This window comes from Xenopus laevis, chromosome 5S, assembly GCF_017654675.1.
Source record: "Xenopus laevis strain J_2021 chromosome 5S, Xenopus_laevis_v10.1, whole genome shotgun sequence".
Lineage (NCBI taxonomy): Eukaryota > Metazoa > Chordata > Amphibia > Anura > Pipidae > Xenopus > Xenopus laevis.
Window position 1 is genome coordinate 52,411,235 of NC_054380.1, and position 123,714 is coordinate 52,534,948.

The following is a 123,714-nucleotide window of genomic DNA, read 5'->3' on the forward strand; positions in this document are numbered from 1 at the left end:
ACATTTTAGCTTTATAAACAATGAAATAATAAAATGCTTTAACATTTGATCTTTATTTTGCCAAACAACAGACTTTATTGATTGAGCTCTCTTTTGGAGACTGTAATTTAAACGTGAAACAAAGTCATTTTTGTAATGTGCTCTTAATTTGTAATTTATTACAATTCACCTACTGTATGAGCAATATCCAGTTCCTTTAAAGGTACTCAAAGGGTAAGTCCAAAGAGCAGTTTCTTCTCAGGTGTTGGTAATCTGCTAACAGGGTTGCCATCATAATTAAGCAGAAAGTGTAGCAAAAAATGCACTTTTAGACATCTGAAAGTATGGTGTCTGGAATGGCTATTTTTTCTTAATTTGTAGCAGTGCTGTTTACATCTTACATATAGTTTACCCAAAGTCACGAACACAGCATGCAAAATGCAAAAGCACAAAAAAAAAAGTCATTTTTTTACACTTTTCACAGAGCCCTGCATCACAGCAGTCAGTGCTGAATACAAGGGGGGTCACTCACACTAAAAGCAATTAAAATTACACTAAGGGGCAGATTCACTAAGCTCGAGTGAAGGATTCGAATGAAAAATACTTCGAATTTCGAAGTATTTTTTTGGTACTTCGACCATCGAATTGGTTAAATTCGTTCGAATTCGAACGAAATCGAACGAATCGAACGAAAAATCGTTCGACTATTCGACCATTCGATAGTCGAAGTACTTGCCCTTTAAAAAAAACTTCGACCCCCTACTTCGGCAGGTAAAACCTACCGAAGTCAATGTTAGCCTATGGGGAAGGTCCCCATAGGCTTGCTAACCTTTTTTTGATCGAAGGATTTTCGTTCGATCGTTGGATTCAAATCCTTCGAATCGTTCGATTCGAAGGATTTAATCGTTCGATCGAACGAAAAATCCTTCGATCGATCGATCGAAGGATTAGCGCTAAATCCTTCGACTTCGATATTCGAAGTCGAAGGATTTCAATCCGAGGGTCGAATTTCGAAGTATTTTTAACTTCGAAATTCGACCCTTAGTGAATCGGCCCCTAAGTGTATATGTGTATGAAGATTAACAATAGAATGTCACATGTGCATGCTGAGATAACATTGTGAGTTGATATAGCCTTCAATCTAACGTGTGTTTGTGCTCCTACTTGATGCAGAAGTGGAATTTTCATAATTTTCTTTTTTAATTATAGGCAAACAAAACCTCCTGCTCAGGGGTTTTCACTACGAGAAACCTGATCATTATTAAACTGCATGGTTTTGATTAAATTTGTCTTCTGTATGGTCACTATGGAAAAACATTCTTGAGAAGGTGATTTTGATTCTTTTACAAACAAGAATGAATGACAAGTTTCATACTTGTAGTAATAATCAGATGTAATTAATAAACTTGTAGAACAAACTGTGCCTCATTCTTTAACTGACTCTTAAGTTACCACACTGGAGCCCTAGTTGGTTTCATCATCTATAGAATTAGATACAGGTAGCTTCCAAAATAAGAGATACTTGAGCAAATAAAAAAAGAAGTTTGTAGACATTTGAGTAAGAAAACTGAATGAATTAAAAGAATAGTAACATCAACAAATTCAAGTGTTTTAAACTAAAGAAAGATAATGCACAGTTGTGCTGCACTGGTAAAACTGCTACAGAAAGACTACTATAGTTTAGAATAGATAAACAAGCTGCTGCGTTGCCATGGACGCAGCCATTCAAGCTGTAAATATGAGAAAAGGCACAGAATAGCCAGCAGATAACAGATAAGCATTTTAGTATACAATGGGGTTCCTAGAAATGTTCTGTTATCTACTGTGTATCATGTTTATATAAACTAAAGTTGTGTTTCTGAAGCAAACCCTCATTGTTTAACAGTGCTACATTATATTGTCAAACCTTTCTTTTTTGGTGTTACTGTTCCTTTAAAGTAGGGATGCACCAAATCCAGGATTTGGTTTGGGATACGGCCAGGATTCTGCCTTTTTAAGCAGGATTCGGATTCGAACAAATCCTTCTGCCCGGCCGAACCGAATCCTAATTTGCATATGCAAATTAGGGGTGTGGAGGGAAATCACGTGACTTTTTGTCACAAAATCAGGAAGTAAAAAATGTGTCCCCTTCCCATCCGGATTCGGTTCGGTATTCGGCCGAATCTTTTGTGAAGGATTTCGGGGTTCGGCCAAATCCAAAGTAGTGGATTCGGTGCATCCCTACTTTAAAGGCCTGGGGTGAATAGTGAGTTTTTTCTCCCCTGACTTTACTTTCATGTGAACTTTTGAGTACAATTCAAGTGGGCTTGCTGCACTGCTTACTTCCTACAAAAAAACATAGATTCATTAAGGGCAGTGATTATCAACAAAACTAAGAAGGAGTCCAAGAAGACAAGATTGGATAAACCATGATAAAACTGCCTGGAGTTTTTGACAAGCTCTTTATCCCACAATTTTTGTACAAAATGGTAGGATGCCCTAACCTGTGATAAATCTTGGCTACCATAAGCTCCAAAACGTTTTCTTCCCAGAGCCTCAAATGAAAATCATAGGTGGTGAAACATAAACTTCAGCTATTGAACTCTGTGTATGTATCCCACAGGCGATTTGCATTATAGCAACCAGGGATTTTTATCTCCAGTGGTAGCTAGCATTTGTCTTGGGCAACCAAATGGATTGTGTGTCATTACAAACCAGTACACAGCCCCCTGCCCAGACATGTTGGCCCCACATTTAGCTGTGTTGCTTCTTTTTCCAGCACACATCTTGCTGATCAGTGAGCAGGTGTATAAGCACTGGAAGCTAAACTGGGATCTAGGTGAAATAAATAATGGGAATGGATATGTGATAAAGGGTGTGTTCTGCCAAATTGACCATTTAAAGTGGCAGGGAATCTCTTCTCTGAAGGGCACAATCATCAGTAGGAGGCAAATGTACAGCTTAGAGTCAACTAATGACAGGCTTAGGAAGAGCCACATTCAGAAAAAAATGTTGTTAAAACTGGAAACTATTGTCAGGATCAGCCCAGGACTTGAACTGTGAGAGGTGTGCTCTCTGGGTTCTGCACCTAGTCCATGATCCACTGGAGGCTCTTAGGGCTGGTCCTGTTCCCTATGCTATAGGTTCGGGTTTTCCATGTTTATAGTTTTCTCCTCCCTGTTCTCCACCCACCTCGTTTCCCTCATGTGTTTCTCATTCCACATCACCATCCCTTTATAAACCAAGCCCTGAACCTTGCTCAGGGCTGAGTCATTGTTGTGTTTTATTCCTGTACCCCCTGCATGACCTGCCGACCTTGTTCCAGAGTTTTCGGTTCCTAGCCCCATTTTCTCCTTACTTTTGTGGATTTCCTGGTAAAGACCTTGGCCTGACCCTGATTATTGCTTTTTTCCTGATCCTGCTTTCTCTTTACTGTTTGCCATTAAAACTTCAACCTTATGTGTTTGTCTCCAATCATCTATGGGTACACCCGTCATACCCACTCCCCACTGAGTGGTTAACTTAAGTGACAGCGGCTCCCGTTGTAAGCCTTACAACTATTCTTTTTAAAGGGCACATTCACAAAAGAAGAGATAGAGGTTTGAGAATATGGCGACAAATCTCCACTTTCGTTTTGTCTCAATATCACTATTTTGGTAAATTCTCCCCTTTCTGTTTTCTCCACTGGTGTAGATACACCAATGGAAGAAAAGGCCAATCTGCTCCTGTCCACTTGTTTTGTGTATGGATCAACAGGCACAAGCTTTGCCAAAACTTGTCCTGATCCATTGCGGAGTGTGACAGTGGCCTTAAGTTCAAAGATTTTCCAACAAGTAAGATTGAAATCTAAAGCATATCTCTGACAATGATATGGGTTGTTTTAGGTACATACAGACACTGGAATTTTAATTGAAAGAAATGTTTCTGCATGTCATCTTGCAGAAAACAGCAGTCACCAAACACTCCACCACCTCTGCCTTAGTCAGCTTGTTTCCTATATATCTGTATGGGGAGAACCACTGTTCTACTTAAGCACAGTGGCTGTCAAAATGTCCTGTTGTGCATTGAAGAAGATATTGGCACACAAGGAATTCAAGTTGCAGGGAGCTCATTAAAACAAGCAGGGTGCTCTCTGCAATTTGAATGCCTTGTGTGCCGATATCTTCTTCAATTCGCTGACTGGGAGGTTGACGGATCCTCTAATATTGAGCAACAGGCAATCTAACCAAGGGTTTGCGACTGTTCATTTCTTTGTGTGAAAATGCCCTGTTTGCCATAAGTCAAATAATATCAAAATGGGTATAGATCCTCGTGCAGATTTTGGTAAGAAGACAATAAATGTAAATGTTTATTTACACTGCACAATAAGAAATAAATACAGCAAAATAATTTGACATCAAAGAGGTTTATTTTTAAGACCATCATTGCTTAATACAGTGGTTTCTGTACAAAGTCTAAATTATTGTTTTGTAAAAAATATTTCAGCATCATGGCATTTTAATTATGTATAAGTATTTAAAACAACAATGAAAAAGAGAAAACACTGGATGGATATAAAATGCTACACAAATAAGTTTCTAATATGATTGTCATTTCCTGATAAATATAAAAAAAATTCAGCTTCTGGCCTGCTATACCTTCAAGGAAATCTCAGTTATTTATCCAACTAATTTGAAATTTAATTTAAATTCAGGTTTGATCAAAGCTTTAGTAAAAAAGGCCATTTATATGATCATGGGTAGCATTATAAGTATATTGAAATTTTTCCTTAAATGGTCTGGGCTAAAATGATTATCCAGAAGAGCAAATATGCATTTACCCCCATATATCACCCTGACTTGCCTTCAAATTGGGCAGCCACATATTAAATGTAATTTGTATACAGCTTCCATGTTTGCCTTCCTTTGGATCTGTGTGTTTTTCTTTCTAAAAGAAAAAATCATGGAAATATTTTTCCTATTTCATAACCTGTCTGGAATCTAACTTTTAACCACATCATATACTGTTCTTATATATTATGTAGTATTAAAGCAGGTTTTTATGTATATAAAATAGGTATTAAAAATATGGTAAATAAATGGTGACAATACTATAATTTAGTAGTAATAGTGGTCTTTTTAGAATTATTTATATTAAGACTTTGTTCAGGAGCTTGTTTCATTGTATGGTATGGATTATCCTTCACAACAGAATATATAACAAAAGATATTTGTATGCAGTGGAACATTGAGATTGAAATAAAATTGGGTTTCTTGGGGCCCTTGTTGACCAATATGGATTCTAAAATGCATATTGAATAACTATTACCAATTTGTTACCGGCGATTAAAATTAAGAGAGAAAACTTTGAATTTGTTCATAAAATCACAGCCAATGGAAATTCCATATATATTCACTATACTTGTTTAAGGCTCAGGTTTAAGTGTGTTGAAAATATATTGATGGGTTATTTATTAAAGTCCAAATGCTAAATACTCAAAAAATTTGAGTTTTTTTTAAACAATAAAATCCAAATTTTTAGTGGAAAAAAAACTTGAATATTTATTATACCCCGAGGCTGTTAAAAGTCAGACTCCGAAAATCCGCCATCTCAGACCTGCCAAGGTTGTTAAGTCAATAGGATAGGTACTATTTGGAAGTTTCCGACTATTTTGAGTTTTCAGGCAAAAATCCTAAAATTCTGGCTTTTCTGGAAAAAGCCCAAGGGGGCTCATGCCGTAGCTCTGTTACACAATCCTGCTGCTCCACAATAAGAATAATAATAATGTTTCAGCACAATGCACACCTTTAAGTGATTATTCCTACCAAAAATGTATACTATTAAATGCAATACATTTGTGTGCTTCCCTTACAGTGAATTTTCTTTACTGCAAGTAAAATTGTTGTAGAAATCGATGTAGTACCTGTATTTTGAAACTATCCTGTTTTAGTTGAAATATATTAACTCCGTATTTTTACCATTATGTGTACTTGGCTTGTTCTTGCTTTACGTATATAAAAAACAGTTTCAGTGGCCTGGTATTTTCTGTATCAAACTATGATAAAATGTTAATCACCAGTGGCTGCATGTAGCTGGGCACACATTTCTCTCTCTGTAATGTTAAATGTCTTAATAATTCATCGGTGCAACACTCCTTATACCTATGCCACTGATGTTATTGTATCCCCTAATTTCTATCTAAACAATCTACTCCGATACTGTTTTCTGGGCACAGGCAGGATCGACCTCCTGGAGTTGCCAAGCAAAGGTGTGTGCATCCTCCATTGTTTACAGTACAGTAATTTTGACCTGTAAAACACAAAGGTTTTGATTATTAATACATTTAACACTGAACATTAATATTGCTCAGTGGGTGTCCAATGACTATGACATGGTTCTTATTTTAAAAGTGTCCAAGGAGTATGTTTTTTTCTCAGCAGACTCTCTTCTCCATAAATGATTAGAATTATCGTGAGAGGTGAGAATTAAAAAAATTTGCATAAACATAAAAAAGTTTATTTTTTTAACCATTACATCTCTGTCTCTTCAGCAGTTTAACTTAGTGCGGGGACCCTTTCCGGGTATGTGCTTAACTGGTTGTTTATACTGTCTTTCTTTGGGAGACCTCATACATTTATTTTGCTTTAAATTCCATTTTAGGCAGATAACTGCTAGAATTGACTCATATCTTTAATTGCTCCCTTACTATCACATCCTGGATAAATCAATATAACCTCAAAAAACTTAACTTATCTTCTCAGATCTCAACCTACTCTCCTTTTATGATAGCTGCTAATGGCATGCTCCTTAACCCTGTTGATTCAGCATGCTGCCTTACTTTGACTTTAACATTGATAAAATTTTTTGTTACCTTACAACGTCAGTATAGCATATATCAATCTCACCTAGGAAAGAACCTCCACATGTAAGGATAACTTACAAATGTTTGTTCAAACAAAGAGTTCACTCATTTGCGCCTCACTATATCTGCTTACTTGTGTCTTTATATGTTCCTACTTGTCTCCTCCAGTCCTCTCATAACATCAGCTTTTTATACAACACACTCATCTAATGCCATCTCCTACCTTAAAACTGTTTCGCCTTCTGCTCCATAACTACAGAATTCTTTCCCTGAATTCTTCTATAAAAACACTCTCTCAGTCTCTTCAAAACTAAATGCAAATCCAACCTCTTGGAGCTCTAGCACAATATCTAATTCAGCCTTGCCCATTATCAGGGCCACCTTCAGAAATCATGGGGCCCGTACGGCAACATTTCCTGGGCCCCCTGCTCCCCGCCCACCCTCAAACCCCATATCTCGACCACCCCACAGTAAAAAGGCCACACAGACATCAGAGCTAAAACATTAAACCCCCATAAGCTATAAAAATCCATTGGTGATCAGGGTACCCCCCTACAAGTAAAAAAAAAATATTGAAGGCCTACCCCCCTCCCCCACAAGTTATAAAATACTATTGGTGGCCAGGACCACCCACAAGTTATTAGAATCCACTGGTGACCAGGACCCCCCTTCAAGTTAAAAAACATGTTATAAAAAGCCATTAGTGATCAGGAGGCCCCCTACAAGTAAAAAAATTGATGGCCTATGCCCCCCCCCACCGGGCCCCCCACCCACAAGTTATAAAAAACCATTAATGATCAGGGGCCCACCTGCAAGTAAAAAAAAAATTGATGGCCTTTGCCCCCCCCACCCACAAGTTATGAAAAACCATTAATGATCAGGGGCCCCCCTGCAAGTAAAAAAATTGATGGCCTGCCCCCCCCCACTCACAAATGATAAAAAACCATTAATGATCAAGGGCCCCCCTACAAGTAAAAAAAATTATGGCCTTTGCCTCCCCCTCCCACAAGTTATAAAAAGTCATTAATGATCAGGGACCACCTGCAAGTTAAAAAAAATGATGGCCTGGGCCCCACCTCCCTCCCACAAGTTATAAAAAGCCATTGGTGGCCTCCTTTTACTTAAAAAAAAAACTTGGTGGCCAGGCCCCACAAAATTTAAAAAAAATTGCTTGCCAGGGTTTTTTGTCCAAGGGGGCCCAGACATGCTTCACTTACTTGATTAGCCAGGCCCCCCTGCTTTCAGCTTGCTGCCAGCTTCAGATAATAGGACAGCAGCTCCGTGCACGCAAGTTTTTCTTCTATTCAGATTTTCTGTACCCTCATTGGTCCTATAAGGATAAGTCCCAGTACAGCTGCATTGGGATTGGATAGGCTGGTGGGAAGTTCCTACTTCCCCTATCTAATCCCTGTACCGTGACTTATCCTTAAAGGACCAATGAGGGTACAGAAAATCTGTATAGGAGAAAAACTTGCGTGCACGGAGCTGCTGTCCTATTATCTGAAGCTGGCAGCATGCTGAAAGCAGGGGGCCCGGCTAATCAAGTACCGTATATACCCGAGTATAAGCCGAGTTTTTCAGCATCCAAAATGTGCTGAAAAAGTCTACCTCGGCTTATACTCGGGTCAGCGGTAGCCGACCCGAGTAGCTGAGATTGCAGTCACTTTTAATCATTCCTATACCAACAGTACAGGAGAGACTGCAATATCCCACAATGCCCTCTGTTGGTTATATGAAAGAATACCAGTGCACCCTCTGTTGGTTATATGAAAGAATAACAGTGACTGCAATATCACACAGCGCCATCTGTTGGTTATATGAAAGAATAACATTGACTGCAATATCACACAGCGCCATCTGTTGGTTGTATGAAAGAATAACAGTGACTGCAATATCACAAAGCACTCTCTGTTGGTTATATGAAAGAATAACAGTGACTGCAATATCACACAGCACCCTCTGTTGGTTATATGAAAGAATAACAGGACTGCAATATCACACAGCGCCATCTGTTGGTTGTATGAAAGAATAACAGTGCGCCCTCTGTTGGTTGTATGAAAGAATAACAGTGACTGCAATATCACACAGCGCCATCTGTTGGTTGTATGAAAGAATAACAGTGCGCCATCTGTTGGTTGTATGAAAGAATAACCGTGACTGCAATATCACACAGCACCCTCTGTTGGTTATATGAAAGAATAACAGTGCGCCCTCTGTTGGTTATATGAAAGAATAACAGTGACTGCAATATCACACAGCACCCTCTGTTGGTTATATGAAAGAATAACAGTGACTGCAATATCACACAGCGCCATCTGTTGGTTGTATGAAAGAATAACAGTGCGCCCTCTGTTGGTTATATGAAAGATTAACAGTGACTGCAATATCACACAGCGCCCTCTGTTGGTTATATTAAAGAATAACAGTGACTGCAATATCACACAGCACCCTCTGTTGGTTATATGAAAGAATAACAGTGCGCCCTCTGTTGGTTATATGAAAGAATAACAGTAACTGCAATATCACACAGCGCCCTCTGTTGATTATACGAAAGATTAACAGTGATGGCAATATCAAACAGCACCCTCTGCACATGGTAGTGGGACAGTGGGACAATGCACACAGTAATCCGTTTGGCAATTCTCTGTCACCATCAACTTTGCAAAGAAGTCCGGTTGATTGCTGGGGGGGAATTTGGCAGAATGTGCGCTGCTGGGAGACAGGGCTGTAGTTGTGTCTAGGCTTATACTAGAGTCAATAAGTTTTCCCATTTTTCGTAGGTAAAATTAGGTACCTCGGCTTATACTCGGGTCGGCTTATACTTGAGTTTATACGGTGACTGAAGCATGGCCAGGCACTCCTTAGATGCAAAACCATGTGGGACCGGGACAACTGTCCCCTCTGTGCCCCCCTGATGGCGGCCCTGCCCAATATCACCCAATGCCCAAAACACTACGTACTTACCTTGAGGACACTGTGAATAAGCAGTAGTAATGCCATAGAGACGGGATCGTTTGGAAGGCTGGAAACTGCCATTCTCTTTGGAAATGGTGCGATCAATGGCTACAACAGCATCCCTAATGCACAGAAGCATAATGACATGTGAATGTTAACAGTGACAGAACAAGATTTCATTGCCCCTCTATTTACCATTGTGTTCCCATTCTGATTAGAAGAAAGCCTGAATATCCATTGTAGGTTCGAATTAATTAGACTGTTTGATTGTACCGATGAACACAGAGAGGTGGGGCTTCGGGTAATTGCTACTGTGATTTAAGTTTGTGTGGGTTAATGGGGCTGTATACTTGACAAAGGGCATGTGTGCCCGAAACATGTACAGTAGTATGTTACACTCCTAATAATGGAAGATTTGCAGCAGAGATCTGTTTGCCTCAGCGTCCTCCATTCCATTTGGTTTATTTGAATTTATGGTGCCTGGGCAGAAGCACAGGAGGTACGTGTGAAGAGGCCTACATTATAAGCCATATCTGCTAGACCTGTTTTATTTGATTGGACTATTAATTATTAATTCTCTCCTTTTTTAAATTCTGCCACTTAAAACATGTTGCATTTAAAGGAGAAGGAAAGGCATTTGCACTTGGGGGTGCCAAAAGTTAGGCACCACCAAGTGACTATATCTACTTCCAGAGAACACCACAGAGTGATTCTCTTCCCGCTTCTTCTTTCTTCTCACAGCTGCGAGAAGAAAAAAGCAGACTATTTCGTTCTACTGCGCATGTGTCTGTCTCGGGAAATTTGAAGAAAGATATGCATATGCAAATTAGGGGGGGAAGGGGGAAAACATTTTATATTTCCATGTTTTGTGACAAAAAATCACGCAATTTCCCTCCCACCTCTAATTTGCATATGCAAATTAGGATTCGGATTCCGTTCAGCCGGGCAGAAGGATTCGGCCGAATCCTGCTGAAAAAGGCCGAATCCTAGCCGAATCCCGAACCGAATCCTGGATTCGGTGCATCCCTAAAAGAAAAAGCAGGAAGACTATTGCTCCATGGTGCTTGCTGGAATAACCTGGCCTAGTGCAGTTTTCTCCTGATAAAGCCGAACCCTGTAAATATTTTTAACATGAATAATGTATATATTTATTTGAAATACCAGCTTCCCCTGTTGGAGCTGCCATCTGGTATCTTGATGGGAATAATTAGGCACATGCACATGTGTATATTCCCTGAGTATACTGGATCTGCACCACTGCAATGGAGATAGGCACATAGAGACAAATGTAGGCAATATACCGAGGGTGTCTTTCATGAGTATTGTAACATCTATTCATAGTGCAGACTCTGTGAGTCCTCAGCTCTGATCTGGGAAACCAGCCTTTGCTCAGTAGAGGGTCATACTTTAATTCCTGGCACAAATAGCAATAAGGAAGTCTGCTCATGCAGAAAGAGGACTTACAGTATGTGCTGGATCTGGCTGCACTCTGCATCTCACATTGCATAAGAGCACATCATTGTTGCTGTGTGCTGAGGAAAGGCAGAAGGTGGGAGTAGGAATGTTACATCCTTGTCCCACAGGCCCCTCATGAATACATGGCTGTTGAATGCAAAGCAACTGCATGTCTCTTTGCTCCAACAGTGTACAGAAAACTGCAGCAGTGGAACAAATGGTTCCACTTTTTGTACTTTGCACCCTGCCTTCCAAAACATGTGCATTTCATTTTAAATATCACCTTACCTCTTCCAGTCTGTGTAGAATAAATTCTTTCCGTAACTTGTTATACCAAACGGATACTGAATGCCTTCCACAATCTTTTTTCGTGCAGGCTGACTGGGATTCATGCATTCCATTCTTTTAGTTCCTGTTACCAACATTCACATAGTTTATTCCTTATCAATGGCTCTTTTGCTTAAACAAACATCTAATGAAGTGAAGAGAACAGTGTTCCAATGTACATTGCACTATAAAACAAATTAAATTGTGATACATTCTCACGGACAATAATAGTAGAGTACTACAAGAATGAGGCTATGAAGCAAGATTAAATGCTCAAAATTATTATTTTCCACAACAGGTTTCGAGCATATAAAGCTCTTTATCAATTGTATGAACCAAATACTACTTAAAGTTCTTTACAGGAAGTGATGTACAAAGGTAATGACCACAAAAAGCTATAACTGCAATCCACCATAGTTGCATAATAAACTATGTATGTTTTCTTTATAATAAAAAACCGCTAAAGAGAAATATCATAGAAAAATGTACCTGCATCAATCCAACAAAGCATTGATGAATATGGGTCAATGGTAAGTCCATTTGGGAGACCAAGGTCATCTTTCACAAGAATTCTTCTGTTGGTTCCATCCATATAAGATGTCTCAATCTTTGGTGCAACTCTGTTCCAGTCTGTCCAATAGAGATTTCTTTGGAAAAAAATGCATTAATTAATTCAATAATAATTCAAACAGTTTAAACAGTCCATTACTTTGCGCAGCTGCACTGCTGATAGTGTGTTTCATGTAGTGCAATTACATTTATGTGTAGCTATAGGACTGATCATGATATGATATTTTGCTTAATTGTGAGTAGGGTTGCCATCTTTGGGCTATAATCCAAGACAAAGGGGGTGTGAGCAATGCCATCATCACACAGGTAGTGGCAGGCATAATTCTGAAGATTTCTGCCCCATTTCCAGAATGTTAAAAACTGAACAGAAGGTCTTGACCCCTTGAAAACCAGGCTGTTCAGATTAAATCCAGCAACCCTAGTTGTGAGTATGCTAACTGAGAACAAACAATGTAATAAATGTATTTAGTCTCTAGTGATAATTAATAGAACTTCCCCCATAACCCTCATTTTTCTCTCTATCTTTTCTGTGGTGCACTCTAGGGTTAGGTGCAAATGGTGGAATTGTCCATTCTGATGAAATTGGGATATTGTATATTTACCAAAAAAAAGTTAAGACTGAATTTGTTGTAAGAATCGAAAAAACATCTGGATATGTATTTGTCAGGCTAGAAAGCAATAGTAAGCACTACAGTTAGGTTAAACCAGAAAAGTACAAAAAGTATGAATAGAGTAAACCTATGGCATATGATATGACACTGAAAAAGTGGTTTCAATTCAAAAATACACATTTGGTCAGTGACAGTTAGTTTCCATGCATATATGCACAGGCAGCACAGAAGATATCAAGCCTTTCTCTTCAAGCAGAAATACACATGTGGAGGAAAAATAAGTGTGAAAATAGCCTAACAGAATTATTTTGTTTAAGGAGTGCCTAGCCAGCATTTATTCAGGCTTGAATTTCAAATATTCTCTCAAACATTTCTTAGCACACACACAATGGCTAGACACAATTGTCCATATTTTTAAAACGTCAGTAATGTTCAGATTTCCTGAAAGAGCAATGAGAAGTTAACTTCATTTGAGTCCTTGAAAAAAATAACAGATTAAATCCAGAATAAACACATTGACTAAATCCATTATCAAGAAGCATTTCCATTTTTCCCACAGTCAGGATGTTTTTACAAGTGTGTCATCCCAACTATGTGGCCTGTTTAGTTGATCTTTGGCCTTGAATACTGGCTAACATCACCAATTACAATTATTCATCTTTACTGATGCATCTAGCACTATATAGACATGAGAACAAAATTAGATTCCATTAATGATTTTATACATAGATTCATACTGAAATTTCTATTCTAATTGCTAAAGACTATATTCATTATAAAAAGCACAATAAAATAAAGGAAAAATAGATGATTATGAATATCACAGGTAAAAATACCCTTTAGGAGCATCAGCTACTATTCCTCTTGGGTTCTCCAGATCAGTATCAAATAATACTCGACGGTTACTTCCATCCATCTTGGCTACTTCAATTGTATTCAATGCAGAATCAGTCCAGAAAATGTTACGACCCAGATGGTCAACTGCTATTCCTTCAGGGCTTCCTAACTCTAAAATTGAAATAAACATTAATATTTATTACTCCATGAAAGCTGAAAGAAGTTTATAATGTGCATGCTTATTATGCATCAAAAGATATTATCATGTATCTAACATTTTTTCTTGTCCCTTTCACATTGTAGATAGGAGTTACCTAAAACATGATCTTTATTTTGTATTTTACTTAAAAATTACTGTAGGTTAAAATTATGGCCTGTATCCTGCCAATTATGTGTCCTGAAACTGAGTATTTTAGCCCATATAGTTTTTACTGTAGCACTGTCTTCTGCTTTTAGTACAGTACATATTTGTAACTGTTTAGAACAACAGCCCTATTCTCAGGAAATGATAGCATGAGGGACAGGAACACCTAACCACCAACATACTTAAAGGGGTGGTTCACCTTTATGTTCACTTTTAGTATGTTATATAAAGACCAATTCTAAACAACTTTTCAATTGGCTTTCATTATTAAATTTTTATAGTTTTTTAATTATTTTCCATTTTCTGCTGATTCTTTCCATCCTTCAAATAGGGTCACTGACCCCATCTAAAAAGCAAATGCTCTGTAAAGCAAATTTATTGTTATTGCTATTGCTGACCCAGTCATTCATTCAAAGCAGTGCATGGTTGTTAGGGTAATTTGGACCCTACCAACCACATTGCTGAAATTGCAAACTGCAAAGCTGCTGAATAAAAAGCTAAACTACTCAAATACAACAAGTAATAAAAAAAATGAAAACCAATTGCAAAATATCATTCTCTACATCATAGTTAAAGTGAACTTAAAGGTGAACAACCCCTTCAAAGGCCTCAGTTTGAGTAAGACTAGAGTAAGACTAAAAGAGTATTTGCAGGCCAATATTTAGATTATAATAATATAGAATAAATCACTGTAAACATATTAGTTTGTTCATTAATAAGCAATTAATTAGGAATAAGAAGTACTGAATCCAGGAGAAGGTTTAGTATTTTGCCAAATTCTAGCAGTGTTTGCAGGATTGGGTTCAGCAAATCCAAATCTGAACTCTTGTAACTGTAAGGGCAGAGATACACATGGAGATTTAGGGAGATTTAGTCACCCGGTGACAAATCGCCTCGTCTTCGGACGACTAATCTCTCTGAACTGCCTTCCCGCCAGCTAGATTCCTCACGAGGAAACTTCGGGCGACTTTTGGAAAACTAAGCGATCCGAGTTCCATCCCACCGGCAATTTAGATTCTAGCCTGCGGGAAGGCATTGCAGGGAGATTAGAAAAGAAAAGGCGATTTGTCGAATCTCCACATGTGTCTCTGCCCTAAATCTCTGGACAAGTGAAAATTTTGTTTGTATAAATAGATTGTTATTTTATTTTTTTTATCAAATTTGAATATGCAAATTAGGTTTAGGATTTGGCTGTTGAAGGATTAGGTATTGGTCTGAATAAAAAATGTATGGATTTGGTCAGTGTGTAAGGGTTCACTCAATTTGAGAGATTGGTGTAAATGTGTCGCTGAATGTGGATTGTAAATACTAAGACGTTTAGGTATCTTTTAGTACATTCTGGATTCCTCCAGATGTATAAATTAGTTAAATGAGTTTTTTGCTTGTTGGATTTGTCAGGTTGAGGCTGGGGGAGGAGCTTGTTGTTTTCTTGTAGAGGAGCTTGGGAAGAAGGAGTCTGTTAGTCTGTTGGGAGAAAGAGTCTGTTAGGACCATTGAACCTTTTGAGGTGACTGGAGGAAAAATGAAGAATGCTCTGCTGTGAGAAGGAGAAAGGGTGATCTGTTGCTGCTATCACAAGACAGATTTTGGAGGATCTGCTGTAAAATTCCTAGGGAACAAGCAGCTTACTGGTGAGAGAGGGAAGAATATCAGTGGCTTACAGAACAGCTGGCACAAGTGGTAGAATTAGACTTCCCTGTAGTTCTTCTGTAAAGTAGTTTTGCATAAAAGCTGGTACATCACAACAGGATATACTGAGGATGTCTGTACAGGATAGACTGAGGATGTCTGTATCATCAACTTTGCAAGCATAAACTAATATACATGTGTGTTTGCCCTGCTATGCAATTTAAAGAATCAGGACTGTCCTCAACCCCCATTTTGCCACCATCAACAGGCCTGCTCAGCACAATTAGATAGAGAAAGAGAGAGACAGAGGGCTCTGTATTTCATTGACAGACTTCCAGTTCGGTGCCCGAGGCAGTGGCGTAACTACCGGGGGAACAGGGGGTGCGATTGGGCCAGGGCCCGCACCCCCTCAGGGCCCCCCTGGCAGCTTGCAAATCTAAATAACCCAATCTCCACTGAAAATGTGTCCAATATTATCAACAATTTGAAAGCTTCAAAAGCAGGTGGTCCTGATGGCCTAACTCCATCTTTTTATAAAATTATGAGGGACAAAATCTCACCTTTTCTAACAAATTTATTCAGTGATATTTTATTTTTTGGAAAAAGTTGACCCTCTAGTGAACTCTCGAATCTCAGAGTCTTCCCTAAAAAAGACAAAGACCTATCCCTCCCCTCCTCCCATAGACCAATTTCTTTATTAAATCAAGATATCAAGATATTATCCAAGGTCAAGTAATGAATATATAGGATTCTTTTTCAAACTCTTTACTAAAAATTTCAACTGTAATACCCCAAAAATCAGATAAAATATTTAGGATTAATAATTAAACAATTTATATTCAATAAATGTTACTCCAACTTGTCAGAAGGTTTCCTTCATGTGTGAAAAATGGGTCAATTCACCCCTTAATCTAAAGGGACGAGTGATATTTTTTAAATCTTTAATATTCCACAAGCTGATATATCCATTAATTAGTCTCTCTTTGCTTATAAAACATTCTGATATCAAGAAACTTGGTTCTGCTTTAATCAAATTTATTTGGAGTGGCAAAAAGCAAAGATTGCCCTCCATAAGTTAAAGTGGACCTGTCATCCAGACACAAAAATCTGTATAATAAAAGTCTTTTTCAAATTACACATGAAATCCAATTTCTATTTTTTATTAAAGCATTCATAGCTGTTGTAAGCTCATTTAAAAATCTCAGCTGTCAATCAAATATTGTCTGCCCCGCTCTATGCCAGTGGCATAGAGCTGGGCAGACAATTACTTTCACTTTCCATTCAGCACTTCCTAGATGTCACTGCTCTCCCGACATTCCCCCGTTCTCTTTACCGTTTAATTGTGTAGCCAGGGCAGGAAATGGACATCAGGTCCCCCATTCTGGTGCACAAACAAGGTTCTGAGATCATACAAGACTTGCCTTAATAAAACTGTTCACAAAATGGCTGCTTCCTGCTTGCTATAATTATTAATTCCCAGACTGAAGGAAACAAGATTCAAATAATTTATATAGTGTAATTAAAGTTCATTTTGCTTGACTAATGTGATAAAATAGGATTTGGAATGTTTTTTTTTTGGGCGACGGGTCCCCTTTAAGAGCTCCAGTTAAATTTGGAGGTTTAAATCTCCTATCAGCCCTTACCAGATATCTTATTGAGTGGATCTCTCAAGGTAATAAAGTTACAAATCCTGAAATTGAAGTTTTTCAAGAACCTCACTTTGATATTGTATCTGTTCTACATAGTAAATTGAGTAATATTTCTTGTGATTTTAAAAATAATCCACTCTTTCGCCACTCTATTTTTGTGTGGAAACATTTATTCTCTCGACATAGCTACAGTTATATGCAGACTCCTTTTATGTCAGCTAAGCTCTTACTTAAACCCTCAGATTTTCAAAAGTCTGATTCCTTTTTATTTTCCTTGAAGAGAAAATTACTAGTCCTAGTAAAGGATTTATTAGATCCACTTAAGGAGACCCTGATGCCTTGGTCAAGACTCAAAAAAGAGTATGGGCTTCTTGAATCTGATAGATATTATTACCTAGCTTGTCCATGCGGCCTTTCTTTGTTACATAATAATAGAAACCTTGTTTTATCTGACCACAAGCTAACTGAAAATTTGACAGAGTTTTTGGAAATTCCCACTTTGATTTCTATTAACTCCTTTAGATTAACTATCTAAAAAATTCTGGAATGATTATGGGTCAGACCCACATCCGTTACTAAAAGTTTCCATCAAATGGACTGAGTTTTTACAATGTCAAATGACTCCCTCAGATTTGGTGAAGTCTATTTATAATAACAACAAATTAATTTTAGCAGAGAGTTGGAAAATACAACACTTGAGTTAGTTCACTTAAGCTATGGGAAAATTTTTTCTAAAAATACTTTTTCTAGTCCTGTATCGTATTGTCCTAAGCGTGATGAGATTAATGTGTTACAATGAAAGTTAAACTCCTTATTCATCCACTCTTTTTGAAGATTCCAATGTTTTGGGCTCATCAGCAGTTGTTGGAGAAGCCATCTCCACTTAGTAACATAGAAGAAAATAGGGACTGGAGAGCACCCGAGGAAGGACCTTTGCTGTCCGAAACATGTAGTGCATAAATAAGGAAAATCAACTACATTGAAAGGCTATCCAGTCCCTATTTTCTTCTATGAGATTAATGTGTCCCTTTTCCATTATTCATAGACCTGCCCAAAGATAGTATATTTTGGAGGGAAGTCACTAGTTTTTTGAACATGAACCTGAAAATAAAAAATCTTCTGGTTTTGATTTATTACATCTAGATAAAATTAAGCCTTCTTCAATTTTTAATATAAAATCTATGTCCCAAGAGAGTAAAATATCGACAACCCTATTTTTTGCGGCTTCCAGGAAGGCTTTATTTAATCATTGGCTACAAAAAGAGCCCCCTCATTATCAGACATTATCTCTTACATAAACCAGTTTAGTTGGCAGGAAGCTTTAATTTTTCATTCAAAAAGTCATTTAGACTTATATGGTCTCCTTATTTTGAGATCTGTGACTCCAGTACTAAAAGTCACATATCTCAGTTTCTTCAATTGTAAAATTACTGTACTGTATGTTGGGTAATCTGACATTCCCGAGGACATTGGGCTTTTTTTCCTTTCTTTTCTTTTTGATTATCTGTGCATCCCCTGGTTTAGTTTATGTTTTTCTACATTGAAAGTTATATATTCTTGAATAACATGTCATTGTATTTATTGCAGCTGCATTTTATTTGCTGTCATGTTGATTTTTTATTGTTTACTGTGAAAATCAAATAAAATATTTCAAACTGGATTTCATTTACAGAACAGCTTTTTAAAGGGGTGGTTCCCCTTTGAAATAACTGTTAGTATGATGTAGGGAGGGATATTCTGAGACAATTTGCAATTGGTTTTCATTTTTTATTATTTGTGTTTTTTGAGTTGTTTAGCTTTTTATTCAGCAGATCTCCAATTTCAGCCATCTGGTTGCTAGGGTTCGAATTACCCTAGCAACCATGCACTGATTTGAATAAGAGACTGGAATATGAATAGCAGTGGGCCTAAAATAGAAAGATGAGTAATAAAAAATAGGAATAACAATATATTTGTAGCCTTCCAGAGCATTTGTTTTTTTAGAAGGGGACAGCAACGCCCATTTGAAAGCTGCAAAGAATCAGAAGAAAAAGGCAAATAACTATAAAAAAATAAATAATCAAAACCAATTGAAGAGTTGCTTAGAATCAACAATTATACAACATATTAAAAGTTAACTTAAAGGTGAACCACCCCTTTAAGCCTCTACTCCTTGGATGAGGAAATTGTAACAATTTACAAATGCAACAGTACCATATATTCAGCAGCTGTGACTTAATACATTAAAAGTTTTGCTAACTGCAAAGAGACTTCTTTTTTTTCCAATAGGTTACATTGATACATTACACTGAAATATTTTCCTTGTTACATTTCATGAGAAATTGAACTGGATAACTTTTCCAAAACCAAAGTAATAAAAAGGCAAGTTTTAATAGTTTTAGCTATGTTTACAAGTGGCTAGTATTGAATAACATATCATCTAGTGTAGACTGAAGGAATATTAAATTCAACCTTACATTTCTTTTGTCCAATGCCTTTATATAGTTACAGAACATTTATTTGGCAATTTCCAAATTCAACCGTTTGGGAGTGTAGAGGATAGGGTAATTGTGGTAAGAGATATTAAAAATACTTGTTTAAATATTAAGAGAAAATGTATATAGATCACAGATTTACCTGTTTTTATAATTGCAGTTGGTTCTCCGCCATTTATGCTGGCTCTGCTAATAGAGGGTCCAGTAATGTCAGTCCAGTATACAGTCTTGTCCACACAGTCATACGCTACAGCAATTATTACTTTATCCTATAATAAAACAGCAGGTGTACATTTCATATGTACAGATATACGATCTGCTGAAACCCATTATCCACAAAGCTCAGAATTACGGGAAGGCCATCACATTTTTAAAAATGATTTATTTTTTCTTTGTAATCATAAAACATTACCTTGTACTTGATCCAAAATAATATATAATTAATCCTTATTGGAGGCAAAGCAATCATATTGGCTTTATTTCATTTTTTAAAGTTTTTTTAGTAGACAAAGTATGGAGATCCAAATTACAGAAAACCCCAGGTCCCAATCCATTCTGGTTAACAGGTCCCATACCTGTACAGCCAAAAGATTGTAGAACATCACAGTAGATACAGATATCTGGGATCTGTGTGAACAGTATGACAGAACTGCCACCAGGGGAAGCAAGCAAGAGATCTATTGGACACCTAGTCAAGTTGGGATTCAGGACTGCCACAAAAAAAGGAGTGGGGCTTCCTGTTAAATGCATGCGATAGGGGCGCGATTGGGGGCATGATCAGACTGCTGCATGGGGCCATATGATTCTTGACAGTATCCCTGCATTATGACATAGTACATGATCAATGTAATGTTAAGAATTTAAATTTCAGCTGCAGATGGAGGAGTGCAGGCTGGATATCCCTTTTTATGATATCATTATAAAGATTATGAAAGCTGTGTTACTCAATCCAATACAAAATTGCTATACTAAAAATAAAAGGAATAATTTCAATACATATATTATAAAAGCTTAGTTGTAATCTTTTCATAGTGTTTCTCCATGTTTTCAATGACAAATCTGTAAGGCAATAATGAGCCATGGTCATTCCAAAGTTTAAATATTGCGTATTCTTTAGCCTTGTATCACACAACAGTTGTAACAATAACACTGCAATGCACCCCTGCTCAGAATTCTCTGTACTTGATAGAACCTACTGGGATATGAAGTAAGGTTTTGGCATCCGTTTTCTTCATGTTGTTTCCCTCTAGTGGAACATGTTCAATCTTCCCACTCTGTGCAAACAGCAAATGTGTTCCTGGTGGCAGAGGAACAACATCTGGTCTCACAACTGGTCCAACAGTGGGAGGAAGATGAGTCACTATACCAAGACCTGTGCACATATGAAAAAAAGCATTAAAAAACACAAAATTTGAAATTGGATGATCCCCTTAAATTAGATTTTGTCTAATCAGATCAGAAAACCATTTATTGCAAGTTGCACATCAACATCATATCACTCACACTGAAAAAGTATAATACTGTGGGTGCTGCTGGGGACAATACATAACAATGTAAGTAAGGCAGCATATACAGAATTGCAGACACATTCCTAAAGGTTAAGTAAGTCGAACAGTGGTTTTAAAAGAACTGAACAACTTACTTTACCAAATATAACACCGATAGATTTTGACTTGAGAACCATAGTCCAAGGTATGTGTGAGAACAACATCATACAATCGTCTTTTGCTACCAAAGCTGATAAATGAACGACAGTAGTTGCCACACATGTTAACAAAGAAAATTATTAGCATGGGTAAGAGCAAACTGCCTAAAAGACCATGTAAGTCATGAAGGTTAAATAGTTGATGCTATTCATAGTCTAAATTGTTACTATTGCTTTCTCCAAAGATGTTAAATGTAAAAAGCCAGGTAGGACTTGACTTCCATACTTCCTGAAAGACCACGGGGCACATTTACTATTGGTCAAATATCGAGGGTTAATTAACCCTCGATATTCAACCATCGAAGTAAAATCCTTCGACTTCGAATATCGAAGTACAAGGATTTACTGCATTTAGTTCGATTGATGAAAAATCATTCGAACGAACCATTAAATCCTTCGAATCGAACGATCCGAAGGATTTTAATCCATCGATCGAACGATTTTCCTTCGATCAGAAATAGGTTAGAAAGCTTATGGGGAAGGTCCCCATAGGCTAACATTGATGCTCGGTAGGTTTTAGTTGGCAAAGTAGGTAGTCAAAGTTTTTTTTAAAGAGACAGTACTTCGACTATCGAATAGTCGAATAGTCAAACGATTTTAGTTGAATCGTTCGATTCCAAGTCGAAGTCATAGTCGAGGTCGAAGTAGCCAATTCGATGGTCGAAGTACTTTGAAATTCGAAGTTTTTTTCATTCGAATCCTTCACTCGAGCTTAGTAAATGTGCCCCCACGTATCATGTGCTTGTTGATAACACAGTTCAGAAGAATGCTAAAAGGCTATCATTGTGACTACTTTGAACTACAGTTGTGTAAGGCAGCAGACAAAAGTGACCTCTAGGGTCCCCTTACGGCTGCAGCAATTTCAAATGAATCATCAGTGATTCCTAAGAAACACTTCCATATTGTTGGAGGACTGTATTATTAGTGTCATTACTTGTCATAGGTATGTTTGATACAGTCTTTCACAGATTGTCCAGCTAGAATGTTAGGAGTGATATGCCAACAAAGTTGCAACACGGTAATAGTGAAACACAGCCATTAAATGTTTAACAGGGATAACATCTTATTGGTTGCTTGTGGTTACGCTCCTGGGCAAATTTAGTGCCTTTCCTTTCATATGGGGGATAGTCTTTAGTTGCCTCAGCCTGCTGACCATTTAGGAGATCTCCTACTAGCAGTCAGGTGATCCATGCCACAATAGGCCATGGTGTTTATTGTTATCACACAAATATGGGCCTACATTCATGGATTAGCCTGGAGATCTTCTGAAACCTACATGGAGTATTTTGCTCTATGCCTTACCACTACTAATCAGACCACAAGGTTAATCCAGATACTAGCTTTGTTGCTGAGTCAGGAAGTAGTTTTTTTTTAGTTTTTTTTATTTTCCAACTATTAAGTTACCATATTGGAAAAAAAGGGCCTGCCAGAATACAGGATGCAATCCACACAATTATCTAAAATAATTATAACAGTGTGTAAATAACACATAAGGGAACACGGGGAAATAACATGAAAGAAACACAAATAGTACAGGTATGGGACTTTTTATCCAGAATGCTCGGGACCTGGGGTTTTCTGGATAAAGTAATATGGATCTCTACAAAATAAATCATATAAACATTAATTAAACCCAATAGAATTGTTTTGCCTCCAGTAATGATTAACTCATCTGTAAATGTAGATCGTATAATATATGTTCTGTGTTAAAGTATCTTGTAGAACAAAGGGGTATATTGATCAAAGAGTGAAGTTACTAGTGAAGTTCCGCCACTCTACATTCATTTCTATGGGATTTTTATAGGCATATTTATCAAACGGTGAACTTTCACTTCACCCATTGATAAATACGCCTTTCAAAATCCCATAGAAATGAATTGAGAGCTGCGGAATTTCACTCTAGTGGCGGAACTTCACTTTAAATTTACCCCATAGATTCTACGCTCTACAGCATTTAAGGATCTGGGAATGGAGGAGCGGCTTTTAAAGCCGCTCGCTCTGTTCCTTCTCTGTTCCAGCCCCTAGGCAATGAGCAGGGGTTGGGAACGAGTGGCCCATGAAGCGCATTACCCAGGGGCCCCAAAGGCAGCAGCAGAACACGTGCAATGGATGTGATCTGCTGCTGCCCGTACTTCCTGGAACGCAAGTTCCGCCCCTTTAATGGATCATCAAGACAGTGCCATAATGACTGAAAGCCCTCCAGGATGATCGGTGAGCCTGTCACCCAAGATTAGTGCCCCCCCCACACAAACACACACTTATTTTAGCAATACACACCAACAATCAGACTTACACACACGCACATACAATTTTTGGGGATCAGGGGGTCACACAGCCCTCACACACGCTTGCACACACACACAGCACACAATTGGCCAGTTGTACACACACATACACACTTACATTATTTTGTGTCTTTTTATTTTTTTTATTGCGTCTGTTTATTTGCCTGAAAAAATGGTTTTATTGCCATTGCTAATTGCACTGCGCAATACCTGTTGTATGTTATTTCAGTGATTATATTGCAATTTTGGTGATTTTGGCCATTTTATTGCATGTTTAGCCATTTTATTACATTTTCAGCTTTGTGTAGGTGTTGTTCGCTTATGTCCATACTGTTAGCGGGTCTTATGGTTGCAAATACACATTCAGGGTGATTTTATTGTATCAGTCAGAGTGTCATACGTGAAAATTGTACGACACTGTACCAGCCAGTTTGATTTAAATTTCCTCTTTTTCTTGGCATCTGAAGAGGAAAGGCTACTATCTGCCCCAACCCCAACAGGTGTTGCAATCATGGGTACCCCCACACCCTCAGGGGTGCCCATAACAGGGGTACCGTTTTTTGTGGTAGGAACAACTGTGGCCCTGGGGGATGCATTGACATGTTTCCCCCCCCTTCTCTTTTGCCGCAATTCTAAGACATGCTGCAGCCTTAGATATCTTCAGTGAAGTGAGGTTTGGATGTTGTAGAGGTGGGTTGTGTAACAGCCACCTTAAGGTTCTTTAGTGAAGGAGATATCCCCTTTGAGGACCCTACTGAAATAGTCCCAGCAGGATAAGGTGTTTTATTTGAGGCACTGGGGGGCAGGAACAGGGGCTGTGGTCTTAATTTGCCCTTTGGGCCAACTCTGGCGAGTGTGCCCCAGGTTCTTGCAAAGGAAGCACCTCACTTTCTCTGTGCTGTAAAAATTTTTATACAGCACCCCTTCAAACGGAATCCCAAAAGACCCCTCAATAGTGTCTTGCCCCCGAGGTAAAATTAGTTGCACCTGCCTTTTAAAGGAAAGGACATGCCTCAGTCTGCTCTCCTGACATCCCACGGGAATTCTAGACATATTTGATTTTAACTCCCCAAGGGCTTGCAGGTGGGGGTACAATAAGTTGTCTTCCAGGAAGGGGGGCACATTAGATAAAACCACCCTTGTGCCCAATCCTTCTAGGGGTTCTACAGGGACATAACTCCCTCCCACTGTGATACCCCTCTGCACCAGAGCATGAACTGCAGTTAGCGTACAGGCAAAGATTATGGCTTTCCCATACATTTTACTTGCTGCCACTACTGCAGAGGGGCCCACAACTTCAGCTGCAGCCTTTATATAAGCCTCAACACCATGAGCACTTGACATTAGGCATCTGACCCCATGCTTCCTTGTAAGCTTCTCTACCCCAGCAGTGACTTGGCTTGGGTTGCTGCCAGTATCTACAGCCTGTGCAAATGTTTTAGCAGGGGTCACATTGGCTGTAGCAGCAGAAGTAGAGGCAGTGGGGCTTTTTGACATGGGCTCTGACTGGTGTTTATTAGCAGAGCTACAGTTGGGTTTTTCAGGTCCTTTTGCTTTAGAACCCTGAGGTTTTTTTTTTATAACTTTCCTTTTTATTCCCTCCCATTATTTTAGAAAACACCACACAAAAAGAAAGCTTTATACTATTGATCAATAAAAAAGTGAATTTGAAGTTGGGAAGCTGTGGCAGGGAGAGGGTTAATGTGAGCAGGTGCCTGGGAGTTGCACTGCTGCTGCTGGAAAAGATTTTATAGTTATACTTATATTAAATCCTTCTCCCTTTAGCTTTCTCTCCTCACAAGACTGAGTGCAAAATCAAAATACCCACTCAATCTGTACAAAAAGTAAACAATTTGTGCTGAAACAACAGAAAAATGCAAATGAAACGAACACCCAGGTGTGGGGGAGGGGTAGGGGATCTAAAAGTGAGTTTGTAGCCCAGAGAAAGTGAAGGGAACTGGGCTAGGAATCACTCACCTTCAGGGTCAAAAGAAAAATCTAATTTTAGCAAAGAAAATCAACTAAAAACTTCCCAAATTTTACACACCAAGTGGACAACACATTCACACACCAAGTGAAAACAAAAAATCCTGTATTAAACAGGGATTTATATGCTTAATTCAGCACCAAACAGAGAGCTTTCTCCTGTGTGTTGATTTTTCATTTACTGAAGTTACCCACAGGACTATTTGTATGCGCTACTGTCATTTTAGGGCCTCTAAATGCCAGATACTGGTAAACCTATGCACAATGGGCACCAAACTGTTTGGAGGACCCATGGCAATCACATTTAGGGTTCTTTTTCTTGGTATGTACTGATACATACTAGGGATGGGCAAATGTTTTCACCTTGTTTCCCTGCAGAAATGACGCCCATAGACTTGTATGGTGTTGTGCGTCAAAAAAAAAAAGATGCGCATCAACATTTTTTTGACGCCCATAGACTTTAATGGGCATCGGTGACATTTCGCCGGCGGCGAATTTTTGGCAAAATGAAATGGGTCAAATTTGCCCATCCGTAATACATACAGAATCTCCTTTACCGCAGAATGGACAAGCAGCTGGGGAGTCTGTAAAACAAGCTAAATACTCTCCCATGCTCTAGGCACCATGGAGCACTTTCCAACTCAAGTCTCTGGTGGGTCTAGACACCAAACTGGAATAAAGAGCTCTACACTGAGGTCTTTAATCCTCATTAAGCTCAAATCTCCAGATGGTATCATAGCGGGAGATGAGGGCAAGGAAGTGTATAGTGTGAAGCATTAGAGAGTACAACAGCTTTCATGATATATCATGAAAGCATGCCAATGTAAAATTCTCCAACTGGCTCAAGTTGGGGGAAGGAGGTGCTTGAGGGGATTGATGGATTTTGGGTGCTATTATTATGTCTGGAGGTGAGGAGTCGCAAGGTGGACGTGCCTTTCCACCATGTAAAACCCCATCAATGAAGGTGTGAGAATCAGCCGAGATTGTGTCCTTGACTTTCTTGAGCAGAAGTGAGTAACCCTAGTGGTGAGGAATCCTATATGTTGCATAACTGCCTGAAAGTCCACCTAATCTGATTTCTCAAAATCCAGGAGATCTCCAACTCTGGTTTACCCAGCCTGGCATAGGCAATGGCAGATGCTGATGGATTCCAACATCCTAGTCTTAGAAGATGGATTGTAAAGTAGGGGCTCATTTAAAATGTTTTCCCCTTGAATGTCTCCTTGCCTTAACACGGAGACCATGCTTCAGGTCTTTAGAGTGTCTTGGTAGTAAGTCGCCAGTGTTGAAAGGCTTCTTAGGAAACCCTCAGGTTCAATGACAAACAATTGCTGGTCATACCCCATATTGCGTACCTGCCATTAAAAACTCGATGCTAGGGTACACCACTGTGGAAAAGCATCTCTGTATTTGCTGGAAGGTGTGTACTTGAGAACATTTGCACACACAACTCCCTGCCCTCCCTCTCTCAATGGAAGGCTTGAAACACCTGCAGAAACCCAGTGCTTTCCTATCCAGAGAAAGTCAAGTAATCTTCTTTGGATCTTTGCAATGAATTCTTGGGTTGGGCTAAGACATATCAGCCGGTAGAAAACATAGATAGTACTTAAGCAAAACCCTTCCACTTCCCCAGGCGGGTTAGAACACATTCCTCAAGTTCAATGAAATTCTGTGAGAAAGGATGCTCCTCAGCTGATAGGTAGACCTAAATATTTAATGATGTTACTCTCCCACGAGATGTCATGAAAAGCAGGAGGCAGGAAATCTACCTGTAGAGAACCCTCCAGAAGGCCTGCGCTCTTGGAACAGTTGATCCGGGTAGATGAGGCAGCAGCATAGACCTCTTGACACTCTTGTGCCCACTCAAGACCAAATAGGTCCTGAGCCACAAGAATTATATCATCAGCATAGGCTGAGAGAACCACCCCTATGTCAGGTTCTTTGAGCACCAGTCCCATGAGCCTTTTCCTTAGGAGACACAGGAAGGGCTCAATGGCCAGTGAGTACAGTTGTCCCGACAAGGGGCATTGTTGCCAAACTCCTCTTCCAAAGGCCAGAGGTGCAGTCAGAGACCAGTTGATTTTAACTAAACACTCTGCAGAGGCATACATTGTTTCCAGGTAGCCCACAAACTGGGCCAAAGCTATAGTCCTACAGAGTGCCTAAAAGATATTGGTGATCCACCCTGTCAAATGCCTTCTCTTGATCCAGAGAGAGAGAAAAGCAAGAGATAGACCAGTCCTTCTCACAAAATGTAGTAAGTCTAGGATCAGAAAGACATTATCAAAAATTGTCCAACCGGAGACTGTATAGGACTGGTCAGGATGAATCACCTCAGCCAGCACAGATTTGAGCCTGAATGAGATAGCTTTGGCCACGATCTTATAGTCTGTGCTGAGCAGTGAGACTGGTCTCCAGTTCTTAATAATACAGAGATCCCCCTTCTTATGAAGTAGTGATAACACTGCTCGATGACAGGAAAGTGGCAACTCATCTTTTTTGAGGGCTTCAGTAAGGACCCTATGGAAATCAGGGCCCAGAGTATCCCAGAAGAATGGTAGAACTCTACGGACAGTCCAACAAGCCCAGGAGATGTATCGCGGGGCATTAAATGGAGTGTTTGAGAGAGTTCATCTATAGTGATTGGTGTTTCCCACCTATCTTTTCTCCTCTCACTGACCACTGGAAGCCCTTCCCATGGCTCCTCACAGGCTTCTGGAGAGATAGAATCTGGTGAAAAAAAGGTTTTGATGAAAGGACCGGCTCTGTTCTGTATAGCCTCCGGATTCTCAAGGGGGGGTGCCATCCTCTGCAAGAAGGCATGTGATCTGTTTTTGGTTCCCCTTCTTCTTCTTCTCCATAGCATAGAAGAATTGCGAACCATGATCCATATCACAGAGTAACTGCATCCAGCATCCAGCTTCTCACAAAGGCATCACGAGCCTGTCGCTGTTTCATGTTACGCATCACTTGTTTCCTTTCTAGGTAATCACACTAAAGGGCTTGGTCTTCAGAGCCTAATAGCCTTTGCTCAAGATCAAGCACCTCCCCATTCAGTGCCTCAATCTCTGCATTGTGCTGCCTGGTCACACTTTTTGTATACGCTTTAGGTGAACCTTACCTTCATCCCTCCAGCCTCTCCATGTATCCCGCACTGACTTTGCGAAACCCTCATCTTCTAATAAACTGTTGTTAAAGTGCCAGTAAGCAGCTGTTGGCAGAGATGGTGAGACTGACATTCTCAGGGATACACAATTGTGGTCTGAGTATGGTGCCAATCAAATGGTGCTCGACTGGGCTTGTGACATGAGATGGCTCAATATATATATCCTATCAATCCGGGATTGAGAAAGATGACCATCTCTCATCCTGACATAGGCGAAGGCATCCATATCTGGGTTTTGTTCTCTCCAGACGTCAACCAAGGAAAAATGAGCAATTAGTTCTCACAAAACGGACTCTGATAAGTCCCTTTTCTTGGGTACATTGCAGTCTCAAGCATCAAGGGTGTAATTAAAATCACCCACTATAATAAAGGCTTCATCAGAGTCAATTGTCTCCATATAGGCTGACAAAATTTCAAAGAACCGTGCTCTCTCTGGTCTGGTAGTAGTAGCATACACATTTATTAGATTATATGTTCTACTTCCTGGACCCGAAGATGTAATAGATGGCATGGGATGACAGCGTTGGCACTCTGAGTTGACAGCTCTGGAAAGAACGGACAACCGGAAGCGCTTGCTTACACGGGCGAAGGAATAGAAACCTTCTGGTAAAGCGATGTGGGAGGTAAAAGTAGTTGCACCTGCCTTTTAAAGGAAAGGACATGCCTCAGTCAGCTCTCCTTACATCCCAGGGGAATTTTAGACATGCTGCTCCATGAGTGCTTGACATTAGGCATCTGACCCCATGCTTCCTTGTATACATACCTCCCAACATTTGAGATTAAGAAAGAGGGACAAAATTTTTTTTGTCCATGCCCATTTATAGCCACTGCCCCATAAGTCACACCCATTTCACAAAAACACACCCCTTTTCCTTATTGAATACTAGTGTACTTCATTTTACTGAAAGGCATTAAGTGGCATTTATTATAAAGTCTCATTATAAAGACAGGAATCAGAATGCAGTCAGTAGCAGAGCAACATGATTGCTGCAGAATCAAGTTCACGAGTGGAGTCCAGCTGACACAACTACAAAGCCCAAAGGCTGCTGGGAAGGGATACTGGGATTACACAAATGTCTCAATCGCTCACGAATTGTGTCACCTCCACTACCATCCACATTTGGCTGTTTTGTGCCCCAATGGCAAATTACACAGTAATCTTTCTCACCTTCCCGGCTGTCTTCCACATTGTTCACTAGACTTCTCTCTATAGCCACACCCCCCTTATCTGGGTCTCCAAGTCACACCCACCCACACAGTCAAGCCAGTGAAGCTGCAGGGGGAGGGGGTTGTGCTGTGGGGCAGCACAGCCGCAGTCTCTCTTCGACTCTACTCTCCAGTGAACTGACGTCACGTCACTAATCTTCACGCGACTATGCCTGTATAAAAAACCGGAAGACCCGTGAGCTGCACAGCAAAGGCAGCGCAGCGGGACATTCAACTGCCCAACCGGGACAGCGGGATGGAAGGTCAACAGCGGGACTGTCTTGCGAAAAACGGGACGGTTGGGGGGTATGCTTGTAAGCTTCTCTACCCCAGCAGTGACTTGGCTTGGGTTGCTTCCAGTATCTACAGCCTGCGCAAATGTTTTAGCGGGGGTCTCACTGGCTGCAGAAGTAGAGGCAGTGGGACTTTTTGACATGGGCTTTGGTGTTTCCTTGCAAAGCTACAGCTGGGTTTTTCAGGTCCTTTTGCTTTAGAACCCTGAGGTATTTTTTTTATAACTTTCCTTTTTATTCCCTTCCATTATTTTACAAAACAACCCACAAAAAGAAAGCTTAATACTGTTGATCAACAAAAAAGTGAATTTTAAGTTGAGACGTTCTGGCAGGGAGAGGGTTAATGTGAGCAGGTTCCTGGGAGCTGCACTGCAGCTGCTGGAAAAGATTTTATACTCTTAAATCCTTCTTCCTTTAGCTTTCTCTCCTCACAAAACTGAGTGCAAAATACCCACTCAATCTGTACAAAAAAAAAAAACAATTTATGCTGAAACAGCAGAAAAATGCAAGTGAAACTGACACCCAGGTGCAGGGGAGGGGTAGGGGAAGTGAAGGGAACTGGGCTAGCAATCACTCACCTTCTGGGTCAAAACAAAAATAGATTTTTAGTAAAAAAAATCAACTTAAAACTTCCCAAATTTCACACACCAAGTGGACAACACATTCACACACCAAGTGAAAACAAAAAATCCTGTCTTAAACAGGGATTTCTATACTTAATTTAGCACAAAACAGAGAGCTTTCTCCCGTGTGTTGATTTTTCATTAGCTGAAGTTACCCACAGGAGAATTTGTATGCGCTAACTTTATTTTAGGGCCTCTAAATGCCAAACTGTTTGGAGGACTCCTGGTAATCATATTTAGGGTGCTTTTTCTTGGTACGTAATGATACATGGGTGATATGATGCTGGAAAGTTGGTGCTTTGAGGCAATTTTCAGATATTTCACCAAAACCAAAAATTTTGGGAAAGCCTTGTGACTCAGTAGTTTGGAGCAGACAGGCATGTGTACACATTTTAGATTTGGTAGAATGTGTACTTTCAAAAAATATATGGTTTTGGTGGGTAAACCTATATTTCTGTGTTTTTACTCTACAAAAAATGCAGTTCGTTTGTTGATTTTTTAGTAGCTGAAGTAAAGTCTTGAACAGTTTGGATGCGCTAACTTCATATTGGGGTCTCTAAATGCCAAATACTTTGATAAACCTATGCACAATGGGCATCAAACTGTTCAGTGGACCCCTGGAAATCATATTCAGGGTGCTTTTTCTTGGTACCTAATAAAGTGTGGGATATGTGGAGCAGCAAAATAAAACCTTTGAAGTGATTTTTCAGAATTTTGATACATTTTTATAAAAACCGCTATGTTCAGACAAGCTTTGATGTTTGGTAGTTAGGAGTAGAGAGACATAGTTACCCATTTTGGAATCAGCAGAATATGTACTTCTCAAAAATATATGATTTTCTGGTGTAAACCTACAGATTTTTTGGCCTTGGAATCTGATGTATTCCGTCTTCTGCCTTTGTGCTTTCAAAATTCGGTAATATATTCCAGGGAGTTTTTACTGTACAGTCCTAAAGTCCTAAATCTCCCTAAAACTATAGATATCTGGTACTCGCACATTCGAGAGACATGAGGCTTTCCAAATCAGTTGGATTTTCATGTGTATAATGAAATATTTTTCTGGTATGAATTCATATGCTATGAAAAATACGTTTTTTTTGGTATTTTGCGCTATAAATCTTTTTGCAGAGGTGGAAATACATGAAAACTCAGGCATATTTAGAAAGCTCAGGTTCTTCCTACGTAAACTATAGGTTTCCCCTCAGAAAATGCCCCTAAAGTGAGAGAGCACAAAATGTTTCAAAAACGTCTGGGATTTTGCGTAACCAAAATGTAAAATTCTGCTGGCACTTAAAAGGTTAATTATATCTTAGTTGGGATCAAGTACAAGGTACTGTTTTATTATTACAGAGATAAAGGAAATATATTTTTTTAAATTTGAATTATTTTATTAAAATGTAAACTATAGGAGATAACATTCCTGTAATTCGGAGCTTTCTGGAGTCTCAGGAACTCCACTGCATGCCCTACCACTAACTCTCTCATGCATTGAGCTCCAAAAAACTCTATCCTACTACAGCCTAACCAAACTAATCCTATAAACCACTCCTCTGTAGATGGCCTACATCAGGCTCCCTGGCGTCATGCGATATCCCCCTCTCATTGGCCAAAAAGGAAGTGGAACCTTACCCTTCCCCTTATATAGCTTCTCCTGCTTAACAGTGCCACATGGTGCCCACACTAACAAATAATAATTACATAACATGCTTTCCAGATAATGGATCCCATACCTGTTTAGGAATAAACATTGATATCATTGATTATCCCTCATGTTGAGTTTTTCCATGTAATGATTATAAAATAATATTCAAACTAAAATATGTCCTTTGCGAAAGATTCGGCCTGAATACCAAACTGAATCCTAATTTGCATATGCAAATTAGGGGAAAACATTTTTTACTTCCTTGTTTTGTGAAAAAAAGTCACGCAATTTTCCTCCCCACTCCTAATATGAATATTCGGTTCGGTCGGGCAGAAGGATTCAGCAGAATCCTTCTGAAAAAGGCAGAATCCTGACTGAATCCCAAACCCCATCCTGGATTTGGTGCATCCCTATTTGATATTACTTTTAATTGATATTTTGAAATAAAATACAGCTTTATTATTATAGTTAAACTACAGCATACATAGCTAAAGCTGTGTAAAAATGTTAAAGTCCAACTTACATGGTGGACTCAGTCCAGGACCTGTTCTTGTACCAGGTAGTTCATTGCCATCTGTATCCACACACCAACAATATCCACTGCCTGAATGACATTGCCTTGGGAAGTAGTTACCACTTTCATCACACTGTGGAATATACTGACCAACAGGCCTTGCACCTCTGATAGAGGGTGAGCCAAGAATGCTATCTTGATGAACCTGGCATTGCGTCTTTTCTGGCCCTGTAATGAAAATGTTCAATTTTACTTGTTTAGCGCTTTGCAACATATAGTTGTACTCACCACCTGCTCCAGGCATGAATTAAGTATAGGGTCAGTATTGGACCACAGCTTGCGATGTGCAATAGATTATTTTTATTAAAGAATGAAAACAAAATCTGGTTAATGCACAAAAGGATATCATTATACTACAAACTCCATTCTGTACATTTTAACTAGCAATCTGTCTCGCAAATGTATAACATCCATGTAACAGATGCACTTATGTATAAAGTAATTTACAGAATGAATTATGTAAAAAAAAAACTTGGACAGAATATATAATGGTTTAAATAATTAGTGCATGCCAAGCTACATTTTAATGTCAAAATAGATGTTTGTAACAGAAAGCAGGATTTTATAGCACAGGATTCATTCTTTCAATAAACTGAAAACTTAGTTTCACAAAACAGATAAAATATCCATTCTGTGAAGCAATACTGTTAGTCACATTACTGAATGAATAATAACAGTGTTTTTTGCCATATAACAAACAAGATGAGAAGTTGCCAGTTCTACTCCACATGGCTATGGGATGCCGTACCCCATACATGGCTGCATCGTCCCTAAGGCATAGGATACTATCTGGCCTGCTATAGAGGCACCCTCTAATGTCCCCTGTGCTGCATAGTAATAAACATGAACAAACATTTCCTGAAAGGACTGCTGTTAAACACTACAGATTCTTAATTGAAAGTTATTACAAATGGCTGAGAAATATAATGCTGTACTGATAATGATTCTAGAGAAAGAAAAGTATTTAAAACAAAAATATGATAATTTTAGGTGAAGTTCTGTAGTAGATAAACTACAGGTACCTATGTGATGAAATTGCTTATAATGCCTACACATCATACTATACAGACTGTGCACGAGTCCCCAGTGTCTGGAATGGCTGACTAAAGGTCCCACGGACTGATAAAAGCTGATGAAAGACCAAATGGATCAGATCAGACCAACATCACTCACTCAAAATAGGCATACTGGGAAAGATCTGCTCGTTTGGCACTCCAGACACTAGGGACCCACACATAGTCTGTATAGTACAATGTGTAGGCCTTATTGTCAGGGGGCCTATCGGCTCCCAGCGGGAGTAGTCCAGACCAAGGAGGAAGCCCAGGGATCAAAGTCCAAGTTCGCAGTACAAATAGGGTTAAAGATATGTTGAAATCAATATCCAGGCAGACGTTCAAAAGGCAGGCAGATAAACAGCAAAGTTGATAAACAGGCAGGGTCAAAGTCCACGAATCAGTCCAACGTGAATAATAGAGGAATGTCCAAAACCAAATCTATAATCGGCATTGAACGCGTGACCTGGAAGGGTTTTTATCTTTGAATTTCACACCCATGGGTGAATTTTCCCAAAACGGATAAATCTGGTATATGTGGTTCGGTAAAGCAGCTGAGTGACCCACTGGTGGATGGAGATAAGCAGCACAGTCTTGTTGCAAGGCTTCTAAACTCACTCTAACGAAAATACTGTTTCTCTAATTCTATTATTGTATGATATGCACCTGGATTTCCACTGGGCAAGAAACTACTCAGTTCAGATTTGCCAGTATTAATTATAGAATGTCCCTAATCACAAAGGCTACACATTGTACTACATAGACTTTAGGGGTCATTTATGACCATAATTGCATGTTTGTAACCACAATACAGCACATTCCCCATAATGCAGGTGCAGTTACCAAGGTGAGATGTGTGCCTGACACAATTGCATCCAATGCGCTACACTTTGCACAAATCCATCCCCATTGCTCTTTTCTAATTCTGGGTTTTGTCATTTCTGATATGTGACATGAGTGTGACGTGTGCAGTTGTGCTCTCTTCATTAGTGTTGTTTCCCCCCTCGACCCACTCTGATATGAAAGGGGTAACCACTGGGCAGGTAAGGGGGACACCATCATAAGATCCCTGTTTGTTATAAATTAATGTAAAGCACTGTGCAGCTTGTTGCTGCTATATAAATAATGATTCCCTAAAATTGTACCTGCATAAATTATCCCTTTTGTTTGCGCACAGTACTCAGGAGTGGCTGAATTGTATTGAGACTGCTCATTAAGACCCACACATCATACCATACAGATAGGGCTCCCACCTCATCCCTTTAAAACTGAACACATATGAATCCACAGCCCACATGGCTAATTAGCAATTCATTTAGATGCATGATTCATGGCTGCATATAAATCATTTCAGTCTGCAGCATGCATTTTAGGGCTGAACTACACAGCATGTTGATGTCCAACACGTTGCCATGCGCCACACGCTGCATCTTTATCCGACAGTTGGATACCTGTAGTTTGTACATGCGACTTCACGTATACTGTAGTTTCATCATCTTTTACACATCCGGTATGTTGCATGCGTATCATAGCATGGCAATGAATCGGACATCAGCGCAGCCCTAAATGAATTGCTAATTAGCCATTCGGGCTGTGGATTACATATGTGTTCAGTTTTAAAGGGGTGATGTGGCAACCCTATATACAGAATGTGTGTGCACATTATCAGTCCCATATCTCTGGCTAAACCTATTAGGTATTAGTTGAACTATAGCTAAGCATATTATTAAGAGACTGCTAAAAGCTAACTGGTGCAAGATTACAGCTAGGAGGAGACATTGGAGCCTAACAATCATATACAAAGCTGACTTTGAGAGTTTGTCAGATGTTAGTGAAGGGATATTAGTCCTACTATAATGATGGATTAGACTGCAAGATAATATGTGTGATAAACTGCTTGGCTGGTAGTGGATTAAATGATTCTGTGTTAGTTCAGGCAAACAGCCAGACAAGCACAGTAACTTCTGGTACATTTATTACAACATGGCAGGTAGGTGTGGCCTGCTTCATGCTTCCTCTCAGCTTAGACAGGAAAAGGGAAACAGATATATGAATATGAATCATAAGACAATAGCAAAAGAGAAGGAATGCCTTTAACCAAAATGTCCATACAAGCAGGTTACTGCCATAGCCATATCTAGCCATATCATCTAAAATTATCATATTTATGTTTTGAATACTTTTCTTTCTCTAGATTCATTATTAGTGCAGCATTATATTTCTCAGCCATTTGTAATAACTTTCAACTAAGAACCTGTAGTGTTTAGGAAATGTTTATTACTATGCAGCACAGGGGACATTAGAGGGCGCCCTCTATAGCAGGCCAGATAGTATTCTATGCATTAGGGAAGGAAAGTCCTGGAGCTATAAACACAGGGGAATGACCATATAGCCAGATTACACTGGTTTATAGTTAAAGATTGGGCAGAATCAGATGTATCTCTGAATGGGTGAGAAGGAATGAGTTAAGGTAGGGAAAAGCCTGGCTGGGGATGGAGAAAGACAGGGATGTGATCTCAAGGGAAGAAGCAGTTCTCTCTGTAATATAATGTTTTTAGCTGCAGTATATACACATTAACTCCTCAGTAAACTGCTGGCTTTGGGGGTAGAACTATCCTATGTTGTACACCCTCCCCCAGGGAAAACACATCTGCAAGGGCTGCCAGGGCACTGTTAAGATCTGCACTATCTGTGTTTTACAAGTCCCCTTCTGCCAACATCTCCCACACCAGCAGCCTAAAAGGGACATCCGCTGCCTAAAGGAGGAAAAACTGTCTCTCTAGCACACAGAGCCGGAGAACAAAACGGGGCCTACCTCCTCAACAGAAGCCGGGACCAAGCTGGGGCCTGAACTGCAGGGCAGACTGCTGATTTGCAGGCAGACTGCTGACCTGGTGACGTGGGCACCTCGGGGGAGACTGAGGGCCTAGTGGCGAACAAGATGGTGGCGCGACAGTAGATTGCAGCGGCCTATCCAGATCACAAGGTGCTTTCTTTTTTTGTGGTTTTTGTGTTTTTACTTTGTACTTTGTTTTTTGTGAAGCTATGGACGTCGGAACAACTATGGTCCAGGTCTATAATCGCCAGACACTCCTTCGGTACAGCAATCATGCATATCTTACGATAAAGGATGGCTTATTGCACACACTACGGGATATCGGCCTACTTCGCGAGCTGGATCTTCTGACCACGGTCTCGCCTGGGGCCAATGGCGGGAGGAGAAGCACTCGGAAACGGTGCATGAGGACGCGGAAGCACGGAAAGTGAGCAGGATTCCGTGCTAGGCTAAGAACTAACACCAGCCAACCCGCTCTGCCGTCAATACTACTGGACTACATTCGACTCCAGCAAACTACCCAGCGTGAATTCAGAGACTGCTGCATATTCGTATTCACAGAGACGTGGCTCAGCGAAAAAGTCCCCAATGCCGCCATTCAGCTGGATGGGCTAGTCGCGGTTCGAGCTGACAGAGTCGCTGCTCTGAGTGGTCTATGTGTTTACATGAATGCGAAATGGTGCAGGAAATCTGTTCTTGGGTCTAGCCACTGCTCACCGCTGGTGGAGTTTGTTGTTGTAAAGTGCTGACCCTTTTATTTACCCCGTGAGATTGCATACATTCACATTCATATTATTGGAGTTTACATTCCTCCCAGCACGAACACCAAAGATGCACTCTGGGAGCTGTACAGCGCTATCATGGACATACAAAACACTCACCCAGATGGACTGATTATCATCGCTGGAGGTTTTAACCATGCAAATCTCAGGTCAGTGCACCCTAAATTCCATCAGCATGTGGAATTTGCTACGAGAGGGTTAAACACGCTGGATCAGGTTTACACAAACATTTCCAGTGCGTACCGAGCAGAGCCCTGCCCACACTTCGGATACTCAGACCACATCTCTGTTATGCTAATTCCATACAGACCACTCGTCAGGCACTCTAAACTGGTTCTGAAGCAGGTGAAAACATGGCCAGCAGGAGCCATGACTGCTCTTCATGACTGTTTTGAGTGCACTGACTGTTTACATGTTTAGGGAGGCTGCAACCTACAGCGACTACATAAACTTGGATGAGTATACGTCATCTGTAATCAGCTACATCACAAAGTGCATTGATGATGTCGCTGTCTCCAAGTGCATCACTACATGCCTCAACCAGAAGCTGTGGTTCACTGGAGAGGTACGTGTGTTACTGAGGGCCCAGGACTCTGCTTTCAGGGAAGGTGACAAAGTCGCCCTGAGAACAGCGAGAGCCAAACTTTTCTGTGCCATCAGAGTAGCTAAGCGCACATACATTTAGAGAATACACAGCTTCTTCCAGGAGAATGGCGACACATGCATGTGGCAAGGCATCCAGGCTATCACAAACTATAGGTCAACACCATCTGCCTGTGACAGTGACGCCTCCGTTGCAGATGCGCTGAATGACTTCTATACACGGTTTGAAGCTCAGAACAACACAGGAATGAGGAAGACCATCACTCTGCCTAGTGACCAGGTATTGCGTCTGACGGTGGCTGACGTGAGGATGACTCTGGAAAGAGTAAACCCACGGAAGGCTGCAGGACCAGACAATATCCCTGGAAGAGTGCTAAGAGAATGTGCAGATCAGCTGGCAGATGTTTTCACTGACATCTCCCTGAACACCTCCATTGTCCCGAAGTGCTTCAAAACCACAGCCAATGTCCCTATGCCAAAGAAGTCATCAGTGTCCTGCCTCAATGACTACCGTCCTGTGGCACTCACCCCCATCATCATGAAGTGTTTTGAGAAGTTTGTCAAGAAACACATCAAAACCCTGCTGCCACCAGCACTGAACCCCCTACAGTTCGCATACCGTCAAACAGATGATGCAATAGCCACCACCCTCCATCTGGCCCTCTCTCATCTGGAAAAAAAAGACACCTACGTTCGAATGCTGTTCATAGACTTCAGTTCAGCATTCAACACTATCATTTCTCAGCATCTGATAGAAAAGCTGAACCTGCTTGGACTGAACACCTCCCTCTACAGTTGGGTTTCTAACCAACATACCTCAGTCAGTCAGAATTGAAAACATCATCTCCAGAACCACCACACTGAGCACCAGAGGATTGTGCAGCCATGCACTGCACAAATCACATCATAAAGCTCGCTGATGACACAACCATGGTGGGTCTCATCAGCAATAATGACGAGTCACCATACAGAGAGGAGGTGCAGCGGTTAACAGACTGGTGCAGAGGTAAATGGAATCCAAAGGTTCTGCAGTTCACTCCCTCTGCCGATAAAGGATCTGTTCTCCCTCAGATCGACCACAATGTGAAACACCCTTCCTTCATATGAAGATATACCAGCGCTAAAGCTTATGGATAAACACCAAAAAGAAACAGGAATATAATATAGTGTAGTATTTTCGGATAAGATATGCACCCCTTTGTGCAGTTACTATACAGTGTGGCTTGACATCTTCCACCAAGGAATTCAATTGCCCTTTATCCGTGACTTTTATAATTATACGTGATCACCTCCTGTGTGGGGTAATGGGTACTTTAAGTTTGCTACTGGCATATAGTAAAGATCTTTGTCCCAATCCTGGTTAGCTTTAGATTTATATGTGTGCTTAGAATAAGCATAAAAACAGTTCGTCTCGAGGTTCTCCAGTCCTGCGTTCCCCTCTAGATGTTTTAATTGCCTGGCGTTGTTGGTAGGACACGCGCTCCTGGTCTCTGTTGATTCTGGCAAATGTCAGAGGGGCTGCTGATTTTTCCAAGTTGTTCAGTTTGCTCTGGGTTTAAGTGAAGCACACAGGTGTGTCCTAATTTGTTTCATTAGGACACACCTGTGTGGCCTGGGAACTGCACTGTCATGGAGCGCAAGACCCTACAGAGGATAGTGAAGACAGCAGAAGATCATAGGTGTCTCTCTTCCTTCCATCACGGACATTTACACCACTCGCTGCATTCGGAAAGCCACCAGCATTGTGGCTGATCCAACACACCCCTCACAATCACTGTTCACACTCCTGACATCTGGAAAAAGGTACCGAAGCATTAGGGCCCTCGCTACCAGACTATGTAACAGTTTCTTCCCCCAAGCCATAAGGCTCCTGAATACTGAGGGACCGGACAGATCTCTCTCACACACACACTCCATCTGACCTTACTATTTGCCACAGAGTTGCACAGCCACTGTATGCCATTGTATGGATGAATAGCCATTGGATACAGTTGTTCTCTATGAGCACATCTGCACTTTGTCATGTTCTTTATCATGTTTTTACTACTGTCATGTCACAATTATACACCCATCATGTCGACTTTTAGCATTATTTACTTAACATATTACATTTGCTGTGCACTGTATTGTCCTGTCCCTGCACTGTGCTGACCTGTCTTGCAGGAGTTGCATATTTTTGCACTTGCACTTTTTGTCTGTTGTCCGGTACATCTATGTTGATTTGTGTAGCACCATGGTCCTAGAGGAACGTTGTTTCGTTTCACTATGTACTGTACAAACGTATATGGATGAAATGACAATAAACTCACTCTTGACCCTTGACTCTCTTGACTATTTAGGAAGCTGTGTTGTTTCTTGCTGTTTATTAGCATTTACTCTCACTGTAGTCACTGAGCCAGCATAGAAGTCAGCCTGGGCCCAATAGGCACCCTCTGAATTATATAGAAATCCAGCCTGTAACACTGAGCTGAGGCTACTGCAATTTGTTAGAGTATACAGAGAGCTGTAGTTGGAGCTGTTGGAGTATACATAGAGGGTGGTTTAGCTCAGTTGGGAGTAGCACAAGCCACAAACAGTGCAGTGAGTATCGGCACTCCGAGGCACACTGTTGAGGCTTATATAGCCGGGGTGCAAGGTTTAAGGGATATATAACTTAATATTCAAAAGAACCAGCGCTCCCATATATAAAATTCTCTTTTATTTTCGTTGCATCAGTATCCGGATACTGATGTAACGAAAATAAAAGAGAATTTTATATATGGGAGTGATGGTTCTTTTGAATATTAAGTTTTATATATATATATATATATATATATATGTTTTAATATATATATATATATATATATATATATATATATATATATATATATATACATATACATGATTGAGACTGTAGGCTAGCTGCACACTGTCATTCAGGCTGTGTGTGCATATCTGTTTATCTATTTATTTTGTGAAATCAAGCTTTTATTTTGTTGAAAGAATGAATCCTGTGCTATAAATCATGATTTCTGTCACAAACATCTATTCTGTCATTAAAATCTAGATTGGTATGCACTAGTTAGTTACACCTTTATATATTCTGTCCAAGTTTTTTTTACATAATTCATTCTGTAAGTAACTTTACATATAAGTGTGTCTGTTACATGGATGTTATACATTTGTGAGACAGATTACTTGTTAAAATGTACAGAATGGAAGTTGTAATATAATGACATCCTTTTGTGCACTAACCAGATTTTGTTCTCATTCTATAATAGAAATTTATTTTGTATATTTTTTTATCTGTGTATGTGGTCACAAATACTTATATACCATCAAAGATATTAATTCTGTGTACTAAGATAGTTTTGTATACAGAAAGTATTTGGGCTAAATGGCACCCCATATTAGTCTAGTATCCCAACATTTACTAAAATCTGCAAAAAATTCCCATCTACATTTTAACCTCACAAAACAATTTGGTCGCAAACTTTGCAAGGAAGTCATTGTAATCAGACAAACATGGTGCAAACATGGTCAGTAACATTCAAACAAAGGTGTTTGTAAAAATATTACATTCCCCCATTTTTTTTTTTAACTTAGTGCAGGGCTCAGGTTCAGCCCCTTCTCCAGAGAGTTGAAATGAACTCTGGCCAAAATACACAGATATTAGCTGAAGGAAGTGATATGTTGTAAACCAATCACATTGAAGCCAGCATCTGTATATTCAGTGAAACTACAGCTCAGATTACCAGTACTGTTAACCCACAATTATAAACTATTCAGTTTATTTTGTGTAGTTAATAATATTTTTATTATTTAGCAATATTCAATACAAGGCAGCACTTTACTTAATTATGTTGTAAAAACATATCCCTGCATAAGCAAATGCAGATTAAATTAGATTTGCTTTGTATTTTTGTGTTTTTAATTTACCTTATAAAGGAGCATACTGAAAGAGAGAATATTTAATCTGAAGGAATAAATGCCAGCAAGAGCAATAATAGGAGACATTACAGAAGAGCATAAGGATCTTTGCAAGGATCTTTGCAAGGGAGGGAGAATTCTCTGTAACAAACTGAAAATATACAGTAAATCATACCTCCTGGGGAGCACTGGAAACCATTTCCATGGTATCCAGGCTTACAATGACAGGAAAATGACCCTGGAGTATTATAGCACACAGCATCTGGATGGCATTGACTGTTCTCACATTCATCATCATCTAAAATACACATAAAAATGATAAGTGTTGAATGAAAAGAAAACATTTTCACAAATAAAATAGTCTAACACTGAAGCATCCCTACCATACTTCATATTGTGATTCATATTACCCTGTTGCAATGAAGAAAATGTATTTATGTTACTTTAATCATTTCTTTATCTATTTAATTTACCTTCACATGCACGGCCATCTCCAGAATATCCAGATAAGCAAGCACATATGTATGAAGAGCCTCCAGTGTATATACAATGAGCACGCTCTGCAATGTCACAGTTGTGTGATCCAGTTAAGCAGTGGTTTATAGGGCGCTCCACAGCTGAGAAAATAAAATATGGTTTTAAGTAATATTTTCTAGTAAACATAGCTATGGAATAATTTTATTTTTCTATTCACATGCGACAAAAGCACTGAACTTCTGTGTAGGGACCTATAGGATATCCTATCCCTATAGAGTTAATCCCCTACCTTTTGTATGTAGTTCTCTTTTCCTTGTTATTGGGCCAAGCCCTTGTAACTGGTAAAGTGTAACACCCACACCTATTGGACAAAGAGTGTAATGACACTCCCCTGCCACACTGCTATATAGTGTGTGCAGGGAGTGTCCTCTTCCTCTTTGGCTCCTGGTGCTGCTGCTAGGTGAATCTCCATTGAGCCTGGGATCACCATAGGCCCCAGTAAGCTTTTACCCTAAAGGGACCTGACACCTTTAGTGCTAAGTCGGGGACCAGGTAACCCCGTGAACGAGGACCAGCTAAAATAGTAAGATACTGTTATAGTTCTCTCTAGGAGAGAAAGACAGAGAGGTGTAGCATAAAGAGCAGCTGTCGCTCCAACGAGGATTGTAGTAGGGAGTAGCTTCCCACAAGGCCTGTTTGCCTTTAGAGCAGGGAACTCAGTTGATAGGCATCTAGATGAGCAAAGGACTACCTGTACCCTACCTGATAGATCCCGATCCCCTCACTGTGCAACGTCGGTTGAACTGGGAATTGATGTACACCTATCTGCAATATCTTTTGGGAGTCGCACCTGTTTGACTGTGAACCTTGTACTGTCCAAAGTGATTCCATCTGCTGTGTCCTCAGTACTTTGTAAGTAAAACCTGTGGTCATTTGCCTCTGGCATAATAAATCTGCTCCTGTTGTACCCTTTTAAAGAACCTCCTGGCGTCCATTTTTCTATTTGTACTTATATGCCTGTGAGTTGTAGTTCAACTACAGTTTAAAGGGGAAGCTTCCATTTGGCGAAGGCTCTGCCCTGGGTGAAGATTCGCAATGTAACCCATGCTCACTACCTAGCTGGTCACCCTTAACTTCTAATTGGCAGATTAGGCCAGAAAAGCATTACATTTTGGCGCCCAACGTGGGGCCCCGCCCCTAAATCCAGGCTATTTTTGTATTTTTGTGATTTAGTGTTTTTGTGCACTGTTGCTTTAAATTTCGTGACAGGCGGCGGACCTGATTGGCAAAAGGCTGCCTGCACGTGTTTTTCTACTAAATTTGCTAGGTATTTTTCCCCTAGTATCTCAGGGCTTGGGTTCGGGCTTGGAGGTTCTATTTCCCGATACACGAGCCTGCGCCATAGCTCAAGTCTCGCGAGCGCGAGATTTTGCTGGCGCCAATCTTTTTCCCGCGCAGTAACTGTTGGCGCACTTTGGGAGTAAGGCGGTCCTTGACGTCACGTCTCGCCGCCATTTTGTGAAGAGACTTTACAGGGAGAAGACGTGTGCATCACAGCTCCACCTGTTTGTGCCTGCGGACTTCCGGCGGCTGCCCAGAAAGTTTCACTGCACATCCTACTCTTCACCCCAAGCGGTATCTGCTTGCTACCGTTTTCTTTTTCAGCAAAACCGGAGGATTTCTGTATCACTCCTGTTCAAGGTGCTGCACCATCACGGACCACGGCTGTGGCCCATCCAAGTGCGGACCTTCCAGATCTCCCTACTAATTGCTTTGCGGCTGCGGGCATAGTGGAGGACTATTCTACATTCTTCTTTCCGGTAAAACCCTTTTCAGTTATTATGGCTGACCATTCCTGGGAGGGTTGGGCGGATGCGGAGGAGACCATGACTGGGGCTCCGCTGTTCTCGGATGAGGACATAGAAGATGTAGACTTTGGCCTTAGATATATTTGGGCCGGGACATATGGAGAAAAACTAAATGTCCACTATAACCGGATAGTTGTTCCCTATTGCGGGCACTGTACCCGTGAACTATCCACAGAGACCTGCAACTTTCACTCAGCGTGTCCCTATTGCTTTCATGAGTGCTGGTTAGGTCCCTATGTACTTTATGCTGATCCTAAAAAGGGCATAAAGACAAAATCCATCGCTACAGACACAGATGGACTGTCTTCAGTGTCAGGAGACTCTGCTCCTGCACCTGTTCCCGCATATCCTCTTCACTTCTCCTCAGTGTGTCCACCCAGCAAGCAAAGCCTGCTCGTTCCTGTAAAAGCTTTGTCTATTTCACATGGAGTAGGCGCTAGTGGGGATGCAGCCACAAAGAGTGAGGATACACGTGTTCCACCCAGAGGGAGGGGGAGTACTATGCGTAGGAACCCTGATGTTGTACCTAGGCCTATCACTCCTAGGCCGGCCACACCCAAGCCTGCCACGCCTAGGCCTGCTACTCCTAAGCCAACCACTGCACCAAAGGATGAGGCTTTATCCACAGTGGTTCCATCAGAGCTTCCAAAATCTCAGCAGCCTGTTGCCTGCTTGTCAAAACCCTTGCTTTCTCCAGAGGCACAAGGTTTCTGGGTCTCTCAGGGAAGGGCCGACCCTAAGAAGGCACGCACAGTGTCTAGGGTGCAACGCATCATTAATGCCAGTGTTCGTGACCGTTGGGGTTATCCAATGCCCTATGCACCTGAGTGGGTTTATGACGAAGTAGAGAAGAATTTGGAAGAATGGCTTTATGGAGAACTTTTAAAGAAAACAGATGTGGGACCCAAGGGATTGTTTCAAAGCGATCCACAGAAGCGGCAGCGTGACATGGTCTTCCTCTGTGACACCCTCAGCGAATGGTGGTATGGGCGTACCATCTTAAAGCACCATGTTAAAAGTTGTGGGAAGTTTCAAGAGGACCGCTTCTTCAGCTTGTCAACCACTCTGCCTAATGGAGGGAAGGTAGAAAAGCCTCACCCTTCCTACTATTTGTCATACGAACACACCCTGGAGAAGTATGGGATGATTTCTTGAGCTGTCCACAGTGGATCCGGCTGGACCCTGTGTGTTGTAATATTTTCAGTATGCCTCTAAGAGTGAGAATTCCTCTTAGAGATGATTTGTTTACACTTGAGGACGTCGTTTGATTGCCCCAAGTTTTGGGCCTTCTTCATTTCCTGATGTTCTTCAAGATTGATGCCCCAAGTTTTGGGCCTTCTTCATTGTTTTGTTCACTCATTGTTCCATTTCTGGACTTCTGAACATTGTCTGGAACTTGTAAATAGTTGGGTTCATGAGACAAAGACTGCTGAGCCCCCACCAAAAACTCTTCTACCTCTAACTACTCGCTGAGTAGCACCTTTATTCTTTCCCTTACTACTCCCCAAGTGGCTCTCAGTGACTTTGTACACTTGGGTAGGGGGGGTGTGATATGAATAAAGCTTTTGGTTATGGTGGGGTCATGTAACTCAACTGCACTGAAAATGAGTGTTCATGTGTGAAAAGAAATCTATGCTAATTTTTCTTTTCAGCCAAGCCTGTGCCTGGACCTCCTGATACACTATGGATGGTTCAAGTGTCGTAAGTTAAGTGCCTGAGTGTTGCTTTAAGGACCTCATGAATGTAATAAAGTTATGCAACTGATGTTATTTGCACTGAAACTTATCCAATACAGTATTGCACTTTTGCTCTTTACTGTTCTTTTCTCCACAGTACCCATTGTTACCAGGTATTCCTCAGGAGAGGATACCAGAAGAGTGATGTTCAATGGTATTGTTGGTTTGCACTTATATATTCACTTTGTTACTATTGTGTCTATATCATTTCACCATTGTCGGGACGAAATGGATTTTTCCCCCGGGTGTATGTAGGGACCTATAGGATATCCTATCCCTATAGAGTTAATCCCCTACCTTTTGTATGTAGTTCTCTTTTCCCTTGTTATTGGGCCAAGCCCTTGTAACTGGTAAAGTGTAACACCCACACCTATTGGATAAAGAGTGTAATGACACTCCCCTGCCACACTGCTATATAGTGTGTGCAGGGAGTGTCCTCTTCCTCTTTGGCTCCTGGTGCTGCTGCTAGGTGAATCTCCATTGAGCCTGGGATCACCATAGGCCCCAGTAAGCTTTTACCCTAAAGGGACCTGACACCTTTAGTGCTAAGTCGGGGACCAGGTAACCCCGTGAACGAGGACCAGCTAAAATAGTAAGATACTGTTATAGTTCTCTCTAGGAGAGAAAGACAGAGAGGTGTAGCAGAAAGAGCAGCTGTCGCTCCAACGAGGATTGTAGTAGGGAGTAGCTTCCCACAAGGCCTGTTTGCCTTTAGAGCAGGGAACTCAGTTGATAGGCATCTAGGTGAGCAAAGGACTACCTGTACCCTACCTGATAGATCCCGATCCCCTCACTGTGCAACGTCGGTTGAACTGGGAATTGATGTACACCTACAGTATCTGCAATATCTTTTGGGAGTCGCACCTGTTTGACTGTGAACCTTGTACTGTCCAAAGTGATTCCATCTGCTGTGTCCTCAGTACTTTGTAAGTAAAACCTGTGGTCATTTGCCTCTGGCATAATAAATCTGCTCCTGTTGTACCCTTTTAAAGAACCTCCTGGCGTCCATTTTTCTATTTGTACTTATATGCCTGTGAGTTGTAGTTCAACTACAGTTTAAAGGGGAAGCTTCCATTTGGCGAAGGCTCTGCCCTGGGTGAAGATTCGCAATGTAACCCATGCTCACTACCTAGCTGGTCACCCTTAACTTCTAATTGGCAGATTAGGCCAGAAAAGCGTTACATCTGATTGTTCTATACTGTTAAGAGCAGTATAAAAGGGTCACTGCAGTGCAGAACAAGGATAAGGAAACCTCTGAAAGCATGAAGCCTCATTTCCCAATCCAAAGAAGTTGCTTTCCATACCTCCTACCCTCTGCTCTCGGTCCAACTTCCTTCAACTAATTTAAGCAAGGCTCATTCATCCTGATAGTTATATAGTTGGACAAAGCCCTTATAGCTTTCTCCCCAGACCCACAGTATAATCCTTAGGTTTGGTAAATATGCAGTAGTGCCAGACCAAGGTTTGCAGATAAGCTATAGTTGGTCTACATGATCTATGATAAAGAACAGGGTGGAGGAGTGTTCTGGTTGGAAATTGTATGATACAGCTGGTTCTGGGGGTCCTTATGCTTAAAATAAAATAAATACAAGTTGCATAGCCTTTTTTAGTAGAATATAACATAGGGGTCCCCAAACTTTCTGTGTTTTTTGAATATCTACATGGGGAGGCACATTTACTAAGGGTTGAATATTTTTAAAGAGACAGTACTTCGACTATCGAATGGTTCAATAGTCAAATGATTTTTAGTTTGAATCGTTCGATTCAAAGTCGTAGTCGAAGGTCAAAGTAGCCTATTCGATGGTCGAAATACCCAAAAAAAACCTTCGAAATTCGAAGTTTTTTTTACTTCGAATCCTTCACTTGAGCATAGTAAATGTGCCCCTTATTGTTCTGCAGTGCTCATGCTTGAGATTTATAATGATTGCCTGGTATAAAAAATGACTATAGGAACCAACAGAGGAGAAATGTTCTTGGGAAAAAGATTAGTGCTTATTATTAAAAGTACTTGCATCTGGTGTATGACTGCACTATGGTGCTCTGTTGCAGCCAATACTCTCTACAATTGCAAGCAGAAGCACTGGATGTGAAAGTGCCTCTTAAGTTTTGCAAAGTCTATTCAAGATTAGATTTTATTATAGAAAAAAGGCTTGGTGCTAAAATATTAGCAAAATACAATTCAGCCAGCACTCACAGGAACTCAAATCTCCCATTTAGTAGTTAGGTGCACGTCATTCAGTGTCCACTTCAACCGACTCACAATCACTGTAGCAGACAGCACCAACAGGAATATCTGTTTAAAAAGCCTTTATTTATCAAGCTTGATAAAGGGCCATTGTTTGGCTTGAAACGTTGTAACTGTACTGATCATTAAGCCTAAGAAAAGCATAATAAAGGCTTTTTAAACAGATATTCCTGTTGGTGCTGTCTGCTACAGTGTTTGGTGCTAAAATATTACACAACGTAGGTGATCTCTTTGAAGCACGCTTAACCTTAGTTGTAGTTAGGTATTATTAAGATCATATAAGACAGGTAGATGTTTCCTTATAATATGACAAATTTTATTATACCGGTATAGTATCCTTTATCCAGAAAGCTCTGAACTATGGGAAGTCCACCTCCCATAGACTCCATTTTAAAAAGGTTTTAAAAGGTTAAACTTGAAGGACATGTGTGTTTTTTCAACCTGACTTACTATGTTACTATGTAATCAAATAATTACATTTTTTTAGAATGATGTCCTTTTTATTTTTCTTGTATAATATGACAGTGCCTTGTACTTGATTAACTGAGTTATAATTAATCCTATTTTTGGTGTAAAAAGAATCTTATTTTTTATCTTATTATTTTTATCTTATTTAATGTTTAAAAGTATGGTGATCCAGATTATGGAAAGATCCATTATCTGGAAAACCTAGGTCGTGAGCATTCTGGACACATTCTGAATTCTAAACTGTATTCAATAACAAAGCTTATATTCTCCATTTGCAAATTTCAGTAGTGCTCTGTGAGGCATGAACATGGCACCATAGATACTTTAGGAGGGTCTAGAGTGGCTACTCCTGACATCCTTTATCTGGAATTACAGAAGCCTCAAGCATTCTTGGTTATAGATCCTATACCTTTAATATGCACAGTTTTCCTCAATTTAGGTGACTGTATGTTATATTAAAAAAAAATCAATGGGTATACCAAAGAAAATTTACCCGCACATGTCTTTCCATCTTCCAAAAATTGGTACCCATCGTTACATTCGCATCTAAATGTTCCAGGCTGGTTGTTACATATTGCATTATCCCCACAAATGTCTTGTTGCTCTTGACATTCATCAGTGTCTAAAGAGTAAAAAAAGAATGCAAATCTTAACATTTATCTATTTGCATTACATAGTGGGTTCTGTGCCAGTAAAATATTGAAATAGATATGAAAATATGTGAGAGGATAAGTAGCCCAAACCTTATACCCAAAACTAAAATTGTTAACCACCTGGAATCAAAATCAAAACATTAGATTGCTCACAAATTAAATATTGTCTGGCTTTTTCCAATAGGCATCTCAAAAAATGTGCAAAAACATCTCAACATTACACTAGTGCCATGTACCAACTAGTTCTTTCTGAATCTGGATATAGGAGATAAAAAAACTATAGTACTGTAATAGACAATATGAGAGCCAGACTTAATTAGATTGTAACTTTTTTTCAGCTGGTCAAAACAAAAGAAAAAAAATGGTTCCTATTTGCTATCTTTACATGGAAGGTCAGTCTGCCAAATTTTCTTTCCTAATAACAATAATATTTAGAACACATCATCCCTTGAGCAATATGTAATAAATGACATTAAAGGGGTTCTTCACATTCTAAACACTTTTTTAGTTGAGTTGTTTTGAGAAATCTTTTTTTCAATTGCTTTTCATATTTTATTTTTGAAATTTTTCCAAATTTGTAAGTACGAACCAGAGTCTCTGGTGTTTCAGTCTGACAGCTCAGTGATCCAGGTGCAGATTTTGAACTGTTACAATTTTGCCTCAGCAGAGACAAAGATAAAAATTTTTATGTATCAATTAGAACTTTTGCAAAATTGATGACCCCCATCCCAGAGCTGCTTTAGAAAGTTATAAGAAGGTGAGACATTAACCTTAAACTTCAATAAAAACGGTCACAAATAGAAAAATTAAGGTAATAAAAAAAAAGTCTTTATTACTGGCAAACTTTCTGAAACAAACTGAATTGGAAAAGAGCATTGGAAGGTGAACAACCCCTTTCACAGAGAACAAAGTTTACATTGCACATTGTTTCTGCAATTTATTACATACTGCTTTAAAGGTTAATACTTAATTGTTCTATATACTGAATGACCATTCTAAATAGTTATTTAATACAAGTTGTTATGAACGGAGTCCAAAACCCAGAACAAACCCCAAGGACCCAGTCACGGCTCACTCTTCCGCCTTTAGCAACGATCTTTGGCTTCAGGAGGAGCCATCCACTACTCGGGTGCCACCAGGTCTTAAAATGAGAGGACCAGGGAGAGAGCTCTACGCAGGAAAGGGAACCGAACATGGTACTGGAGTGGAGAACTAGAAGCTTGGTCAACAAACACAAAGTAGTGCTATACACACGCTCTCACCGCTCTCACAGCGTCAGGTCTGTGACCCTGTCTGCCCAGGTCTGGTTCACATACAAGAAAATACTTCAGCAGCACTCCGATTATGGTGAAAAAATTGGTACTTTATTCGTGCCTCAAGCTAAGCGACGTTTCGAGCTTTTCCAGCCCTGATAAAGCTTGATAAAGGGCTGGAAAAGCTCGAAACTTAGCTTGAGGCACGAATAAAGTACCAATTTTTTCACCATAATCGGAGTGCTGCTGAAGTATTTTCTTGTATAGAAGCTTGGTCAAGGTACAGGTCGGGTCATTACCAATCGGTCAGTGCAGTATAGAATCAATTTCGCACCAAAGATGACGCCACATTCAGAGCTTTCCGGATATAAGCAGAAATAGCCGAACATGCAAACCATAAATTTATGCGTATTACCAAACGGTGTCCTGTCGCACTAGACCACTAGGCTGAGTTATTACACAAGTATTGAATCTGATATTATTCAGAAAGCTCAGAATTACAAGAAAGCCATCTCCCATAGAATCCATTTTAATAAACTGAAGTTTTTTAAAAATTCTTTACTTTTTCTCTGTAGTAATAATACAGTACTCTTTGTACTTGATCCCAACTAAGATATAATTAATTCTTGTTGGAAGCAAAACAATCTTATTGGGTTTATTTAATATTTAAAAGATTTTTATTTGACAAGATTTGGAGACTAACTTATAGAAAGCTCCAAGCATTCTGGATAACAGGTCCCACATCTATAATCTTTCAATATATGTTATTCAACAATATGTCTGAGTGCATGTCCAACTTTATCCCAAAATTCTCAAGTTGCAAATAATAGACCCCTTACCTAAATTGTGGCCAGTATTATTACTGAAATGTTTCCAAACAATGGCCAGAGCTAACAGTACTAGACATCATATAGGAGGAGCTCACTTTAAAAAAGAGACAATTGTCATTCTTACCATAACATGTTCTCCCATCTCCACGGAAACCTGAAGTACATTCACATATGTATTGGTTCCCTTGTTCTGGGCGGCACACAGCATTTGTGTCACAGACATGTGTACCTATATAGCATGGGTTTCGATTTGTATCTACAGGACTGTCTGTTACAGAAACACAATTTTTTAAAAGTAGTTCAGAATTTAGTTTATCATTCAGCTATAAATTTCATTTTCGCTTAAATAATCCAACAAAAATAAATAACAGAGTAAACACAATGGCAAAACAATATTACACAATAATAGTAATAATACTTTGTTTGCTAAGATTATATGATTTATTTATAAACACAGCACACACAAACACACAATAACAGTAACATGGCTCTGGTATGCAGCCAAATAAGCATACCAGAGCAGTGCCCACTGGTTACTGCAAGCATCTGCGAGACTATTAGACTATTATCCCTACTTTTTAGTGAGAATAAGTGACAAGTGATCATTGGCATTTTGGCCATTCTGATCTCCCTTACAGCTCTATAGTGGCCAAAATTCCCCATGTGGTATAAGTCTCAAAGCATAGGTTCCAAAACTGGAAGGATGGCCCCACTTGAAGGTCAAAGATGGACCAAGCCTAAATGTAAGCTTTGGTGTGGATGCATATTTGATGTCCACTATCAGTAGAACCTAACATGGCCTTTTAAATGCTGATTGGTTTGGAATAAATGCTTGCCAGAATGTGAGCTCTCTGCTCCATCAGTCACACACATAGCTAAAATCAGTGATGACAGATTCTGCTAGGAAAGGGGGAATGGTAAAGGGTTTATCAATGACAACTAAGCACCATTTTTACTGATACGGTTTTTTTTTTTTTGTCAACTTTCTTTTTATTAAGATCAAATTTTACTTTTCCTGAAGGACTGTGCACATAGCATAATGCACAACACATGAATGCATGGTACAATATATTGCTTGACAGGGGAAAAGATACAGAAAAACAAATTAAAGAGAAAAAAAAAAAAAAGGAAAAAACATGAAAAGAAAATGAGCCATAAATAAAACGATCCACTGGTTATATGAAAGTTATCACTAAGCATGTCACATTTAGTATCTTTAAAGCAAGTTGTTGCCATAAGCCTCAAACATCAGTTAAGCACATATTCAAAGAAAATGAAATGAACTCTGCCCATTGCCCCATTCCAACTCAGAGGGATACGAACGATTCCCTATGAAGAATCCAAGTGTTCCAGATCTCTGTGTATTTCTCCATTTGGTTATCAATTTGGTATTTCAAACGTTCATTGGCATGTATGAACTCTATCTTGTCCAGAACTTTAGGTAAGGAAAGGCAGGGTGATTTCCACTGTGCCTGTACTGTTAGGACAGGTATATGTCTTTTCATTTGATTACAGGTATGAGTAGTCCTTCAGCTCCATCTACTGGACACTTGTAGATATTTCCTGGTGTTAGTTATTTGTTTAATAAAGTTAGTTATTGACCTCTGATGTCATAACTCCAGGTCACAGGAAGTAGGTGTTTCCAGCCTGTGCAGTTCATCTCATGTGCTTTCAGCTTTCTCCATGCTAAACAGGCCCTATGCAGCATTGTTGGTGAGTGTATACAGTTCTATTTGCTTAATATACTCAGCTTTTGCATCTTAGATAGAGGTTTGTTTCTGTTTGGTAGCAGATTTATTACATCTGTGTAATGTATATGCATGTGTACTGTATGTATATTGTTTCACCAGTCCAGCCACTTATACCTCTTTATTTGTATGTATTTCAGTTTTACCCTTTCATCTTTAAATACCCATTAAACAAGTTAACAACTTGCACAGTGTGGTGCTTTGAAGAAGGGTTATGTGCCTGTCAATCTTACTTCAGACAGTGAGCAGGACAGAACAGTAGACAACATCACGCATAGCTGATGCAATACAGCACAGTGCCGCAATATGAATCCTAGCTGCCATACAGGAATGTTGAGTCAGATGCTGTGCTGAATGGTTCATGCCTTCCAGTTTATGTCCAAGGAGCATAACTTCTGGGCATGGGTCAATGGGAGTATAAAAGAGCGTAGTCAATATCCGAGATATCTGCCGCCATAGGGCTTGTGTCACAGGACAGCTCCACCAGGTATGCCACACCGACCCTCTAGTGGGACAATTCCTGAAGCATTGAGGTGAAACAGTGGGGTATATACGATGAAGTCACTCTGGAACATAGTACGCTCTATGGAAGAGTTTAAGTGAGGTTTCCACTATGGTGACATTATAGCTCCCCTTGAAAATTCTTAAGTAGCTTTTGAGCCATATTTCCAGAGAAAACGTTTTCCCCAAGTCTGTTTCCCAGTGCTGCATGTGTCGAAGTTTGTCCGATGCGTCAGCATGATTCAACTGGTTGTAAATGGTTGATAGGACTCGTTTACTCATTGGAGAAGTCATGCAAGTGACCTCCAAAAAGGTTCTAGAGACCATATGCTTGTGCCAGAGGTGTGTAGACAGTTGCATTGCCCGGTAGGTCTCAGTTGGCGGCACCTGATACTTCTGAATAAGCGTCTCCATAAGCAGCGGTTTAGATCCATCAGTGAGCTGGTAAGCGGTGAGTACCCCCCTGTCTTTCCACCAAGTAAAGGCCAACTCGGATCGGATCAGGGGAAAAAGCGTGTTTCCATGCAATGATACCATTGCCGAAGGGTTTGAAGCCAGACGGTATTTGAATTTAAGAATGTTCCATAACTGCAGCATAGTATAAGTCAATGGGGAAACAGTTCTACACACTTTAACATCCGAGTTTGGATTCCAGAGTAAGCTCTGTAATGAATAAGGTTGTATCATATTAGACTCCATGAGCACCCACAAAGGAGCCTGAGGTCCTCCATGTATGGGGGGGATCTGGGCACAATGTGCTGCCCTATAATAATGAAGCAAGTTTGGGACCCCCAATCTGCCCCTAGTTTTGTGGAGGTACATAATATGTCTATTGATCCTAGGTCTCTTGTTCCCCCAGATGAAGGCCATGATTTTCTGTTGGAAACTGATCAGATCCCTTCTCACAATGGCAATGGGCAGAGTTCTAAAGTAATATAACAACCTAGGCAATGTCATCATTTTAATACAATTTATTCTCCCTATCCAAGAAATCTGTTTTGGCCTCCACTCCTGTAACTCGTGCAACAACTTCCTATACAGTTGAGGGTAATTATTTTTATACATTGTTTCCAGGTTGGCAGTGAGGTGTATGCCTAGATATGACAGGTATTTTTCTCTCAGTTGAAACCCAAAATTAAGTTCAATAAGTTTGCTGGTACTCTTGGGAACGCCGCAAGGCATAAATTCGCTCTTATCCTGATTCAATCGTAGCCCTGAGCCTTAGAAAATTCCTGAATAATGTGGAGAAGGTTGGGCAGCGTAGTTAAAGGTTGTGTGACAGTCAACAATAAGTCGTCTGCAAAAAGGGATACTTTATGTTCAGTGTTAGCTATAGTGTAGCCTTTAACATTCTGGTTACCCCTAATAGCCTCTGCCAGCGGTTCCATTGCAAGAGCAAAAAGGTCAGGGGACAATGGGCACCCCTGCCTCGTGCCCCTTTGTATCTCGATAGTTTGAAAGGAGGAAGTAGGTCATTTCAGAGTAGCAGACGGGGTGGAATAATACGTAGAAAGAATGGTAGTAAAAGGTTCGCCAATCCCAAGTGAGCTAAGTATTGTTCTAAGATATTGCCAGTCAAGGGAATCAAACGCCTTCTCTATATCCAAGGCTAATACACCCATGTGTGTTTTGGTAGAATTAGCATGTTGTATTATATTAAGGACCTTTCTCACATTGTCCCCTGCCTGTCTGAATGGGATGAATCCAACCTGGTCTCTATGTATCACTTCTGGCAAAATAGAGGACAACCTTCGTGCTAGGATGCTAGTCAAAATTTTTAAATCAATGTTCAATAGAGAAATGGGACGGTAATGTTTCGGTTGGATATTGAGAAAGGAAGGTCTGTATAGCTCGAGAATCCGGTTTATGTATTGGTGTATAAAGTTTCCTATAGAAGTCTAAAAATGTGTCCCTTATTTTTTCCGGGTTAGAGGTAATGGTGCCCAGTGAAGTTCTAATAGGGGGTATCAGGTTAATCTGAGATTTGGCACGCAGAAGGTTAGCTAAGTAAGTGTCTTGTTTGTTACAATTCTTATAGTATCTTAACCTAGTCCATCTGATAGCTTTATCTACTTACTCCATTTGTAAAGTATTCAGTTCTTGTTTAAGTGCTTTAATACGTTTGGTCAGGTGTGATGACGGTGAGTTTTGATTAAGCCTTTCTAAGGTGGTCAGTGAGGATTCTAGTTGGTTATACCTATCCCTTTGTTGTTTTTTCTTCCTAGCTGCATGTTGTACAGTATGAGATATCCTCATATAGTAGCCTTGTGGGCCGCCCATACAATATCTGGCGTGACATCGGCCGTGGTATTTTACTTGAAGTAATTAGTTAGGGTAGTTTTTAACTCTTGTGTGACTTGGGGTCACTAAGCAGGCTTTCATTAAGGCGCCATCTAGATGATCTAGGGTGAATACCCTGTATCAACACCTTAGCAACCATGAGATCATGATCAGACCACGGGCAAACTTTTATAAAGGCATCCTTGAGGTTAGGGATCATTGTTGTATTGAGTAAGATGGCATCGATTCTAGAATATTGCTTATGGGGGGCTGAATGAAAGGTATATCCACGTGTTCTAGGATGGAGTTCTCTCCAGGTGTCAACAAATTGGGACGTGTTAAGAACCCGTTGAGTTACTTTAGCGGCCTTAGGTTCCCTGAGGTAGGTAGCACGGCGATTTATCCAAGGCTGTATTAAAGGGAAAGTTAAAGTCTCTGCACCACAAATTAATATCAAGGGGATGTGTACTTAGTTTAGTAGCGAATTTGTTAAAAAACTCCCGGGGGGCAGCATTTGGGGAATAGGTGGATGTAATCCGAATAGATTTCTCAAGTATGGTACCAACAATGGATAAGTACCTCCCCTCTTTATCAACCTGTACATCCGTCACAACAATCGGAAAGTTGTTATGGACCAGAATGGCAACACCTCTATGCTTTTTATTGGGAGCAGATGCCAGAAAGTATCGGGAATATTGGTGATGAAAATATTTAGTAAGACTGTCTAGTAAAGTGAGTCTCCTGAAAAAGAACCCCAAAAGTGGGGAAAATGTCCCGGTCATTCAGCGACTGTCTATGTGGGGTCGCCACTAGACTGGGGAATGTGGGCAGCATTTATTCCCAAGCCCATTTAGAAGGATGCAACGTATCCAGCACAAGTAAATAGAAACATGGGGTATAAGGCATACTTATCCGGGCAAGTCTCTGTTATCCGGAATCGTTTGAGAGTGGAGTCTTTGTGGTTTGGGGATGCCAGAGTTGCGGCCTAGGCGAGAAGGTGAGTGGGGACCAGCCACCACTTGCCACTCCTTGTGAGGTCTCGGACTGCTTCCCGCCGATGGCGTTGGCAAAGGAGCAAGAAGGCCTTCCTTCTGTAGGACATGTAAGGCCGCCTCTGTGGTCTTGAATGAATACATACGGTGCAATGGAGTGCAAAGGGGAAGCCCCATCTGTACTTAATCCGTGCCTTCTGAAGCTGTAAGGTAACATCTTTCATCAGCCTCCTCTTCTGCAAGGTAGTAGGTGCCAGGTCTGCATAAATATCAGCCGATATTTTGTTGTCTGGATCTCTGGTGAATTGGTGCACTGCTTGTAGTATTTGGTCTCTGACCGCCTCATGTTGCAGTGTCAGGACTATGTCCCTAGGCGTATCCTTTGTGCGAGGCCTAGCTAGCGCTCGATGTATTCTCACCATTTGCAGTTTCTCAGGCGGTGCTTCTGGCAATAGGGTAGTAAAAAGGTTCATTGCGAATAATTCGAGGTCCATCTCGGTCTCTGGGACTCCACGAAGGCGGACGTTGGCCCTGCGAGATCTGTTCTCAAGATCCTCGATCTTTTCCTCCATTGCTGCAAGTTGTTCCTTCTGGAACTCAATGGCGTCACTATCAGCATGTATCGTTGCCACAAGCTCCTCCGTGCGGTCCTCCAAGGCACTCGTCCGAGTGCCTAGTTCATGGATTTGTTTTGTAAAGTCCGCAACTGCAGCTGCCAGTTCCGTCCGGAACATGGTTTGTATGGTATTTAAAATTTCTGATACCTCGGAGGATGGCCCCTGTGGGTCCGGTTGGGAGTGCGACAGTTCCGCCTCTTGTGAGGCCTGCAAAGATGGTGGGGTGCCTGGGCTCCTTTGCTGGAAATACTTTTTCTTAGTCGCCTGTTGTGGCATAACGATACCTGTCACCCTCAAGATACTGTAGGTTAGATTCGGTACCGGAACTTTTTATAGCTGTGGTTGCTGAATTAAGCGAGCTGGGATACGGAGCTCACATCAGGTACGTCTGCTCCCGATGGCACTGCGCATGCGCCCCCTTTACTGATACATTTTACATGTATTACACGGCTCTTATATATTAAAAAATAATACAAGTAGGACATTAACTCACCAGTAATTGGGCCGATGGAGTTGCTGGAAGCATATCGGAGAATTTTCTCATCTCTGTTGTACAGTACAAAAACTCGGTCTACTGAAAGCTGCTGTATAGCAGGGACTATTGGAGCAGCGGAATCATGAGCACATTCCTTAAATGTGATGGTCTGTTTCCATTGATAAGTGAATGTCTCAGAGCCACCATCTGGGAACTCTACAGTATACTCTCTGGTAGAAGATGATGTAACAACTGGAAAAAATGATATCAAAAAGTACAAGGTCAAACCACTATGGCTGCCTTTATGTGGTAGATATAGTCACATAACAATAAGCAGTGAAATCCTATTTGATACTTTCAGCAAAAACATTCGCTCTTCACCCATATTCACATGGATTGTGTTACTATATTAGTTTTTCATTATTAACAATGCTTGGGCAGTCTGTTGGCAGAGTGCTAAGCATTGCTGCCTGGCATCTTGTGTCAATTAGTCATTCCAATTCCTATGACTCACTTTTCATTCTAGACTTTGCATTTACAGCAACAAAAGAAAATGTTAACTTTTTTTATGTTAAGTACACAGTGTAGACTGCCTTTATTGTCTGTATTATACCTTTTTTGTCATGTTCTGTTTTTTTAGACATCCAGTCACTCCAACCTTTATAGATTACATTTTTCGCTAACTAACTACATTAGAAACATTTTTTATTTTGCACATACTGCATAAAAAGGGCATTAACTCCAGGGATGAAAACATAAGTATGCCTCTTTATAGGTCCTTGGTGAGGCCTCATCTGGAGTATGCAGTGCAGTTTTTGACTCCAGTCCTTAAGAGGGATATAAATGAGCTGGAGAGAGTGCAGAGACGTGCAACTAAATTGGATAGAGGGATGGAAGACTTAAATTATGAGGGTAGACTGTCAATGTTGGGGTTGTTTTCTCTGGAAAAAAGGCGCTTGCGAGGGGACATGATTACACTTTACAAGTACATTAGAGGACATTATAGACAAATGGCAGGGGACCTTTTTACCCATAAAGTGATTCACAGTACCAGAGGCCACTCCTTTAGACTAGAAGAAAAGAACTTTCATTTGTAGCAACGTAGGGGGTTCTTCACAGTCAGGACAGTGAGGTTGTGGAATGCACTGCCGGGTGATGTTGTGATGGATGATTTTTTGAACAGACATAATATCAAAGGCTATTGTGATACTAAGCTCTATAGTTAGTATAGGAATGGGTATATAGAATTTATGTGAAAGTAGGGAGCGGTGTGGATGCTGGGTTTTCATTTGGAGGGGTTGAACTTGATGGGTTTTTTTTTTTTGCTCATATTATATTCTTTTTTCTACTGGATTATTTCCTTGAGGCAAATTAAACTAGTTACATTTACTAGTTTATGTTGCCATAATAGTGGCCAAGGAATTAGCAATGGTAGTCAAGCACAATGAACTTTAATTACACTATATAAATTATTTGAATCTTGTATCCTTCAGTCTGAGAATTCATAATTATGGCAAGCAAGCAAGCCATTTTGTGGACACTGTTATTAAGGCAAGCCTTGCATCATCTCAGAATTTTGTTTGTGCACAAGAATGGGGACCCGATGTCCATCCCCATGCCCTGGCTACACAATTAAATGGTGAACGGAGGAATGTGTGGAGAGCAGTGACATCTCGGAAGTGCTGAATGGAAAGTGAAAGTAATTGTCTGCCCCGCCTCTATGCCTAAGGCATAGAGGAGGGGCAGACAATATTTGATTGACAGCTGAGATTTTTAAATGAGCTTACAACAGCTATGAATGCTTTAATAAAAAATATAAATTTGATTTCATGTTTAATTTGAAAAGGACTTTTATTATACTTTTTGTGTCTGGGTGACAGGTCCACTTTAAATGTTTTTGTTGCATGTGCTGTGTAAAATGAACATTGCATATATATAGAGAGCGACAGAGGGGGAGAGAGAGAGAAAATAGTGGAACACCTATAGTAAAATATAATATAAGGTTATAAGAAGTCACCTTATTAGATCAATATGCATTTTCACCATACTTACCATTGACAGGGATATTATGTGGCACTGGACTTCTACATATTTACAGTGCAGCGGTATCATTAAAGGTCAAACTTTTCAAACTTATGGAGATGAAAAATGTATAAATTTATATATTAATTTACAGATTGATTGAGTCTATTCTAGTCAAGCGCTGCTGAAAAGTCTAAGGGGGTTATTTACTAAGCTCCGAATACCCGAAATTCCCCGAAATCCGAAAAATTTGTGATTTTTTTTATAAAATCTGACTTTTAAAAAAATCACACATTTTTCAGAATTTATTAAACCGTGAGGGCTAAAAAGCACGAATATAAAAACACGGCATCTCAAACCTGTCAAGGTTGCATAAAAGTCAATGGGAACAGTCTCATTGATTTTTGGTTGTGTCGGGGGTTTCAGGCAATTTCACAATAATTTTGGAGCTTTCGGATGAAAATTCGGAGATTTCGGGGAAAATTCACGAAAAAATCACGAAAATCTGAGCTTTTCCCGCAAAGCAAATTTTCAGGGAAAATGTAATAATAAATAAGCGTTAAAAACCCGAGCAGGTGAGATCGGAGTTTGTGGCAGCCGATATTGAGATAAATTCAGACCTTGATAAATAACCCCTAAGTATGTGCTGACCAGTAGCGTTCTTAGAGGGGGCGGGCCCTGGTGTGTGACGCGCCCCCTCCGTACCAAATTTTTGTGGATTTTAGTGGCGAGCGGCGCTGCCAGGGGGCCCTGTGGGGGTGCGGGCCCTGGCCCGCTCGCACCCCCTGCTCCCCCGGTAGTTCCGCCACTGGTGCTGACTTCTTGAATATTACAATGGCTATTAATATTTTACTGTAATGTCCAAAATCAGAGTTTCAGAATCATGTGCATTTATGTAGGACTATATGTAAAAATAAATAAATAAATAAAAAAGCAAATGGAAGTGATTTTACAAATAAAACAAAAAAAAGTGTCACTTTTAATAATTTATGTATTATACTGAGGACAATCCTTGTGAGAATAAAAGTGCGTCTTAAACACAAGTACTCACCAGAACTAGATGTCTGATATAATTCGGTGTAACGCTCAATGTGGATTGTGGATCCATATGGTATCTCTGGTACACTGCCATCAAGTTCAGTACTGATGGTGAGATGACCATGTTCATCAATGCCACTGAACTTCTGCAGAATTACTAACTTCTTATTGCTCGGCAAGAAAGTAACCTCTGTTCTCCTTGTGAATTCTCCACCTATTTAAAAATAGTATGATGTACATCATATAAATTATGCTTTTGTTCACACTCTTTTACAAAAGAGATAATTTTGACAAAAGTTTTTGAAATAGAGCCACAGTTTACATACATTTTTCAAAATTATTGTAATTAATAAATAAATCAACACTAAGGGGCAGATGTATGTATAAAAAAGTTGAGTTTGTGTTTTTTCTCTATTTAAGAAAAAACATGAAAACTCACGAGAGTATTTTCTGAAAGCTCAAATAGTCAGGATTTATTAAACATAAAAATGGTGAAAATTCGCCAGCAAGTAAAAGCGAGCAAGGTTCCACAGAAATAGGAATAGTCTAATATAATTTTATTTTTGTGATTCTTGCTGACATGCTGCTTTTTTTTAACACAAAAAAAGCTTGACTATTTGGTTTGACATTTTCTTAAATAAACTAACATTGGAGAGAGAAAAAAAGTGAAAAGTTGAATTCATTGTGTGATTAGTCTCCATGGAACAAAAATTATCTATGAAATCAGGGGTTATCCCTACAACATTATACATATTCTATAATATATTATAATAATATATTTTTTACATATATGTATATTTAGTGCGATTCTGAATTTTGGTAATTATGGTAGGCAATATCTGTACCTGACTCAAACACCTTCACTGTGGAGTTATATTACTGTGTGATGTAAAAATAACAGTTATGTTGTGTGAACAATTAAATTATAATCTGTCAATTTTAATTGTTGAATGCTGGATCAAGTGTTCATTGTTACATTTCGTCAATCTCTAGGTCCCTTAAAGGAACAGTAATGTCAAAAAATAAAAGTGTTTTAAAGTAATGAAAATATAATGCAGTGTTGCCCTGCACTGGTAAAACTGCTGTGTCTGCTTAAGAAACATTATTATTGTTTATATAAATAAGATGCTGTGTAGCAATGGGGGCAGACATTCAAAGGAGAAAAAGCTCAAGTTACACAGCAGATAGCAGATAAGCTCTGTCTGTCTAATGGCGTTATCTGTTATCCATTCGTCAACCTGTGCCATATAGCCGTTTTTCAATTTTCGCCATTGCTCCACAGCAGCTTGTTTATATGAACTGTAGTAGTGTTTCTGAAGCAAGCAGATCAGTTTTACCAGTGCAGGCCAACACTACATGATATTTTCATTACTTTAAAAAACTTATATTTTTTGGTGTTACTGTTCCTTTAAAAATGTCCATAGCTATATTTTACAATGTACTTTAAATATACACACCAGTAATACTTAAAAGTTTTGAACATACTATATTATTTTATTTCATTTTGAAAGGATTTACCTGTAATGCTGAATCCATTCTTATATCCTGGCTGCTGCACAGAAAACATCCATCCAATAACACCACCAATGGAAGCTAGTGGAAGCAAAGAGTGCCCCACGGAATCAGCAATTGTGCTAATAGCTGTATAAGCCCGTCCATCATTAACCACAACATATGAGTGAAGGTCAATGCTTTCAAAAACCACTGGAATAGGATTGCTTCCAACATAAATCTTCCCTTTGACTTTTCCATTTACTCGTTGAGGTGATCCTGCAAAACATGCAAAACAAGATGAAGCACATCTTGCAACAAACACATTTTAGAAAGGTTAGATACATTAATCTGTAACATGAAAATAGGTGGAAAAAAATATATATATTCTAATTTACTATTGCATTTTCAGGCCATGGCTACTTATGTGTGCCATAAGAAGAGTGATCCACATTTTCTACAATGGGCAAATCAATTCTTCAAAGCTTATTGCTGTGCTTATTTCCAAGGCATGCTTCCATTTCCATTATTTGCCCCATTCTTCGACTGAAATCTTTCAGAGTCTTTCAGACAAATTGTAAGTGATCCTACCCTTATTAAATGATGGGCTGAAAGAGTACTCTCATTAAATCCAACTGCTATCACTATATTGATGAAAATGAGACTACATCTCTTTACTTCCAAATGGAGAAGCTCTATACTATCACATTATTTTGGACATAATCAATGAGCAGCAGTCTTAAGTTGAATCTTAGTAAGGTAAAGTTGTGAAATGATCTCCCTAAATTTGTTGTAGTTTGAGTTGAAAAAGCCAAGAAACAGTGTAGTTTTGGGAAGGTGGGAAGAATGGGATTTGAGTAGGGTGTCTCCTGTGACATGACCCCTTTCCTTTGGCAATACCATCAGAGAGGGTTGAGTCTGCCTCAAATGCCCAAGCACTTTAACCTGATCAGTGCAGGTAGGAAATCAGAAAGTTAAGATCATTTGCAGGGAATTTCTGTCTTAGAAAGGTTTAACTTAAGGATCCCATACATATATAAATATATGTATGTATACATATATACTTTACTTTACATTATGAATGGAAAAATCTCACCTTCTGCCACACATTGTCTTCCATTTCCATAATAGCCTGGAATGCAGCTACAACAAAATCCAGTTGAATAGTCTTTGCAAAATGCATGACTGGAGCACTGATGACGATTGTTAGCACAGGTCTGTTGACTTCCTGTATTGTACTGGAACACTACAACATTAAAAAGTATGTCAGCACTAATATTAGTCATTTTAAAGGCTATTAAACAATGAACTAATTAATAGAAATGTGCTGAATAACAACACAGCTGTAAAATATTATGAATTATGACAAGGTGGTTATTACAATGACTACAATTGCTAAGGTTAGCAAAAGCTTCTACACGGAAATATAAGCAAATTACAGTCATATACAGTCCCTTAAATAAATTAAAGTTATTTTATGAGTTATTTCATGAGTTTTATGTTAATGTCTTTAATTTGTTCTTTAAAAAACTAACCATCAACAGAGGAAAATAAGAGAGATATAACGACTTAACAGATGTATTATATTCCTACCTTAAATTGGAAATCTTCATCTCCCATTATCTCTATAACTAACAAGAATTATGCAATATTTGTATTATAGATGATAACTTGGTACATATGCCTGTACACAATTACAATGTTTGGAAAATTGATGGCCTGTACTTGAGTCTCTCTTTTTTTCTATATATTGTATCCAATATTTAAAAATGGGGCCCTCTGTAGTTGCAAATAGGGTTGCCATCTGGCCAGTATTTCAACAGCCTAGCTGAAAACATAGTTACATGGTTACATAGTTAGATTGGGTTGAAAAAAGACCAAAGTTCAACCCCTCCAACTGAAACCTAGCATCCATACATTCACACACTGACCCCTCCATACACTCACATAAACTATATATACCCATAGACTAACTATAGATTTTAGTATCACCTAGCCTTGGATATTATGCTTATCCAAGAAATCATCCAAGCAACTCTTAAAGGCATTAACAGAATTGGCCATCACAACATCATCCGGCAGTGCTTTCTACAACCTCACTGCCCTCACTGTGAAGAACCACCTAAACTGCTTCAAATGAAAGTTCTTTTCCTCTAGTCTGAAGGGGTGGTCTTTGGTGCTGTGTTCTACTTTATCGGTAAAAAGTTTGCCTGCTGTTGTCTATAATGTCCTCAAATATGCTTAATCATATGCAGTAATCATGTCCCCTCTCAAGTGTCTTTTTTCCAGAGAAAACAACCCCAACAAATGACAATCTACCCTCATAATTTAAGTCTTCCATCCCTCTAACCAGTTAATTTGCACGTCTCTGCACTCTCTCCAGCTCATTTATATCCCACTTAAGGACTGGCACCCAAAACTGCACCGCATACTCCAGGTGAGGCCTTACCAGGGACCTATAAAGAGGCAAAATTATGTTTTCATCCCATAAGTTTGTGATCTTTTTTATGCAAGACACTAATTTATTTGCTTTAGAAGTCACAGAATGGTGGCACTGCCCAGAATTAGACAACTTGTTATCCACAAAAACCCATAGATCCTCAGTTAAGGAAACTCCTAACACACTATCATTTTGTAACTTGCATTTATATTATGTTTGCCAAAGTGCATAACCTTGCATTTATCAACACTGAATCTCATTTTCCAGTTTGCTGCCTAGTTTCCTAATTTAGTCAAGTCAATCTGAAAAGTGTCAGCATCCTGCATGGAACCTATAGTTCTGCACAATTTAGTATCATCAGCTACAGTATAATACAAACAGTAATTTCAATGCCCACCTCCAGATGATTAACTGCGGTACTCAATTTACCACCACTGTTTGTAATCTATCTTTTAGACAGTTCTCTAGACAGGTACAAATTTTATGTTCCAGGCCAAAAAGGGTTATACCAGTGAGCACCACGGAGCATTCTTCTTCCGTTTTTCTCTGTCTTCGCGCTGCTGCCTATGCACAGTAGAACAAATAGCCGAACTTTAACTAAAAAGTCGGCTACTTCATTCAACTGCGCATGCGTTTGCCTCAGGTAATTTGAAGAAAGAAGAAGACATAAGTGGATCGCTCTGTGGTGCTCACTAGTATAACCCTGGGCCGGTGCCGTTTTCTGCTGATAGGAGCACCGGCCCGGGGTTTCAGGTAAGTCAATACAATCACTTGGGGTGCCTAACATTTGGTACCCCCAAGTGCAACAAGCCTTTCCTTCTGCTTTAAAATAATGTATTTTCTTACCGACCTCAACATCAACACTACTATTGAACCACAACAGTTTTGTTTGGCAACAACATTCCTCGCTTACAAGGGGAATTTACTGACGTATATTTATTAAGCAGCATTTTAAAAATGTCCCATTTTTGTTCAGTGTTTAACCCTGTGAAAAGCATTTCCCACTTAATATGTTGCAGAGATTCCTTTAAACTGTCAAAGTTTGCACGTTAATGTTTTAGTTGCTCCCTTATAGAGTTGTTTCAGCAACATAATTTCAAAGGAGAACATGTTATGATCACTATTCCCTAAATACTCACCCACACAAATGTTATGATAAATTCAGTATAATTAGTTATTACAATAAAAAGTTACCATTCAGCATATTTACTAACCTGTTATCTGTTTCTGACTTGACTCCATTACCCCAGTCAATGTCTGTATAATTGTCACTCATAATAATAACCTGAACTAGTTGCGAAGCTGCTTCTATTTGTAAAAGTAGCTGACCTTCATTCTCGTCACATATACGAGGTGGTTTGTAGCATACACCAATGATCATTTTATTTTTAACCTTTTGCCCAGTTGAAATCTCTATCCATAACCCCCCCCCACACTTTCATCAATGAATATTTCTTTAGTGCATGGCTTTAACTCAAGCTTTACATACAAACACATTCCTCCACCCTTTGTAATCTCTTTGTCCCTCCTAAAAAGGGTATAACCATTTAAATTCACAGCCCAGTCACATGTTTCATCCCACCAGGCCTTAATGATACCAATTAAATCATAATTTTTAGAGCATGCAATTAACGCTTGCTCTCCCATATTACCTGACAAACTCAGTGCATTTGCATGCATACACTGAAGGCTACTACTTTTCCTTTTGTATGTATATTACTTAATGAATAATTATATCTTAAGTTAGTATTAGCTTGCTTTCCTTGTAACAGAGTGACCTCCTTAATTGGTAAACTGTATGCCCCCTCACTCCTCCCCCATGACCCCTTACTAATCCAACTGACCCATGTAACCTAGCTCACCCACCCCTTGCCTAGTTTAAACACCTTTCCAACCTCTTTCCCCTAGAACAGTGGATCCCCTTCCATTGAGGTGCAAGCTGTCATGACTAAATAGGTTGTACCACAAGGAAAAATCAGCCTAGTGCTCTAAGAACTCAAAAACATCCTTCCTACACCAAAGGAGTTTATTTACTAAACGTTGAATGCCATATTATATCCTAAGGATCAAAAAGTCAGAATCTGAAAATTCAGCATCTCAGACCTGCGGAGGTTGCATATAAGTCAATGGGAGAAGTCCCAAAGATATTTTGATCTGTGCAATAATCATGCCCAGCCCCACCCAATAATTTGTCTACCCGATCAATCACATGCTGAACTCTGGCACCAGGAGGACAGCACACTGTTTGGCTGTAGCGATCCGGAAGACAGATGACCCTATCCACCTAATAATTTAATCCCCTACAACCACAATATGTTTAGGCCTGGCTCTGCTCTCCTCCCCGCCACTTCTAGAGAAACTGGTCTCCCAGCAGTTAAAAGTGATCAGCACCATCTAGAACTGCCAATCCAGAGTTCACACTCCCATCTTCTTCACACAATCTGGTGAATCTGTTGGGATGTATAAACCCCAGAGCAGCCTCCCCTTTCTTTTTGCCCACACTAAATTTTCTAACTGTCACCCAGCTAACTGCCTTATCATCCTGCTGCTGTTATGTTCCCCCCAACAGCAAGAGACTTCTCTCAAGATTGTCAATTGACCGCAGTGTTGCAATTTGCTGCTCTATGCTCTAACAATTTGCTCACAACCAATACATATGGCGGACTGTGCACTGGGTCAGACCTTCAATCTTGCTAGCACTATTTATCCCAGTTATAGATCAAAAAACAGGAATAAAAAAAATAAGGGTTTGAACCTCTTTTATTTTGAGACCCCTGTGTTTGCAACTCCCTTTACAGTGGCCTCAGTTAAAGAGCAAACACTTAAGAGCAGCTAACCACTAAAGCAAGCTCCACTGGAGTCCCAGGGGTTATATTTATACTGTCTGTTCAGGTGCACTAATCAAACCCCACCCACCTTAAACTGAGGGAAAACGAATTGCAAAGTAAAGCAGTTTTGCTATTTAGCACCCAAGACAAGAAAAAAAACTATAAAAAAGACCTATAAGAAATTAAACCACAGTACTGTAATTTACAACCCTTACTTTAAAATAACAGTTAATAAATACTTATCCTTTTGTGATGATTTATTTGCTTAAATTGCTTACACCAGTCAGCAGCCTGTTAGTAATCCTGACAAGGCCAGGAGTGGTATTGCACATTTATTGACAATGTATTTACCAGTTAATTTGTAATCCCTATTTATTATGCCACTAGTTTGCCTTTGATCATCTTGCAACCTGCCCCTTTCCCCTTCCACTAAGACCATTGAACCTTCAAGACTGGGACAGGTACTTTTTGGCCAGCAACTACTGCATCTTACCAACAGGTCATAATAATTTAAAAAATTTGATTATATAATACAGATGAACTTACCTACTCCAGTGTCCTCTAGTTCATCATCAACAATCACAACTTGTGGGTTATTCTGTGGAAAATATGGATCTTGAAAATTAACATTTCCCAAAATAACCTTCTCCTGGCCTGGATAGGAGTCAACAGATATCAAAGTAGGACCTGGAATGCTAGGCATCAGGGAATAATTTTCATAATCTTGTTCAATTTCATAATGGTCATCTTCAGTCTCCACAGAATGTTTTTTCTCTTCTTCTTTTTCATCAAGTGCAGCAAAGTGCTCTACATTAGCAGCCATAACAGATTTGAGTGTGGATGGACCTCCAATTTCATAAATCCAGACTCCCTGCATACCTGAATTGGTTTTCCTAAATGTTAATGGAAAAAATGTGTAAATTGCAAATTAAAAATAATCAGTGTGTGCTCAGAATTGATTTTACTTATGTGTGATACCTAAAAAAAACCTTCCTACACTCAATCAATGTTTTTGTGAAAAAAAACTTGTACAGTCAATTTGTATAGATAAACTCATCTATACAAATAAAAAAGACCCTGTACTAAGTATATAACTGTGTGACTATGCTGTAGTATTGCTCTAGGGAATATGTAGCAATAGATTTTATGTTTATGTCTCCATTGAAGGCAGCGTGGTAGCAGAAGACAGGGACAGACACAGGTCAAGGAACACGATCAGAACAGTGTAAACACACCCAGGCACTATTATTATTATTATTATTAACATGGATTTATATAGCGCCAACATATTGCGTAGCACTGTAAAGTAAATGTGATTATACAACTACATCACATGAATTACATATATAGAATATATGGAGTAACAAACATCACAATCAATACAGGTACAAACAGGTGAGGAAGGCCCTATGCATAAGCATACAGTCTAAAGGGAAGGGAGTAATACACAAGGTGTGGGAGTGGGCCAGATCGAATTAAGTGGGTGAGAAATGTGGTATTGTATGTGGTGTTGCGTTTGGTAGTTAAGCAGAGTGAGGGTAGGCTTCTCGAAAGAAGTGCGTTTTCAGAGATTTTTTGAAAGCAGAAAGGTTGGGAGAAAGTCAGACAGACCGTGGGAGAGCGTTCCAGAGGAGGGGTGCAGCCCTTGCAAAGTCTTGAATGCGAGCATGTGAGGAGGTAATGAGAGAAGAGTTGAGTAGCAGGTCAGTAGAGAAGCGTAGTAAGCGAGTATATAGAGATGAGTTCAGAGATGTAGGGTGGGGCAGAGTTATGAAGTGCTTTGAAAGTCAGTGTCATTAATTTGAATTTGATTCTGAAAGGTAACGGAAGCCAGTGCAGGGATTGACAGAGTGGAGAGGCAGAGGAGGAGCGGTTGCTGAGGTGTATGAGCCTCGCAGCAGTGTTCATTATGGACTGGAGAGGTGACAGTCTCTGGAGGGGGAGGCCAATTAAAAGAGAGTTACAGTAGTCTAGACGCGATATGATGAGAGAGTGAATAAGAATTTTGGCAGCGTCTTGGGTAATAAATGATCGTATTTTGGATATGTTCCTTAGGTGGAAGTGACATGATTTAATAAGTGACTGGATATGAGGAGTGAATGACAGGGCAGAAGTGTGAGTGGGATTTATAAGTTCTTAGTCTGTATGAAAAAGAGGAGTTTTGTGGAATAGCTAAGCAGAGTACTTTATAAACTTCATGTGTTGAGAGGGAAGGAGAGGAGACTAGAGAGGATGAGATTTGTATAGAACTGGGATTTGCTGGAGGAGGTAGTGAAAAATGTTTTATGAAGCATGAGAGTGAAAGGCGGAGAAATGCAGGATAAAACATGTTTGGAGTAAGAAGTAACAAACTAGCAGGTACAAACAAATCTGTTTTCTTCTTATCCCAAATGGTTCACTGTTGATTGCAGGGAAATCCGGTTCCTTTTGCCTTGTCAATGCCTTGTCCAACTGCCTTGTTTAACTGTCATTTCTAAGCACTTGTGAAATTTTAGCACTTAGGAAATGTTAGCACCCGTGCCATGCCCCAGACACGAGTGCCATCCCCAATACTGGGTCTGAATTTATATGTAGCAGAATAAGCAGTTGCAGTATATGGATATAGCAGTATATGGATATAGCAGAATTACCAGAACAAACAGTTGCAGTATATGGATATGGCAGTATATGGATATAGCAGAATTACCAGAATAAACAGTTGCAGTATATGGATATGGCAGTATATGGATATAGCAGAATTACCAGAATAAACAGTTGCAGTATATGGATATGGCAGTATATGGATATAGCAGAATTACCAGAATAAACAGTTGCAGTATATGGATATGGCAGTATATGGATATAGCAGAATTACCAGAATAAACAGTTGCAGTATATGGATATAGCAGAATTACCAGAATAAACAGACGCAGTATATGGATATAGCAGTATATGGATATAGCAGAATTACCAGAATAAACAGTTGCAGTATATGGATATGGCAGTATATGGATATAGCAGAATTACCAGAATAAACAGATGCAGTATATGGATATAGCAGTATATGGATATAGCAGAATTACCAGAATAAACAGTTGCAGTATATGGATATAGCAGAATTACCAGAATAAACAGTTGCAGTATATGGATATGGCAGTATATGGATATAGCAGAATTACCAGAATAAACAGTTGCAGTATATGGATATGGCAGTATATGGATATAGCAGAATTACCAGAATAAACAGTTGCAGTATATGGATATGGCAGTATATGGATTATAGCAGAATTACCAGAATAAACAGTTGCAGTATATGGATATGGCAGTATATGGATATAGCAGAATTACCAGAATAAACAGTTGCAGTATATGGATATGGCAGTATATGGATATAGCAGAATTACCAGAATAAACAGTTGCAGTATATGGATATGGCAGAATTACCAGAATAAACAGTTGCAGTATATGGATATGGCAGTATATGGATATAGCAGAATTACCAGAATAAACAGTTGCAGTATATGGATATGGCAGTATATGGATATAGCAGAATTACCAGAATAAACAGTTGCAGTATATGGATATGGCAGTATATGGATATAGCAGAAATACCAGAATAAACAGTTGCAGTATATGGATATGGCAGTATATGGATATGGCAGTATATGGATATGGCAGTATATGGATATAGCAGAAATACCAGAATAAACAGTTGCAGTATATGGATATGGCAGTATATGGATATGGCAGTATATGGATATAGCAGAATTACCAGAATAAACAGTTGCAGTATATGGATATGGCAGTATATGGATATAGCAGAATTACCAGAATAAACAGTTGCAGTATATGGATATGGCAGTATATGAGATAGATCTAAGTTGGGCAGTGAATTATTAGCCGCAGCCCATTTAAAGATTAGAATTTCGCACCAAACGTGATGCAGTGCTCGAGATAAAACTCGGAAGTGGGGCACACGTGTCATTTGCGCATCGGTTCGCAGATAGAGGAAGCAGCAGGTGTCCACATTGGGAGAGAGACGGGCATCCCCACACCACTAGACCCCTAGGTATTCTTACATTACCCGCTACTCTTGAGAGGGCCCCCGGAATCCCTAGGCTTATTAGGAAACCTGGCAGGAAATTGTCTTATGAGCCAGATAGCCAGAACATCACAGGCAGGCACCTAAGATCTCTTCTCAGGACCATAACCATTCCAGTGTGCAAGATATTGCAATTTACATCTGGAAAGGCAAAAATCCACTAACCTCTGTACCAAATACTTTGGCTGACTTTCAACAGAGATCTGTGGAGAAGGAGAATTCTGACAAACAACTCTGGCAGGCTTCAATAAAGAAACATGAAAAGAATTTGCCATTTTAGGTTCAGGAGGCAGTTCTAAATGGATAGAGTTGGGATTAATGACTGCAGATACTGAAAATGGACCAACACATTTGGGTCCTAACTTTTTTTTCCTCCTAACTTTTAATGGATTTTTTCTAGAGGATAGCCAGACCCTTTAAGAGTTTTGGACCCTTTCCAAAATTTAAAAAATAGCCAACCATGGTCAAAACTGCAGGGCTGACCAGAAAATGAATAGGTGCTAGGGTGACAGCCAAAAACAGTAAAAAATGGAGATCCCCCCATGGACAAGTAGCATTATTGTTTGCAAACTCGGCCCATGGAAGGAAATCTGCCCACAGTAATTGATCACCAGAGACTTAACATCTCAGATATTGCTCCAAAGATTAATCTTTCCTTTCCGTCTGGCCGTTAGTTTGCTGATGATATGCAGAAAAGTCAAATCAGTGCCCAGAAGAAAGCAAATAGCTTGCCAAAACCTAGAGACAAACAATGTTCAATGTGGTCCCATGAAAATTAAATATATTATATTGGAGGAGCTTAGTGAAAGACTTTTTGCTGCCCCTTGTAACTGGCTGTTCGCTGCCACCTGAGGCAAAGTTCTCACCTTGCCTCATGGCAGGAGTGGCCCTGATCAAATGCCCATTTAATGTCTAACAATTCCATGTTACTGGTGACGTCATCTTGCCGGCGACGAGATACTGGCACCACTACCCACGTGACGGAGATGGGGCGCGCCTGTTAGTACCCCCTCCCCCAGGGGGGCCACTGGACCACCATATCTTGGTTTCTTTGGAAACTGCTTGAAGAATGCCGGTACCAAACAGGGGGCATGGACATCAGCTTGCTTAACCCAGGAACACTCTTCCGGACCGAAACCTTTCCACTGGATCAAGAACTGAAGGGGCCCTCTGGAGATTCTGGAGTCCAAGATCTTCTCTACCTCATATTCCTGTTGGCCATCCACCATGACAGAAGAAGGAGGTGTTTGCTCCGAAGAGAAGTAATTAGCGATGGCGGGTTTCAATAGAGATACATGGAACACATTAGGGATTTGCATCTCAGGGGGAAGTTGGAGTCTGACGGCCACAGGATTAATGATCTCCTGATGGGAAATGGACCAACAAATTTTGGACTAATTCCCTGTATTGTTCACACCTGTGATCCCCTGCATTGTTCACACTTGTGACACCTCTACTGTTCACACCCCTAAATCCCTGTCTGAAACTGCCCACATTGTTCATCTGTTCACATTTTATTCAAAATTATAATGAGGCACCAGCACTGTGTCACTGTATGTAGTACATTTTAGAGTGGTCCTGATGGGTTTCCTTGTCTCTTGCCCTTTTATGCCTTCCGTATGCTCCCTGTGTGTGCCATGCTCTGCCTGTATGTGCCCAACTCTGCGTGTGTGCCCTGCTCTGCCTGCGTGTGCCCTGCTCTGCCTGCATGTGCCCTGCTCTGCCTGCATGTGCCATACTCTGCCTGCATGTGCCATACTCTGCCTCCATGTTCCCTGCTCTCCGTGTGTGTGCCCTGTTCTGCATGTGTGTGCCCTGTTCTGCCTGTGTGTGCCCTGCTCTGCCTGTGTGTGCCATGCTCTGCCTGTGTGTGCCCTGCTCTGGCTGTGGAACATAAACCTGGTATTTGTTCTGGAGGTTTTTTAGCATTTGAAAATAAATAATTGTTAGGGGCCTCTAAGGTGCTGGGGTGCTGTGTTATCCAAAGAAAAGAAGAGACATATGGATTTAAGGGTATGTCTTAATATGACAACTTGTTTTTCACATATGAGTGATAAGTGACATCCCTGCAGTGAGCACCAACCATCTGTTTTTTTTTTGGTGTGCTACTATAATTAATATGGACATTATCTTGTGGTAACATGGGTATTGTTTAAAGTGTGTGTAGTTTAAAAACAGGAAGTGGTCAACACTGGCTTCCATTATCGGCCCTCCACTGTGTAGGCCGGAATAATTTGGCCCTCTTTACCACAGAAGTTGGACAGCACTGATGTAGTCTATTACAAAGGAAACCTTTATTATTTCTCTTTAACCAGTTTATCTACCTCTGTTAATGTATATAACAAAAGAGCAAAACAAGGCACTTTGGAGTAGAAAGGGGAGTCTGAAGAAAACTGCACAGGACATCTTGAATATACAGATGCAGCCACTTTGGTTTGTGTGTTTGACACAGAATAACTAAACTCAGATATCCCACTTATCCCATTTAACACAGAAAATTGTGTCACAGCATCCCATCTAATTAAAGCATTCCCCATTGTGAACAATGGTGCTTTGGTAAATGCATTAAATGAGTTAAAATGACTTTAGATAACAAAGTTTCTTCAATTAATCCTGAGTCATTACACATTTAACACACAAATCCAAGTGGCTTTATCTGTATATTAAATGGACTATAAATAAGAAACTATTTCTAGGCATAGTCCATGTGTGAAAACTCTCTTTTTTTATTCTGAACTCTCATTAGAGGAACCACTAGCTTTATTAGTCAGTGTCCTTGATTGATGTTGCTTTGACCGTTGGAGTTTCACCAGCCCATACATTGGAAACCCATAAGTTATTCCTTATTTGTGTCAATGTGCAAACTTTTCTTTAGACAGGTTTGGGCTTTACTGACACTGGACAATGTTGGTTAATTGTTCATTAAAAAAAATTGCTTTCATTTATACAATAAGGAAAACAAATGTCTGGTTGCTGGTCTAGCAGGAAGGTAGTTTGCACACAAAACAGTTTAATTAAACAAAGGCAGGGTACAGGTACAGACAAAGTAAACAAATTCAGCAGGCTTGTTGGCTCGGCAAAAATAATCCTAGGTCAGAACTGAAGAGGCAACAAATACTAAAGTATGGTGGCAAGGTTCAAGAGCTTACATATTTCAAGGCATATAGGTTCAGATGAAAAGTGGATAAGTGGATACCCTGGAAGGGTAACCAGCAGGTAAGTGGACCTAGGAACTGGCAACTACTAATACCAGAACAGGGAATGTATAAATGGTCTCTACTTGGAGGTCTCTAGGAATTGACTGCACCAGACACACAAAGCAGATGGGAGTAACTCACAGAAGTAGAGAGTGACATAGGAACCACAGTACATTATAGTATACCTCTATACCAGTGATCCCCAACCAGTGGCTCAAAGCAGGTACATATTTTTGAATTCCAGGCTTGGAGGCAAGTTTTGGTTGCATTAAAACAGGTTGTACTGCCAAACAGAGCCTCCTGTAGGCTACCAGTCCAGAAATAGCCAATAGCAGCCCATATTTGGCACCCCCAGGGACTTTTTTAATGCTTCTGTTGCCCTCCAACTCTTTTTACAATTGAATGTGGCTCACAGGTAGGAAAGGTTGGGGACCCCTGCTCTATGCTGTCTGAGTAGGGAAGAGGTAAGGCAAAGGTTGCACTGCAACAGGTAACCAGTTTAGTAACAGTCTAATGTTATTAATAAACATTAATATACATTTGTAATTAATACACACATGGTACTTACCATCGTAACATTTCCAATGAAGCATAATCATTGGCAAACTCATTATGTGGTCCTTGAGTCTTCCAAAAAAGATAATTTTCTAACCCTTTGCTAAATCCAACTCGGGCTGAGTTCTCCTTATTATAATTATTCTTTGATTGTGTCTCATGGAAGTTTAAGCCATCCTCTGGATAGAGGAAAACAGCATAGGATCGTAACTCATCTGATGCTAAAACAGCCTGAAAAGTGTTTCCCTAAGAGATGACAATAATTATATTGGTTAATAAAATTACTTATTTGTAATAATTATATTGCCATATGAAACATCTGATTTGTATAGATTTTCAAAGCTGTTTTTTAGTCTCCCATATCATTATATTTTTAAAATTATATTTAACATAATATTTGAAATACTATCTAAGGAGTATCACATTTAACATCTTATTTGAGGCTTAACTAGATCCAGCAAAGGGAGTAGGTTAAGGAAGGAGCGGCAGTTTCCTTGGTTACATCTACACTGACAATGATGGAGCATTACAAATATTCCAGCAGCAGGATCGTTTACAAGCTCTGCTACCACATTGCATTCAGCAATGTCTCTTTGTCTGTATCTATGACACTGGTTGGGGGGCATAATTAGATTGAAAAGATATTTGTCAGGGTACATCAGACACAGAGAGAAAAAGACTGCTTCTGTATGTCGTACTAACAAGTCAAGGTTGCATTTTTCACGCTGCAAATGCAGAATGTTCAGGTTATTATGCTGCCACTATTATTATATCTATTTATATATGGAGGCTAACAGGTGCATATATAAAACTGTCCTAGAGCAACACTCAGTTGAAGGCAAGGGATTTATTATACAGAATGCTTGTGATCAAGTACATATTTTGGAGCAGCTTACATTAGTTCTGATCAAGTACAGGGTAGAAAAGGGAAATCATTGAAAAAATATGAGCTTCACATGGGCACTATGGTATATGGCCTTCTCAAAATGTAAAGCTTTCTGGAAATCGGGTTTAATAAGAGATCCAATTACAGTAATACACCCTAAATGTGCCCAGAGCAGACAAAAGATTCTGACTTAAGTGGCTTCAGGATGGCCATGCACTTTAAGAATAAGGTCCCAGATGGGCAGAAATTTCACCATGAATGGCCCTGCTACCTTCCTTCTAGTGCCTTATGCACACACCACAAATCCAGATAATCATCAGACCACCAACTTGCACAAGTAAAAACTTAGTATACATGGAAAAGATCATAAATGAATCCATAAATTCTCTCTGCAATAATTTTCTTGGATAGACACTAAGTACTACACAGTATTTTGTATAGTGAGTGACTTCTTGTAGAGTGCTATCTGTATTTTAAGCAATACTGTCTATAAATGATTGGATAGCTCATCTTTTACTCAAAGCAACCAAATACATATTTAATTAATGAATTAAATAATTAATTATTGTCTTAAATGTTAGCCCTCATCTTACCTATCAGCTCAGATACACTAAGGTTGTGTGCCTATTAATATTCATTAAAGACACTTTTACACGCTTCTTACATTTCTACATTTCTTGCATTCGTCCTGCCTCTTCTGACAAAATGTGTGCAAGTACACCAATTGACCCTGGGCAACTCTGAAACTACCCTGGATGTGGTGGTTATTATAAATGTGGTGCTACACATTTGTGACCAAAAAATTACTGGTCATTTATTTATATCTGGTGGACAAGTACAAGAGCATTAAGTGGCACAAAAACATGCCCCATTGAGCACATTCAGGAAATACTTCTTTGCTGAGTCTAGCTGCTCACTGTACCTTGCTCCAGATAAAAAATATGATGGAAGGTGCACCTGCACCTCACTCCTCATGAATATATTGCTGCTAAAAAAAAGCACATAGACTTGGCAATTTTTCAAAGTTATAAGGTAGTGTGCAAAGTTCAAAGAAATGGCTGACTGTACACTTTTTTGTATTTTGCACACTGCCTTCCTGTTTCGTAAATGACCCCTTATGTGTCAAAGTCATACTTTAGTATTTAGGTACAGGTATGGGATCTGTTATAAGGAAAGCTCCTGAAAAGCCTACTCCCATTTTTACAAAAATTTATTTTTTATCTTTAATAATAAAACAGTGCCTTGTTCATGATCCAAACTAAGATATTATTAATCCTCATTGGAAGCAGATCCAGCCTATTGGGTTTATTTAATGTTTACATGGTTACAAGATCCGTTATCCGGAAAGCCCAGGGCCCAGGTTCCATGTACTACATTGTTGTGCTTCTCTCTGGTCTCTCAATCTCTGGTCAATGTATTCTTGCCGCCAGGAACTAATTTCCCTATCTGCCACCACCTTTATATGGGAGTTACAGATAAAATCTCACTGAGATGTGCCTCTCAAGGTGATCTGGACAAAATGGCAAACTGTGCATCAAAGTGACAGACTGAGCAAAGAAAAACATATGGTTGTTCTTTATAACAGCTAAATGGCCAAATATCTAGCATTCAATAAGCAAGAATATGCATAGAAAAGCATATTTGTATTGAGGAGCCTTAGTGGATGCTGACATTTCTTCTTGTTTTCAGTGTAGTGTAACTTTACCACTGGAGTAATATAGAGGGTGCTGTGCTGCACTGGCAGTAGTTTATCTTCAGTTCTGCTATGTCTCTCTCTCTTGTACTGCAATGTTGCACCCTGATGTTTGATGTTAAGTTATATGTTCCTTGCTAAATAAACATTCAGAATGTTGCTGTTAATGTGCCACCTTTTTCTGGAGGCTTAATATCATAAGCAGAACACTGAAAGTCTCAACAGTTAACACAACATGGATGATAACAACCAGTGTTCCATCTATTTATGAACAGTTTGCATTTATTTCTGTAGAGAATGCCATAGTATGCAAGCTTCCCTATGGACATGTAGTTCACAATGGTCTATTATTTTACTTGTCTGCTCATGGGGGAAAATTAAGATAACTGTAGTTGTCAAGTGCCCATTGTCAGTTTCAGGAGGCAGGTATTTAATGATATAGGCATGCGATATAGATGATATAGAAGATGCTAAAAAATGCATGTGATCCTCAAGAGTTAAAGTGTGAATATTTCAAGTAGATAAACCTTCCAGAGGTTTTAGGAATAGGTGGAGTATGTTATATTTCTACTGAGTGGAACATGTTCATGTAATATTCCACCTTAAAGTGACTGTCAAATTGTGTGATACCTCATCTTATCTTGTCACTAGTCTATTAACCAGCCTAATTAGACATTAGATCCTTGGGTCTAATTTACACCTGCAACTTTATAGAAAAAAAAAACAGGTACCTTGTTTTGTGGAATGGCATCTCCTCTCTGAGAGTAGTAGGGTAGCACATCTTCCCATGTGAAAACAAGAGCAGTTGTTGGCATAAAGGTACTTCCTGGAAACCCTCGGTTTATGTGTTTGGATGCCAAATGTAAGACGTTGTGTGACGTGTCTTCTCTGTAAAACACATTTCCACCTTCTGATGTATCAATATCAGACAAAAATGGGGCAATCAGGCCAAAATCTGGAGGGAACTTTTCAAGATAATCTTTTTCTGGTGGTGGTTTGCTTGTTGCAATAATAGCATTAGTTGTAACCTGTTGACATTGTTTACAACAATTGTTTAGCATTCAATTTTTCTTTATGAAAGAAAACAAGTTATGTAACATAAACATATTGTTAATTGGTTAAATAAGTAATATTCTACAAACCTCTTAAAGGGCTCCTTTTGCCATAATAGAGTCTGCATTCTGGTTGGGGTGAACAGTAGTTTTTTTTTTAAAATGCCCCGCACCAGTGCTAGGCCACCCGCAGCGGGAGGGAGCCCTCCCAGTTCATGCAGGCATACAGTATGCATGCGCATAATGAGCAAATGCCGCAACTTGCTCATTATGCCCATGTGCATGACTTCAGAAGCGTCTTATGTGCATGTGCTCTGACTGACATGGCCACTCACAATGGAAGCTCCCTCCTGGTGCAAGTGCCCTAGTGCTGGCAGGGGCAATTTTAAAAAAAACTACTGCTCCACAAATCTTTGCTAAATGTAGCAGTTTTTCATGAATGTTTTATAAATGGATTGAAGGATAAAACATAAATATGGTTGTCAGTAGTGATAATTTTATTGCTCAATATGTATAAGATTATATATATCTATATATCTATATATATATATATACTGTATCTCTACGTATATATATATATATATCTATATATCTATATATATATATATATATATATATATATATATATATATATATATATATATATATATAAAAGTCATTAGTAATCAGCACTCCACTGGCACCCAGGTGCTACTCATATAAGCATAATAAGTATGAGTCTGGAAGGCATGAGTGCACACTGGGATTTATCAAAAAAATATGATTTTATTAAGTTACATTAAAACAGGCCTGCCTTCCAGACTTTTATATATATAGATATATATACTGTATATATATATATATATATATATATATATATATATATATATATATATATATATATATATATATATATATATATATATATATATATATATATATATATATATATATATATATATATATATATACCTTAACTGTTCCATCTGCACACGCTGTAGCGATAACTTGCACTTCCGGGTGCTGTGCAGTGGTTGAAAAATAGAAGAAAGCCATGGTCTCATATACTCCAGTTAATCACCTTTATTTTAACTTTGTTTACCGCATTTCTTTACAAAAAAGCATTAACGTTTAGGCTCATGGAGAGTCCTCTGCACTCAACCCATTATCAATATATTTAAGACAGAGACATTTTGTGCATACTGCTACTGAAAGATGCTTTACCCTTTAAACAAAACAGGGATTGTTTGTCCATATATTGCAATATATTTAAGATGGCCAACTACGTCAAAGTCATCCCATATCTGGCCAGTCCTATGCTCAATTTACATCTGATTCATTCTATTGCTTCATTATACATTTTACAAAGGGACTAAGTTTTACCTTCAACTTACTAGCTTCTTTCAAAGTAAAACTCCCAAACGTGGCTGTCCTTTTATTAGACACCAGTGGTATCACCTGACTATAGCTAGGAAGGGTGGGAGTTACAACATGGAGCTGGTCACTGCTCCTGTATAACTATAACAAACAAGGGAAAGTTGTGCTCACTACTAATTTTTAAAACCATTAGGCGGGGGTATATATATATATATATATATATATATATATATATATATATATATATATATATATATATATATATATATATATACACACACACACATATATGGTTTTTTTTCTTTTTTTCATGGCCTACACTTTGGGCCCCTGCAAATATAATACACTGTCTACATTTTATGAGTAGTAAAAACCACTAAATTGACCCCTAAACACCATATATTTCTGAAAAGTGCATATACTTAAGGATTTCACACATCAACAACCAAAGCATTTCAAGCCAAAATCCACCCCATATGTGCAGTTACATGCAAATGTGAGTCACTGCTAGAGACAAGGGTAGAGTTGGTGAATTATTGGCATCATGGTATGCATGACATAACCCTTAGATTATATGGCTTGTTCAACAAAATGTGTTACTCAAAGAAAATATTTATATATATATATATATATATATATATATATATATATATATATATATATATATATATATATACACATAAGATAATGTATCTTATCATTTGGTACAACCGTATACAAGATTATATGCAGTATGTCAAGGTACATTTGTGTAGGTGACTGACATTTAAGGAGGCAGCCTTACATACATCCAACAAAACACAAGTAAAGGAGCTAGGAGACATGCAACTGACTACCAGATACAACATATATATGCCTATTCTCCCAACCCCACTTAATGGTGTCTTTGGAAGAGATCTTGCTAAATAAATAGAAAAGCTGGTATGGTCTTTTTCCCCCCAAAGATAACACTTTGTCTTTTTTCACTTAGTTAGGACTGACACTTGGACACTGCCTTGACAGGGCGCATCAGCTTATGCATACTCTGTACACACTTTGTAACTAAAAGTGTCTTTATTACTAGAGTTACAGTTCAGTTGTGCAAAATAGGGTTTCCCAGGGGCAGTGTCGGACTGGCCCACCGGGATACCAGTAAAAGTCCTGGTGGGCCCAGGTGTCAGTGGGCCCTCATGCTGCTAAACATTTGTCCTATTTCATGGTCATTTCCTATTTCTATGAGAACAAAGTGGCTAAATAGATGGAATAATGGATTATAGTATTTAAAGAAAAGAGACTAGGAGAATAGAGGTTGAGTGAGGAAAGGAAGAATAATAATACTGAGAGTGGGCCACTGGTCTAAGGTTTTTGTTGGGCCCCTGGTCTAAGGTTTTTGGGTGGGCCCCTGGTGTTCGAGTCCGACACTGCACAGAGGGCTATATATTGGAGTGCTGGGGTAGTATTATGTATAGTAATACAAATCTTTAATATTTATACAAAAACGGATAAACAATTGAAAATCAATTACACAAAAAAAAAGAGAAACAAATCTTAAACTAAACAAATTTTGTTACAAATGTATCAAGAATGTATCAATAATAGAGAATAGGCACAAAGTATATACCGTAATCATGTCCAGCAAACACTTGTTGTTGCTAACCAAATTGCCAGTTCCAGGTGGCTTGAATAGATAAATGGATCTCTTAGCACTCTCTCAATGTTAGTTATGTGTTGCCATTAACTCCTGCCTCTTCCACAAAGTCTAATGTTGTTGTACTTACTCTAGTCATACGTTTGTTAGAATTAATTGCATGCTCTAAAAATTATGATATAATTGGTATCACTGAGACCTGGTTGGATGAAACATGTGACTGGATTGTGAATTTAAATGGTTACACCCTTTTTAGGAGGGACAGAGGGATTAAAAAGGGTGGAGGAGTGTGTTTGTATGTAAAGCCTGAATTAAAGCCATGCTCTAAAGAAATAACAATAGCTGGCACTGGTGAGGGTGTAGAATCACTCTGGGTAGAGGTTTTGACTGGGCAAAAGGTAACAAAAAGAATTATCATTGGTGTATGCTATAAACCACCTCGTATAAGTGTCGAGTATGAAGCCCAGCTACTCTTGCAGATACAGGCGGCTTCACAGCTGGGTCAGGTTGTTGCTATGGGTGACTTCAATTATCCAGACATTGACTGGGGTAATGGGGTTGCTAAGACAGAAAAAGCTAGTAGGTTTGTAAATATGCTGAATGACAACTTTTTATTCCAGCTCGTTCAAGAACCTACTAGGAATAACTCTCTTTTGGACCTTGTAATAACTAACAATACTGAACTCATCTCTAACATTTGTGTGGGTGAGCATTTGGAATAGTGATCATAACATGGTCTCCTTTGAGATTCTGTTGCAGAAGCAATTCTATAAGGGAGTAACTAAAACACTAAATTTCAGACGTGCAAACTTTGACAGTATAAGGGCATCTCTGCAACATATTAAGTGGGAAATGCTTTTCACAGGTTTAAACACAGAACAAAAATGGGAAGTCTTTAAAATGCTGCTTAATAAATATACTTGTCAGTATATTCCACTTGTAAGCAAGGAACGTCGTTGCAAAGCAAAACCTTTTTGGTTCAATAGAAGCGTTGGTGTTGAGGTGGGTAAGAAAAGACGTGCTTTTAAGGCTTTCAAGTTAGCTGGTACAGCCGAAACATTTATAAGGTACAAGGAGGCTAATAAATCATGCAAAGAAGCTATAAGGCAAGCTATAATTGATATAGAAAAGGATATTGCAGCAAGCAGTAAAAAAAATCCAAAATTATTTTTTAAATATGTTAATAGTAAAAAAATGAAGCAGGAAGGGGTGGGACCCTTACTATCAGAGGGGGGTCAGCTGGTTGATGAAAACAAAATAAAAGCGCAGATTCTGAACTCATATTTTTCATCTGTCTACACAAATGAGGAACCAGTAAGTGAAGGTTTCCTTTTTAACAGTACCAATTCTAGTAATACAACTAATGATGCATGCTTCACACATGATGAAATTCAAAAGAGACTAGAACATGTTAAGATTAACAAAGGTCCGGGACCAGATGGTATTCATCCCAGGGTAATTAGCGAGCTTAGCTCTGTGATTGCCAAACCTCTTTACTTAATTTTTCAGGATTCATTGAGATCTGACATAGTGCCGAGAGACTGGCGAATTGCTAATGTGGTGCCTCTATTCAAAAAAGGATCCCGTTCTCAGCCTCAAAACTATAGGCCAGTTAGTCTGACGTCAGTGATGGGAAAGCTTTTCGAAGGGTTAATAAAGGATAAGATACTGGACTTCATAGCAAATCATAATACTATGAGTTTGTGCCAGCATGGTTTTATGCGCAATAGATCTTGCCAGACTAACTTAATTTCTTTTTATGAGAAGGTAAATAGAGACCTCAATTCTGGGATGGCAGTGAATGTGATTTACTTAGACTTTGCTAAAGCATTTGATACAGTGCCATACAAAAGGTTACTGGTTAAATTAAGGAATGTTGGCCTGGAACATAGTATTTGTACCTGGATAGAGAACTGGCTAAAAGACTACAAAGAGTGGTGGTAAATGGAACATTTTCTAATTGGACCAGTGTTGTTAGTGGAGTACCGCAGGGCTCTGTACTAGGTCCCTTGGTTTTCAACTTGTTTATTAATGACCTGGAGGTGGGCATTGAAAGTACTGTTTCTATTTTTGCAGATGATACTAAATTGTGCAGAACTATAGGTTCCATGCAGGATGCTGCCACTTTGCAGAGTGATTTGTCTAAATTGGAAAACTGGGCAGCAAACTGGAAAATGAGGTTCAATGTTGATAAATGCAAGGTTACGCACTTTGGCAAAAATAATATAAATGCAAGTTATACACTAAATGGCAGTGTGTTGGGAGTTTCCTTAAATGAGAAGGATCTAGGGGTCTTTGTAGATAACACGTTGTCTAATTCTGGGCAGTGTCATTCTGTGGCTACTAAAGCAAATAAAGTTATGTCTTGCATAAAAAAGGGCATTAACTCAAGAGATGAAAACATAATTATGCCTCTTTATAGGTCCCTGGTAAGGCCTCATCTGGAGTATGCAGTGCAGTTTTGGACTCCAGTCCTTAAGAGGAATATAAATGAGCTGGAGAGAGTGCAGAGACATGCAACTAAATTGGTTAGAGGGATGGAAGACTTAAATTATGAGGGGAGACTGTCAAGGTTGGGGTTGTTTTCTCTGGAAAAAAGGGGCTTGCGAGGGGACATGATTACACTTTACAAGTACATTAGAGGACATTATAGACAAATAGCAGGGGACCTTTTTACTCATAAAGTGGATCACCGTACCAGAGGCCACCTCTTTAGACTAGAAGAAAAGAACTTTCATTTGAAGCAACGTAGGCGGTTCTTCACAGTCAGGACAGTGAGGTTGTGGAATGCACTGCCGGGTGATGTTGTGATGGCTGATTCAGTTAATGCCTTTAAGAATGGCTTGGATGATTTTTTGGACAGACATAATATCAAAGGCTATTGTGATACTAAACTCTATAGTTAGTATAGGTATGGGTATATATAATTTAATTAAAAGTAGGGAGGGGTATGTGTATGGATGATGAGTTTTCATTTGGAGGGGTTGAACTTGATGGACTTTGTCTTTTTTCAACCCAATTTAACTATGTAACTATGTAACTATGTAACTATGTAACTGCAATAAAACCCTTGCTGCAATAGATCAATTAATCTGGTTAAACCGTGTAACAATATTTATCTTCTAACCTATTATACCATGCATACCCATTTATGTGTCAAAATATACCGCAATATGATTCACAAAAATACATGTGTGAATATACACATAGTTATCACCTATAGATATGAATAAGTCTAATATAATCTACAGTCTGGTCATTTCCCTATGGGACCAGACTGTAAATTATATCCTTATAAACGGCACGTTCTGACGTCAGAACGCAACTTTTATAACAGGGGCCAAAGGCCGCCGAATTTGACGTATCACGTTCGAATTTGATGCTGCACGTCCAAACGGACCAGAATTTGATGCTGGCGACTAGAATTTGACGCCGGCGACCAAAATTTCAACTCCGACCCCCCCCTCTCGACCCCCCCACAAAATGTAGATTATAATGCATAATGTACCCCCTACTAGAAATTTATGAAGATATCAGAAGTCACTTCGGAGTTATGTGACCTGTATATATGGTCACATAACTCCTCTGTGACTTATAATATCTTTATAAATTACAGTAGGGGGTGCATTATCCACTATATAACCCACAAGTGTGTCATTAAATTTATCATACAATCTAGATCAAACATATACGTATATTGCACCACCCTTTTCTGACCTGATTCTCTCCCCATGGGGCTAATTTACTTACCTCCGAATTTGCAGCAGTGTTGACTTTGCCGCACTTCGCCAGGCGTAGATTCGCCAGGGCTGTGCAAATTCACGAAGATCCTAAGTTGCGCACAAGTTACCGATCGTTTGCGAAGTTGTGCTAGCGATGTTACGATCAGCGGTTCAAAGTTACACTAGCGATTGGAAATTTGCATGCAGCAGAAAATACATTACAGTACACAAGGCCAGTGAACCTTAATAAATGTATTCCAATGCCCTACACATGTGCCCACGGTATAGTTTAGGTGCCATATGTTTTCAAATGTAGGGGGGAAGGAGGGTACCCTAAAAAAATTTCAATGTTTTTCAGCCTATCACCCTATAAAAAGTAAAAGACTGGAGCTTTTTTGGGGACTTAGAAAAAATTTCAACTTTTTTTGAACCATCCCTATCTACTCTATTGCACTTCGCCTGATCGGAGGTGGCAAACTAAAGTTTGGCACAAGAGGTAACGTTCACGAAAATCCGCAAGTTAGTTAACTAGCGTAGTTACGTCCCTTCGCCATAGTGCAACTTAGCCTGGCGTAAGGGTGCGAATTAGCGCTAAAGTAGGTCCACTTCGCTAGCGAATTCACGCCAGCACCTGTTAGTAAATAGGCAAAGTAGCAAAATGACGTCATGCTGACGAATTTTCGCTAGTGTTGGCCACTTCGCCCTTTAGTAAATCTGCCCCTAGGGCGAAGTGGCTAACGCTAGCGAAAATTTGTCAGAAAATACTTCAAAATTCGACCATTGAAATACTTCAACTTCGAATATCGAAGTCAAAGTATTTTTCAGCAAAATTGGCCATCCTGCGATTTCTTTCGACCTCTAAAGACTTAGAAAAATGTTGTAGAAGGTCCCCACAGGCTAACATAGGACGTCAACAGGTTTAAGATGGCAAAGTATTGAAGTCAAAGTTTTTTAAAGAGACAGTACTTCCTTCGAAGTCGTAGGATTTTACTTTGAATCGAAGTCAAAGTCGTAGTATACTATTCGATGGTCGAAGTAGCCTATTCGATGGTCGAAGTATCCAAAAAATTACTTAGAAATTCAAAGTATATTTCTTCACAAATCCACTTCGACCCTTAGTAAATCTGCCCCCTAGTGTCAATCTTGTAGGGACAGTCTAATACATGCAACAAAGATGTCTTTCCCTGACTAAGGATCCTGTGCGGAGCCTAAACGTTGGTTCAGCAATAAATCTCCACTTTCATTTGAACTATTGACTTGATGTATTTCCTTGGAGTGCTGTCAATCCATGCATTTTGTCTACATACTTCTCAGACTATCACCCAGGTTTATTAGCATTTAGATTTAATAATTCAGCTGCCCGAATACCCTCTGGTGTGTGTTGTCTACTGCAGAGCACCGAAAGGTAGAAATAAAAATGCACAGAAAGGTAAAAATAAATACTATGTTAAAACAGACATCTGTCTAAGTTGCTTTTAAGTAAATGTATATGTGTCAACTTAAATACAAATTCAACTTAAGAACAAACCTACAAACCATATCGCGTACATATACTGCCTGTATAAAAAAACCAGGATCCTAGAGACCAACCTAAATTTATATAAAAAGCCTTCAGACTGATAATCACATATGGCATATACAAAAGGCCAATACAGTACAATCAAAACTATTCAGTTTCAGACTGGCCCACTAGAATACCAGAGAAAATCCCTGTGGGCCCAGGTGTCTGTGGGTCCTTCTGCTCCTTACCATTTGGCCTACAGAATTTTACGGTCATTCCCTGTTTCCATATGGGAAAAAAAAGAAGAAATAAATGGAAGGATAGATTGCAGTATGTAAAGAAAAGATACTTGGAGAATAAAAAGTTGAGTGAGGAGAGTACGACCATAAATTACTACAATACCTCGTTTCCCTAGATGCTGGTCTATGTCCATGTATCTAGTTTTGTTTATTACAATATTTGCATTATTGGCTGTTAGACTGATGACCACTTCCTGCCACACTTTAATATAGTGTCTGGAATGGGTTTGTCCTTTCTCTTTGGCCTGCATCTGTTGAACCATGTGGATGTTACAGGGAGCCTGGGATCAACATTGCCCAATCAAGGTTCTAGAGGGACCCTACCTCAGGGCCGGAACTAGAGGTAGGCAGAGTAGGCACGTGACTAGGGCGCAAAGCTGGGGGGGCGCCAGGCACATACCTGCTCTGTTGCCTACCCCATGTCCAGTCCCATCTCTCCCCGGCTGCCGCTGGAATTTTTGTGTGTAAATGCGTTTCTGCGCATGCACGCACGAGAGCAGTCTCACGCATGCATGCTCAAGTGCAGTTTCACACAGGCCGGTCAGGTTGCCTAGGGCGCCTGGCCGGGTTGGCCAGCTCTGCCCTACTTCTAGTGAAATTAGAGAGCAGGGACCCCATAACTGAGGTCTAGCCATTGTACAGGATCGACACGACATAGCACTTTCTAGGAAAGTGAGACAGTTAGTAATGGTTAGAAAGAGCAGCCTGTGCTTCAACCAGGAGGATTGAAGGGAATAGTCCTTTCCCTTAGGCTTTGCTTGCCTAAGTGAAGGGACTGCAGTACTGCAGAGGGATTCAAGCATAGTTTTCTCACTGATCCATTTCTGCTTTAGGGGTCCACACCTCACGAACCTTAGGAGGTGAACCATTCAACTCCCCAAGCTATTCCATTCCAGATGCCATAATTGCTGCCTCCCTGAGCTTTTTGAAGCTTTTACTAATGGTGGGGATTTATAAAGTTTGCGCAGAGCATATTTACTTGCAAATGGTTGTATTTTCTATGTTTTTTCCTGAACACTGAAATATTGCAATGCTGTGCCTGTTTTTCTGTTTTTTTGCAAATGAGATATATACTTGTGTGGGTGTGGCCACTGTGCAAAGTCATTGTGTGCAAAAACAGTTTTGCAAATATTTTCTCCGCCCCCTAAGTTGTGGCGTAACTCAAATGTATAGTGTGTGCATATTCAAAATTTGCAATTATGCCATATTTAAAAAGCTCTTATGGTATAAACAGTGCAGATAAAAATTTGCAAATCTGTTCGCACATTAAATACATCACACTTATCCATCTTCATAAATATAACCATTCTCAGGGCAAATATGTTCATTGTGCAAACCATTCTGCTCTCCGCAAAGTTTATAAATGAACCCTACTGTTCTGTACATTTTGGGCTTTTGATAGTTTTGCTGCACTAGGTCTTTAGGGCTCTGACAGGTTTTATTTTCTTCGAGGAGTGTTTCTATTTTGTGTACACCAGCTTTAGTTACATAGTTACATAGTTACATAGTTAAATTGGGTTGAAAAAAGACAAAGTCCATCAAGTTCAACCCCTCCAAATGAAAACCCAGCATCCATACACACACCCCTGTCTACTTTTAATTAAATTTTATATACCCATAGCTATACTAACTATAGAGCTTAGTATCACAATAGCCTTTGATATTATGTCTGTCCAAAAAATCATCCAAGCCAGGTGTACAATAACAGTCTAGTTTCCACATAGTCTATGCACTTACTTATATGAATGCAATGGTGCCTGTTTACAAACCCGTTAGCTGGTACGTTAGCCTAATTAACGACAGGGATTGTCAGAACATTTGCAGATATCACTGCTTAGTAAACTTCAGAACATCAAATATTTTGGCAGCGAAAAATGTAGAGTAATAACAAGCAAAAAATAAGATAATTTTAATCCAATTTAATGAACTGATGCCAATGTCTGGACAAACTGCATACACTAGGTTTAATGATGCTGACTCCTCAATTGACCCTTTGTTTTCATCCATCCCACTGAACCCCATAGTTACATACTTTAATGAAACACAGGCCAAAAATGCTGTGGCCATTTTACACCATTTCTGGCTCCTGAGCCAGAAATGGTGTAAAATGGCCACAGCATTTATTCACATTTTATCAAATAAATAGGACATTGCCAGCCTCACCCCAAGGCAATATTCAAAGCCAGAATTCCATAAGAGATCGCTACTATGCTCTGCTGTTCCTCAGTGAAGACTTGGGATCAGCACTAAGTCATTATATCCACCACTGAGTATTAGGCTGCCTCTACCTACAGAGATTATGGCCCCAAACTCTGCTATGAGCAGGTGCTGAATCTTCCATCATGACAGAAGCTCAGCAGCGCTGCTTGTGGCTCTGAATCTGCAGTGTCTCGATTATAGGAAATCCAAGCAGGTTGTCACCTAGCACAAGCAGTAGTAGTGTCAGTATCAATCAATCCATCATGCAGTCAGAGGACAGAACCTCCTTTCTCCCTCTTCTAAGTTTACCCGTGCAATACTCTGGCAAGGTCCTACCGCTGCAGTGACAAATAAAACTTAAAATATATTATCATATATCCACTGTTTTTATCTAGAATAAGGCAAAAACCCCAGCCTGAAGCCAGTGCTAATTATGCCTCATGAGGGAAAAAATCCCTTCCCAGCCACAGTGGCGATCCGGACACATTCCATGGACCAAGCATTTGACATTCATTTGACATAAATGATACCATGCAGACTCTCATGTTTATACTGGATAATCTTACCGAAAACCACAATATAAAAGTGCATGCAGGAAAACATCCACAATCAGTTTTTAATATATAATATGAGAACATTAAGAAGAGAAACTCCTGACATTTCACAAAATATGGAAAAAGAGGGGAGGGTGGGTAGCATATTTCTACCTGCTCAGAGGTAAGGAAGTGAACTACTTCTTCCCCTGACATCACATCCCTCTCCTTCTCCACCTCCAGCCTGGCTTTCCCCTCCCTTAAAGGAAAGCTATATCTCAAAATGAATATTTAAGCAACAGACCCATACCTCCCAACTGTCCCTTTTTCGGAGGGACAGTCCCTCTTTTGACAGCTCAACCTGCAGTCCCTCATTTTTACTGGAAAGTCCCTCTTTTCTCTGCACTGAACAGCCAGAAAAAGAAACAAAGTTTCTCACTTAGTTGGCTTTTAGCAGAGAGCCCAGAACAGATAACAGGTGCAAATAAGATACTTTGTAACAATTTTGAGACACAAAAACACAGTTTAGATAAGGAGAAATATTTTCAAACTTTCATAACCTGCCAAATTTTGTAAAACAAACATGGTAATTAGGGGGTGTGGCCACAGAAAGGGGTGTGGTCAAATATATTGCTGCGCTACATGCGGAAAAAAATTTTTGTCCCTCGTTTTACTTACAAAATGTTGGGAGGTATGCAGACCGTTTACATCATATTAAGTGGCATATTAAAGAATCCTACCAAACTGGAATATATATTTGAGTAAATATTTCCCTTTTACATATTTTCCATTGAGTCCCATTCTATGATATTCTCTGTGATACCTCAGAGATCACCTGACCAGAAATACTAAAACTATAACTATAACTATAACAGGAAGAAGTGTGGAAGCAAAAGACAGAACTTCTGTCTGTTGCTTGGCTCATGCAACCTAACGTATGGTTTGTTTGGCTCGTTTGTGTGCACCGTGTGTGCACCGTGTGTGCACCGTGTGTGCACCGTGAATCATAGGATCCCAGGGGACGGCCGTTAATTCTTAAAATGGCAAATTTCTATTTATGATTACCCAATGGCACAAGCTAGTAAAAAAGTTTATTGTTTTGAAAATGGTTCATTTCATGAAGCAGAGTTTTGCATATGATCTGTTTTATGCAATATATTTTTACAGAGACCTGCATTGTTTGGGGGGAACGGTTTTCCTTTAACTCATTCTGTCTCACACAATCACATCTGCATCTGATTCGGCCAATCTTTAAACATAAACCAGTGTAATCTGGCTGCTGGATCCCTTGTCATTCAGCCCCTGCAATTATAGCTCCAGGGCTTTCCTTTCAGATGAGGGCAGGAGTAATAACAGGGCTGCCTTGTGCCCAACAGTGCTATGCATTTTTTTTTTTGTAACTTAAATTTTTATTGTAATTTTTCTTTTTTACAGGAAAGGAAAAACAAATATGAGTACACAAGTTGTAACCAAACAATGTATCAATAGTACATGCTTAATAAATTTGACAATAAAGCATAATATAAAAAGTACATCATTGGTTATTATCTTGTTTGTTTTCTTTTGTTCACAATTTCCTCATCCAATACCATCAGAGCAGCATTATGATTCCAGATATGTAATAATAAACATTAACCCTGCCCATGATCCCGACTTCTAAGCCGTAGCGTAGAAAAGTAACAAGAAAAGGTATAGACTTATTCAGAAAAAAAAATTCTTGTTCAATTATAAGAGACTGTGATGCAATATTCATAGTTGAACTTTAACAGTAACAAAATTAACTTAAAAAAAAGCATATCAAAAAGAGGAAAAGAAAATTAAAAATTATTTCCACTGTGACCAGGTTATTTAGTTGCTTTGAAGTTGAATCTCGTAGTTTCAAGTAGGTGAGAAAAGTTCCCAGGCAGACCATATTTTCAAACGCTTGGGGATCGTGTTATTAAGGAGAGCTATCCTATGTTCAAATTTTTTGTTGTGGTTAATTTTTGATTTAATTTCAGCCATTGTAGGAAGGGCCGATGTTTTCCATTTAGCTGCTATAGTTATTCGTGTAACAGTTAAAACATGGTTAACTAGTTTTTGTTGAGCTGCAGATAGGCCAATAATAGGTTTACCTAATAGGAAAGTGAGGCTATCCCTAGGAACATCCTCTTGCACCAGATGCGATATTAAGGTTTGTATGTCTTCCCACAATGGTTGAATGAGAGGGCAATACCAGAAGATGTGCGATACATCACACGGCGCATTTTCACATCTGCAACACAGTTGTGAAACCCCAGGGAATGTTTTGTGTGTAGCGCTATAGTAAACTGACTTGTGCTAGGGCAGATTACATTCCTTGGTGGGCTAAGACCACTGATGAGCTCTCTTTCTCAGGGGTAAGCCCTCGCAGCGGGTTGGAGGCAAGGGTGTAGTGTAACTGTAACCTGATGCGATAGCACAATGATGGGCGCCAGTAGTTCTTTAACAGTTGAACTAAGAACAATATTTATTGAACATTAGCAAAGAGATCATTTAGCACATTGATCCACAATGGAGTATAGAACATACACAGCAGCATAAAGGAAGCATATACTCACAGCACGTATAGGCTGAATCCCCACAGGCTAGGGAATACACAGCAGAGAGTAAGTTGACAGCATGTGATGGGTATTGCCCAGTTTTCAGGATATCTTCCAGTGGCGGACTGGGGAACTCCTGACATCCCTATCTCAACACTTGGTTCCCTACTCTGGGTCAGTAATACCCTGGGATCTTAATCCCTCTAATCTCCTCGGCGGAGCCTTGAGCTGCTCAACTAATTAACCCCTCTATCACTCCTAGAGCGATCTATAAAACGAGTATAGCTGTCTAATTACTAGGGCCAAGGCGCCTAGGGTCAGCACTACCCATTCCCTTCCAGCCTGCTTGGTTGGGCTAAAGCAATGGACCCAGAGCACATGGTTCCTAAACCTTTTATACTCTGGCACAGTGCCATCTGGTGTACACTGTGTGAACTGCAGGGGTTACATAAGCACAAGGTCCCCATAAGGACCCACTAAGGTGTCCATATTACAAGGGATGTGCCTGTCTGTAAAGTGTAAGGGTGTCTAAGATTTTCACATCCCTACATTCTCCCCCTGGTGAATTCCTTCCGTCCCGGCAAGGAACCTTTCAAAGAGCAAATACTGAAAATATAGCAGTTAAGGCACATCATGCAAGAAACCTTTTCAGAGACCAAAAATACATTGCATTTCTATACCATTACCTTATAACCTCTTCGGGGTAACTCTCCTGAGTAACCCAGGTACAATGGCATAGCTGGAAAGAAACATATCAATAGCAACAGTTTCATTCATGGGCAGGTAAACTTTATCAGTAAACACCTGCAAAAGAAGGTACAAGTCAGAGATACTGCATTTCAAACACATCAGTATTCTAGTCCATCAAATAGTCGAACCCACAGTCCTTTTTCAAATGCACTTAGGAGGGTAAAAGGAAAAATTGGCAGGTGTTAACTAAACAGTCCTTGGACCTAACTCCAAGAGGAGTAAAAGAAGAAAAATCCTTCCCTGAAGAAAGTTCAATCACTTTGGAGGGACAGGAAAAATGTAACCGGGACACACTCCCAATGGAGCATCATCAGTGGAAAAACAAACCACCACCCACCAGTAGACTCAAATCATGTGAAGAAACCTGGCCTTGGTGTCTTCATAGGGAATGTAGTACTTGGGATGGGGTTTGTCCACCCATTGTCCATCTCCCAAATTAACTTCCAAATTAAAGTACTTGGTAGGGTTGTACTTCCCACAGCTCTTCACTGCATTCTGGAGAATGGTGCGACCATACCACCACTCTTTCTCGATGGAGCGCAGATATTGCCAATCTTGCTCATGCCTCACCTTGTCGGGGTTTGTGAGGCAACTGTGGTGCATCTTCTCCTTTCTTCGTCGATCAGCCAGTTCTCGTAAGATGCAGCCACCTTTTCGTACACCCACAGAGGAGCATAGGGCATAAAGTAACCCCATGTCCGGTGCACATGGAAATTTATCACTCTCTGTACTCTGGACACAGAGGTGAAAACTATCTGCCCGTCCTGGCAGCACCCAGAAATCTTTTTCCTCCTCGGGGCCTATGATAGGAGGAGCGATAAAGCTGCGAGGCACTTCGGTAGGGGGGCCTGGACCATGCTCAGCTTCTGGAGTCTCCTCATATTGGTTCAGGTGTGGGATCGGTCTTAGAACCACTCTCAAAGTTTGTGGACTCATACTTACAGCCACTAGTGCAAAATATCAATACTTGTTTGAAAGATACCAACGACTTACTGAAACGATTAAATCAAATATCGTTACTGGATAAGGAAGTAAGTTTATGTAGTATTGATATCGTAAGCCTGTATACCTCTATACCCCAAGACGATGGTCTAAAGTGTATAGAAGAAATATTGCTTGAAACAAACTTGCCAAATGACTTAATATTTTTCCTGTTAGACTGCCTCAGTCTAGTCCTCAAAAAAAACTATTTCAGATTTGAAGAAGAGTACTACTGGCAGCGCCAGGGTACGTCAATGGGTGCTGTGGTGGCACCTTCTTTCGCTAATTTATACGTCCACATGCTGGAAAAAGCTTTGTTTTTTAAACATAAATACAGTGCTAATATCGAACTGTATTTAAGGTATGTGGACGATATATTAGTGATATGGAAAGGAGATGTTTCCCTCTTCCACGAAATGATAGCCGAGGCTAATATTGGACACCCAACCATTAAGTTTACGACAGAGACCTCAAATACCAGCATAAATTTTCTTGACGTAAAAATAGGGATAGGGGATGGTGCATTGACTACAGATCTGTATAGGAAACCTACGGATAAAAATAATCTATTAAAAGCTACCAGCTTTCATTACCCAAGATGTATCACTGGGATTCTGAAAGGTCAATTTCAAAGGGCTAGAAGGATTGCTTCAAGTGAGGAAAGTTATTGGGAGGCAGCAGGGACCCTAGTGGACAGATTTAAAGCCAAAGGATATAAAGAAAAATCCCTGGTAGATACAGCTAATGAAGTGAGTAAAGTATCTAGGGAGGTTTTACTTACACAGAGGCCACAGGAAAAAGGGATAAGTACCCAGCCAAGGATCCCCTTTGTAAGTAAGTATGCCAAACAAAGTAGGGCAATTGAACGTATTATCAACAGGTTTTGGCCAATACTTCTGAATGACAAAAATTTGGGTAAAAAATGTTCGGAACCACCACTGTTTAGTTACAAAAGAGGGTCTACTTTAAAAGACATATTATGCCCCGCAGAACCAAAGGAGGTAAAAAGGATGGATAGGATTTTTAAGAGCTCTCCAAATATAGGTACTTTCCCTTGTTTAAATTGCATCTGTTGCCATTCGATTTTTAAAGGGGGAGTAGTACAACATCCAACTAAAGGCTTTAATATTAAGTTACAACATTTTGCCACGTGTAACACAGAATGTGTAGTGTACATGCTGAAATGCCCATGTGGCAAAGTCTATGTTGGGCAGACATGCAGAGCAATTAAAGAAAGAATAAAAGAACATAGAGGGAATATTAAAAACTTTAAGGCAAATACATACACTGACACCCCTGTGTCTCGACATTTTAATCAAAATAGACATAGTATGTCACAACTGAAGTGGTTGGTGTTAGATGTGATTCAGAGACCACGGAGGGGGGGAGACATCAAGAAATTACTTTTACAAAGGGAAGCAATATGGATAAAGAAACTGTGTGCGCTGGATCCGTTAGGTCTGAATGACAAATGGAGTATAGCCTGTTTTCTATAGTAGGGTGAATTTAATAAATCTTCTTTTTTTGACAGATAGTGCTACCTGAATATGAACTGAATTCTACAGTTAGGTAAGATGCTTTGGCTGCAAGACACTTTGTTATAGATTACTGTAGCAGTAGGTTTGAAACATATGTAGCAATTTTGATACTAAAAGTCTCTCTTTAGGGAAAGTAATTAGTTACGTAGTTTCGGGCAATTAACTCTTGAGCAGACCATTTTATGGTAGTGCTGAGGTTCATGTGTTCAATTTTTTTAACTGTTTTTAACTTTTGTTACTAGATTTTAAAGGGAAAACACCCGTGCACAATTCACCTTGGTGTATAATGTGGATGGATTCAATTACACTTTGATATGGAAGTTGATGTGTTAACGAGAACATGGACTGGAGTTTTGTCGACTGGCTAGGCTGTAAAACCCTCCCAGCAGTAGCTGGTTTGTCCAATGTATGTGTGGGGTGGAGTTTTATAATTGTATTTAATTGTATACCACAGAGCATTTTTTCACACTTGATAAAGAGCTTTTAAGCTCGAAACATGTCGTGTATTCAATAAAAGCACCTTGCAGCAGTACACCTGCGCTGATTGGTTTCTTTACCCATCTACTTGGACTGAGGGCATAAAGTAACCCCATGTCCGGTGCACATGGACATTTATCACTCTCTGTACTCTGGACACAGAGGTGAAAACTATCTGCCCGTCCTGGCAGCACCCAGAAATCTTTTTCCTCCTCGGGGCCTATGATAGGAGGAGCGATAAAGCTGCGAGGCACTTCGGTAGGGGGGCCTGGACCATGCTCAGCTTCTGGAGTCTCCTCATATTCTTCCCATCCTGGAACTGGTCCTAAGGGATTATCTTCCTTAGGCTTGGGAATAGCAGCAAGCAAATTCTTTTCCCTCTCCAGGGATATCTTTCCCCACTCATAGTGGTACAATTCAGCCACTTGAGTGCTCTCTCCAGGCTCACTAGGAGTTTGAGGCACAATCACTTTGGGGCAGACAGGTTTGGTCGGCTCACTCACCACAGACCTTTTACTTTGGCACCGAATCTGTGCAGGAACTTCCAGTATGGATTCATCAGCACTATTCACACTGGATGACATCAACTTATCCAGCAGATCCTCATCATCCTCCAATATTGGAGGGTCTCGAATGGAGGGTGCTATGGGTGCAATCGGCCCCAATCGGTTAAAAGAAAACTTTCTCCAGTCCACATCATGGCCTATGACTGGAGTTGGAGTAGGAACAGCAAGGGCTGTATAGATGGTGACAGTCAAATCCCCACAAGGCTTCGAATCACTGAGCAACACTTTGTGGGATGAAAACTTTGACTCAGAAGAATTAGACCTCACATGAGGAGCGGCAGCTCCTGGAACAACCATAGGAGTTTTGGAAACTTCAGATTCAACCAGCGGGTTCTCTGTTCCAGAATTAGAAGCATGCTGAAAGTATTCCTCCTCCGAGGATATAGAAACAGCATCAGGCCTGCAGGCCACATCAACTTCAGGCGCGTGCCACGCCCTTTCCAGACAGTCCTCTGGTAGCGGTTCTGGTGTAGGCACACAACAAACGGGGGCCCCTATAGCAGAAGGGGTACACACTTCTCCCCCTGGTGCATCCAACACTGTAGTAGACACAACCAAAGGTGTAGGCATCACGGCCGTCAAAACATCACACAAGCCCTCAGGCTTCAACGAAGGGGTAGTGGAGTACACATCTGCCGTCCAGCCGGACGGGGTTGTTTCACTGACCGCAGCCGCGGTCACGGGCACATCTCCCTCAAGCGGAACCACTTCGGTTGGGGAGGCACAATCTGAATTGAGTGAAGACTCACTGGGTGACTCATCCCGTGTCTTCTCCACCAATGGAGGTTGATCAGCCCGGTTGAATGGTCCCATCCATAAGCGGGTCTCGCATTGCAAACACACGCCATCCGGGTCCTCCAAGGCGTTGGGCGCTTCCATATCACACACGCCACAGGCCAGAATCATCATTCCCCTTTCGCTCGGGGTAAAGGTACCCTGGTATACATACTGCCGCTCGGGCTCCACCCAGGTAGTGGCACAGGGCAGAGGCTCCATGGTAGGCTCCGGAACCTCCGGTTCAATAGCAGGTTCAGCCGCAGGCTCAACAAGCGGTTCGGCAACACACTCAGCAATAGGTTCGTCAACACACCTATCTGACTCAGCCGAGTCCAACAGCATGGAAACCAAACTCGATATGGCAGCGGTACTATCCTCCAGGGTGGGACGTCGCGCCATGGCTCGGGTAACAACACCCCCTTGGGATAATCTGGTACGCCCTTTTCTACTTTTTCGCGCGTTTCCCTTCTTAACTCATGCAGGGTAGAGCGTTGGCTCTGGAGGTTGCGCAACACAAAATTCCTTCACAGCAACTTTTCCTACACGAGGTGGTATAGGTGGCGGTGAAGGTGGTGGTGTCGTAGGGCAACTGTCCACCAATGGTTCTGTTCCCAAGGCCAAACAAACAGGTTCCTCAGCTAGCATAAAATCATTAAAGTCTATGGCATTAGCAGCTAGGAATGGATTTAGCCCAGGGGTAGACATTTTAATTTCAGCGTACTCTGAATCCTTGATACTACAGCCCTTTTTCTCTTCCCATAGGCTGGAGCTATAGTAAGATTCATCTATCGTCGGATCCTCACACTCAGAAGTCAAATTAAGCAATGACAGAGGAGGGGGACTGCTCATAGGCTTGGCAGACTCAGGCAGGGTCTGATACCGGCACAGACACCCCTCTGCAGAGACTCCCATAGGGTACACCTTGGAAGGCCATGTATCACTGCTAGGTACGGCAGGGACCCAATACAAGACCCGAACAAAACCTTTCTCATCGGAGGGTTCTTGCGCAACATACTCAAAAGCATTAAATATGGAGTTGCCCCTTAAGGAGTGATTCACAACATCTATGGGGCACCCTTCTGGGACATTATCCACTACAAACGTGTAGTCAGGATCCGCTCCCATTTCTAAGGACCAGTCCCACAAGGCAGCTTCAGACAGGGGAGCCATTATGCTTTTGCTGTGACCGAAATGTGTGAGGGATACACGCTCACAATATAATCAGTAGGCACACCGCTCGGGGAATAAGAACTACAGACTTTCCCCGCCTAGGTGTCTTTTTTTCTACTGAGTCCGCACACGCAGTGCCTGTCACACTAGGCCGCGTGCGATGTTACAGTTAAACCCTTTAAGAGCCCCACGTACCAGGTGCCAAAATGTAGCGCTATAGTAAACTGACTTGTGCTAGGGCAGTTTAGCTACTTTCCTTGGTGGGCTAAGACCACCGATGAGCTCTCTTTCTCAGGGGTAAGCCCTCGCAGCGGGGTGGAGGCAAGGGTGTAGTTTAACTGTAACCTGATGCGATAGCACAATGATGGGTGCCAGTAGTTCTTTAACAGTTGAACTAAGAACAATATTCATTGAAAAATAGCACAGAGATCATTTAGCACATTGATCCACAATGGAGTATAGAACATACACAGCAGCATAAAGGAAGCATATACTCACAGCACGTATAGGCTGAATCCCCACAGGCTAGGGAATACACAGCAGAGAGTAAGTTGACAGCATGTGATGGGTATTGCCCAGTTTTCAGGATATCTTCCAGTGGCAGACTAGGGGAACTCCTGACATCCCTATCTCAACACTTGGTTCCTTACTCTGGGTCAGTAATACCCTGGGATCTTAATCCCTCTAATCTCCTCGGCGGAGCCTTGAGCTGCTCAACTAATTAACCTCTCTATCACTCCTAGAGCGATCTATAAAACGAGTATAGCTGTCTAATTGCTAGGGCCAAGGCGCCTAGGCTCAGCACTACCCATTCCCTTCCAGCCTGCTTGGTTGGGCTAAAGCAATGGACCCAGAGCACATGGTTCCTAAACCTTTTATACTCTAACACAGTGCCATCTGGTGTACACTGTGTGAACTGCAGGGGTTACATAAGCACAAGGTCCCCATAAGGACCCACTAAGGTGTCCATATTACTAGGGATGTGCCTGTCTGTAAAGTGTAAGGGTGTCTAAGATTTTCACATCCCTACATGTGTAATCTCACTGGAGTGAGATACCAGTGCATTAACACTTTATAAATATTCTCTCTTTGTTTGGTGCACGTAACATAAGTTTTAGCGTTTTTCCATATTGATTCCCATTCTTCCATTGAAAGTTCTATTCCTAACACATTTTCCCATTTAGTCATATAAGAATGTTTATAAGTCTGTACAACATATGGATCATTAATCAATGCATAAATCACGGATATCAGCTTCTTTTGAGATAAGCCGTTATAAGATAATCGTTCAAAATGAGTGGGAGGATTATCTTTAAAGTATTTAATAAATGGCATCACAAAATGCCTAATCTGAAAATACATGTACCATTGCAGTTGGAAGGTAGTGATTTTTAACTTAACAGCTTCATACGTTAAAACATTGGTCAATGCAGCATCTAACACGTCCCTAACCATAAACATAGCTGTAGGTTCCCCAGAAATGCTAAGAGCAGAGGTAATGGCTGGTTGGAATAGCGGGTTTCCTAGAGTTGCCATCAATGGGGAATAAAGTCAAAGTTAGTGAGGTAGACCTTAACATAGGTATCTTAGGTTTAGGGGTATTTTTGGGAGCCCAAACCCAAACATTGGGATGATATGGCAGAAATTGTATATTTTCCAGATAAACCCATACTCGATTAGAAGACCAACTTGACCAAGCCAGCACTTGGCGAATTTGCGCAGCCTCATAGTACTTCTGAAGCACTGGCAGGCCAAGCCCTCCTTGAATAACCGAAGTCCCAAGGGTTGTTTTATTAATTCTATGAGATTTGCCCCCCAGATAAATGTATGGAAGGCCGCTTGTAAGTCTTTGAATACGTTGTCTCTGTAGTCGCTTATTTGCCAACCAAATAGCTATTAGGGAACCTCTAATAGTGGCCTTATGGGCTTCCCAAAGTGTTGACATTGAAGACACTGATCCTTTATTTAAAAGGAAAAATTCCTGTAATGATTTGTCTACACTTTGGTAAACACTTTGTTCATTTAACAAAGTCTCATTCATACGCCAGTGTGGATTCCTACCAGGGCTATTAAATAAATTTAAGGTTAACTGAATCGGGGCATGATCAGAACATGTTATAGGCGCTATATCAGTCACATAAGATGCAGTAAGGCAAAATTGAGAGACCAGAAAATAGTCTAAACGATTATGAACCTTATGAACCGAAGATAAAAAGCTATACTGCCTCGCATCTGGGTGGTCTACTGTATATGCCAGATATCATATAAAGATGCTTGACTAATTAAGTGACATGTTTCTCCTGACAAAGCATGAGAAGCCGAATCCAAAGATGGGTGTAATCTATCTTCTAGCTGAGACAGAGGAGCATTAAAATCACCACCAATTATAACATAGGGGGAATCGTAAGCAGATAATTTACTAAAAACCTTTCTCAAAAACTGTAATTGGCCCTTGTTAGGAGAGTAAACATTTCCTATTAGTATCGGCTTATCAGCTAACATACCCTCTAGTAATATATAACGACCCTTCGGACCACATACAGTATTAATCACATGTAAAGGACAATCCTTATGAATTACTATCGCAACCCCTGCCTTCTTTAGGTCAGTGGACGCATAATATGCAGTCGGATAATATTTAGAATACAATTTGCTAGGGGTGAGTTTAGAAAAATGGGTCTCCTGTAACAAGGCGACATCTGCTTTTAAATTCCTAAGTTCCTTAATGACCAGATACCGTTTTGTAATTGAGTTTAAGCCCTTGCAATTTAAAGACACAATGTTCACCATGTTGTCAAATATAAATTGAATTGCTCAAATATCCCCTTGCTACAAGTTGTCCACCTAGAGAACCTGTTAGTAGAGGAGTTATCAAAATTATTATCATGAAAATATACAGTGTGGTCACAAAAAAAATACCTTCGCGTCATAATCAGAGTCCAATATATGAAATTTCAAACTGTTGAACAGAAAGTTTTAAACGGTAAAACTGGTAAAGTTTTGTAAATCAAGTTCAGCACGTTGAACTTGGGGGGAGTTACCTGTACTCCCAAGGGGGGTCAGTCACTTGTCTTGCAAATCAGGTGACCAATCACAAACTGTGAATGTAGAAAAAACACAAAGGTAGCATAACCAGCGAAAGAAAAAAGAAAAAAAAACAGCTCCAGTGAGTAGTGGATCTATCCAAAAAGAAAAAAGGAAAGAAGGAACTATTCATATCCATTGCAGCTGCGAGATGCTTTTAAAGTGATCAGGTTCCTTGTGATGGAGATCTTGAGGTTGAGGATGAGCTCAAGGTCAATTTTTGCGGCGACGATGCTCCAGAAATTTTTTGCCATTGCGGGCTAATGCCGGTTTTGGCAACGACTGCCTAAGCGAACCATTATGTTCAGCAAATTTAAGTCCTAAGGCATTCAAAAATTGTGGCCGGTCGTCCAGAGAGTGGAGAGAGTGGTTTTGCCCATGATGTTGTACAATAAGCCTGAAGGGATATCCCCAGCGGTACGGGATTTTGTTTTCTCGTAATAGCTGTGTGATAGGTTTAAATTCCCTCCTCTTCGCTAATGTAATAGGAGAAATGTCCGCATAAATTTGTACCTTATGATTCAAGTACTCCACTGAAGCAAGGTTTCGTGCCCGCATAAGCACCGCTTCTTTTTGAGTAAAATAATGGAAGCATACCACTATATTTCTGGGAGGTTTGGTTGTTGGCGGTTTAGGCCCTAGGGATTGGTGTGCCCTTTCAAATTCCCATTTATCAGAGGCAATAGAAGGGCATATGCTTGTGAAGAGGCCCTTTAGATATTGGGAGATATCCTGTGTCCGTATTTCTTCAGAGACACCCCTTATGCGCAAATTTTGCCTCCGAGACCTATTTTCAAGGTCCTTGCACAAAGTTTTAAGATGGAGTATCTCTCCCTTTAGAATGGCATTATCCTCCTCTAGGGTCACATGTCTCTGTGCCAAATCATCTGTAAAATACTCCAATTTGTCAGTCCTCTCTCCCAAGTCATTAATGTCACGATGAACATCTTTAAATGCGTCGGCTACCGCCTCAGAAACTGCTTTAGTTAATGTCGCAGTTAGGCCTTCTTTAAGATGGGAGAGTTGAGAGGCTAAAGTTTGCGCAGTGACAGGCAAGTTATCGGGAAAATCATTATCCACATTATATACTTGCAGTTTGAAGGTTTGACTCTCCTCTTGTGGAGCAGCAGGACTGCCCGCGCTGTGAGATGAGTTTGGTGACATCTCCGGAGAGTCGTCTTCCTCAGCTGCGTGAGAGGCTCCGGCGCCATCTTGTTTCTTAGGCCTGTCTGCCGGCGTTTTTTGTAAGTACGGAGACATGGTTGTCCGTTGTTCTTTTGTTCTCCGTTTACCCATCATTTGCAGCGCTATACCTTCCGCCAGTAATACCTTCCTGAGCTATCGGTATTTGCAAGCTGATCGCTAAAATTCAGGAGGATTATCAGATCCGCTTCACGGAGCTCCTGGGTTATGCGTCCTCACTCAGACATAGCCAGCCACGCCCCCAGTGCTATGCATTTTTAATCTGGCACAGGGTGCAGGAATACAGCAATGCCCAAGAAACCAGCATTCTTTAAATGCCATTTGCCCCTTAGTGCTCTTGCAATTCTGTCTGGGACAGTAATAACTGGGGCCAATGATTTTTAACAGTTTTTTTGGGCCCATTTTTGCATTTAATCTATTTAGATGCAAACATGATATCTATTCACCATATGAAAAAATTGGGCAGCATGCAAAAGTAATTAAGTGAAATTCCGTAGTTTCAAGCAACTCACATTTATTAAATATATATATAGCACATGACCTACTGTAATTAAGCAATCTTCACTTACAATATGCCAAAGGCAAGATAGACACGTTATATACTGAATACAAATACTCACACTGGATGTGCGTAAATGTATATGTAAACACAGATGCTGTTAAAGATATTATTCACCCACATAACATAGCATCCAGCTATTTAACATGAAAGACAGTGCCTAGCTGCAGAGCCAAAGTATTTGACCTTTACTACACAAGAATCTTACATACAACATTGGCTAGAACAATGCTAAACAAAATAAGCACACTAGGATAGATATACAGCTGGAAATCTAATTAAGTCCATGTGTACTCCATGAAAATGAAGTACAATACTTTTTTACAGAAATTCTAGATTTAAATGTGGAGCACCAGACTCATAAGCTTGTGTTTGTGGGTACTGGGCAAAGGCTATTTTTATTAAAATACATGGGGCTACTCATGCACTTAGACTTTGGTTTTAAGATATTAAAAATGTATTTGTTGTCCATGAAATAAATGTTTTGTTACATTTTTGTTGTTACAAAGTGTAACAAATGTGATAAAATTAAAGGAAAACTGAATCCATTAGAACATGAAAACAATCACCACCCTCTACACCCATATACACACACATAACCTCCATTACCAAGTTTACAGAGTTAAACCAAAACCTTTAAGCAGTTACAATTTAACATTTTCTTGTGATGTTCTCTGTTCTTACTCACTGATCACCTGACAGGTAAAAGTGCATTTTCTAACTGTAACTAGAAGAAGTAAAAGACACAGCTCTGTTCATTCATCGGGTGATGTAACCTTGCATGTATGTATGCCCTTAGTTTGCCTTATACAAGCCTAAGGACAGACTTTAGTACTTAAAGGGGATCTAAAGTCAAAAAACATGAATTGATAGAAACTTTTCAGCATGGTTCTCATAAAACTTTTGCAATTTGCATAAATTTCCTATGTTGAGTGGTTTCTGAGCAGTTTTAGACTGCTAATAGCTAACTTTCAGATCAGCACCTTACTTTAAAGGTCAGAGAGTCAGGAACCACAACTCATAGCACTTTCCATGTATTTCCTGCATAGTCATTTAACCCAAGCATGGCTGACTCACAGTTAAGCCAAAATGCAAACATAAAAAAACGCTAAAAATTGAAAATTAATACAAATGGCAGACATGCTCATAGAAGCACCCTAATTTTAAATCAATTACATTTTTGGGTTTTCTTAAAATGACATCTACAAAGATGGCAACTTTTTTTATTCACAACATCATGCAGTATATGAAAATGGTCCACTGTAGGCATCACAGTGATTTAATAGCTAGTACTGCTGCCTTTTGGTGCTAGGATCCTGGGTTTGATTCCAGCCAAGGCAACATCTGCAAGGACACTGTGTTTTTCCTGTGGGTAATAGAGTCTTGCTAAAATTAACCAAGGGCAGGGACTGATGTGAATGATGCTTAGTCTGTAAATCACTGCAGAATATGGTGGTGCTATATCAAAAGGATACATTTGCTTTAGGTGACAAACAAAATATGGGCATTGTGAAGGGATGAGGCAGAGATAGGAGGTATTATTCCAAGGACATAATAAAGTAAAATCCCAGCATAAAATGAAATAGACATTTGTTAGTTCATCCACCATTACCATACGAACTCCCACCCTTCATCTGTGTGACAGTAACACATTTTGATGTGTTGCCACAGTGAGCAGCTTATGTGTAGAACAGACATAAACGCTGCAAATTTGCAACATTGCATTGATTAGTCAGCTAATTAGTTATGTATTTGTGCTGTTTTTCTACATGTATGGAATCTGTTATACTCAATACACAGAGATTTTCCAGATAAGAGATCTTTCTGTAACTCAAACAACTGTAAGTAAATACATACTTCATACATTACTTTTATTAATTTAGCATAGAACAACAGTGAGTTCAGTGAGTAAAGGCAACCAAACACGACATCTGTAAAAACTATCTCTTAAGCTGGCCATAGACGTTGAGATTTTTAAAAGATCAGATCCTGATTGTGAGACCACGATCTTCTCAGAACAATCGTACGATCATACGAATTTACCATCAACTAAAAAGACCAATTTGCCTGCTTGGCCCTGCAAACATAGATAGATTGCACTGGGACCGACAAAGATTTTTTGACCTGGCCGATCAATTTCCCGACAGATGTCGGCCTGAAAAATCGTAAGATGTATGATCGTTCGAATACCACTAACCGCACGATAATTTCGAAGGATTGGTCGGGCTTCCCTAAAATCGGTCGTTCGGCAAGAAGAATCGTCGCGTCTATGAGGAGCTTTACCCCTCACCACATAAAAAATATTTTATAAGACAAGGACTCATTAATTAACTGAATGAGGGATAAGTGATGGTTCAGTATTTAGTGGTTTTCTCCTTTCCCCAAAGTTAAGCTGTAAAAGGAATTGCATCTGTTGTATTTCGTTATGTATCACAGTGAGTATCTAACCCCTACGATAATCATCAGTATCCCTATAGTTAGATTCTTCCCATTTATAAGCCACTGTGCTGTGGCCATTAGAAAACAATTTACCAAAGATGCACCTATGTAGTGAACAGAATTCATAGACAATGTACTGAAGGAAAAGCAGCTGTGGGGCACTATTCTAAAGGACCACTTAATAAATGGTCCCCACTGCACAAGACTCAGTGTAATAAAATACAAAATAAAGAGACAAAGAGAGAGAAATAAATGAAACATTTAAGTTAAAATAATTTTTACTGCTAGATCATGTATCAGGAGTCAGGTATCAACAGAACGTTTTATATACTCTTGCAAATGAATATAAATCTATTATTCTACACTGTGTAGTTCTCTATACAGTTTTTGATATTTTGAAATTATTTTCACTGAACACTGCAGCCCATTCCTTTTTAAACAATCAAACAGGAATGTTATAACATAAACAGGAAATAGCATACATTCAGCTTTGCAAGTCACTTAAAATACAGGAGTAAAATGAATTTTAAAAAAAGGGCACAATTTCTCTAGCAATACAAAACTATTACATTTTAAAACAAAAGAATGAGCTTGTGTAGACTTTTCTGTTAGTGTATGCTTTCAAATGAAAAGACAAACCATGAGGAAAACTCTAATTCTTGTAGTCATAAAGATCTGTAGTTATACTGGCAGCCCATATGCTGCATAAGTCTAAATAAAGAAAAAGCCTGATTTGCTGGACAGTTATAGCTTCAAAGTTATTCTTTATTCAGGCAGGCAGTCAGGTCTGTGCTAAAGTTAATTTCTATAAGCATTAACAGATCTAGTGCAGGGTAGCAAGCAGGCAAAACTACTTACAAATAAGGTAGAGATTGTGTCATCATAGAAATGCAGTGCTTGACTGGGTCTTAAAGGTTCTGATTCAGAGTCATCTCCGGGAGTTAAAAGAAAATCACCAACATCAGGTCCATAAGGGAAAAACTGATCCACTTTTATGAAGTTCCCTGGATTAGGCAACAAGCAGAAAAAAACATATAACAGTCCTCTGAAAAACAGCCTTCTCTGCTTACAGTATAACATTCTAAAATAATCCTGTTGGCATGAGCTGCAGAGGTAGGAAGGTTAATACAATTTGAGAAGCAGACGAATTAGTTTAGAAGATGGGAATGCTGAAATCCTCTCTTGCTTCAAATAACTTTGCCCTAGAAAGTTCAGGAATGGGTGGATGAATAGAGAGTAGTTTGAGACTACAATAATCCTATCCCAAACTATGGGTGGAGTTAAAAATTATTCCTTGCTAAAGCTCATTCATCTCATTCAGTTTCAGCATGTGAGTGTGGTATTACAGCAGTACAAATAACTCCTCCACAACTGATCTTGCAAACAGACTTGCATAGTTTTCAGCAACCAAAAATACTTTTTACAGAAGGCTGGTGCATCACATGTGCTCTAAATGGGGATATGATATGATGTGCCCAACTTACACTACACATTTAACAGGCATGAATATCATCTTGCTGCTCTCTAGAATTAATGGCCCTGCTTGCAGGGCTATAGAACAGGGCTTTAAGATGTGAAATATGACATATCTTTTAAGCCTACTTTAGAAAATTAATGCCACTAGCTTTCTTTATTTATAGACAGGACAGCTAATGGCTCAGTGGAGCTTTCACAGCCAGTGGAATTTTACAGGATTTATTAAATTGTATAATTTTATTTTTTCTTTCCAGCCTGTTAGGTTATCAAATAGTTCAAAAAGTCGTTCAACCCATATCTATGTTGTTACACAATCTAAAAACTCTATACAATGACATAGCCTGAATTTATGCAATCAATGCCAACCCCTGCATTATTGTCCAATAGGACCAATATATAGGGCCAACATATAGGACCAATATTTAGGGCTATTTATTATGCTGTGTAAAACTAAATTTGAGGAAGAAACTTTGAAAAAAGCTGCGTAAAAAAGCAGATTTAACAAGGTGTGTATTTTATGCTATATGAAAACCAGATTTTCATTTTAATTGAAAATAATGCCATCTAAAACCTACCAAGATGCCATAAAATTAAATGGGAAGAATATTTCCAGGATTTATATGTCAAGATTTTTAAATATTTTCGTGTCGTGCTTTTCCAAGTCCACTGAAATCGAATGTAAAAATGTGAATTTCATTGCATTTGTGGTTGCAGTGTTTATTTTGTCACTGCTTTACACAATCACATTTATCAAGTTTTGGATAAAAAATTAAGCATAAATAAGCACTGTGGCCATGTTCATGCGATTTTGTGGGCAAACACTTGCTCTAATTTTAGCAAAATGAAGGCAGAACAACAGCTAACTATATAAACATATCTTGTTTAACTTTGATACCATCTGTTTCTTGTTCTCTTACCTTCCAGTAAATTTGAGTTCAGATGTCAAGTGTCACATTCCAATCCTTACTTGCTCTAAAGATGCCTTACTTCAAGAGGCTCTGTTCTCTTCCTAGATGACAGTCTGGCTTATGTTTAAGGGTAATAGCACACAAGGAGATTAGTTGCCCATGGTTAAATCTGTGGGATAGCGGCTAACACATTTCCCTGTGTTAATAATAACTATTCTTTGAACTTTTAAACTTTTGCTTGCAATATTGGAACTGTCTAGTATTGGTTCCTATTGCGTGTGATATGTAGACCTGTCCATCTAATGTCCTAAGGGCAGTAGGTGACGGGACGATTTGTCGGCCCTGTGATAAAAATGTACGACTGCGGGTGACAAATCTCCCGGAAATAACTGAAATCGACAATGGTAAAACCAACCCATCACTTCTCTCTTCCGAATTCGCCCCAATGTTGCCTTGGGAGAAAACTTTGGATGATTTCACCATATGTAGGTTTTACTGATAGAGATTTTAGTTAGTTCCAGTGGAGACACAAATTTGGGTGATTTGTCGCCCGCAGTCATACATAAATAATTGCAGGTAAAAATCTACCCGTTCAGGCCCGGATTTGTGGAGAGGCCACCAAGGCCCGGTCCTAGGGCGGCAGGATTTTAGGGGGCAGCATGCTGCCCAACCACACCCACATTGGTGCAGAACACTGGGGATGAGCAGAAGATACAATTTTTTAAATATGCGTTTTTAAATTTCCTGTATGCCAATCCTCATTGCTCTGGTCCTGATCATTTGATTGAATAATGGGGAGGGGACAGGGTGAATAACAACAGTGGGCCTAGGGAAACCTATTATGTAAATACAGCCCTGTACCCTTTGCCACTAGGGTTGCCACCCGGCCGGTATTTTACCGGCCTAGCCGGTAAAACACCTGCCAGGGTCGGGGGCCGGTATTACAAATTTACCGGCAATGTAGCTGCCGGTAATTTGTAATACCCTTTACAAAATCCCTTGCCTTCCAGTAAAAACGTACATTTCCTTTGGCTTCTGCGATGTGGCCCCACCCCTTTTGTGGCGCTACCATGTGGCTCCACCCCTTTTTTTATGTTGCTGAACGCAAAATAATCTGACATAATAATCTCTCTTCTGATTAATAAGGGTATTAGTTGTCACTGGGGCTCATTTACAAATGACAAGACGGTACAAAATGCAAAAAACAGGTGCAAGCTGCCATGCCAAGCTGCAGTCTCTAAATGGATCCCTTTCCCATGGGCGGATCGGCTTGGGGAGGCTAAGCCTCCCCAAACCTATATGTGGTAAAACAAGCCCCTTTAAAAAAAAAAAAGCAATAAAGTTATATTAAAAAAAAATCAAGTAAGAGAGCCGAGAAATGCACTTACTTGTGCTGGTTTGGGGTAGGGGGGAGTGCTGCAAATTAGTGCCTATAAAAAGTGTGACTCATGTGTGATGATGTAATCGCGCGAGTTTTCAGATTGTGAATCTCATGAGATTTCGTAATTGAAACAGGAGCCCATCTTAGAGTAGGTGACTGTGAAACTGAGTTAAACTTGGTGTTCTGTGGCCATGGCTAACAGCAGACACAGCAGCTGTTGTTTCTCCACCTGCCTGCTGTGTGTTATATAGGCATTGTTTGATATAGAAGTATAGAGCACTGCAAAGTAAAGTACAACTTATATATTTCCTTACATCTTATAACACAGATTTTTGGTCTTAGGGCTTCAATGGTTATTGACATTAAAAAAATGTGCCAGGGGCCCCTAATAAAACAGTGCTGCGGGTGGTGTACCTACTGGGAGTTCCTTTAAAATGCAGTCTGTTTGTAGTTCTTATCATTAAGGGTAGTAAATAAAAGAAGTGTGTAAGGGCCCAAATAAGATGCAGTAGAATTCAGTCTGAACCTAGTATAAGGGATGTAGGAGCAGGCAGTATGTCTGAAGCCCTTATTAAAGTTGGCAAAGGTGATTGCATCTAGGGGCACTTGCAATAATAGGGATAAAATAGGAGGCAGTGTGTGTGAGAGTGCCTATTGTAAATGGAATGCAGTAATAGTCAATGGCTAGGGGGCCCCTCGTTTGAAAGGAGGTAGAAATAGAGAGTGTGCTGTGTGCTACAGAATACTGTATATTCGTGTGTGTGTGTATTTTTAGGTGTAACTGGTACTCTTGACACTCCCCACTCTTCCCTGCATATGCAACAATATAGCTCAGTGCTTCCAACTGGTGGCTCATTACCATGTGTAAGATTTATTAGGTATCACTACAAAGATTTACTGGCCCCTGCATTGTTTAAATCTCAAATTCAGACAGTAATCCCCTGTATTGTTCCCACACGTAATCCCCCTGCATTGTTCACACTTGTGACACCTCCATTGTTCACACCCCCTAAATCCCTGTACTGTTCACACCGGAGACCAAGACTGATACTGACCACATTGATCACCTGTTCACACTCATACAAACTGCTGAAGTGGCACCAGCACTATGCTATGCTCTATGCTCCCTGGGTGTGCCATACTCTGCCTGCCCTATTGTCCTTGGGTGTGCCATACTCTGTCTGCTCTATGCTCCCTGGGTGTGCTATACTCTCCTTGTCTTCTGCTCCCTTGGTGTGCCATACTCTGGCTGCCATAGGGTCCCTGGGTGTGCCATAATCTGTCTGCTCTATGATCCCTGGGTGTGCCATACTCTGCCTTCCCTATTGTCCTTGGGTGTGCCATACTCTGTTTGCTCTATGCTCCCTGGGTGTGCCATACTCTCCTTGTCCTCTGCTCCATGGGTGTGCCATACTCTGCCTGCCCTAGGGTCCTTGGATGTGCCATACTCTGTCTGCTCTATGCTCCCTGGATGTGCCATACTCTGTCAGCTCTATGCTCCCTGAGTGTGCCATACTCTGCCTGCCCTATGGTCCTTGGGTGTACTATACTCTGTTTGCTCTATGCTCCCTGGGTGTGCCGTTCTCTCCTTGTCCTATGCTCCCTGTGTGTGCCATACTCTGCTTGCCCTATGGTCCTTGGGTGTGCCATACTCTGTCTGCTCTATGCTCCCTGGGTGTGTCACACTCAGTCTGCTCTATGCTCCCTGGATGTGCCATACTCTGTTTGCTCTATGCTCCCTAGGTGTGCCATACTCTCCTTGTCCTCTGTTCCCTGGGTATGCCATAGTCTGTCTGCCATAAGGTCCTTGGGTGTGCCATACTCTGTTTGCTCTATGATCCCTGGGTGTGCCATACTCTGCCTGCCCTATTGTCCTTGGGTGTGCCATACTCTGTCTGCTCTATGGTCCCTGGGTGTGCCATAGTCTCCTTGTCCTCTGCTCCCTGGGTGTGCCATACTCTGCCTGCCCTAAGCTGCAAACGGAGCTGAAGACCCAAAGCTTCGAATGGACCCGAAAGCTGCCGATTTGAGCTGAGAGCTGCGAAAACACCTGAAAGCTGCTGATTGGACCCTAAGAAGAGGCTGCCAAAAGTCGCCAAATAGACCCAAAGAAGAAGAGAATGAAGAAGACCTTTAAAGGTAAGTTTCACTGAACACCAATGGTCTTTTCTTGAAAAAAAAAAAAAAATTTGAACCCTGGCCACAAACGTTTTTTTTTTTTTTTTTAACTTTTATGGGGGACCCTGGCCACCAATTTTTTTTTTAAACTCTAATGGGAGACCATGTCCGCTAATTTTTTTTTTTTTACTTATAGGGAGCCCCTGGCCACCAATGAATTTTAAACTTGTAGGGGGGCCCTTTTTATAACTTCTGTGTGTGTTTACCATTTTTAGCACTGATATCTGGGTGGCCTTTTTACTGTGGTGTGCAGCCGGTGGGATCTGGGGTGGGGCTTGGGGGCCGGGCAGTGGTAGGTGGGGATCAGGGGGTCCTGTGATGTCTAATGGCCGCCCTGCCTTACACATACCAGTGCTGCAGATTTGAATGCCATATGTGCCAGAGCTGGGTAAATGAACACTAAGAAGCACGATCATGCACCCCTGTGTGCCATAACACTTGCACCTTTGTAACATTAGAGACTTGTGTGTGACCACAAAAACACAAAACTGCAAACCCCATATGTAATAAAAGGCACAACATTTACCCAGGTACAATAACCCATCGCAACGTATAAGATCTTTGATTTTAAACAGGTGACTAGTAAATCCTACCTTATAATTGGTTGGTATAGGTAATTAGACCAGTATCAAACATTTCACTTTTTAATACACAAAAATCTTAAATAGGTAAATTGTGAAAGCTAGTGTTTTTAATATCTATAGCTGCTGATTCATTGGTACCTGTGCTAAAAAAAGGCAAATAAGGAGTAAAAAAATAAAGAATAGCCAAGCCATGATAAAACATCTTAAATTATTGTTTTTAAGTCTAGACCTTTTTTGAATCTAATCAGTACAAAATTTGATATCATATATAAAATGTCTAGTCTTAAATGCCAGTTTCCATATATAGCCATAGATCCACTATAATAGTTGTTGACACATCGAGAATGAAGACATATTACTGAAAACTGCCTTAAGACGTATCCAAGACTCCGTATTAAATATCCAGGACACTGCCCATGGCCTGTCCAAGGATGCACAAAACAGGCGTCTAACTTTAGAACTGCAAGGATTAAATGATGATCTTCAGAGGGGCCCGGCCCATTCTGATCCCCATCCTACCGCCCACTTCCCACCTCCATCCACTTCCGCCCACTCCCTGCACAGATTCTGTCCACCCCTCCACAGACTTCGGCAGGTATAGAAGCACAAAACACCATACTTCTTTAGTTAAATTTTAGTTCTCCTTTGAGGAACTAAAGCCCAGCGGCATAACTATAGAGAGCAGGTCTGCTTCCTCTATAGCCAATAAGAAACACCACTTCCCCAGCATCTCTTACCTGCGGTGGGGAAACAGAACGCGTTGGCACGAGGTGCACAAAATCTTGTGAATATTAATGTCACAATATAAGGTTGTGCAGGGATGTGTAAAATAGCCACCCCTAGCTAAAATTGGCAGGCAATTCCCCAGTATTCTAGATGCCTAAATGGGTCCTAATGGGGACTTGTGTCAATGCTCTGTTTTATGCTATGCCCCTGAGATTCTCAATAGTGACTTTAACCACTGTGTTAAAGTATAAAACCCTTTGTAGCCATGCTCTCTCCAGGGTCCATCTTGTGCTGGCTCTAGCCTGAGCAGGCAGAGCTCCAGTGGAACCTAGACAGGTCAGGTCTAGAAAGGATAGGCTACTCATCTTAAGAGGTCACTCTAGGAGTGACAGATAGACAGGCTATTTAGCTGAGTAGCTCAAGGCTCCGACAAGGAGAGTCAGAGGGATTAAGATCCTGAGGTACCCCTGCCAACTGAGGACAAATGTCCGGCTGATGAGAGTGAAGTGATCAGCCATTCCCCTCAGTTATGCCAGGTGTGATAACTCCCGATGAAGAATATGCCTGGGCTGTAAGAGAAGGCATGGATACCTGGGAGGCGGTGGTGATAGATGGTGTTCACCCCCTTTGCCCTGAACACGTTGCTTCCTGGCCATTATGTCTGTTGTCCAGATTTAAAGGGTACAGAACCAAGGCCCATGCCCCTTCAGATATTCAGGACACTGTCTGGTTCTTATTTCAAGTGGAGAGTGAGCTCCCTGATGATGGTGAGGGACCCCCTATGGTTTACCCACATGGAATACCTGATGGGTGCCCCTGTGTTTACTCAAGTTTGCCAACTCAGCCCCCCTTAAAGGAAGAGAGTGCTGAAGTGGTGACTGCCTGTACTCCAGGATTGTAGAGTACAGGATTACCAGAATCTATTGACAACATGGACTGCTCGGAAGAGTCTGAGGTCCACACTGATGAACTACCGTGTGAGCCTGAGAGCTCGGTAGCATTACTAGAGGAGGAGAGCACTCTCACAACCATAAATCTCCTCTCCCTAGCTGACAATGGAGATAAGGGTTGTGTAGTGAACCTATCCCAGGAAGCGCCTGAGGAAAGTGCTGATGTGCCCTCGTGCTGATGTGTAGACGTGTAGACGTGAATTCGGGTTCACCTTTATTGATGACTGAGTTGTGTGCAGTGACTGTATTAAACTCTTCTGCTGCAGAAGCTCCCAGTGTCAACCCAATGCAGGAAAATTCCCCTGCTGAAAGTGTTCCACCAGGGGGAGCCTATGGAAGAGTTGCTGCTGGCGTGAAACCTGCACCCAAGGATACTCGCGATGGAACGCCCTGACGCCCTGCCTGTGCGAGATCATAGCCGCCATTTTGAGGGTAGTGGCGACCACATTGAAGGTGGACGTGTGCGAGTAGAATATGGCAGAGTTGGCTGCAGAGCCCACCTTTTTTTTCTGAGTCAGTGCAAGTGGAAGTTGTGGATTTTAGTTTACTGTTTTCCCTCTTCTGCTTGCTTGCTTACCACCCAATAGCCCTTGTTAGGGCTAACTGTCTTTGTCTGTGTTTGTGTGTGTCCCAAGGCAGCAACTGCAATCGCAGCAGCAACAACAGCAGCAGCAAGTGCTACAGCAGCAGGTGGCATTGGGTCACAGTCAGGTCCAGACTGAGAATTAAATTAGGCCCTAGCATTTCAGGTACACAGAGGTCCAATCAGCCCACACAGAGGCCCAAACAGCCCCCACCAGCCCACTAAATAATGACTTTCTATGGCACCTTATAGCAGCCCCACTGGCATTTGCCAGAACCCACAGATTGCCAGTCCGGGCCTGGTCACAGTGGGGCAACTGGCACACGTAGGACTGTGCCAGATTTTTTTGCAGCTGCTTTGTGACCCATACACTCGCAGCAGGCAGAGCCGGTGGTAGACTGGCTGACCCAGGCTACCTCATCTCCAGTGGGCACCAGTGAGTGGCAGGAGGTGGCGTCACCTGCCAGCTCAGTGCTGGGGGACACCCCATCCCCCTTATTATTTGATCCTGAGTTTTGATGATGAGGAAGAAATGGGGGGACATCCATGTCTGGAGGAGGTTGTGGCACAGCCAACATCAGTAGGGGATATTAGGCAGGGTCCCCTAATGGCTGGGCAGCAGGCTGCTGGTGTGGGGTCAGACACCAGCATGCCGGATGTAGGTGTGGATGACATATATCATGCAGGGTCTGGTCTGGGGGAGGATGATGACAGGGACAGACCCTGGGAGCTGGCTCAGGAGGATAACAGCAGCAGTTCAACTGTTGTTGATGAGGATGATGATGAAGAGCCGGCCCACAGAGGCAGAAAACCCCACCAATCACTGCTAGGGGGACGGGCAACAGGGCAGAACTGCACCTGGGTCCATAACCTCTGGGCATATGGGTGGGGACCATCCCAAGCCTTCCACAGCAGTCAAGGAGGTGGGCTGCACTTCAGCAGTGTGGGCATTTTTCACCTGCCAGACTGAGGACCAGTCAGTAGCAGTGGGCCAGCTTTGCCAGCAGAAAGTTTGAAGGGGGCAGACAGGGCCCAATATGGGAACATTAGTTTTAAGTTCCCATATGAAACGTCATCACAGAAAGACGTGGGAGCAGCACCATAGTGCCAGGGCACCGGGGCACAGTGATGTTTTTGGTCCACCTCCTCCCATTCCTCAGGGAAAAGGTGCTAGCTCCCCATCCCCTGTAGCAAGGGAAGAGGATTCTGAGGCTCACAGTTGGAGGCAGCCACTGTATAGCTCTGCCTCTTCTGCAGTCCCCTCTGCCTCCTCCTTCTCACTGCCATCACCAGTGTGGCCCCTGTCCCACCAGGTTTCCCTCCCCCAGTTCCTTGGTCCTCCCCTAGCCACCACAAGTGCAGGCTCAATGGCTGCCTGGCAAAGCTTCTGGCAGTGCAGCAGCTGCCCAGGATTCATTGAGGTCTGGCATAGTGCCGAGAGACAGGTGAATTGCTAATGTGGTGTCTCTATTCAAAAAATGATCCTGTTCTCAGCCTCAAAACTAAAGGCCAGTTAGTTTGACGTCAGTGGTTGGAAAGCTTTTCAAAGGGTTAATAAAGGGTTGTTTTCTCTGGAAAAAAGGCACTTGCAAGGGGACATGATTACACTTTACAAGTACATTAGAGGACATTACAGACAAATAGCAAAGGACCTTTTTACCCATAAAGTGGATCACTGTACCAGAGGCCACCCATTTAGACTAGAAGGAAAGAAATTTAATTTGAAGCAATGTAGGTGGTTCTTCACAGTCAGGATAGTAATTTTGTGGAATGCACTGCCGGGTGATGATGTGATGGCTGATTCAGTTAATGCCTTTAAGAATGGCTTGGATGATTTTTTGGACAGACATAATATCTAGGATATTATGATATAGGTATAGGTATGGGTATATATAATTTATGTGAAAGTATGGAGGGGTGTGTGTATGGATGCTGGGTTTTCATTTGGAGGGGCTGAACTTGATGGACTTTGTCTTTTTTCAACCTGATTTAACTATGTAACTATCAGCTAGTTGAAGCAGCCCCCTTCCCACAGCTGATGGCTTGCACTGCCCCTAACTGGCGGATCCCTAGCAACTATTATTTTGCCTGGAAGGTCATCCCTGCCTGCAGGTGGTAGAGAATGTGTCCCTGTTGCTGGATAGGCAGGGTGCTCTGCACCATGAACACATGGATCAGCAAGCATGGGCAGGGGTGGTACATCTCGTATACCACCCATTGGGTAACCCTCATGAGTGCTGGGGAGGGTGCAAGCAGGGGCGCTCCCCTCAGGCTAGAGGTGCCTCCCCCTGGGGTACAGGGCAAACACCACATGGCCACTTCCTCCTCCTCCTCCGTTATGGATGAGCCACCACTAAAGTTTCCCGCAGCTATGCTTCAGTGAAGCATAAGCGCAGTCAGACTGTGCAGCAACTCCTCTGCCTCTGCACCTGAGCTCATGGCCACCTTCAAGCAGGTAATGTTGTTTGCGACAATGGTTGCAACCTGCTGGCCACCATCCGCCTAGGCTGACTGACCCATGTGCTTTGCTTCGCACATGTCTTCAACCTTGTGGTGCAGTGCTTCCTGAAGAGCTACCAAGGGTGACTTGTTGGAGAAGGCACATATGGCATGCAGCCACTTCCACAGGTCCCCCACTGCCAGCGAGTCTTTGGCACAGATGCAGCGGCAGCATCATCTGCCACCCCACTGGCTGATCTGTGACCTGCCAACGTGCTGGAATTCCCCCTGTACATGATGAAGTGCCTTGTAGAGCAGTGCTGGGCGGAAACATCATAACATAGTAAGTTAGGTTGAAAAAGTTCAAGTTCAACCTTTGTACTCTATTTTAACCTGCCTAACTGCTAGCTGATCCAGAAGAAGGCAAAATAACCCCATCTGAAACCTCATAATTTGCCTCAGAGGGGAAAAAATTGCTTCCTGACTCCAGGAAGGGACTAGTCCCTGGATCAACTTGTACTATGAGCTATCTTCCATAACCCTATATTCCCTCACTTGCTATAAAGCCACCCAACCCCTGTATTAGCCTGTACGACTGATTCAGGGAGAGATTTCCACATCTTCACAGCTCTCACTGTAAAAAAACCCTTATTAATAATTAAGCGGAACCTCTTTGCTTCTAATCAGAATGGGTGACCTTGTGTCAGCTAGAAAGACCTACTTGTAAATAAAGCATTAGAGAGATTATTTTATGATCCTCTTATACAGTATATTTATACATAGTTATCATATTACCCGTTAAACGTCTCTTCTCTCTTCATACCTAAGATTTTACATACCTTTTATCATTTTAGTTGCCCTTCTGTGCACCCTCTCTAATACAATAATGTCCTGTTTGAGTGATGGAGACCAAAACTGTACAGCATTTTCTAGATGGGGCCTTGCCAGTGCTCTTAAAGTGGAAGAATGACTGCTTCCTGACGTGAATCAATGCCCATTTTAATACAGCTCAAGACCTTTTTTGCCCTTGATGCTGCTCACTGCCATTGCTTGCTGCAGCCAAGTTTATCATCTTCAAGGCTCTTTTCCATAATGGATTTGCCTAGTGCAGTCCCAATAAGGGTATAAGTGGCTTGGATATTTTTACATCCCAGGTGCATGACTTTATGGATCATATCCTGAGTTAGCCATTAACTAAATTGAGCTGAGCCTCCAGTGCAGCTATGAATTGAGCCTGGGAACTCACACTTCTCTGTTGTATACATTGAAGAAAAGAATGATTTAGCACATTTGCCTTTTCTGTATCTGTTACAACCATACTGGTACCATTATTTAATGGAACAACACTCAAAAACTGCATCTTTTTACTATTAATATATTTAAAAAACCTTTTTGGGTGCATTAGCCTCTGGCACAATGCACTGTTTATTTCCAGATTGCTGATTTACAAAATTTATTATATTGTTTATATTCATGAAATGCAGCTTCTGTCCCAACAGATTTGTAGTTTTTTAAATGCTGTTCAATGCTTTGAAGGGCAGCCCTCAAAGCACTAAAATTAACTTTTCTGAAATTCATGGTTTTTGTTGCCCCAGTGTATTTTTGTTTTTTGCACCAGACATTAAATTATATAACATTATGGTCACTATTACCCAGGGGTTCAATTACTTGCAGATTTGCTATAAGTTCTGAGTCATTTGAGATCACTAGATCCAGAATAGCTGGTTGGCTCCTCAACAACATGTGCCATAAAATTGTCATGCAACAAGTTTATAAACTTGTTCCCAGTAGCTGATCTGGCAGTAATGTTGCTCCAGTCAATATCTGGGTCATTAAAATTCCCCATTATCATTACTTTACCCAAACTAGCAGCCTTTTCTATTTGCATAAGAAGCTTATACTCCACTCCTCACTTACATTAGGTGTCAGAATTTTTCACAAGCACAGCTACCAGGAATAAGAAAATGTGCTTTGCCTAAGAAGTAGTTGGGTGAAACATTTCTGCAACTACTCACCAGAACCTCAGAAGTCTCCACTAAAAGTGAGTATCAGATACTGATCCTGCAAACAAAATCTATTTGTTAAGCTGCACAGCAATGGATAACTTCAAACCCCCACAGCCCATGTGTATGAGTGGCAATCTGTCTGAAAACTGGCACAGTTGGGCCCAGAAATTTACACTATATCTCACAGTAGCAGGGATGGAGCAAAAGCCTGAGCCCACAAAGAGTCTGTGATGCAAGCATTTCAAGCTTTTTTCAGCCCAAAAGGAATGTTGTATTTGAAAGACACCAGTCGTAGACCCATACTTTGTAGAAAATCAAAGCATAGACAAATTTTTTACTGAAAAGCAGCTAACTGTGAATTCAAAGATCAGAAGGAGTGCTTGAGAGACAAAATAGTATTTAGTATTACAAATCCCTGTTTAAAGGGGAAGTTGCTTGAATGCAGAGAGTTAACTCTAGAAAGGGCAATCAAAATTGGTGGTATTCAATTCCATTGATATTGCTGTGGCTCTCCCGCAGCACCTTCTCCAAAAACTGAAAGATGCAACTGAGTCAGATGTAGAGCTGTTGGCATTCAAACAAATGCACCGCAATGGTTGGCCAAACTGGAAAAGGTCAGCTGACAAAGTAGTGCAACCATATTGGCCTTTGAGACATGAAATTCATAATGAAGATGGCTTAGTCATGATAGGTGACAAATTCATCATTCCTAAAAGCTGCAGGCCACATATGATTGAAAGACTGCATGTAGCACACCAAGGGATCCAGAGATCTAAAGCGCAAGCTCGAATGCTCATGTAATGGCCAAATATGGGAAAAGATATCGAGCTAGGAGAAAGCACCTGCAACGCATGCCAAGAAGTGCTGCCCAGCAATGTGAAAGAACCACTACTCACCCATGACATACCCAGCATGCCATGGACTAAGCTTGCTGTAGATATATTTGACCTCTATGGACATTCATATCTACTTGTGATTGATTACTTTTCAAAATATCCTGAGGTACTCAGACTGTCAGACAAATCAGCACAATCAGTTATTGCACAACATATGGCTATCTTTAGTCATGGCATTCTGCAGGAACTAGTTTCTGACCATATACCATTTGCAAGTCATGAAATGATTACTTTTGCTAATACATGGGACTTTAAACTTACTTTTTCAAGCCCAGGCTATCCCCAGTCTAATGGCATGGCTGAACGGGCATAAAGACTTTTATTGAGGCTGCTCAAACTGGGCTTGATCCACACTTAGAACTGCTGAGCTTGAGAAACACTTCAGTGACAGGCATGAAATATAGCCCAGCACAGTTGTTAATGGGTTGTGTGTTGTGATCCAATTTGCCAGCTTCAGCTTCTGTGTTAAAACCAAAAATTCCGCAGAATGCCTACTCTTATTATTAAGGTACCAAGCTAACCAAAAGAGATACTATGACTGCGGAGCCAGGCCTCTCACTCCTTTTCAGATGGGAGACAGAGTAAGGATGGAAACAACACAGGGCTGGCAGCCAGCAAGTGTATAACATGTAAGAGATAACACAGTAAGACCTTTAAGGAAAATGCTACAGGAGAAATAGAAGACACCACAGGCCAGACAAAATACCTGTGCAGCAAGATACTGGTCCAGAGATATATGGAAACATTGAGACCATGACACACAGGGAGATCAGGTCCAACAAGCTGCAACAAGCCCCATCATATCACAGTCACAAAAGTTGCAATTCTCCTATTGTTCTACTTTTCTTTCAAAGAAGGGAGATGTAGTATATTTGTCTGACTGAAGTAATATAGAGGGAGGTGTGCTGCACCTGCAGCAGTTTCTCTCCAGTGCCTGTTCTGCTAAATCTCTTTCTCTCTCTGGGGCAAATTTACTAAACGCCGGAAATTAGCCAGCGACGGCTTCGCAGGCAGCCCAAAAATTGGCAAAACAGCGAAAAATTGGCAAAACGGCGCCGGCGTCTCATTTTTGACACCGTCGTCCATTTTTTGGTTGCCGGCACAAATTCACTGGCGAAACTGCGGACGCCGGCATCCATTTTTTTTTACGCCCGTGAATTTTCACTGGCGAATTTTCGCGGGGGTTTTGCAAATTTATTCACTAATAATTTATTCAGATTTATTGTTAGTTGTACCTGTGTTAGTAAACTATTAGTAATATATTACTATATAAGCTGATACTTTTTGGTTAAACAGCAATATAGAGTAGTAGTAGATACCATTACCAGTCGACCAGAGGTAATGCAAAAAAATCACAGACGTTTTTAAGAAACTGGCAAAATGGGAGCCCTTTTTTTTCTTTTTGAAAAGATAGGACTAGGAGTCCTCTAACAATGTAGGGCATGTGTGTAACAGTATACTAAGCGAAACATGAGTGTGAATTGGTCTCCCCATTGACTCTAATGCAATTCAGCACATTTTAACGCAAAGCAAAACATGCCATATTCATTTTAATCCAGTCTACAAAGCTTGAAAGTAATTGAAAATGTTTTATTGGTAGCCCCAAAGATGAAAAAAGGTGAGACAAACAAATCACCCATAGACGATGGGTTTCATGAAATTGCACTGCACGTTAAAAAATGTCGCGCCAAAACCCAGATGCGTGTCAAACTAATTTTGATGAGCATCGAAATCGGCCCATGTGTCAAAAGTGTTTTGCAAACTTTTTGCCGTTTCGTGAATTTTACGCTAAATTAAATTTTTTTTACCCAAAACATGTTAAAATCTGTGCAATACTGTAACTTAAGCAGTTTCTTTAGCACTGCTTTGTACTGCTTTTTATGTTGAAAACTACAAGTATTTAAGAATCACTGAAAGGCAGCCAGTCATAGCCATAGCCTCTTTAATATCCCAACAGCTCTGGGCCCAAATACACTGTGTCTGCATACAGATTTGTGCCATGAAATCAAACAGTTTTTACGCAAAAATTGAGGTATGGGCAGGATGCTGCTGGTTATGCAGTAAGGCAAAATAACTTAGTCTTGAATGTCAGGATGTAGGTGTATCACCCCTCTAATTTCACCTGAAATTTGTACAGGGAGACAGTGTAGGTTGGGCCTGGACTGAGATTCAAAATAGGCACTGACATTTTAAGTACACAGAGGTCCAAACATCCAGGCAGGAGCACACGTGTAGTGTGCAAAGGGCTATTCTGGGTGCAAGTCAACATGTTGACTTGAACATTTTTTTTACCAAAAATGCAGCGTTTCTCCCATAAATTCCAGCGTAATTGCAGCTGTAAAGGAGAAATGTACCTAAAGCAATTGAACTCAATGCATTAAAACAGCACACAATTGCAATTTAACATAAATCAGAGATTTCAGGACTGTGCCGTTTCCACCACACTGCATCAAACTTCTTTAATGATGTCATGACATCTGTTTGTGA

At 40.4% G+C, this 123,714-nt stretch overlaps 2 protein-coding genes across 2 annotated transcripts; both read right to left on the reverse strand.

The window, feature by feature from the left end:
• Positions 1 to 4,347: 4,347 nt before the first annotated feature.
• On the reverse strand, positions 4,348 to 108,337 carry nid1.S (nidogen 1 S homeolog). The gene is made up of 20 exons (XM_018265352.2): positions 107,959 to 108,337; positions 79,438 to 79,734; positions 76,141 to 76,373; positions 68,841 to 69,187; positions 64,123 to 64,272; positions 63,054 to 63,305; positions 61,549 to 61,749; positions 58,494 to 58,727; positions 51,987 to 52,130; positions 49,620 to 49,748; positions 42,806 to 42,949; positions 42,508 to 42,630; positions 33,100 to 33,318; positions 20,867 to 21,042; positions 19,813 to 19,939; positions 13,554 to 13,725; positions 12,026 to 12,183; positions 11,498 to 11,621; positions 9,764 to 9,876; positions 4,348 to 6,246 (listed from the first exon to the last, which is right to left on the reverse strand). Exons 1-20 carry the CDS (start codon positions 108,178 to 108,180, stop codon positions 6,125 to 6,127), a joined length of 3,687 nt encoding a protein of 1,228 aa, XP_018120841.1. The 5' UTR covers positions 108,181 to 108,337; the 3' UTR covers positions 4,348 to 6,124.
• Positions 94,249 to 100,135, reverse strand: LOC121394213 (calphotin-like). The gene is made up of 2 exons (XM_041564550.1): positions 97,577 to 100,135; positions 94,249 to 95,160 (listed from the first exon to the last, which is right to left on the reverse strand). The coding sequence occupies exons 1-2, from the start codon at positions 99,042 to 99,044 to the stop codon at positions 94,652 to 94,654; spliced, it is 1,977 nt and encodes a 658-aa protein (XP_041420484.1). The 5' UTR covers positions 99,045 to 100,135; the 3' UTR covers positions 94,249 to 94,651.
• Positions 108,338 to 123,714: the final 15,377 nt, after the last annotated feature.

Bases quoted from the DNA above. Each gene is read 5' to 3' on its own strand.
- nid1.S (XM_018265352.2), bottom strand. From the start codon at position 108,180: ATGTTATACTGTAAGCAGAGAAGGCTGTTTTTCAGAGGACTGTTATAT. The intron at 69,188-76,140 runs GTAAGTACCATG...ATTAACATTTAG, and splicing joins TCATTGGAAATGTTACGATG to GAAAACCAATTCAGGTATGC. The intron at 33,319-42,507 runs GTATGATTTACT...TTTTCATTACAG, and splicing joins TTTCCAGTGCTCCCCAGGAG to GGCCAGAAAAGACGCAATGC.
- LOC121394213 (XM_041564550.1), bottom strand. From the start codon at position 99,044: ATGGCGCGACGTCCCACCCTGGAGGATAGTACCGCTGCCATATCGAGT. The intron at 95,161-97,576 runs GTCCAGGCCCCC...AAGCTGAGCATG, and splicing joins GACTCCAGAAGCTGAGCATG to GTCCAGGCCCCCCTACCGAA.